The sequence below is a fragment of the Tauraco erythrolophus genome, chromosome Z, assembly GCF_009769465.1.
Source record: "Tauraco erythrolophus isolate bTauEry1 chromosome Z, bTauEry1.pri, whole genome shotgun sequence".
In the NCBI taxonomy this organism is placed as follows: domain Eukaryota; kingdom Metazoa; phylum Chordata; class Aves; order Musophagiformes; family Musophagidae; genus Tauraco; species Tauraco erythrolophus.
The window spans coordinates 14,226,709-14,346,203 of NC_141496.1; the positions used below are offsets into that span (position 1 = coordinate 14,226,709).

Here is a 119,495-nt window from a genome sequence, read left to right on the forward strand (position 1 = left end):
GAGTGGTCCATCCATCAAACCCATGCCTCTCTAATTTAGAGAGAAGAATGTCGTGCGGGACAGTGTCAAAAGCTTTGCACAAGTCCAGGTAGATGACATCCATTGGTCGACCCTTGTCCACCGATGCTGTCACCCCATCGTAAAAGGCCACCGAGTTGGTCAGGCACGATCTGCCTTTGGTGAAGCCATGTTGGCTGTCACCCACCACCTCCTTGCTCTCCATGTGCCTTAGCATGGTTCCCAGGAGAATCTGCTCCATGACCTTGCCAGGCACAGAGGTGAGGCTGACCGGCCTGTAGTTGCCCGGGTCCTCCTTGTTCCCCTTTTTAAAAATGGGGGTTATGTTCCCTCTCTTCCAGTCATCGGGGACCTCGCCAGACCGCCACGACTTCTCGAATACAATAGCCAGTGGCTTGGCAACTTCATCCGCCAGTTCCTTCAGGACCCGCGGATGGATCTCATCAGGTCCCATGGACTTGTGCACCTTCAAGTTCTCTTGCCTGCATTCCTTGGAGGTGCTCTCTAGATGCCCATGAATGCACACAGGTAGTGGTTCTGCATTTGAGGTAGCTTGGGGCTTGTTTTAGAGTTGTCAGTCCTTGCTGCTCTTTACCTTTTGAGGGTCACCTAATAATGCACTTTTAAAGTATAGAGGAAGTAGTGCAAATAGCTCTAATTCAGATAATACATTAGAGCAGAGTTTATCACTGCCAGAGACAAATGTGACTCTGGTGAAGGCTGGAGATCTCCATGAGCATTTAGGGTTAGCTACCAGATTAGTTACTTGGCGAGGACTGCTAGAGTGGAAGTACACAGCACTGAAAGGAAGCATCCTTCCCTTGTGTTGAGATCCAGAACAGGATGGTCAGTAACTCCTGGAGGTGATGGTGGTAGTGGATGTGCTGAACTTGACACCACCTCTGGAGGAGAGTACTTTTTTTTGAGGGGTGGAAACACATCCAACTCTCTTTCCATTTTTGGGTAATGTTTAAAAAGCTATTGTGTTTTTATCAGATAAAATATTTTCCTACCCAAGAACTTGGAAGCTGAATAGGGGAGTTATGTGATCAGCACAACCTCTGAAGGTATTTCTAGACTACAGGAGTTTTCAGTATTATACTCTTCCAAGACCTTTCAAAAGTATAAGGGCAGAGTTTATGGGAGAGGGGCTTGGCAAGTGTCTTAGGTAAATTAAATTGACGTGCCTGTCTTCCGAACTCCTGCCCTAATAGGTGACTGTTCTACCTTAGGCTATTTCGGAATATCCATCCGTAAAGTCATGGATGTATGTCTCTTCATAGATTTAGCATTGCATCTGTACAGATAGTCGTGTTTGCCTGTTCTGAAGAGCATTTGGTTGAATGGTTGGTACAGAATATTAGGAAGGGAGTAACTATAAACAAGTACTATAGTACAACCCACATGGGTTTCTCCTTTAAGAACTGGCATTTTTGAAGTGGGACTCGGTGTCATTTTTCTGTATTTCTAGTTGTAGCTGGATGCTTCAATTCTGGTCTAGCCCTGTTGTACTAAGCATTGAACATGGAAAAGTCTTCAGGACTGCAACTTATGTATGATCAAACCAGAGAATACGGCCTCAAAATTGAGGGGCATGCAACGGGGGCCTTTTTGGTGTAGAGACAGGGGTATTGAAAGCAGAGAAAGACAGCGGTGTGTCGCAGTTCATGCAGCAAGTCTTGTCTCTTTTACTGTGCTCTTTAGTGAGCTAGCTGGATGTGTGTTGACAGACACTTCCAGACAAAAGAACTGAAGTAAGAACAGAGTGAAGTTGTATGTCATGAGTGAATGTCAAATTTGCCTGGACTTTGCTTGAGCTAGGATTTTGCCTGGAGTGCTGTCTAATATGCTAAGTAAACAAATGAGGGCCATGTCACATTTTGATCTTTTCCTAATCTTGTTCTGTGGCTAAGGCCTTGTTGATGCCAGCCTTCTCCTCGCTGTCTAGAACTGATTTCGAAGACACTGTTTAACAAACCACATATATCCCCGCATTGACAGTCTTGCCTGGGTTTGTACTGGTTGTGTAACATCCACAGAGGCTGGTACTGCTTCAGCTGAATCCATTAAAAATGAAGTTTTACATTTACATTTGCAAATTCTGAATATCAAAAGGAAGTGTAAAAGTGGAGAGCTGACGCAACGTGTTCTGGAGGGAGGAGCAATAGCTGTATATTTGTTAGTGATGCAATATCTATGGAGCTCTAACTTTTGGACTCAAATGCTTAAATTTGTACAGTTCAGCACATCCTTGCCAGTGATTTGTGAACAGATAGAGGGATTGTGCTAAGTTACCCAAGGCCCTTGCTATCTCTGATGTCTGATTATGTTTAGAGTGGGATTAACTGTATATAAATCACTCCCACTCTTGTGTAGTGCTTGGGCTTCTCAGTGCATTTTTCAGTGTTTTCGTTAGTAAGTAATAGTAGATTAACCAAGCCAAGTATTATTTGTCTTTATAGGTGACATTAAGTTTAAAAAAATTTGGTTCCATTTGACTTTTCTTATGATAGGAACATGGGTTAGTTGAGATGGAAAAACTGAGCTGTGGTGTGATAAAGAGTGGGGAAATGTTCCCGTTGCTTTTGGTCACATCATGCATGCTTCTCTGCTTTGGTCTGAGAAATAGAAGAATATACTCAGCAGGCTGGAAATGAGAAGGTAGTCAGAGATGGAGTGTTGAGTGGATTTTTTTTTAGGACGGTGTGGGCTTGCCATATTTATATGTGAACAACCAAAGAGACTGGGCAATGGCTAAGGCCTCCAGGTGGTCTTGTGGCTTTGGCAATGCTAGGGAGAAGCTCGAGTTTGGGCATGTTCCTGGTGTTGGATGGTAGGGCAGGGGAGCTCAGGCCAGTGGAACATTTGAGAAGCTGGATACTGAAGGTGGGCTGCTGAAGAGGTGCTAGTAGTGTGGATGTCTGTGGAGGCTTGTGCTTCTGGGTCAGAGCAGGGCTTGTGAGTTAGAAAGTGATCATCCAGAGAATAAATGGCGGTGGTGTGCTTTGGGAGAAGACTCTTCTGGGGTCCCTTATTTTCCCCTGTAAGCATAGATGTATTCACACAAAGGAGATGTAAGTGTGAGGTGGCAATGGTATTCTTCCAGACATTTTTTTTTTTTTTTTCCTCTTCTCTTTGTGTTGCCAGATCTTGCATGGAGTTTCTAGTTCTTTTCTGTAACCTCACAAGGTTAGAAAGAAATGTTGACCTATTTTGGGGAGGGGAAGGGGAAATTAGTTGACATTAATCATGCTTTGCTGCAGAAGAGCACTGTCTGAGATGGAGGCTTCTCAGAGTGTTCTGAAAGAGATGCAACATTTTTGATGCTTAAATGAATTGAATTCAGCACTTATCAGTAAAGGATAACTGTCATTTTTGTGAACACTGTGCATAGTGTAGTTTTACTTAGTAAAACTGAGGCTGTTTTACTGTTGCTTCACTGCATCTTTAGCCATTCAAGGAGTTAATTGTAACATTGTTTGAAAGGCCTTGCTCTGAGATTAATGCAATTTAATGAAAGGAAAAAATATGTCAGTATTGTTGTTTACTGTGGTTTGTGTGAATCTCACTGTAAATCAGTGGGGAAGATTATCCTGATCTGTTTCCTGTGTTTAAACCTGAAGATTGTATTGTGCATTAAAACACAGTTTCACCACCACTTCGATGCCTCTTGTTTTGACTAGATGGATTTACCACCAACCTAAAGATGTTTTCTGTGGCTTGTACTCCTGAAAGCTGTTTCTTAACATTAAGGTGAAGGAAGATGAGATGGAGAACTAGATATTTGATTTTGGAGCTAATGGTTAAAAGCATGTGATCAGCATTAGCTGTCGAGACTGCCTGGAGTTAAGCACTCCTCTACTGCTAACTTACTGCAGCTACAAAATGACAGCACTCAGTATTTATTATCACATTTGTTCTGAAAGTGGAGAAATGTCACTATTAGTAGATATTGCTTCTTGTTAATACCTGTGATTCATTGCAGAAATACTGTTTTGAAGTGTCTTGATGCTCCCTAGTGAATTTCTAGTAGTCATTTCCTATCTTGTAAAACAGGAGTGTATTAATGGTGCTTCCTTTATCCCCCCTCTGGCAAATGAACAGTTGTCATAAAGCTCTGCTGAATCAGGATGCTGACCTCTTTTTGCATCAATTCCAATAATTACACCCTTTGAGAGGTGACTTCCTCCTTTAAACAGTGCCAAGAAAAGGCAGCTCTCACCGCTTCACAGGTTCTTATCTCTACAGCGGAAGGATTATGGGCATTGTGATGCATAAACTGTAACCTTAATGTTTGTGTTTAACTATCTCTTATGGAAAAAATACAGATGTGACACATACACTAAGCTTGGGAATGCTGTTTTCGTGTGCTTGTGCATGCTTTTTTAATTATGCTGAGGACTTGAGTTTCACATTCGGTGTATAAAACGCACTTACGCAAGAGGTGAAGTATCCTGTGGGAAAAATAAGTTGGCTTCTAACAGAAACACAGCTCACCTCCCTTCTTCCTTCCTCAAAAGGGGGAAAAGTAGCATATTAACAAGCTTTGCAAGCACTCCTAATTAGACTCTATTACATATTCCTTATAGAAGAGAGTACAGCTTTGCAGCTGTTCTGTCCGTATACCTACAAGGAGTTGTCATCCACCTCTTAGCCCTGTAGTTGAGTTCTTTATCTTCCATGGGAGCTGTAACAAATCTTTTGTTCATGGGAGCCAAAAATGCCGAGGAGGTGGGAAGGGGAGAGACAGCCTATAGCAGACAATTCTTTGGCAATCTGTATGTGAGGAAAGATGTTTTGTTTTCAATTCCCCATGCACAGGATTGCTTTATGTTTTATTAACTGGTCTAATTAAACTGTTTACCTTTTTTTTTTTTAGCCAAATATGTTTACGTTTTAAAATAAAAAGTCCTGTTAAGTTTTTGATTTTGTGCAATATTGTATGTTGTTTCTAGCTTTTAAAGTTCCTTAAAGCTGTGGTTTGGTTTGATTTGCTTTTTCCCAAAAGTTTTTTTAAAGAGAGTTTGGGGGTTTTGTCCTCCATTTTTTTTCTTTTTTTTTTCTTTTTTTTTTTTCCTTTCTTTTTTTGTTGGCGTGGTATGTAAAGAAGGCCAGATAAGTGTAATGGTATTTGTCTTGTCTGTACCCTGGCACTTCTGGTCTTTGCAGTGCTCATCATCTTAGTATTGCTAGAGAATGATTTAGGAGATTGCTTGGCTCTTGCTGAGTTTCAGGCTCCTTTCCAGTGCAGGTTATGACAGCTGTTGTGCAATTTAAACACTTTCTCCAAAGTTCAAGTAGGTGTAGCAGAAATAAAGTGGTCTGCTTCTCTCAGAGCAACCTAAAATAATTCCTTATTTTTGATTGTTCAAAACTTGTTTTTTAATTTGGTTTTTTTGTTACTATTTTACAAATACTTCTTTCAGCCCAGGAAAATACTAAAATTGTTACTTAAGCCAGGGAGTGAAAAGCTTCTGCATTTTTTTTTTCTTTTCCTTTTGCATGCTAAAGAATTAAACAAAATACCACGAGCCTGTTCTCCTTGAGATGAAAAGCAAGAACTTCGAATGGTGCCCCTCGTTCATATACCTGAAAGCAGTCAGGAATCTGATATGACTTCAAAATGACTGTTTAATTAGACTTAGAGTAATTTAATTAGATTTAACGGTATTTTAACAGTCGACAGAATTACCCCATCCAGATTACCAACTGGAGGAGTATGTTCTGTGGGAAATGTATTTGTGTGTGTAGTGTATGGGATTTTCTGTTTGGGTTTTTAAGAAACGTACTTGTGTTTGTCTTGAACGGCTGTCAGATAAATACGGGGTTGAACTAAATGACATGTTTACTTAGCACTAATTGCTATTCCTGAATGGTACTTGGTGTTCTATTTTGTGGAAGTGTTCATATATATTTTACTGAAAGAACACTGTGTAGTTGCATTTTAAAACTCATAGTAGAGCGATCTTATAGAACATAGCAACTTGCCTCATAGTGATGAGATTTTATTTTATGAAACAAATGAATCTCACTTTGCTTATTAAACTGTAATCTGCTGTTTCTGAAGAGTGAGGTGAAGCATTAGTGACCCTGCATGACCTATTTGAATTTATACTCCAGTCCTTGTTTCAGTTATTTATTTATCTGGCTAGACTCGTAATACTTTTTCTCCTTTTTTTCTAGGGTGGAGGGAGGAAGTTTATACAGCTGAACATCCTTTACTTTAAACTGTTCCTTCAGAAGGAATTTGTATAGCAGCTAAAACTGGTAGATGAGTGGCTATTCCAGTGAGCATACTGTAGAACTAGAAATTTGGAACATTTTTGCATAGATGGCTTTGCCCTGTCCAGATGTATGTTGCTCTTTCATTAAGTTTTTTCTGCTGTGCTCTAGGAAAAAGCACATTGCTATGTTACTTTAATGTGTTGTTTGCTTGTTACATTTGTCTTGGATTGGTCATATATGGTATATTGAAGCTTTCTGTAGGAAACTGCTCTAGGCACTGGCTCCCTGTTCCCCTGTGAGAACTTGCAGCTTGTCTGTAATGTTAGTTGTATATGCTTGTGCAACTGCTGCTTCTCTTCACTTGAGAGGGAGGAAGGGAGAATATGGCTGTGATAGTGCACTGCCAAATTCAGCTATGACTTCAAGAATAGACTATACAGTTTCTTATGGGGAAGTGTATAAAAACATTTCTTCTACTGATAACCTTTATTCTTGCTCAGGTGGTTCTATCTGCTGTGTTGTGTTGAGCTGTCCTAGCATGTGTCATGAATGGTTTAAGTATAATTTTGAATTTGATTATTGGTTAGACTAGCACATACAATAGTGGTGGTACTTCTGGTACCCAGTGCAGGCCCACAGTTGTAGGATAGCGAAATCTTAAAGTAATGAATTACTTTGTACACTTATTTCTGCTTTTCCCATGTAACAAATGACTGCCCTGATGATAATGTTAAAATAAGCAGTGAGCAGAGAAAGCTGCTACACTTATGAATGTTTTAGTGACCTAATGATGTTGAAAGGCAGCTAGGATAACGTGATACACACTTGAGTTTTTGGTAAAGATTTGCTCTATTCTTCTGTGGTCCAATTTAGGCTTGCTTTTAGGTTTGGAGAAACAGAAACTTTCCCTTAGCTGGCTATTAATCTGTTTTAGAGCTTGAGGGCTAAATCCTCAAAGGGTGATATAGGTATGCAAATTCAATTCAGACTTGGCTGCCAGTGAACTGAATGGTATCAAGTTGGAATCTTATTTTTCTTTCTTTTTTGTTTAGATATTGAAGAAGGATAAAAAGCTCCTCAAAAGTTTGAGAGGTTGAATGTGATCAGCATGAAGAGCTTAAAATCAAGGTTCCGGAAGAGTGACGTAAGTATTTCTGCTCGGTTTGGCTGCTGGTTTCCGTGCTGGAAACAAGTTCTTCACTCCTACCTTGATAAGGTTGTAGGTTAATGAATTACAGAGAAGAAAACCTTTTCCCAAGCAGAAAGGCAACAGCTGAGTACAGTGTGGAGTAGGCTTTTTCTAGTCTGTGTGCAATTCCCTGTTACTCAAACTAATAGTATTTCACTGCCTTGCTCCCCATAACTGAATCATGCACATATGTGCGGGCTCTGCAGAACTTGTGTTACGTTGTGCTGGTGCTCAGACTGAAACTTTGTTCCAGGTATAGGAGTAAGCCTAGTAAGGACTTTACCACCCAATCATATTTATATCTAAGCGTAATGCCACTCTTATCAGTGTGGTGTTTGAACACTTAACAAAATGTCTCCTCAGTCTGCAGCGGGGTTTGTTTGTCAGCAAGAATGCAGGAACCAGCTGTTCAATTAGGGCAGCTGTGGCTCATCAGTTCTGGTGCGACAGGAGAGGTGGGTATGAGGCTTGAGCAGTGAGGATGACAGACATGGATATGGAGGTCCTGCAGGATACTCTTCAGAACTGCATTTAGAGAGACGTTAGGCGGCTCATCATGTATTGCCTCTTCCTAGTAGCCGTGGTATCACTGGAGACCCAACCTTCAACATGTACAGTAAGCATACTTCCCTTGGAGCAGTGGAACTGCTGTAGTGCAGTGCTGTTCTTGCCTGTCTTTTCCTACCACTATTCGTTCCAGCTTTTTGTCATGCATAATGTTAATGTTTATTGATAGTGCAGTGAGCAGTCAGTGAAATAGGTGACTTTGTGTTTGCTTGATTTTCCAGATTTTGTACGGAATTGGTAACAATCTCCATGGTCTGTGAAGAATGTAGTGTTCCATCCTTCATCCCACATTTGTGTAGTGCTTTGAAAGGAGTGATTTGTTGTTGTTTGTCATGGCCAGATTCATGTGGGGTCCTAGAGCAGCCATGTTTGGTGAAGGTGCTTTAGGTTTGAAAATGGAGCTTCTTCACAAGTTTTGGTGTTCAGCAGTAAAATTACACACCGCATTCAGTAGTACAGGCTGTGCTTTGATGTAGAGATGGTATCGTAACACACTGTTAGAGGGATGTCTTTAGCTGGCCTGCAGTGCACTTCAGTTGCTGCGAGGAAGGTAGAGGTGCTGTAGTGGTACAATCTGCAGATGTGCTGGTTACTGCTTAGAAAGTCTTTTGTGCCACAGGTTAGTGTTTGGTGCAGCTGCTGTATTGGCTTACTAGCAGCACCACTGATGGATGCTCTGCTCCTTAAGTTTAACAAGAGCTCTTTCTAAAAAGACTGCCTCTATAAACGAGCTAAATATGTCAACCAACCTTTGGGAGCAGAGGGAAACACCTCAAACTACTTAAGCGACATTTGGCTTTTGCTAGTCACCAGGCTGAATCAGCCAGTGGCACAGTGTCTTGTACCACTTCACAATAAATAAAAATAGTGTCACAATTCTCTGATGTCTCATCTAACTGAATGTGCCATTCAGTTTAGAACTGCTAGAATTTGGTGGTCAGACATGGTTGCTCCTGTTGCAACGAGTAGCAGCAATTGCTATTTTGAGTTCACCTACACCAGGAAAACTTTTTTTAGGCCTCTGCTTGACTGACAAGAACAGTCCCTTGGCTAATATATGAAGGCACTGGTACTGTGGAAGTTAGGTGTGCCTGTCTGTTAGGATGACTTCATTCACACTTTTATGCTAGTTAGGGCTGGGCTGCTGCTCTAGAGCAAAGGCTAAGTGACATGCGTGATGCAACCAGATCTTGCTGTAGCTAGTCCACCCACTGTTATAAATTGCACTGGTTCACTTATTCCTCGCTTATCTGTCCTTGATAAGTTGCCTATGCCTCTCCCTAAAACCAAGTGAACTCTGAAAGTAATTGCTGTTTTGATACTACTGCTGTCTGCTGGCTGGAGACAAAGTTGACCACAAAGGATTTTCCAGATACCTAAAACTTAGATATGCAGTTTTAAGAGCACAGCAGTCTAAATCCGTGACAGTCTGGTTTCCTCTGTTTTGAAGCCAAACCTTAAGGGCATAATTCAAAACAGCCAACAAGAGCTATTCTATATTTTGTGCAAGATAAGCAAGGAGAATTGTCGTTCTCTTTAGTTTCCAGAAGCTGCCCTTAGCTATAATTTGTCAGGAGGAGGAGGAAGAGGAGGTGGTTTTAATTGGAATTAGTCTTATTTGTATCCAGTTTAAAAGATGAGGTGACTGCTTTTGGATTAGTGATAAGGGTAAAGTCAGCAGGGATAGAGGAACTCCTTTTCTCATCCCATCTCCCTTGTGTTCCTTTCTGGAGGAAATCTTTGATGTTTTATTTTGTAGAACTGAAGCTGTCTTGAGGGAGGGAACAGTACCCTTTTCTTTAGCCTCACGGTTAGCATAAAAACATAGGAAAAGAGGGGCGAGTAGGAGTAAGTCTTCAAGGTGTGTTTGAGAAATAGGAATTACACAAACACTTCTCCAGCAGTAAGACTGATAACATAAAACTGTATACTGGAATGAAAACTGTGCAGGAAACTTCACTGATGTATTTGAGCTCTCTAGGCTGTTCCGGAATGGCTGAAAGTGGGCACAGCTGCTGATATTCATGCATATGACTCTGTGTCCCTGCTGCAGGGCTTTGATTTGGAGCTGTAGCTACACCAGTCTTGCAGCTTGCAAGAGAGATGTGCCTGCTCCCTCTTTCATTTCTGCCCTTTTGGTTTTGAGGGTGTCTGACCCTGTAGTGAGCCAGTTCAGGGACATAAAGTGATGGAAAATTAATTTGTGCGGTGAGTTTTAGCTGGTGAACTCCCTGCTCTGTCTCACTGTAGGGTCAGTCCTGAGAGGAATGGTGAAAGTAGGAGGAGCAGCAGGACATCTCTTTCTGCAGCCGTTGCTTGGCTTACCTACATTGTCAAATCCCACCCTGGGATTATTGGCCTAAAAAGCACAGGGGTGGGCATGCCAGCAAAGGAGCTGCAGGAACACACAAGTAAATAAGGCTTCTAATTCTGATATTTAGCAGAATTTATATAGTCCCTTGCTGAGAGATGGGAGCATGACTCTTAGATGGGAGGGTGACTCCTCACTTCATGCTTTTGCTGCTCAGCTCCCCTGTACCTTATGTGATTTGCACTCTGTGTGTGCAAGCAGCTCCATTAACTGGAGAATCTTTTCTCCTTGATGCACTTAATTGCTGTGAAATCCTTCCTTGGGGTGACTGTTGCCATGTGAACGTGGTATTTGGAGTGGAGGAATGAGGTTTATCTCTCTGTCACGAATGAGTATTGTCAAAGTGTGATGTGTAGTTACAGGAGGATGCTTGCAGACTAGGAATCTGTGCACAGGATGCCTAGGTGGGAGCAAATGCTGAGACTGGAAGCTAAGTAGTGGACGAGTGCACTTCAAGAGTCTGTAGACAAAACGAGAAAAATGGCACTTAGTTCTTGACAAAGCAACTAGTCTCTTCTGCCTTGAGAAGCTGTATTTTCTCCACTCTTTCCTTACCTCTTGTTCCTCTCTGTCAAACTTGAAACCTGCTGTTAGTAACACCCAAAAGGATGACTATTTTAATTGTTGCAAGAGACTATTACATGTAACACTTGAAAAAGTTGGTATGGTAGTATGGGGAACTATCACTTCAGAGCTTGAATTTGTTTATAGACTGTCTGTAGTTTATGCACATGACAGAGAATGAATATCTCTGCCCAGTAAGACAGAAGTTCTTCATTGTTTCTGCTTAGAAAAGCAGAGTTTGAAATAATCCAGTTAAAGCAAAACCAATGCTACTGATGTCTTATTAGGCTGCTTATTAATGTTTGGGATTGTTTTCTGTAGTAACTAGTCAGTTTGTGAAGTCAGGACTTCAAAAGCATGTAGATTCTTAAACAGGCAGATGAGAGCAGAGTGGATTTTCAAACGTGTGAAGATATTAAGCCTGTCTAAACATGTATTGTCTGCTTCTTAAACATGACAAGATGCTCATCAACATTTTCAGGCACCTACACACATTTAAATATCTAGCTCTTTGATACTAAGATGTTGTAGGAACCTAAGCGATCTGTTCAGGTAGATTTGTTTTTAACAGTGTTCTTGATTTCTCTAGTAAAGGCATATTGTGTGAAGGCTGTGATGAGTTGGATTGTTTTCACTGACTTAGATCTGTGGGCAAAAGCTGAAAAGTTTTAAGACTGTTTTCTGTGAGTATTAAAGATCAGCTGAAAAACATGTCTTGCAATTTGACAATGGACCAATTTTCTTCCAATTACTAGCTTGTTGACTGGACAAAGCAAAGATTAGAATTGGGATTTGTTTCCAAATATCTTAAATACTGAGTAATTAAAAAAGTAGAGTGTCTTTTAAGATTGAAAATTGACTGTGCAGTTCAGCAGAAAAGGTAGCTATTGTCAGAACGAGAGCCAAGACAGGCTGGGATTTCCCAATCCTAATTGCCAGCTCTAACTTCTGGTATTTCTGGAAATGCCTATTTGTTGTATTATCATATGGGGGTTGAAAAGTTTGCAGTTCTTATGAAAATGTCTGCTTTTTGGCCTGTGGTATAGTCATTGTTCCATAAATCTTAAAATGATGAGGCATTTAGGTATGTTGTAGTACAAAATCTGTCTCGATCTAAACACTATGCTGATTATGGCTTGGCACTTCTTTTTAATGCCCACTGTTCTAAGTAGCAGGCTCCCATTCAACAGTTTTTTAAGTATGAAAAGCTATGTGGGGGTCTGGAACGGAAAGATTACTGGGATGCATTCCATTGAAATCACTGTTTTCCCATGTGCTCTGGACTGAATGTGTGGGAGAATAAAACTTGGGTGGGGCAACTTTAAAAATAATAAAGCAGGATCTCCTTTAAACAGCCCTTGAATTCTTTTATCTGCTGAAAGCTACAATTAGCCTAAAAAGGAGCATAGGATTGTTGAAAATTGCACTATCCACTCTGTGTACATATACTTTACTTCAGGATAATTGTGACAAAAAAAACCCACGTGTAGAGAGTTCACTCTGGCTGCAGAGTGAAATAGCAATGTTGTCCAACCACTTTACCCAATTATTTAGATTATGAACTACTGAAACTTGCTTTTATTTAAGTGTCCTTCTTTTATTTGGTGTTGAATTAAATCAGCCTGAAACGCATTATGATGACTGTAGTTTTTCCTCACTTTACTGCATTCTTCAGTAATAATTTTTGATTCCACTATACAGTGTTTAGGGGAAGACCTCATCTCTGGAATGTATAGATTTTCTTCAACCACCTCTTCTTGGGAAAGGAGGATTTAGCCTTGTCTCCCTCTTGAAAGAAGTGCTGTGGCTCCTGCTTTCTCCTTCCCTTCCTCTGTCAGGTTCTACCTTCCACTCCATTTTCTGCTCCAGAGCAATTTGCCTTCAATTCTGGACAGCATAAGGCTCTGCTCTAGTCAGCTTGCTCTCTCAGGCAAAGCTTAAATGCTTTGTGCAGGAAGAAAGTTAAACATGTTATCAATCCTACAGTATTTAGAGTAAGACCTACTGCCTGTTACTGTGTGAGCCTCTTGCCATCACATAGTGTCTTTTCTTCTTTATTGACAACAGGAATGTGCTCAGAGTACCTCTAAAATTACCTTACTCAGGTCAACTGTAGTTATGGTGCACTTTAGCCCTCTGTGAGTGGCCCAGTATCAGCCTGTAAGTTATGTAGCATCTCTTTTGGAGGTAGCAGGAAAACATAATGGAGAAGGCAAGTATAAAGACGGATAGGTAAGAGTAGGGGAAAGCAGAGGAAAAAAGAAAAGATCTGAAAGGGAGGGGAAAGGAGAGACAGTTGAAGCTGTAGGGTCAGAGTTACTGTTTTGGTAACTGTTCTGTGAGAAGGAATAACTGGGCTCTTGTGGGATGCCTGCTGATTGGATGTCTCTGGGTAGGAAAGTACATATCTTTGACAGAGTGTTTGGGGCTAGATAACTTGCAGGTATTCTGGAAACAACCTGTGGAATCTCCAAATGGTTGGGACAGAAATGAAAGGGTATAGGTTAAATGAGAACTGCCCTCCAACCTGGGTTGGAGTTGGCTTACTTTGAATAAACACATAGTTATTTCCTAAAACGGGATTCTAATCTGGAGTATAGCAGAGAACATCTCGGTTGGGTTCCCAGCCAGTCTTTGTCAGTCTGTAAAAAAGCGTTGTTGTCAGTTAGAAATTCGTGATTCCTTTGTCTGGTGCTAGTCCTGTGTCTGTTAAGTGTGCAGTGTTCATCCACAGGCTGGGTTGATCATGGATAGTTGCAGTCCTAATCAGCCAGTCTTATAGTATATTTGCATAGCCAGTGCCACTTGATTAAACCCTGTGTTTGAAGTCAGAAGAAGCTGAATGAGGGTCAGGTCAAACATGCGTGGCTGACCTCACTCACCCACTTGCAGTTTCTCTGTCCTGTTGGAAGCACATTGCACTCACCTGGGCTTTGTCTTCCATACCTGTGTTTGTCTCAGAGCTACTGCCCTTAGGAAATGGCATGCAGCTCCTGCACTGCTTTCCTTTTGGCTTTCACCTCACCCATGCTTATGCCCCAAATTAGGTGAGGAATAATATCTCCCATTATTATTGGCCCTAGAGTCATATTCTTACCAACACAGAATGACATGGGACTGATTCTTTTGTAAATATAGGCTGACGAAAGGGAAAGGTGTCTCCTTTTCCCACATGCTGCCTGCCTAGACCTGACAACTTTGTTATCCTTGACTTCTTGCTTGCTCACCCATCTAGAGCTGGAGGAAGGGTTGGAGGCTGTGTCAAAGGAAACATTGATTAGTCACTGGTTGGCCACTAACACTGGTCTGCCCTGCCCGCCCAGGCAGTGCCTGGCAAGGTGAACACTTTGCATCTGTGTTCTGACCATGCCAGAATGGCTGGTTTGGCCATCCTCATGTGATCTTTCTTTGAAAGAAATATATGCAAAACATTTGCAAAGATGAAGAGGAACCCACCCATTACAAAATTGTTTTAAATGGAGTTAAACCCTGTGGTGTTACAGGCAGCAATATACAAAATTGTAGTAGATGTGTGCAGAAGAACAACTATGTGAAGCTATCATAGATTTCATAGATTTCATAGATTTCTAGGTTGGAAAAGACCTTAGAGGTCATCCAGTCCAACCGTCCCTAATCCCCATTAAACCATATCCCTAAGTAGTTCATCCACCCTATTCTTAAACACATCCAGGGATGGAGACTCAACCACCTCCCTGGGCAACCTATTCCAGTGGCTGACAACCCTTTCAGAGAAGAAATACTTTCTAACATCCAACCTGAATGTCCCCTGACTAAGCTTATACCCATTTCCTCTTGTTCTGTCACCCATCACTAATGTAAAGAGCCCTTCCCCCACCTCCCCACCATCCCTTCTCAAGTATTTGTAGGCTGTAATCAGGTCTCCCCTCAGCCTCCTCTTCTCCAGGCTAAACAGCCCCAACTCCCTCAGCCGCTCCCCATAAGTTTTATTTTCCAGCCCCTTGACCAGTTTAGTCGCCCTTCTTTGGACTCGCTCCAGGAGCTCAATATCTCTCTTAAAGCGAGGGGCCCAAAACTGGACACAATATTCCAGGTGCGGCCTCACCAGTGCCGAGTACAGGGGCAGGATCACTTCCCTGCTCCTGCTGGTCACACTATTCTTGATACACGCCAGTATCCCATTGGCCTTTTTGGCCACCTGGGCACACTGCTGGCTCATATCAAGCCGGTAGTCAACCAACACCCCCAGGTCCTTCTCCGCCAGGCAGCTCTCCAGCCACTCTTCCCTGAGCCTATAGCGATGCTTGGGGTTTTTACCCCCCAAGTGAAGGACTCTGCACTTGGCCTTATTAAAGCTCATGCCATTGGCCTCAGCCCAACGATCCAGTCTGTTCAAATCCCTCTGAAGGGCCTCCCTACCCTCGAGCAGATCGACACAGCCTCCCAGCTTGGTGTCGTCTGCAAACTTATTGAGGGTACATTCAATCCCCTATCCAGTTAATTGGCAGTTCATTACTAAATCAGATACCAAAATTAAGCGATGTGAAGTGCGGGTGAGTAGGAAGACGAAAGGCAAATTGGCATATACAAACTGGAAACAAAGTTAAATATATTGGTAACAAGAAAGGAATCTTTGTGCAGAAACATATGTATTTTATGTCCCTTTAAACAGAGCACAAAAGTTCAAAGGCCTGACTTTGGAAGAGTCAGAAAAAAGCAATTGTAACTTATTTATTTATTTATCAAGATTTAGATGTAAAGAAAAATAAATTAAAAATATGATAAATGAGCAGTCTGCATGTTCGTACTGTGGTACACTATATCCCCTGTCTTCCTTTTTGGCACTACTGGTGCTTAATCTGATTTAAAAAAAAAAAAAAAATAATTCTGTCCAGCTGTCCAAGTTGTCAGTTAAAACTCATGTAAAGGAGGGGATTTAATGAAGGGTCTAGTCTTTGTGTTTGGAGACTGTTGTCTTGTCTTTTCTAAGGACAAAAACCAATTTGCTGTAAATAGGTGCTGTAGTATTATCTAAAGAATATAACACCTATACATTTTATTTCATTGGAGATTTGAACCTTTTCATCCTATGCTTAAATTTTGGGAACCTGTCAATGGTATGAGCAGACAACAAATGTTAAGAAGTTAAACAAGCTGAAATAGATGTATTATTTGCCTTATTCCAGCAATATTTTCTATACCTATTCTTCAAGAAGCTATTGAGGTTGCATGTAGTCCAGGCAAATGCACAGCATTAGTGACATGTCCAACCCTTTTCTGCTCCTTTGCCACACTTGGATCTCCTTGAGGTTCATGCCGTGGATGTACTTAAGATCCATGAAGCTTAAGCGTAGCGGAGAATGCAGGTGTCAGCAGCCATTCTTCCCAGGAAATACCATGTAGTGTTTAGGGAGAGTTGTGACAGTTGAACTTCCAGCACTTCGTTGAAGGTACTTTTTCTTATTCAAAGGTCAAGTTACTGAAGCACTGTATGGGGCAGGCAGGTGGAAGGAATGATGATGAAGAGGCCTTGATGTATCATAGTTGCATAAGAAGTTGCTCTGTTCTTTTCAGCATAGCAGTGAGGAGATGCTTTCTGTTGGCTGAAGGCAGGTTTGTTCTGCAAGGTGAGGTTGATGTATGATGTTTGGGCTTGACCACTTTGTGTTAGCTACAGTGATTAAGGAAGTATTTAAAAACTGCATACAGAAAAACACAAAGCTGGGATGAATAGAAGGCTGAAAGCTAACAAAGTTTTTGCTAATGAGAAAAAGCTGTAATACCACAGTGTCTGTGTCGTACTGTTAGGACAGTTTGTATGTATGCTACAGCTTAGTGGTACAAGTGTTTCACGAACAACTGCTCAAGTTTTTTTTAACAGATGATCCTACTTTAATGAACTTCTGAAATATTACAGACCTTTAAAAATGTATCACTGTATTGGGAATTGATGCAAGGCTAAGAATTTATAATCATTCATACTTGATGGTAATTTGGTTGTGTAAATAGTCAAAACCCATCTGACAAGGCTCTGAGCAACTTACTATAGTTGACCTTCCTTTGAGGAGGGGAGACGGACTAGACTATCTTCCAAACTTGACCATTCTGTGATTCTGTAAAGGTTAATATCCTGAAACACTTCATGTAGGAAGCTTGCAGTCATGTTCAAAGATGCAAGGTGTTGAAAAAAAAAATTAGAGGTACCTTATTCTAGGCTCTTAGCTGCCTGAAAAAACCTTGAGGCTTAGCCCACGGAAAAGTTATAATGTGCTTGGCCATACATTAGTAGTAGAGCTGCCTGGACTTGTGTGCTTGTTGTGACATGTGAAAAGCTATTTAATGAGCTATTTTTCTTACTTTTAGACCTAAACTATCTAGAAGTAACTGCAGCCTTAAGCTTTTAAAAATACCGTTAACTTTGTGCCAGTGAAAGCCATCGAGGTGGAATGTGTTTTAACTACATCTGCAGGATGTCTTCATCTCTTGGACTTGCAGCTTGTATTCACATGTATTCTTACCACAGTTACTCTTCTCTTCCTGTATTTTGCTTGTTGCATGGGCTTCATACTTTACCTTGAAGTATTTTGAGGTAGGAACCTCTTTCATGCTGTTCTGGTGTAACACCTAACACTAATGCTACTTTATACTGTTTGGATTTTGAGAGGTGACATAATACAACTAGCAAAACATAACCTGAAACTCAAGCTAAATTTACTGCTCTATAGCTCTCTAGGGACTTAGTCTCATTCCCCAGATATGCTGCATATGCATATTTCAGATGAAATATAGAGTTAACTGTCCAAAACACTTGCATTGACTTGACCACGATGATCGAAGCAAAGGTGTTTTAATAACTTTGCAAATCATGTGGTTCTAATGCATGTGTGTGTGTCTGACATACCTATTCTGCTCTGTTCACAGGTGCATACCTCTTTTCTTTCATCTTTGCTTCTTTGCATGGTGGAAACCTCTTTGGAATCTTGTAAACTTGAGTAACCTGTCTGCTTATCCAGAATCTGAAACAGTGCCCTTTGAAGTCAGAAGAAAGACTTCAGTCTACTTGACTGGGCTTTGAATCAAGAACCAAAATCAAAATGCTGGCTCCATGGAAGCATATGGTGGGGCTCCAGTGAGGCATGGATTTCCTCTGAATCTAACATAGAAATATACCTGACTGTAGAGGATGCTCATATTGACAGGTTATCCAACAGTGGCTGCTTTTTAGGGTCTAGAGTGTGTTGGGTTTTTATTGTGGTTGTTTTTCCCCTTTTTTTGCTCTGTGGGGTGATTGCTTATGATGTGATTCTGTTCAATAGGAATAAATGGCAACCCCTCAGTGACCTTGCCTTTTTGACATACATCTCAGATGTATAATTTATAGCTGTATAGGAAGTCCAAGTGAAGTGCACCACCTGAGATGTGACTGAACTTGTGGATCTTCCAGGAAGTAAGCAAAAGCATGAGCTTATGGAGTGTTAGTCAGTGCACTGCTTGTGAGCAATTTTATTGCACAGTCCAGTTGCAGACGGGTTGCTGCATTCTGGAAGCAGAGGAAGCAGCATCATGCACAAGCTCTTTATTAATCATTAAGACAAGCTATGTCATAAGTCAGTGAGGAGAAGCTAGTGCACTGTCAAAGTCACGTCTTGAGTTGTTTTGCCTTTGTTGCTTCTTGTCAACAAGCACAAAATGAGGAAAGACATTGTGTAGTAATGCAATCAGATCTGGAATTATAAATCTGTATACAACACTTAGTGGGAGGTGAGGGGATTTGGTTGAAGACAGTGATTTGTGAATACAGGTGTAGAAGCTGTTTTATCTGCAAATGTGTACTTGATTTGGAGGTTAACTCTTAAAAGCCTTTGTAATGTCACAGAATCATAGAAAGGTTTGGGTTGGAAGGGACCTTTAAAGGTCATCTAGTCCAACCCCCCTGCAATGAGCAGGGACATGTTCAGCTAGAGTAGGTTGCTCAGAGCTGTCCAACTGTCAGCCCTGACCTTGAATGATTCCGGAGATGAGGCATCTGCCATCACTCTGGACAACCTGTTTCAGTGTTCACCACCCTCATCATAAAAGATTTTTTCCTTATATCTAGTCTAAATCTACGCTCGTTTAGTTTAAAACCATTACCCTTTGTCCTATCACAACAGACTCTGCTTAAAAGTTTGTCCCCATCTTTCTTATAAGCCTTCTTTAAGTACTAAAAGGTTGCAATAAGGTCTCCTCAGAGCCTTCTCTTCTCCAGGCTGAACAATCCCAACTGTCTCAGCCCGTCCTTATTGGAGAGGTGTTCCAACCCTCTGACCATTTTTATGTCCCTCCTCTGGAATTACTCCAACAGGTCAGTGTCTTTCCTATGCTGAGGACTCCAGAGCTGGACACAGTACTCCAGGCGGGATCTTGCCAAAACAGAGTAGAGGAGTAGAATCACCTCTCTTGACCTGCTGGCCACACTTCTTTTGGTGCAGCCCAGGGTATGGTTGGCCATCTAGGCTGTAAGCAGACACATTGCTGAGTCATGTCTAGCTTTTCATCCACCAATATCGTCAAGTCCTTTTTGGCAAGGCTGCTCTCAATCCCTTCATCCTCCAGCCTGTATTGATACTGAGGGTTGCCCTGACCCATGTGCAGGACCTTTCACCTGGCCTTGTTCAACCTCATGAGGTTCACATGGGCCCACTTCTCGAGCTTGTCCAGCTCCCTCTGGATGACATCCTGTCCTTCAGGTGTGTCAGTTGCACCCCTCAGCTTGGTGTTGTCTGCAAACTTGCTGAGGGTGCACTTGATCCCACTGTCTATGTCACTAATGAAGGTATTAAACAGTACAGGAGGAACAAGCAAGAGGAGTCAGAAGTGTGTGCGCACCTGCAGAAATATGATCTTATTGGCATCGCGGAGATGTGGTGGGATGCATCCTATGACTGGAGTGTCAGAATGGAAGAATTCAGGCTGTTTAGGAAGGACAGGCAGGGGAGAAGAGGAGGAGGGGTTGCCCTCTATGTCAAAGACCAGCTGGAGTGCATGGAGCTGCACCTGGGCATGAACGAGGAGCCAACTGAGAGCTTATGGGTCAGGATTAAAGGCAATGCAGAGACAGGGGACATAGTAGTGGGGTTCTGCTACAGATCACCTGACCAGGAAGACTGAGTGGATGAGGCCCTCTACAGACAGATAGGAACAGCCTCACATTCATGAGCCCTGGTCCTCATGGGGGACTTCAACCACCCCAATATCTGTTGGAGGGACAACACAGCACGGCACAGGCAATCTAGGAGGTTCCTAGAATGCATTGATGATAACTTCCTTCTCCAAGTGATAGAGGAGCCAACAAGGAGAGGTGCTTTGCTCGACCTTGTTCTTACCAACAAGGAGGGGCTGGTGGGGAATGTGACGCTCAAGGGCACCTTGGCTGCAGTGACCATGAAATGGTGGTGTTCAAGATTCTTAGGGAAGCAAGGAGAGTGCTCAGCAAGCTCACTACCCTGGATTTCAGGAGAGCAGACTTCAGCCTCTTCAGGGATCTCCTTGGTAGAGTACAGTGGGGTGAAGCCCTGAAGGGAAGAGAGGCCCAGGAAAGCTGGATGATATTCAAGGATCACCTCCACTCAGCCTCGAAGTGATGCATTCCAACAAAGAGGAAGTCAGGCAGGAACACCAGGAGGCCTGTATGGATGAACAAGGAGTGCCTGGACCAACTCAGACACAAAAAGGAGGCCTACAGAGGGTGGAAGCAAGGACAGGCAGCCTGGGAAGAATAAAGAGAAATTGTCCAAGCAACCAGAGATCAGGTTAGGAAAGTTAAAGCCCTGATAAAGTTAAATCTGGCCAGGGACATCAAGGGCAACAGGAAAAACTTCTATAGATATGTCAGTGATAAAAAGAGATCTAGAGAAAATGTAGGCCCTCTCCGGAAGGAAACAGGGGACCTGGCGACCCGGGATATGGAGAAGGCTGAGGTTCTCAATGACTTCTTTGCCTGAGTCTTCACTGGCAAGAGCTCCAGCTGCACAGCCCAAATCACAGAAGGCAAAGGCAGGGACTGGGAGAATGAAGAACCGCCCACTGTAGGAGAAGATCAGGTTCGAGACAATCTAAGGAACCTGAGGGTGCACAAGTCCATGGGACCTGATGAGGTGCATCGGTGGGTCCTGAGGGAACTGGCAGATGAAGTTGCTAAGCCGCTATCCATCATATTTGAGAAGTCATGGCAATCTGGTGAAGTTCCCACTGACTGGAAAAGGGGAAACATAGCCTCCATCTTTAAAAAAGGAAAAAAAGAAGACCCAGGGAACCACAGGCCAGTCAGTGTCACCTCTGTGCCCAGCAAGATCATGGAGCAGATGCTCCTGGCGACTATGCTAAGGCACATGGAAAAATAAGGAGGTGATTGGTGACAGCCAACATGGCTTCACTAAGGGCAAATCCTGCATGACTAATTTGGTGGCCTTCTATGATGAGGTTACAGCATTGATGGATAGGGGAAGAGCAACTGACATTGTCTACCTGGACTTATCCAAAGCATTTGATACTGTCCCACACGACATCCTTATCTCTAAACTGGAGAGACATGGTTTTGATGGAGGCACCGCTCTTGCTGGATAGGGAATTGACTGGATGGTCGCACTCAAAGAGTTGCGGTCAATGGTTCAATTCACCTGGCAATGTCAATGTCCAAGTGGAGACCAGTGATGAGTGGTGTTCCTCAGGGGTCAGTACTGGGGCCGGTGCTATTTAACATCTTTGTTGGTGACATGGACAGCGGGATCGAGTGCACCTTAGCAAGTTTGCAGATGACACCAAGCTGTGTGGTGTTGTGGACGTGCTGGAGGGTAGGGATGCCATCCAGAGGGACCTTGACAGGCTGGAGAGGTGGGCCTGTGAGAACCTCATGAAGTTCAACAAGGCCAAGTGCAAGGTCCTGCATGTGGGTCGGGGCAATCCAGGTACAGGCTGGGCAGAGAATGGGTCGAGAGCAGCCCTGAGGAAAAGGACTTGGGAGTGCTGGTTGATAAGAAGCTTAACATGAGCCGGCAATGTGCGCTTGCAGCCCAGAAAGCCGACCATATCTTGGGCTGCATCCAAAGAAGCGTGGCCAGCAGGTTGAGGAGGTGATTCTGCCCCTTTGCTGTCATGAGACCCCACCTGGAATACTGTGTTCAGCTCTGGAGTCCCCAACACAAGAAGGACATGGAGCTGCTGGAGCAGATCCACAGGAAGGCCACGAAGATGATCCGAGGGCTGGAGCACCTCTGCTATGAAGACAGGCTGAGAGAGTTGGGGTTGTTCAGCCTGGAGAAGAGAAGGCTCTGGGGTGATCTTATCGCAGCCTTCCAGTACTTAAAGGGGGCCTACAGGAAATCTGGAGAGGGACTTTTTCCAAGGGTGTGTAGTGATAGGACAAGGGGCAATGGATTTAAACTGAAAGAGGGCAGATTTAGGTTAGATCTAAGGAAGAAATTTTTCACTCAGAGGGTGGTGAGGCAGTGGAACAGGTTGCCCAGAGACGTTGTGGGTGCCCCATCCCTGGAAGTGTTCAAGGCCAGGTTGGATGAAGCTTTGGGCAACCTGGTGTAGCGGAGTGTTTCCCTGCCCATGGAAGGGGGGTTGGAACTAGATGATCTTTGAGGTCCCTTCCAACCCTAACCATTCTATGATTCTATGATTTCTATGTGTTTATCAGAGGAGGAAGCAAGACATTTTGATTCTTATGGCTGTAGCTAAGGGAACCTGAGCAGCATATCATGTGCTTGTGCCTCATGTAGTTGTTTGAGAAGGACTGCAAGTTCCAGCCGTCTTGGAGTGCGTTAATGGCCTTTGCTGGCACAGTAACAGCATACTTAAGGGTGGGATTTTTGTGGCTTTCTTTTTGCCCACCCAATTACGTTCCTGTCCCACTTCTCTTGGTACAAACAGCCTGTTGATCTCTGCTTCTGCTGGGTTTGTCTGACAGCAATCTCCTGTCGCATGTCGAAGCGATAAGTACAAGCAGCAGTGGGTGTGCACCTTGGAGTTGTGTTGGAATAGGTGTAGCAAACTGGGCTGTGTGTGTGAAGTGTTGCATGGCAGGAAGCTGCCCCAGGCTTTGTGTTGGGCAGCAATTTCTTTCCAGTAGTGAATACCACTTCTTAATGCATATGGTATTTGCTTGTAAAGTTGGAGTTGCTCAGGGTGTTTTGGTTTTGTTATTTGTGGTGCAGGTTCCTTGTTTGCAAGCCAGGTCTCGCTTGGGGTGGATTGGCGTGCTGGTTATTTAGCATGTTGTGCTCCTAAGAGGAAGATTGTATTAGCCATGTGTTCATGAGGACGATCGGCTCAGAGTAATGTCACAGCAAAAAATTACTGAAAATTTCCTGTTGTGGTGCACTTCAGCTGTCTCCGTTTGATCAGATGATGGTAAGATGCACGAGGTCAGATGAAGGCTGGATTTTTTTTTTTTATGTTTGTGAGTAACATTGCTTTCCTTAGAGGATAATTTGAGGGAGCAAATAGTTTATATTTTATTTATATTGCTTGCTAAACTGTGATATGGCAAATGGGACATGGCAAACATAAGCAGCATGTGGGCAAATGGCTATGTGTAAGTTTCTTCAGGCCTCTTGAAGGATGACCACAGTTTCTGTTACATTGAATACGACTTTGGGATAATATACTGTATGTTTTTTTCTCGTTTTTTAAATGTGAGTGCTTGCTCAGTCGTTATGCATTAGGTGTTGAACACCAAACTTGCTTTATTATTTTTTCTTTTAATTTACGCTAGCTGGGAGAACACAGGACTATCCTCTGACCATAGAAGCTTGTTTCCAGGCTCTTCTTATTCATCAGCTCATTGCAGAGTTTTGGGCAAACAAGCACTATGGTTGATGTTTCAGCCTGTAAAATACGCGGTATCTATTTTGTGTAGCTGTGCCATGTTGTTGAAGGGAAGGCACCAAATCCAGTCGGATTTTCTGGTATGAAATGGAAGAAGGTTTAGTAAGTGTTCCTCAGGGACCAGGAAGGGAGGTTTAGTAAGTTAACATGTAGCTGAAATGTACTTGGCATTTTTTAGTGTTTTTCTTCTGGTAGCATAAGAATGTAATTGTTCTGCTAGATGTATTTTTCCCAATCCCTACAAGGGAGTTTCCATGCCTGGAATTTAGATTTATAATCTGCCTTTTTCCCTTCCCCCCTCCTTCCCTTCCCCCAGCCCCAAATGTATCCTGATACTTTCAGATTAAGGTCAAGTCACTTTATGATTTATTCTTGAAATGCTAAGCTGCCTGTTTCCTGCAGTGGTGACTCGAGTTGTGTCTGTCTATAAGCTAACAGAAAAAAGTCTGCTGCCTAGAAATTATACTTAAATATTACTTAATGGCAGATTTCTTCCTTCTCTTCTGTAGTAGCAATTCTTGCGCTCCTTCCCCTCTCCTGGATAACTCTCATAGGTTTAATGACTGCATTCAGGGCAGCATTTTACTTTTCTTAGATTTATGTTTCTGGTTTTGACACTACTAGTTTTTCTATTTTTTCATTGAGCTGTAGATTACCTATATAGTGCTTAGTAGCTTCAGTATTATGGATGTAGGATTGCTTCGGCTCTGTAATTTTGTAATTGTGTTTGTATGTACATTCTTTGACGTAAGAAAAACAAATTAACCATTTTGAAGTAGCTTGTACATGCACTGAAAGTGACTGTAAACAAATTCAGTACTGTCTGATTTAGAGGAATGGGAACGGACACTGTAAATCTCACCATTGTAGTTGACTGAAGCTCCCAGTTGAACAGCGTGAGAACTGCCAAGTTAGTGCAGTAAAGGAAGGAAAGATTAGAAGATTGGAAGAAAGGCTCAGTCCCTGATCTTTCAATGCAAGTTTCTGTAATCTTGTGCAGGGGCTTGTTACCCTACTTTCATGTCTTTAAAATAAGGGAGAAGTGTGTAAGAATATTTATATGGGATAATTGTGGTGGATAAAAAAGTAATTCTGCAATGTTCGAATGCTGTGGAAACATGGGATCTGCATAAATTTTTTGAAGGAGAGACAACCAGCTTCTGCCATGGCCAGTTTAAATTCTGTCTCAGCTCTGTATAGCTTGAGAAGCCTCAGAATGTTCAGACTTTAGTGTGTCTACTGGTTGTTGTTGTAAACTTTGGTCTCTTGAGTTTCCTGCGGTATAAAATCTGTGGGTAGTTAGCTGAGGTGCTGCTGTTGCATGCTGCTGGAGATACGACCTGCCTTCCAGGACACCTGAGTTTGACCCAAATGTGTGTAATTAGACTGCATGAGGTTTGCATGGACGCTGCCATCAGTAGGATTCAGAGGGGCAATTTTAAATATGGAAGCCATGAATGACCCTGCTGGTAGTCTCCCTTAATGATCTTTTCTGAAAAGTAGAGGCCTATGTTCCTGGTGACAAGGTGCTCAGGACCTTGTAAGACCAGATCTATTATGTTTTAATAGCTTAGTTGTTTTCAGTAGGATTGCTCCCAGTTTTCTTCAATGCATTATCACAGTCTGACCTAGAAGATGCCGCCTCCTCCTCTGTTTTCAGCGTGTGTGTGGGATTTTGGATGAATTGTCAGTTTTCACACACAGCTGAAATGCATCTTCTTTTCAAATATGTTTGAGTAATCCGTAGTCATTAAGCAAAATGAGTAGGAAAGAATGTGATCTTGCTATATGCCATGATTGTAATGACCCCTTCTTTGAAATAAATCAGTTGTTTGTCAGAAGACTCATGTCTGCATAAGCACACAGCATTGCTGCAGACAGGAAGTGCCCTAGTCTGTTGACCTTGTCTCCCAGGGAAAATCAAAGCTCTCATTAAATTAAAAAACAAAAAAACCCAAACCCAACAACAAAACAAAAAAAACCCCAACTTGTCTCAGTGGGAGACAAAGGCAATAATATCTATAACCTCTTTTTTTTTTTACGTTTATGAATGTGCAATCTGATATTTAAATAGCATTTAAAACTTTTTTAATGCAGCTGAAAAGAGTGAGGTCAGATGTATTTTCTTAGGGCTATATTACACTCCACAAGGGTGGACAGGAAATGGTTTAAAGGAATGCCAAGAAGCCCCTATTCCCTAACCAATTCCCTTGTCTTCTTTTAACCAGCTTTATTTCACATTGCATGCTTCAGCTGCTGTGAGCATTTCTGGGCTGAGAATAGGGGACGGTTTCAGTGTGTTCTTAAGTTACATCATCCAAGTTCTTTGCCTGAAACTTAAAGAAGAAAACTGACTGGATTTTAAACACATTATATACAGACCAGGTGTGGGGAAACAGATTTTGCCATATGCATCTCTGATCCGCTAGAAGCGGTGGGAGTGCTACCTTATTAATGCTGTAAATGATGACAGTTTAATGTGACAAGAATATTCATCACAATTTCCAATCATTACCAATGTTTTCAGGAATTTACAGTTTGAGTTTATACAGTACAATTCCCATTTATTCACTTTATTCCATGAATTCTAATTTTTCTGTTTCTAGCTAGGTTTTTCTCCAAAGCAGCCTTTTTTTCTTTCTTGAAATCTCCTGCTGCAAAAGGAAGTAAGTCTAGAAAATTTAAAAGAACACCTTAAATATTGCCAAATCTATGCTCTTGCAAACTATTAAAAAAAGAACAAAAAAAAACCCCAAACCCAGGTTTCTTTGAAGTGTTTCTGTACAGTAAGCTCACTGAAATATTTAAGACTATGTTTATATCTCCTTGCTGGTTTTGCTTGTCACCTTGAATATCCAGTTAAGAAACACAAAGGAACATCTCCTCGTAGAAAAGGTAACTTGGAAGTAGATATTCCGAAGAGCTGCAGGGGGAATAGCTTGCTTTCTGGAGGTGCAGTGGCCTGTACACAGCATGATCTTGGACTTCCTGTTATTCATTGCTGAGGCGAGTCCCTTCCTCTATGGGGAAGGTTACTTGTTAGAGCAAGTCACCTCCGTCTGAGGCTTTGGACAGGTTTCATGAACACTATCTTAACACCTGGCCTCTGGTCTATAAGCTCATAAACCTTTTCATAACCAGTGCGGCTGTTAATAGTGGTGTATGTCATGGTTGTACCTATTGGCTGGTCAATAGGGCAAATCTTGCAAATACTCGCTATGTTTGCTGGAGTGCTGCCACACTGAACATGCAAGGCTAAACCAGAAACGTACTGAATTCCTTCACAGAGTGTGTGATGTTAGTTTTTTTTATAGTCTTGTCTCTTCATGAGTCATTTCAAACGCATACACATTAGGGTAAGTTCCAAAACTACCCTCTGCTTATCTTAAAATATCTTTAGGTAGTCACATTAAACATTGTATTGTGCTCTTTCAAATTTGGTTATCAACCCAAGATGTCTAACGTATGACAAAACTAGATAAGCTGACTAGTAGCGTTGTTACACATTCAGGAGTGTAAACTTACTAATGTTTGGCTCCTGTCTTATTCAGAAGACACAGTTGTAACTTCTGTAGCTTTTGGACACAATGATTTGCCTTTCCAGAGTTCACCAGCTTTGCTGACCGCCTAGCTTAGATGATCTCTTATAACAGTGTTTACAGAAGTCAGAAATATTTGCACAACAGTAATTATTAAAGAGGCCCAGGAACTCTGGTTATGAAATCCAACACCTGCAACAATAATTAACACTGAATGGTTGGGTGGAAGGCATGGAATATGCTGAGAATCTACAATTAGGACTGAGTGCCTGCGACATGACATCAAAGACTTGGTTGTTGAATACCGTATCTCATTAGGTATATGGGCAGGACCTCATAATGGAATTAGAGGGTCATCTTCTGTCTTTGACACTCGTAATTCTCGATGCAATGAATCCTTATCAAACTTGTGATCTGTTGCAGCTTTGTGTTGTAAGGGGAGACTCAAAATCACAGAACTTCTGATGTTAAACTACTCTCTCTCCCTGCATTTCTCTTCAGTTTTCTGTTTGTTCCTGGACTGTTTTGGTAGGGGAAAAGACTAAGAGAGGAAAGAGCCCATCATTTTCCTTCTACTTCAGGACTGCCCTGGCAAAGTCAGCTTGAGACCTTAGCTGGATCTTTAACACTGCTTGCCTCCTGCAGAGGTGGGGAGGCCACTTTGGTCTCTTTTTGTGGGAAAAGGGTTGGGACGTTTGAGATCATCTACCACTGCTGAGCCCTGGAGAAAAGTTCTTGGTTTGAAGCAAAACAAAACAAACTAAAAAAACCCCAAACAACAAAGGAAAAGGAAATATGTCTGTTGACATGAAGTCTGAGTTTTGTTTGAAATAGAAAAATAGGAGCTTGCACTGACATGAATCATTATCCATGTTCTGTTCCTTGTTTTCTCTTTAGCTGATAGTGGGTGGAGTTCTGAAGTATTTCAAGCTAAACTAACTTCAGAAGACACTAACTTGGGAGAGAGTTACCATCAGCCTGGGCCTCCATTGTCCTACTGAAGCTTTGAGGATGTTTTTGGCATTTCTTCATGTGGCTTTTTCACACTGCCCTTGAGGCATTGTGCTTACCAATAGATCTTAGTCGTTGTTACTGCTGTAATGAAAAGCATCATTGCTAAGCTGTGCTTTCTTCTCTCTTTCCATATCCCTGTGCTGTTCCCCACAAGCTTATTATGTATCTGTACCACAGAAAGCCAGTACTAGTCCAGGATCTTGCTATGCTTAGTGCTGTTATTTTTATTCATTCTTCTTTCCTTTGCATTTTGAGAGGTTCTTCTCTTATAAAGTTTCATTCTAAAATGAAAGCCACATTTCTCTCTCGTAAAATACTGAATACAGTTGATCATACCTAAAAGAGACATAGTGCTTGTTTGTGGAGCAGCAGGTAAACATGATTTGTGCTATGCAGACTTGCTGAGCATTAATAAATTCCAATCACCCAAGCTGATGAAAGACACACATTATCTGTTTCTGGCAAGAATTATATTGCATCTAATTAGGCCCAACTTCAGAACATAGCATTTCATGAGCAAAGTTAATTACAATGTTCTTAGTCTTTGTTACAAGAAAGCCTAGTGGTGGGGAAAATCAGTTGACGTTAATTTGTGTTCTCTTGCTTAATGCTTAACTGTCTCAGCCTTTTAGTGTGTAAGCTTGCCAGGCCTGCCATGCACTGCAGTTGCTGGGGAGAATATAATTTTAGCTTATGAGAATGACAGGGAGAAAATGTTATTTCCAGTAGTGGAAAGCAGTGTGGTTAATTCTGCAGCGTTCATGCTGTTCCCCATCTTCAGTGACTCAAGAGAGAGTGTTTTTAAGGGAGTTAATCGACTGATTTTTTTTTTTTTTTTGTAGGCAAGATGATGGGGTGGAGTTGCTGTGGTTGGTGTTTAAAGTCCCAAACACATTCCTTTTGCCATCTCCTTTACCTTCCTCCTTGATCTCCCAATTTAAACCTTCTTTCCTAGCAAAGATTCTATCTGATTTATGTTGTAAATATGACTACATATTCTGTAAAAGTTGTAAGGAAATAAAATGACTCTTTTAAGAAACATCATATGAGCATTTTGCAATGTTTTTTGAGAATGGGCAGAGGAAGTCTTAGTATTCTTAAATTTCACAAGGTCCTTTACGAGCAGCAGAACTAGCAAAGCCTGCCCTCCTGCATGGTTGTTTTGTACTCCTTCTCCACCTTATCACGGTACCTGTGTTTTTTCCACTCTGACCTTCAGTGTCTGCCCTTTCTGCTCTTTCTCTGACATATGTAGAGGCAACTCTCTCCCTTGTCCTCCATGTGCCAGCTGGGCCTCAGGCAATGTCTGCTGGGGCTGTTCCAAATTGCTAGAGCAGGTAGTGCAGTTAACTCTTTGCCATTTGACAGATCAAACAAAACAGCTAAGCTCGTGCTGCAGCCTTTGGTAGAAGCACTGTATTATTCTTGTCTACATAATTGCTGTTTTTCGTGAAACTTGCATAAGCTTATTTATCTTGGAGACTGCTTCCTAGCTTTCAGTAATCCTGGAGTAGGTGTACGGGTGTAGAATGATTGTATAAACCTCGTGGTGGGAGAGGAGGAAAGGAACTGATACCAAATTAAAAGTTGTTTCAAAAGAAATAATTCTGGAACAAGAACAGGACCCTCAAACCTGTATTGCTGAGTTTGCTAAAACTAGCCTTACCAAGGGCTCTAGGTTTCTCTGGCACTTGGTCACAGATACCAGCAGTGCTAACAGAAGGTTGCCAGCTGGGACCAGTTTTTAAAGCTGACAATTTGTATTCAAGAATAGGGATGTGGTTTCTGCTTATGCTAAATAAACTTGTTAGGAGATCCGATTCCGCTCTGTAAAATGTATGTAGCTCTAAAAGTAATGTTGCATTAGCTACTTAACATGGCTGCTCTGGAGACTGTATTTTTTTCGGCAAGCATCTGGCTGCACTTGCAATTTGAGAACCATTAAGGGTAGGTTGTTTTATCTAGTGCTTTATGCAATGGCACTTTCAACCATTACTGGGGCCCAGAAATGTTAGGGGCAAATTTGAACTCTGACATACATCTAACTGCACAGTTTCTTGTAAAATAAATAGATCTCAAACTTTTGCTACATTACAGTATTCCTACATTCCAGTATTTCCTACCTAACATCATGCATGTTATGTTGATGGGTGTAACCTCTGCCCAAAGAGTACAGTCATGTTCTGTCATTGTCACTGTTTTGAGAACTTTAATGGTACATCTTGCATTCTGTTTCTTGCCACTCTTACACCCGTTGATGCAAACAAGAAATGGAAGAGTTAAATAGGGTATTTTTTCATTATCATAGTCCTGCTTCATTGTATGATGTGAATGTTCCTGCTTCACCCTACAGAGATAGAGATTATTGAGTTTTACATCTGAAGACGCGAGTGTCTCATATGCATCAGTCTGGGCAGCTTTCAGCAATGCTGGCTGCCAGGTGTCTACTCTGTCTGAGTTGCTGTCTCCTCCAACCTGTCAGAGCAGCAGAGGCTTCAGGAGAAAAAAGTATTGAGGTGCCTTGTCTTGGAAGACTTTGCCTAAAAAGTGGCAGTGATTAGATAGCTTATGTGCAAAATGTGCATGTTCTGTATGGGAGATAGGTATAGCATTCTTGCTGGGCTCCTCAGGAACTTTGCCCAGGAGCCTGTTACCTCACTAAGATGTTGTAATCTAGTGAACAGTCAAGATGTTCTCCTCTACTAACAAGTCTATCACACTGATTCTTGTGTCTTAGACAAATGCAAGTGAGGGACAGACAAATTCTGCAACATGAATTCTGTGGATAGCTTGGGAGATGCTCTTTCTGTGAAAATGAACTTTTCTAGATCTTGTTTCTGTTTCCCTGGCTTCCTATCCAAGGAAGTGAGATCCTCCACCACAGGGTATTGACATTGTACAGATGTGGTGACTTTCATCATCTTTCTCTCTTCAGCACAGACGAGTCTAAGTGCAAAAAATAATTACTTAGAGTAGATGTACCAAAACAGTTATGGGACTGAGTGCAGAGATTTTGCACTCTTCTGGGGGGGGGTGTTGGGACTTGTAGCAAAATGCATCGAGCCACAGTCTGCATAGCTTTGAGGAATAGAATACATACTTGTGATACCATCTTATTTGAGCTGTACTGTTTCTGCTTGTGGTGTTTCAATAGTGCATTTGTTTTGTGAGCCTGGGATGCTCTCTGGAATGATACAGAGCACATGATTGCCCATTGAGTCATCTGTGGCAGCGCAAAGGCTGGAGCAGGAAAGTATGTTCTAAAGGAAATGTTGAAAACTTGTGCTCAGTGGTAAAAACGGGACTTTGCAATGCTACCGTTTGTAAAGCACAAGCAGTCAGTGACACCTTCATTAGTACGCTTAAATGGCTGGTGCAGGACAGTACGAAGACCTTACTGCACAGACTTTTGTCTCCTTCCCTACTGCAAAGCTGAGTTGGGTTTGCAAGAAAAAGCCCTGGTTCCTATTTTCATCTGAAATATGAACTCTGCTTTACATTCCTGACCCGTAACAGAGCTATTCAAAAAACATGCTTTTTCTCCACCAAAGCAGCATGTGTTGAATTATAATGGCCCATCCTGCAATGCAGACATTTTAATTTTCAACAGGCATGAACTTCTGCAAGGGGGTGAAAGTTCGGGGGGAGGGAGAGGCTAACTCAGAAAATATGAACAGAAATATGCTCCTTTCCCAACCCTCTGTTCTTTAGAGCATTCTCCCTAAAAGAAATTAAAACCAGAAAGAATTTTAAAACGATTTTTATCTTGAGAAGAACTGCATGCCTGTTTGAGGTTTTGGAATGTAAGTAATGAATTAAAAGCCATCTTATGTTCGTGTACAACTTCACAGTATTTAGATGGTGGGGGGAAAAAACACACCTTTGTGTGAGGGCTAAAAATAGGTCTGTAGTTATGTATAATAGGAGCAGATAACTGTCTTGCTTAGCCTTGGTGTTTTTTATCTAGAGGAAGGCTGCAGTCAGTGCTTTCCATTGAAAACATTGAAATTCTTCACGCCTTGTAAAGCATGTTGTCTGCAAGTTGTGTGCATGTTGTTGAGCTGGTTAATTTTGGCTTCTGCTGTATCTGTTGCTCACTACTCATCTGGCTCTGTTCCAAGCAGAAGCTGAGCTGTTTGCCTAATGGGATATGAAGTTCTTGCTGGTGCCTTCTGGTTGCAGCTTTCTGTAGTTCAGCAACTGAGCAGCCTGAGAGGCAACTGCTGTGCTAATAAAGGTACAAATTGTGCTGTACTTCTAAAAAAACTTATGGGTGGAGATTTTGATGAGGAAGTCGGGTGTGAATTGCTAAAGAGCTTAAATTGTAGGGATGGATGGGCTGTTGTCGGGTGCTGGAAACCTCTACCTAACTTCTCTGAAGAAGAGGAGCATCCATTTTTTGCAAAAAGCACATCCACCTTGATATAGATGTTACCAAAATAATGCTCTGTGTCATTAGGGCAGTAGAGATGGTGTGATCATTTCTTATACATCCTCAGGCAGTCTTAGGAAGCAGGAGACTGTTTTGTGTACTAACATAATGAGGAACGCATCTCTGTTGAAAGGATCTAGAAGTCCTGTTTGAAAGTGCTGTGTACAGAATTAAAGGGAGACAGTGGCACTGCCTGTTTTCCTAGAGCTTGATTTATGCAGGAATTCACCTCTGACAGAATTTGGTGGTAAAGATTCCTTTGCTTTACAAAAAAAAAAGTGCAAGTCTCTTATGTGTTTTGGTCTGTGAGTAGGCAAGCTGCACAGATGCAGTAAGAAAAGGCAGAAACTTAAATTTGGATCAGTGTTTGTGTCTGTTCAGCAGAAATGCCGAAACGGGAGGAAATTGTAAAATCAATGCAATGAATTCTACACAAAGCATGCTTTCCTTGACCTGACCAGCCTGTAGCTTCTGTTAACCTTGTTACTCTGGATTATTGATCATTCCTGAGATGTGCAGAGATGCATGTACCTTAATACTGGGTGGAATCTGTGCTCAGTCTCCCTGTGGCAGTTTCAAAATACATATGTGGAAGTGTGTACTTTTTTCCTTTTTCTTTTTAATTGAGTGGTTCCCTTTCTTTTATCTGTGCTTGTAGAGTTACTTTGAAGTGAATGTTTTGAAAAAAGCTGATCTTTTTAACTTTTTGAAGAGTACCTGTGGCGGGCCCAGCTGTATAGAATACAGGTAAATACAGATAATACAGCTAAGTGTAGCTGATTGTGGAGCAGGTCACCATGATAACATACTCCATCCTTCCACGTAAACAGTTAAGGAAACTGGAATGCTTTAACCATGCAAATCAGATATAACCGTACTCTTTGAATGGATTCTTTGCCTTTTTTTCAGCTGTTGGTGCGAGAAATGCCCTTTTGTGCTGCCTTTAGAAACAGAACAAAAGTATTCTTGAATACTGTGCATCATCGTAGATGTTTTGAGCTCCTTTTTCATGGCTTTTTTCAGTTCTTATATGGCTGTGTTTACTGAAGGGCTCCACAGCGTATTTCTGAGATACAATTATTTCGGACTCAGTTTAGAAGGAGCAATTTCAAGATGAGTCTGCTGTACTATTCTTTTAAAAATAAGCATTGAGGATTTCTTCCAGCATGCATCCCTAAATACTAACTCTCTATCCTAGTGGTTGTAGTAAACCTATGAAATTGGTGTATTTTCTACATTTGGTCTGGAGAAAGCCTATTAATGTAAATGTTTTTGGTATGATATATATACTTGTTCTCTGTACAGTCTGTATCAAAAGCAAACAAACAAAAAAAGCCTTTGTGTGTAGCAGGCTCCTGTTTCGTAGGTGTTAATACTCCCATATATACTAGGATGTGGACACAATTATTTTCGCCTTTGTGTTGCAATTCTAGCTATGCTGGGAGGGTAGTTTAAGTACTAACTATTTTGGTAGTTGTTTTCTTTTGTGTCCTTGTTTTCTGCTCAAGCGCATAGAAATTGGCTGACTGTATCCAACAGAGAGATACGTTTTGGTAAATACATCTTGTGAGTTCTGCCAGAGCTGTCTGGGAGTGGTCTCCAAGGTAACCAGGCTTTTTCTGGCATAACTCAATAGCTCTGTCTAAAATAACTGCTGGTAGTGGCTGCCTTGGTGCAGTAGCAAGAAACACATCGTTTTTCATTAGACACAAGTAATTAGCTCTCTGCTAATGGACCAGTGTTTTATTTAGAGATCATCCATGTGAGGCAAGCTCTGTCACCTCTCTGAAGGGGTTCAGGTTCAGTCCGGAGCTCCCAGGGTCAGAAGAGACCACATGTTGAAGCACGCTCAACTTCTGAGGTGGAGAATAAGTCTTTATATGCTCATCTTCCAGTAATTTCTCCTTCAGCCAACTGAGAAACAATATTGACGTGCTCTGGTGGGAGGTGCATAATCAGCCAGTGAAATATATAATGAAACCTGAAGTCTTACATGCTTTTTTTTTCTTTTTTTTTGTCAAACTAATCAAATACTACTTAAACATAATCGTTTTTGATGGCTAAAAATAATTAAAATGTTGCAGTACAGCACCTAATTTTTCTAGGTCTAATGACTTGCATGGATTTTTTTTAATTGCCCTTTTATTGCATGCTGCAGTCTCATGCGAACAACATGGATCATAAACAACACAGTATGTTATTTTGGACTTTACATTGAAATTCTATCATTTCTGTTTGCAAAACACGACGTCTCTTAAAATAGCAGTGGCGTGGCTGGTTGTAGCGTTTGCAGTAATTCAGAGCATGTATAGTATGTCAGGATGTATGGAGTGTGTTGATAAAGCTCGGTTAGACTGGCTGTCATCCACTTTCCACCTCAGTTTTCCTGTTTGACATTAGATGTTTGGAAAACTTTTTGCATAGGCATAGAAATAAAAGAATGATGCACTCTAAAATAAAACAAAGCTAAGGAAACGGCTAGCTACCCATGAAGCTCAGTATTAATCTAAAACTTCTAGTTTATTTCCAAATAATGTAATATTCCCAAAATTTTCTTCATTTGCCAAAACGTTTGTTGCCTTCATTAAAAAACAAAACAAAACCTAACCAACAAAACACCCCAAAACCCCATACTACAACAAAAAAACACCCCAAAACAAAACCGAACTGGAATGGTGGAATTCTTTCCCTCATTTATACCTGATTTATATTTATTTACCTCGTTTATACCCTCCTTTGTTTTAATTTCCAGTGCGAAAAGCTAGTGCATAAAAGCCTCCTAGCTCTTTTTAACATGCCCCGGGAGCTGCAGGTAACCTTCCCGCGATCACAAAACCTTGGCCTGGTGTTTGATGTCTTGTGCCACCAATGGCATTTGTGCTAAAAGAAAGTTGGAGATGGCCACTGTAGTGAGTATAACAGCCCGGTTTGACAAAGGAGAGCACAGGAAGACCAGTTCAGTGGCTGGGCAGGCATTCCTCCAGCAGCCTGAGGCAACGTGTTGTGTCAGGGACTGAGTACAAAGCCTTGGACAGCTGCGGCACAGAGGTTTAATTTATAGTGACGTTGCGGAGTGCGTGCCAAAATTTTCCTCACTCCTAAGGAAACGCTTTCCAGTGCATAATCATTCAGCCTTGCAAAGTTCTTTGGAGATGCTGAAGAGCACTTTGGGATTTTTTTCTCAAGCGGGTAACAACGTTCTGTGGTGAAACTATGGAGGACTTGTCTGTTCACACTTCACTGTAATTTCTGTAGTCGCTACAGTAATACTACTCCCATATTTTGCTAATAACAGTATCTTCACTGTGACCTTTTCTGGAAAAGTAACAGGGGTTGATTTCACTGTCTTAGCTTTGTCAGTCTTTTCCCATTTAACCAGGCCAAAATCTTTAAAATTTGATTTCTTAGAAGTAATTGCAGGGCTGTTGTGAAATACCGTGTAGAGTTTTCCAAACAGAAGTCCTTGATTTTTTGGTTTTTTTTGAGTGCAGTGAAGCTTTTTAGAAGGATAAACCAAAACTGATGCATGGTGATTGATACTTCCAACAGTTAAAAAAAATATATTTTTTGGCTAACATGCAAGCCAAGTTCTTGAGAGCTTTCTTTTCAAATCCGTGTTTAGGTACATGAGGTATTTAACTTTCAAAATGACTGGTTCAACAATCTATAATGGGATGTGCATGGCATACAATATACTTAATGCAAGAGATTATAATCCACTGAAATTGTATCCTTTCGTAGTAAAGATGTGTCCTCAGCTTCGGTCGGAACATCTGTTTTATCCATCCTTAGGTTTTTATTCAAGCCTTGATTTAAAGTGTAGCCTGTCCTCAGTTTAGACTTCAGCCCTTGACTCAAGTTATCATTAAAACCAATTGCCAGAAGATTATAGGAATTGATGGCTGGGATATGAGAAGACCATGCAATCAAAAGCATTCCAGCCTTGTGCCTGAGTGATTAAGGCAGTATGGTCAAATCTGGTGGCTTTAAACCATTTGTGTTCTGCAGTCATCTAAAAAACGTTAGGCTAATGATACAGAGCTGTCCTGCTGAATTCAACGTCACTGCCCTGTTTTTCTTAATAATCTTTGGATAATTAAGGAAGGAGCTAAGAGATCGCTAGGAACCTGTAGCATACAGATGGCTTGAGCACAGCGGTTCGTTTCTTAGGAATATTCTTGGTGAGGTCAAGCACAGATGATGGGTTGCAATGCTGTTTATTTCTTTCTACATTTTATCTTACCACTGAAGAAAAGCTGTGTCATCATGTGTGGTTGGCTGCTTCTTTAGGGCAGTGTTTCTAGCATGACCTGGTCCAGGTGCCCATCAGGCTACACAGACAGCAGTAGGTTTTTGGTTTTTGGTCTGCAGAGCAGAGGAGGGAACAGGAACTGGTGCAAAAAGCAACGAGGCTGAACAGATTTCTGTTAAGAACAGAACAGCGATTACTGGTTCAGACTGAGGCTCCCTAGTCTTTTGTTTCCAGTAGTGCCTGTCAGCACATATCTAGGTAAGAGCAAGCACTGAGCAAATGTATATGACACTTGTCCGTAATACTTTCCTACCTGCTGACTATTTTCAGCTCAAGCGGTTTCCAGAATGTGGAAATTAATTCCTTGTGGTTTTTGAATGAATCTCTGTTCCAAATCTGTAGTGAATCTTTCTACCTAATACATGGTCAGTCCTTCCTTGAACCCACATAAATTTACTGGATCTGCAACATACTTGAAAAGGATTCCCACAAGCCTACCATTGACTTCCTTTTGTTTAGTTTTGACCTGGTTCCGCTTTCATGTGACGATTCCTCACTGTGCTGGAAAAGGCACGGAACAGTTGATCCCTCTTCGCCTTCCCCTTATTGTTTTTTGTTGACTTTGTATCTCCCTTAACTTGCCTCTCGTTTGAGGCTGAGGGACTCTAGCCTGTTTGTTCTTCATACAGGTGCTGGTTTGGATCATCTCTGCGCTTGTGAAACTTTTCCAGCTCTAGTACCGTTTTAGAGAAAGAGACCAATAATTCAAGCTGTTCACCAATGTGCAGTACAGTTGGAGTACAGTCCACACTGATTCTGTTTTCTTTACACCTTACCTGATGATTCCTAACACTGATTTGGTAGAGATTGGACTGGAAGTCCAGAAAGCTGGATGCTTTTCTTAGCTCGCTTGTGTAGTCACTTGGCTTCTTGATTTGTGCTGCTTCTCCAAACTTTTGTGTTGATGTGGTTAAGTGTGCACGCTCTTACGGAAAAGGATACCCACAGTGTATGCTCTTTTAGTGGCTGCCAGAGCCCTGGTTCTGTTGTGGAGCAAGGTGTTATTACACGGTAACACGGTGGTTTTAGAAAGGCTTTGGAGTAATTATTTCTCAGTCAGTCACCAGTAATTTTCCCTTGCTAGTTTTGTTGCTGTGAGAAATGAAACTATTGTTGCTTGTCATTTTTCCTTACTTTTCTTGCTGGAATCAATCTGTTTTTCTGGTAGCCTGATTTGCATTGTGGGTGGATTTAAACTACCTACAATTAAAAGTGGAGGGTTTTTTTATAGAACTATTAGACATTACATGCTTAGTTAAGGCATCTGTGCACACCTTAAACGGTGCCCTGAATATAACGAGGTCCACAGTGATAACAATGTACTAAATGGTTACCATTAATTCCAAGTGATCTTGTGAAATATTTTAATAACTGAGATATTAATTACTACTATTGTTCGTATTTGGGTAATTAATGAATTGAAAAGTATTCTACCTGTCACAGTTGATGACTCTGATTTCCTTCTCAGCAGTTTTTTTCATTCAACCTTTACATAATGCAGGAAACAATATTCTTTGCCACTTAGTGTATGTGTATTCTTAGTTGATGTGTACTCTTTTCTCTTCCATAGATATTTTTAAAAGGGAAGCTTCTTTTGATTTGCAAATTGTCCTTTAAACTTCTTTTTTTTATTTTTTTTATGTAATTAGGTGTGAAGTAGTTATGAACCACAGATTGCTTTTGAAGTTTATAAAGGCAAACTTTTTTAAAGTTACAGGGCTACAGAAAGGTGTAACAAGTAGTTCATTATAACTATTTAGCTGAGCAGTGTTTGTAGCAGTAACAGTTGAGCATTAATGCAGGTTTTAAGAGCAATGCCTATTTCTTTCCCAAGAGAAAGCCTAAGAGTATTTGTCTTGGAGACTTCTAAAAAACCCTACTTATTTGTGTAATACCTTTTTAAAACAGCTAGCCATATGGGTCCACGGAATGCTTGTGCATGTCACATATGTCTAACGCCTTTCCTTCTCCTGGGACCAAACTCCATTACATCATATTTTATGATTACGAGACAGAATTCTAGTGGAACTTAGCCATATGGTTGAGTCATCTGTTCCTTTCAGTTTTGGAAGGATTACACTAACATCTTCAAAAGACGGTTAAATTTATTGGCTTTTTTAACCCATAAAATTTGGAAACCTTCTGCTGTCTCTGGCAATGAAATACCCCATTTTCAGCTTATTATTTGTATAATCCTGTGCAGTTATTAACTGAATCTGTAAAGATGCTGTTACAGGATACAAAAAAGATGCTCGTATGTTATTTTGAGTTTCCTATCTCATGAGTTGGAAGAGAACCCCGAAGATAGGTGGTTTGGATTCTTAAAAACGAAAAACAAAACACCAACAAACCACATTCTTTGCGTTTTTGTCATGAATCACAAAGCTCTTAGGTGTTATCTCTTATCTCTTCTTCCTTGAAGACTTAAAACCTGTTACAAATCTTTTCTCTCCCTCTCTTACCCTGCCCTTTCACATAAATTATTGAAAAGTATGTTTTGAAAATAATGAGAATTAACTTGCCGCTGAATGGCTATTTGTTCCTGGGAGCAATCTGAATTCAGCAGTTATTCATTCATAGTTGTTGCATTAGATGCAGTCCACAGAATCCAGCATAGCTTTGGTGTGCAGTCTCGATCTTTGAAATATATGTGAAGTAAACAGAACGTGATGGGGAGTGTCTGGGGATACTGTCAGGTGACTATCTAGGGATACTTGTCAGGTAAGCATCAAAGGGGTAGGGTGGCATTAGGGAAACACTTTGCAAGATTTATGTTTTTCCTAGGCATTTGTCTCTCGTGTCAGCCCCTCCATGGACCCTGACAAAGAGGTTATGGCTGTAACAGGGATGTTTTCGATAAGGGCAAGGGACTGGTAGCACAGCAGGCCCACTTTATATGTGATTGTGTGCTCTGTCTCTGAAGAGACTCTGGGCACTGTACTGCCCTTCAGGATTTTATGCTTTATGCATCTTTTCATTGTAGATTTTTAACTCACTGTGGCTTTGTACTGAGAAGGTGAAAATCCCTGGGTTGTTGAGCTACTGAGCTCTCTTATTATAGAAAATAATGCATGGATCTTGTGAGGAAATCAGATTATAAACTAAGCAACCGAAGGTTTCTTGATGTAGCAGCAACATCAAGAAACATCCACGTTCCTCATGGAGGGGGATCAAGATTACAACAGGTAAACCATTGACAGCATTTATCTCTGATAAGAGAAGAGTAACCTGATGATTGTGGCAAATGTAATCCAGCCTAGACGTAACTAACAGGAGCCAAGTGAATCTTTAATTAAAAAAAATTAAAAATGTCTGTTTGTGACTTCCATTGTCTTGTGTGAATAGTCCTGTCACATTTGGTGAGAGGGTATCCAAACTGGCAAGAGCACTGTGGCGATAGCCCTTAGCACTCTAGTAAATCACACGTGGACGAGGACATTCAGATGAGAATGGGAGGGTTATTTATGCGTAGACTGGTCCATTAATACTGGGCTGGGCTGACTGCGGCAGGGAGCAGATAGCTCAATTGCTGTTCAAACAGGCAAGAGTTAAACCCCAGCGCTGGCTTGGGGCATCTGAAACTGAGTTTCCACAGGCTGCCTCCAAAACTGAGTTTCCACAGGCTGCCTGGAGGATGGTGTGCCAGCTGTGGCCCTGATCAGATGAAAGGTGGGGCTATCCCTGCCTGCTGAACAGAAAATCTGTGTAAGGGCTGTGCATGTTATTATTCATCCCTGTGGAGAAACAGAGCTCCTTGTGCAGATGAGGCCTTCCCAAGGGAAGGAACCAGTGTGAGTGCCTGCTTGTTCTTTCTCTCCTTTTAGTCATGGCCTGCCACGTGTGGGCAGTTGATGTTCTGCATGCAGAGAATCTGACGCATAAGAGACTTGTCTGATTCTCAGCGCTTGTGATGTGGAGGATAAACAATGTGGGAAGACGTGATGGTGTGAAATCTCACATGCTCTTCTCTGGCTGCTGAAGTGGATTTTATTTTCATGCAAACAATTTCTTAGTTTCGCAATTTCTTAAGTCCAACTGGGAACGTGTCTATGTCTTAGGTATAACTTTCCCTATGACTCTTGGATTATCCTTCCTTGTACCCATGGAAGTACATGCATTATTACTTGGTTTTGGAAACTGACAAATATTAGATCTAGAAGTCGGTCCATGGCACAAACATCTATCAGTGGCCTCATGAAGGTCAGACAGATAGTGAAACTGTTTTGCCTTCTTTTGTAGTCGTGAAGTACTTTTGGAGATTGAGTTGAGCCCTTGAAGACTCCAAACAAAATAATTTCTTGGAATAGGGATTTGTCTCTATGTATGCACTGTGTTTTGTTTGGCTTTGTCATGGATTTCAGAATAGAAGGCTATAACCCAGTACAGTGGATATGTCCTTTACAAGAATGACAAATTCAACTATAAATAGACTGGTTTTCTACTTGAATAGTTTCGAGATTTCAATACATATTAGTTATGAATTTTGGAATTGTGTTGCTTCCTACAATGACATTCTAGTAGGTATAAAAAAAAAGAAAAAATTTGATGTGGTTTCAAAAACAACCATTTAAGGTGTTTTCTGGCTCATGTAGAGAATATTAAGATGGTGGAGCTTTGTCAAGTAATCTACTTTAATCTTGCTAGTGTGGGAGAAGAAAAACAAACAATAAACAAACATTGTGAGCCATGATATCATGTTGACATTTGTAATACAAAAATAAGGTGCTGTGGTGGCTGGTACCTTCTGAATACGTCTTACAGCAGTAGTAACACTGATAAGTTAATGTAATTCTGGACTGTGTGCAGTTCTGCTTTGGTGTTGAATTTTTTTTCTCGTCTGCAAACTTCCTAATTAGCCTTTGTGTGTCTGTTCCCCTTTGCAGAATAGTGGGGAGGAAAAAAGGGCAGCAGCATTAAACTTAATGAAAACCAGCTTACTATGCAGAAGTGGCAAGATAGGCAACGTTTTGATAAACAATGCTCAGAGAAGTTTAGCAGTAGACAGGAGGAAAGATGGAGCCATGGGTCTACAAAGTGCCAGTGCTTGTAAATGAGGTGATGTTGCAGTTTAGTGGGTTCCACCAGTATGGATGTCCATTTGCCCATCTGGAAGCAGGAATATCCATCAAGTACCTGTGTTTTCTGACCAAATGTACTACTCAACAGAAACTAGAGGGTGTTACTAAAAGTCTGGGTAGATGTAGTCAGCTCAGATACTAATGCAAAGAAATAGGTGGTGCTAAATTTAGAAACAATCCACTAAGGAAGTGGTATGTGTATGGCACTGAATGTTGAAAGCCAGCAGGCTGTTAGGTCACTGTCACTAACCAGAGAGTTCACATGTATGCCCTGGTCGTTAGGCACACTCTGATCCTCACAGACCATTGTGTCTAACACAGTATGGAGGAATGCGAGATAGTCAACACAATAGCTGAATAAACAAACTTGGCTTGCATAGTTGGCACTGTCCCTGTATATTATAACCTGCATACCACTGAAATATATTTACCAGATAAAAGGTGAGATTAGATTGTCCAGCCAATTTCACTTTGTCTCGTGATTTCTTAACTGACCATGAAGCAGTTGTGAAGCAGAAATTCTGAAAACTTGAAAGACCTTACGTGAATTGCAATTTGACCTTGATACATAGCTGAAATCTGTTGATTCAGTAGCTCTTCAGTCTTAAAACTTTGTTAGAAAGCAGTCTTTTCCATGCATCTCATGCTGATCTCAGTTTCTATTTTTAAGTGTAAGGAAAACCTGAGGATTCTTGGTGGTCCTTGGATAACCATTTGAGAAGTGTGGGTTGTTTTTTTTTTTCAGTCTGTATTTTGAAACCCTGTGAATTTCTTTGAAAGAAACAGCTGCCATGTGTCCAGCAGTAGACGGCAGTCCATTAGGTGTATTTTAGTTTTAGTAACATTTACTGAGTAATTTCAAGTCATCTGAGTTCATTGTAGCTCAGATCTTTAGAACTATGAGAAAAAGCAGAACAGTGGGAGGTGGTCACTTCAAACAGGATCGATTTGGCTTTTTTTTTATTTTTAAAAAGTCCCTTGTTTTTTTTTTTCTTGTGTTAAGTTAAACATTGTTTCATTTATACAAATATACACAATTAATTCTTGTCTTTACTTCAGTGTTATTGAGAATGATCGGTTGTGTGTGGTGTAGTTACTGCTACATCCTTTGCTATCTGAAAGTAAAGGTAAATCTCCAGTTGCTGTAGTCGTGATGTGTGAGGTGGTAAACAATGGGCAGTAGCTGGTCTTATTGCCAATGCTCCGACTGTGTTACTAACGATTTATACATAGTTTTTCTTGTTTTGTTGTACTGCCTCGTATGTTGTGAGCTTTTTGCTCATCACTTTTCCTTTATCTCCACTGAAATGGAATTGGTTACTTGAAAACATCAGTAGTTGCTCAAAAGAAAGTATAAGCCCTGATGTACCTAGATGTGATGTTAACAGGAAATCTCACTGTTTCTCAAATGCAAAGATTCTTTCTTTTTATCTTGTTAAAAGGCTTAAAAGTAGTATCTTGAAGGAAAAATACATCATGGCCTTTACTAGGAAGTGAAACGAGCAGCATGCGTGAGCTGTGTGCCTCCCAACCCATGCAGAACTCCACCACGTGCCTCTGAGCTCACTAGATGTGGGCCAACTGTATTCCTTGCTCTGGGTGGACTGTGTCTGGCTCTCTTGGCCTCTTTTGCAGACTTGTGGGCTCAGCCTCTTCACTTTCTTACTCTTACAGATATGAAATCTTACCGTCGAATTACGAAGAGGCCACTTATCTCGCTTTATTAATTGTGCAGGTTCCCTATGCTGACCTTGTGGCTACTGTGCATTTAAAGCCCGACTGAAACTGTGAAAGCGAATTCGGGTTTTGTAAAAAAAAAAAAAAAAAAAAAACCAAACCAAAACAAAAACCCGACAAACAAAACAACAAAAAAGCAAACTAAACCAAAAAACAACACCCACCGCTGAAAAGCCCCCACCAAAACAAAACTTACTAACAAGAAACACAAATATTTTGGCAAACTCTTAAATGTATTTCTTCCCGTTTTGATTTCCCTCTTGAGTGTTCTTGGAGCATGGCTACAGCCTGCTGCAAATTCCAGTCATTATTTAAGCAAAGACCACACTAACTGTTTTTCTGGACCTTTTTTTACCCCCCACAAACTCCCGGTCTCAGATGACCGTTTCAGTCAGGTCATCTTTCCCCTTCTCTGCTGGTGAAAGACCCTTTCATTTCACAGCTTGTAGTCCCCTTTTGCCAGGAAAGTTTCTGGGCAGCCTCACTGGCTGACAGAAGTGCCCTGCTGAGTGACTTGCTGTTCAGTTGCATTATTCGGGGGTTCAGCATGAAAAAATGGTTTGCTTGGATAATAATCACTTCTTTATCTACAGAAGCTACCCAATGAATGGGTAATTATCAAAGTTTACTGACAATCTACCGTTAGTCTTTTGTTACCATTCCTTGTTCATTTACTCCTACTGCTTCCTGCCTTCCCCATGGTACTTTTTATCTCCTTCTCTCTGGTTCAAATGGAATTCATGGTCTGACACAAACATAGTTTCCGATGTCAAACAGACCTTATGCACTTTGCGTGGACAGTTACCCCAACTAGGCACAGTAGTTCAAGAAGCAAGAGGACGGCAAAGGATTAACACTTCTGGTTGTAAAATGCTCACAGGTTACTTGCATTGCTCCTGCTGTTTCCACTTGTAAAGAAATGCATGTGTAAGCTTTGTGAGCTGCAAATGTTTTGTCTTCTTATGTAAATATAACATTATTAGCCGTCAGTCACCTAAAACAGGGAATATGGGTGACCAAGTGAATCTGGAAAAGACTATTTCTGTTGTAGCAATTACTGACGTTTAGATAATATCACTATGAATTACTTTCAAAGCCATTGTCAAGCTTTACTTTTTTGACAACTTAATTAGAGGTCAAGACCTTACTTGTGGTAAAGCTAATGAACATAGCGTCTTCTGGCGTGGCCTTCAGGGTGCTGCCTCCTGGAGTGCAGTACAGGAGAGGTCAGCTTGCAATGCCTCTGGTGCTACCTATGCACCGTGGGCAGACTTTGAAAGGTACAGGAAAGAACTGGAGCCATAGCAATTGAAATAGGGCCTGGGAGGCAGGAGCTTCTGGCACCTGTTAAGCTCTGAATGTCCTGGGAGCTGCTGTCACAGACTTGGAAAAGCTGTTGCAGGTAAGCTTGACAACATCCTGCCCCTCTGCTAGGGAGATTTCCACTTGCACCACACAAGTCTGCTACTAGCAAATGCAGTCCCTAAATTGGGAGCAGAGGGCGAGGAGAGGCGCAGGCTACTTAGCCGCGTACCACTAGCTCCTGGGTTATAATGTTTACAGATAGGCCATTCTTTGGGGAAGAGCCATCCTCTATGGTTTTAACTTTGAGAGATGCTTTGTCTAGTGAATGCACTCCCTACAATAGGATTGTTCTTGTTTTTAAAACTCTCTTGGGAAGTCCAGCACATGTGGATTTTCGTGGATGACCTTGTGATGCAGCAGTGTTCGGTGTCTTTGCCATACAATTGTTTGTGACGCCAGTCTTCAAGTATTCCTTTCCTTTTCAGACAGTGAGTTGCTGAGTTTGAAATTATCAGGAATTTCAGTTTGCTACTCAGCTTCCCTGCAGTTCTGATTTCAGTGGAGATAACATAACTCTGTCTCCAGTAGTTTGCAACAATGCAAGGTCACTTAAATCATCTCCTGTAGGCTTCATGCCAAAGATAAAGAAACAAAGTTGTTGTCCAGTTAATGTTTGCCCAGGTCTTTTGCGCAAGGCAAACACAGTGTACAAGTGCTAAGTATAACTATCACCTCTTGTAATGTGTTGTTATTTCTTGCATGACATTTACTGGTAATCTCAAAGGCAACTGAGGCTTAAAATCCTGATGAGATGGTGATGAAAAAAACATGGGTACCTTTTTAAAACATATTTTTAATTCTTGAGCTCCTCTTCTGGAAAGGAAAATGTACACTTTGTGACAGAGAAAACTATGTAAAATGGGTAGTGCAAGCTTTAACTACAGAAAATAGGCTTTGGTATAAAGATGTCTCTTTGGACTCAAAACAATCTGTCAACTTGTCAACACGCTATGTGTGATCCCAATGATGAAGGATTTTCACTGGGCAGTTTCAGCCCCCAGGGTATGGTAACTACTTTATTAGTGTCTTGCAACCATAGAATTATCTCCGGATCTTCAAAGGAAATAACCTGTGTGTAGCGGAAGCTTAGGGGAGACACACGGTTGGCAACTTCCAGTACGATTGCTGTCAGTAACTGCTGCCGGAGTGCGTGCCTGTGGCGGGTGGAACTGTAGTTTTGAGAGTTCAGCCCATCGTAATGGTGATCATTGAAGGTGGTGTGAGCGCTGTGCACTTGGTTTGAGCATCATGCCCTTTTTAAACAACAATCATAACCTTACGGTGTAAATCAAGTCAATCAGTTCTCTCCTGCCCCTCTGCCTCACTCCATTAACCTTGACCAGACAGTGCTCTGTGCAGGAGTGGCCTTCCATCCTACAGCATGGCTAGCTATTTCCTGCCAGCTTCTTTCTCAGGTTCCTAAATGTTTAAATATGGAAAATAATTAACTGTTACCAGAGAGATGCTTCTGACTGAGGCTGTACAGCGCAGTTTCCTGTCTGAAAAATGAAATTTTAAGACTAAAGAGCATGTTTGAGAGGCATGTAAAGTTTCAGTCAGAAATTTCAACCCAGCTCTGCTAAGCCACCTAATGTTTGGATTTTGGCTTATCATCCTTTCAACTGTCACTGTGTTGTATTTAGTTTCCTTGCCTCAGCATGGCAAGCAATTGTTGCAGTTAGGGTTTATTAGGGATGATCCCTGCATAATTATACTACTGTCAATAGGAAAAGATTGACTATTTTTAGTCATGACTGAAAATTTCTTATTTTATCCCTAAACTTGCACTTCCTGAGCTTTGATCAGTTTTACGTTATCTCTTCATGCGTAATGCTTATTATTGCTGCCTAAAACGAACAATACACAATTTAAAAAACAAACAAACACCAAACCCACCCTCCCCCTGCAAGCCCCCATCCTTACCCCCCCCAACCCCCCAAAAAAAGAAATCACCCCAAACCTGAAGAAGAACTGAGTGGAGTACTGGTTCTGTTATATGAAGCTGAAGTGTATGTTTCATCATCTGAGTTTTGCATGTGTTCACAAACCATTGTTTTGCAGAATGTTATATTGTTTGAAGGAAGGCTATTGGTACCTGTTTGGCATGTGGCCTACAGAAAGGTGGGGAGGAGGGAGAGATAAAGAAGCTCCGCATGTGCAGTCTTTTCCAGGATCGGATTCTTCCAAATTAATTACATATGTGTGTGTTTACCTTTGCAGTGAGCTGCTCACATTTTTTTATTTGCATACTACTTGTATAGCATCATGTGTCACACTGTACACTCAGTTAGGTAATTTGCATATCTGCAGCATTCTTAACACAAAACAAGCAAAAAACCAAAACCCTTAGCTTATTCCTGATGAAGAGTACCTGCCTAGCTGCTCAAGTCTGATGTTTTTGTTGTTCTGATGCTTTACTAAAGAGATTTTCCTGAAGAGCTACTGCTACTGTGTGTTAACCTTCAGTTTGATGTGCCCTACCTGGTTTTGGTCAGAATGATACGTGTCTAGGCATCTCTGACATAAAAAGAAACATGCATTTATACTACCTGAAAGAATGGTGGTAATGGGACTGAAATTTCTCAAGCGGTTTCTGGTGGATGATGCTGTGCTGCTTGGATGAAATGTGAAAGTTGAGTTGGTGGGTGTAGATAAAAGCAAGGGGAGAGTGCTGAGGAGCCTTGTGATAGAGGAGGCAGGATGTGGCACTGAGGCAGCTGAAGAAGAGGCCTTACAGATATGTTTTGGCAGCCCGGATAAGTGTAATGAGATGGTTTGTGGGGTTGTGGTGGAGGAAGATTGATGCAGTGGGTTTATGAAGTTAAGGTCTCCAGTTATGCTGGCCACCTCAGTCCTTCAGTACTCTTGGCAGAAGAGGGCATCTCATGTGCTTGTTTTCCAGGAGAAACAAATGCTGGTGCTGCACGATAAATGGCAATTCGAGATAGCTTTTATACTGAACAATATTAACCATAGCTGGGAGCACCCATGTTTTGCATCATCCCAGCAGAAGATACCTGCCAGGTCTTTGGTGGATACTTGACAAGTGTGACTCATGGGATTAAAAACAGGCTAATATTACCAGAGATTCAGAAATTTTATGTAATCCAACAGTCACTGATGCCATTCAGAGATCTGTATTTTCAGATCTGCGCTGCGCAGGAGTGACTGTGCAATTTTTGATTACATGTGGCACTGAGAGCCCTGTTGATTTAAATGCCTCCTACCTGCCAAGTCCTGGATACAGTGTCTTTCTGGGTGTCATATGTATTCTCTTTCCCTGTATAATATTTTTTTTTCTTTCCTGAAGAGAATGGGTAGTAGGGCTACAATTCTCTGCCAGAATACGTATGTCTTGAGAGTGCATTGCATTCCATTTATTGCATTAGCTGTACAATTAACTTTTGGAATGCATTGTACAATGCTGCTGTTGAACACAGTGGGGAAGAGAACACCCACTCAATCCTGTCAGAGGAATGCTTGAGCAACAGTTGATGCCTGCATAGTTGTTTCTTCTGTGTGGACAGATTTATCCCTAATTTAGTTTTGAAAATAAAATGAGATGTATACATAAATTTATGTAACTTGCATTATAGTTAAATGTGTATAATTTTGAGAGAGCTGGAATATAAAATTGACATTTCATCTACAATAATGACATGTTTGTTGATGCCCTAGATTGGAATCTTTATTGCTTTAATGAAAAGACGCATAACTTTTATGTGTGCAATTCAACATGATGGCTTTTAAGCATCTTACGTAGAACACAGCTATTTTAGTTTATAAATGAGCATAACTGCTGCACAGCGATGAAGGGAAACTTCAAAACATCAAAACAAAATTTCTGGCACAGTAATGTTAAAGATGTTGTAGCGTCAGTAAGAAAATCTGAAAACATGCAGTTGGAAGAACTAGTGTAAGCGGATTAGGTATGTGGCAGTCTCTAACAACTCCTGAGTCACGGTGCTTAGAAGAAGAGACACTAATTAAATGCAGAACTGAAAACAGGAGTGTAAAATGGCTGTAAAATACAGATCTTCCTATCCTAGCCTCCAGTTTTCATCATTTTCCTCTCAGCAGGAAAAAGAATTACCAGCTTTGTGTGAAAAATAAGGAAATGTGCACTGATAGCCTTTCCTTGACACTGAGATGAATCTGATAGAACTGAGTGTTTTCAGGGTCCCTGTGAGAGACTGTGTTACTTAAGGGTTTGTATAAGTTTGGTTCCATTATGGTCTTAAACACGAGGGAATCTATTTAGTGGTACAGGTAAGTAGAAAGCAGTTTTTTAAATGAGGCATTGTTAAATCTTCCTTTAATTGTGTTTATGTGTGAGTGTGTATTTTTTGTTACCAAAAGGGGTATGGTTGAGAACTACAGTAAAGATGACTTAAGTCTCCATTCTTGTACGAGACTAATACCATATGTCATAAAATGTTTTACTGTTAGTATGGACATGGCATCATTCTGCAACATCAGAATCAGTTTCAGAGCACTCCAGACTTTCCCATACAATTATCTGTAAATCTCCTAGGTGCAGGTTGCACACTAGATAAATACTGAGGGGTAATTTGGGACCCAGCTGTGTTAGTTTCTCTTGGATCTGGGATGATAATGACACTGTAATTGTGCACAGGGATATAGTTATCACAGCAGCTTCTCCAGGGGGAAATCGACTCCTGATGTTGGTTCTTTTTTAAATTTGGGGATTGGCATTAGTGTGCCTGCTTGCTTATACCAGAATACTGGATGTTTGATTATGTCAATAACATTTCAATTTAATAGCTGAATATTGAAGAATATTCATGAAACTGCTTCTCAAAGACTTGGCCATTTTTGTACTAAAAAGCTGAATGCCCTTCTGAAAGTTGTTCTGCCAAGAATTTTCAGCAGCCTTTAACCTTAAAATTTTCCTGTAGCTTATTCTGTTTCATGTTTCAGAGTAAACTAGTTATTTCAGGTCATGAGAAAATCTTAAATTAGGTGTTGTATTTCTTTTTTCAAGTACAGGTTAGTATCAGGTTAGATGTGTAGGTGTGTGGGGGATGTGTGTAGATTATCATGTTACCTGCCATCTCCTCCTTTCTTTTCCAAGATTTAAAACAAACAAACAAACAAAAAGTGTGGGACTTTTATGCTACCAATGCTTTACCCACAAATCACCAAGATGACTGTAAGGGTGATTCATCAAATATCCTATATTTAAATATCTTATATGACTGAAGAATAAAAACCACAGAAACAGGACAAAATCCAAAACAAAAGGCATAATATGCTGTCAGACAAACACTGTTAACTTTAAAGGATTTTATTTGCAAGTAAAGTACATTTTTGCTAACATCTAATTTTAATAATAGACTCCCTTGAAAAGCATGGAATTCCCCAAATGAAGAATGTGCTACAAATTTCATTTTAGGTAGAGCCCGCTGCTTGGCTGGCCGCTCATTGTCATGGAGTCTAAATATTGCTAGGGGAGACCATTTCTTTTTGCTGCTGTAATTAATGCTCTAGAGTCGGCAGAGGCTTATTCCAGTGCTGCAAGGATACAGAATATAACCTTCGTGATGTGTGTTTGCGCACCAGTCACACCACTCCCGTAACAGACTGCAGCTGCTCCTTGTCTTCTGCATGCCGCTTCCTTTGACAGAGCAGCCCTTCCTACTCTTGGTTCCACGTGGCGTTCTTTCAGCTCCTGTCTGGTCTCCTGCTCAGGCTGCACTCTCCTCAATGTTTTTTTTTTGCTTGTTTTTTAAATAACTAGTAACCTGGAGCGCTTTCCTCCTGTTCTGGTTTTCAAGGTGTGTACAACCTGTAAAGTTAGTTGGTGTCACTGTGCACCTTGTACACTTTTCCTCACCAGTCCTGACAGAGAAACGTCAAATTTTTTGTTCAGCAAGGAGCAAAAAAGTCGTGTATTAAGAATCGGGACAAAGTGTTTTTTTAAGTTGAGTATTTCTCAAGGAGTGTATTAATATGAATTTAGTCATTGTGACAGTTGTGTAGAAATCGAGTGCTAATGAACAGGCAGTCATGGTAGAGATGAGCTGACTGATGTCAGAGGGAAAGTCATATTCTGTTGAAGATAACTCTTCTGAGTACAGCAGGGTGCTAACACCAATCCAAATGCAGCTTTCCATTGCACCAGATTGCACCTCCTGAAAACTGAACCCTGTTGTCAGTCCAGCCGAGAAGGCCTGGATGCAAGTTTCACTCCTGTTCCAGAGCTTGTTTTGCTGTGATTACATGAAATACAGAAGGTTAACTGTCCTCTGTGTTCTTAGCGTCTTGCTAGATCCAGCTTGGAGGTCTGGTAGAGGAAATAGGCTGTGTCCTGAGTGTTCAGAAGGGGTGAGGGAATCATCACATTAGGAAGTAGTGTCCTTTCACTGATCCAGCTGATGAGAACGAGTAAAAAGACTTAGTGGATTAAGTTTGGAAACATTTAAGAGTAGGGTGGTCGTCTTTTCTTTCAGCAGTACTAGAGATGTGCTAGCTGTCTGAGTGGTTGATTTTTTTTTTTTTTTTTTAAAGACAAACATGGGAGATAAAAGCTCAGTAAAGCTAGTTACAGTCTGCAAAGGGCAGTCTCTTAACTTGTTACTCTCTACAAAGTGTGAGCTGGGAAAAGCCTTAAATATGGAAAGTTGTGGCTGGCCTGTGCTGTTAGGGTGGGCTGTGAATCAGCTGAGGCACCTCATCGCTTCTCCATATGATATCTGTGATGAAGGCCCAGTGGGGCCCATCCAGCTCCCAAATAGAAACTAGGACTAGAAAAATGGAGAACTTTTTAAAATATAGTAAGAACAAATGGAGTTTTTTCCTGCACTACTCTTCTACAGAGTTTCTATGTTAGAGGTGATCTCCAGTGATCACTTAGGCCCTGGCTTGAGCCGTTGAGTCCTTGGGAACCTGTGCTGCACAGCTCACAAATTATTTTTATGCAGCTTTCGCTGTGATGTGTCTTTGGGTTGGGCTTTTGTTTCAGCTTTCAATGATGATAAATGTGGGCAGGATGATTCAGGAGAGCCTGTGCACAGTGCTGGTACTAATATTTCTCTCTTCTTTTTCTTTTACTCCAGACCTGGAATAAGAACGATGATCGGCTGCTGCAGGCAGTGGAGAATGGCGATCCTGAGAAAGTGGCTTCATTGCTGGGTAAAAAGGGAGCCAGTGCCACCAAACAAGATAGTGAGGGCAAAACTGCGTAAGTCCAACTTAAACTTGTGACTTTAGCACACATGAGGGGGAAAAAACAGCCTTGGATGTGTATGCCACTTAGATGAATTTAGAACCAGAGACCATCCTGAAAATGAAGCTTTCTTTTTCATCTGAGTCACAATACGTTCTGGAAAGCTCCTATCTGGTAGTCTGCACTTGTAATTCTATATTTAAAATGCCATTTCAGAATCACAAACTCGTTGAAGTAACTTGAAGCTGGATTGAGGCCATTTTAGGACAGGGTATTTTGGGAGTGGGGAATTTGATGGCATACTGCAGATTGCACACACCAAAAGGCATTAATCGTTGGGGCTATTTTTTCCCATTGACATTAGTTTAATGACATAGAAATGAAGATAAATTTTCTTTCTAATGGGTTAGTCTGAACTGAAACTATGGTGATTGAGTTTTAAAATCTTGCAGATGCTAATGATTCGTGCAACTGTTCCTTGTTTTGATTGAAGTTTGGCAATGAAAGTTTTGTATGAACAAGATTCCTTTTGCAGTCTCAATATATTTTATATATAGCGTTTTCTTCTTCTAGTCTTCCTCTTGTTCCTGTGAACATTCTGAATTGTGGAAGATAAGATTCCAGTAAGAAAATTACAGTCAAAAGATTGCTGTCCTTCAACTTTCTTTCGTATGGCATAGAAAGATGATTAAATGGATAAATGAGAAATAGGCAGCTTGTGACAGAACCAAAGCATTCATAAAATTCTGGATAGATGAGGAAAAAGGAAAACAAGTTTCTTGTCTTGGGAGAGGCAGCATGAGGCAGTTCATACCAAATAATAAGTTCTAACAAATTACCTCTGGGTTACATTTATGATGGAGTCACGCTTTGCTTCTTGCTTGGTCTGTTTCAGTTTCCTACATCTGCTCTATTCCTGTTCTGCATTTGAGGAAACTGAACAATGGCAGTGACTCGTAATGACCTGCAACTTCTTACTCCAGAAGTCCAAATCCTCTAACTGCTTCAAGTGGGCTTTCTCCATGCTTTAATATGTTTTTAATTTTAAAAAGTTGCATACATGTGTTTTTCTTTTGAACATAGTCAAAGCGTGACTTCCACTGAATCTTCTGAATTACAGCTATGTATAGCATCTCATGTTTTTACAGTCAACATAATTTCAAGGCTAAATTCTTAAGCTGCACTGTATCCAGTGTAACACTTAGTTTGCAAGTTTCATATATACCTTGATACTACGATTTTTTTTATAGGGAACCAACCAAGACTGGAATTATCAATGAGTACACACAAGCCTCATAACTCTTAGGAAATTAGACTGTTGTACCTCTAGGGATCTGATGCAACAATTTTCAGCTTTACAGGGATACAGTAAAAAATTTCCCTTTTTTCTTCTTTATTTGCAACTACAATGATGACCATGTATTTATATTAATGATGCTGTTACTAATAATGCAGGTAGAAGTCTTTCTTTTTAGAATTGCTTGGAACAAATGGGAATTAATGCTATGATGATCTCTGCTTCTGCTTGTTTCATATGCTTATTTAATTATCGTTTACTTTTTAGTCATTTCTGTGTAGTGGTTTAAACGAAAACTCGAGAGAGAACAAAGAAAAGTAGTATTGCTGTGATACAGAAATACAGTATGTCAGCTCTTACCCTGTTTCCAATGCTTTGGGAAACTTAGCAGACCTGCTCAGGTTATTTCTGTCTCGGTTTTGAAAGATAGAGACTGACAGGTGTAGAAACAATTGACACTGATCTGCAGAGACTCAGCTACGAAAGAGTATTGTGACCTAGAAATGTCCTCCAGTGTGGCTTATTAATTACGGACAGTGCCTTCTTTTTATTTTTCCCACTTAAGAGTCTTTTTTTTAGTGTGCATAAAATGAAGTACAGCCATCATTTCTGTATAAGTAGGCTTGTTTCTTCTATGTTTGCAGTGTTTGCCAGGGCTTCATTCCTGCACAGCGGTTCTGGGTGCCTGACAGAGCTGTTTTGCCCTATCTCAGAAGCTCTGCTTAGAGGCATAGACCCTGCTGCAGCCCAGCACTGAGCTCTGTTAGTGTGCTGCAGAAGCATGATACCAGTTTGTCAGACACCTCATCTGGAACATGGGAGGTTCTTATGCTGGGAAAGAGCAATCTGGAGAGGTCTTTTTGGGACCACTGGTCACCACTGTGCTCAGATTTCACTGGTTACATTTTAGAACGTGTTCTGCAGTGTCCTGCTTGAAGGGAGCTCTTTGGATGAACAGTCTATTGATCCCTGTGAGTATATATTGATGTAATTGTTTACATAATTAGGCTGAAGGTGACTAACTAGAAGAACATGATGGATTCAATTATGTAACAACTTGTGTAATGTGATTAAAGACTTTGAAATGTGCTCGAAAGCAAAAAAGGAGAAACAATTACATGCTGCAGTACAGGTTTGTTAGGCCTGTCACTGTCCTCTTAAGGTGTGACGTGTTTCTTTTAAAGTATTTTCTTTTTCAATCTTTTTATTAATAACCCTTCAAACAAAATTCTCAATACTGCCCAGATCTTTATTTGAAGCGTAGTAATATAGTACGTTATTTTAAACAGAAGGTGGAGAGAACTCAAATTTTTCATGCTTAGAGGGGTACTTCTAAGTTTTTGTTTCATAATCAAATGGCTTCTTAATAAAAAATGCTTGAATTGAGAGGAACAGATACCAGAACCCAGGATTTCCTGCATTTGTCCTGTCCTCATCGCTCCACTGAGTCCTACTATGATGTGCTCCAGCTCTGACTCAGTTTTGGATACAACCACTTAAATTTCACTTGTGTCCTGTTTTGCCTCTGTCCTATACATCCCTTTCTTTGTGGCTTGCTCACATGCAGTAAAATAGAGATGCTTAAATTAATGAGATCTAGGTACTAGTAAATTTCTTGGAGGTAATACTTACAGATTTTCCTAGGAGGTTTAACTCTTCAGCAGCACCTCTTTAAAAAAATACTTAGAAAATATTGTCGAAATAATGAAATTAGGGTTTTTTCAGACTTGCTTGACTTCCCACACCAGCAACCTGCCTCTGACTCAGTCCTTTCGACAAACAATAAATCAATTTTAAGGCCATGGAGCAAATCCACCTTTGGCATAAATTAACACAGCCCTATTGTTGCTCCCACTTACACAGCACAGACTATTGCCAAGCACACTTGTAATAGAACCTATCTGGAAATCTGACTCTGCCATTGTAGTCTTTTTCTGCCAGACAGTTGGTTATTTTGTCCAGCTTCCTTAAACAACAAAACAGTGCTTTCCAGTTTGAAATCTGATCATTTAAATCCCACTTAAACTAACAAAAAAAGTTTTTCAAAGAGGGCCTTTTTAGGAGGGGATAGGATTCATTCATGTACTGCACTTTCCACAAGATTAAGTGTTTAAATGGCCTGTTATTTAAAGAAGCTGCTGCTATTATTGAAGGGAGGGAGAGAATTTTGGAAAGGATTCATGATGTATAAATGGCAGCACTTCCTTGTCCTAAAGTTATTTTGTCTGTGTGCCAGTCCATCACTGCCATGTTTGCATGTTTCTGCAAGGTACTGAACCAGAATTAAATGCTTATGGCTATCAAATGAAACAATAGGTCCCTGTAAATTTTTTTAACTGCAATTGAATCAGCTGTTGTTTAATAGAATGAGTCTGACAATAGTTCAAAAAAGCTTTAGAAGCTACTACAAATGCACTTTTAAAGAACTTTCTCACAAAACTATTGTCAATAGCTGTTAGTAGAAATGATATATTTTCATTTGAACCAGAATGTTCATGCCTTGGAGGCTGAACTGGAAATACATTTTTGAGCATGTTCCAGCCCCAAATCCTTTATATTTATCAGGTACGTAGTATTAATTTTCTTTCTTTTAATCTTACAGTATAAAGCAATTGGTGAGTGGCATGAAGGACATGACTGTTCAAAAAGTAAATCAGGTTTTAATTACCTTTTAAGAGAGAGTCTTTGTACATAAGAATATTTATCTTAAAAGAAGCTATTGGAAGAATACAGACTTCCTACAGTCATCATAGACATATCAAGACCATAGACAATGGTTTTGATGTTCAAAATTGGGGAAACCAGCTGCGCTCAATACCTATGAAATGGAAGATGAATTATATCATTCTCCCTTTCTTGGTTCCAAATTGCTGTAAATCCTCTAGGAGACCTTTGAAATTCAGGCAGTCTCTACGTTATTTTCTTGTGCACATGTTGGGTGTCCTAAGTCTAACACCATGCTCTAGAAGGCGTTTCTTTTGTACAGACTCTGTGTCATCTCTTAAAATGGTTAAGCAGAAACACTTCAGCAGAAAAGCATACTAGCGTACTGTCTTTTGAAAATTGTACCGGCATAGGAGCTGCAAGAAAGGTCTAGTGCCTGAGGATTGTCACCTCTCCAGGAATGGAGTTCACTGGTGTTCCAGTGACCTGATATGATTCCTGACAGAAAAAAATATTTTGTTTTTCTTTTATCACATTATTTAATTTATGTGTCCAAATGGTCACAACAATGTCTAGGTTTCAGAGGAGGGGCAAAATAAGGAAGACCACAGTGATCTCCACCTGTGTCTTATCTCTAGCCAACACATGGCTGAAGTCTTGTGCTTATTCCAAAATTTATTGTAAAGATTGTTTCTTGGGAAATTTAGTTGTAAAAGCTTTTATCTCTGCAAAACTTTCCTGAAGTTCTTTTCGATTTCAAATCCTGATTGTTCCTTTTTGTTTCCCCTCTCTCCTGAAGCATTGTTATGAATATAATTCCATTAAGATGTTGATATTAAGTTTCTTGAAAATTTGCCTTCTTTAGACTAACACTGAGAAATGTTAATGAAACATCTGGGCATAGTTGGGTGTAGCCATCCTCTGCCAGGAAAGTAAATTGAACTAATTAACTTTCTATTATGTTCAGTATGAGCCAGTTGTTAATGTATAGTGAGAGGAAATGCTTGTATCTCTATAATGGAGGAGGAATACTTAACTTTGATTTTATAATTTGGCAATACATGAAAAAAATCCACATTTCATACACACGTTACTGTATTGACAATCATGTAGGCTTTTAAATGAGATCTATGGAGTGGAATTCATGTCCATGGTTTGTTCCTGGCTCTTGGCTGAAACTCTATGTAGACTGTTCCTAATGGTTTTGGATACGTGACCCCTCACTTAGACATGGAGACACACCATGATCCAATTTTTAGTTCTTATCTATATTTTTGACAAGACTTGAAATCAACAGCATTCAAGTTCTGCTATATAAATATTTGAAGTAATTTTGTGTAAGACATTGTAGTATTTCTATACCTTCATGTTATTAAAAAAAAAGGTGAAGAGTCAAAAAGAAGTGTTTCTGAAAAGACAGAAATTAATACTCTTTAGTTTGATTTCCATTACAAAGATCTTAAACTTCACTTCTGGAAACCTGAAGCTTTTTACTTTCTCTCTTTAGTGATGTTCTATATTGTAAAACAAACAAATTCCATTTATTTAAAGAGCAAGCTCCCTATTTCATATAAAGTTCTTTGAGCATTGAGAAACATGCCATGCATTTTGCATCTTACATGCACAGGACTTCCTGCAGATGATAGCTAGAGTTCGAAGGGGAAACAATCAGTCTGTATTTTTTCTAGGAATCAGCTTGTGTCTTCTGTTTTATAATTGCTTTTTCACACAGGCTGATAAGATGGCTATTCTTAATAAACTGTTGCATTTTGTTGTCTCTTAGTAGGACTGTCATCTCGGAAGAAAGCACGTCTTCTTCTGAAGGGCCCCTGTACATGTGTTTGAATAGTCTGTGAGCAGCCCGTTCCTCTCCTGCTCACGGGTGAGATGGGCCAAACCTCCTTCAATTGGATGAAATGCACCACCAGGCAGCTGCTGGAATTCCCCATAAAGCAGCTCAGTTCTCAGAGTTGCCAAATACCCAGATTTTACCAGACCTGGCCAGATTTCAAGAAGTTTGTCAGTTGCTTGGATGAGAGCATAGCCTAGATGGTTCTAAGTTTTTGTATGCCTGGCTTGAAACAGCTGCAGCTTGACTCATGTGGAGGCAGAATCCAGCACCCCACTTCCATGTGAGGAACGCTGTGGCTGCTCCTTGCGCTCATCTTACCTGAGCTGGCAGGGAAGCACAAGGCAAGTGTGCCTCTTATGAGTCGGGACAGAACCAGCCTTTCTAAGGCTGGTTGGGACAGGGCTAAGGCTGCAGTTGTTTTTCAGATTTATATCTACATGATGGGCTGCAGTTGTTCTACACGCTGGAAGGGAGAGATGCCATCCAGAGGGACCTCGACAGGCTGGAGAGGTGGGCCCGTACCAACCTCATGAAGTTCAACCAGGCCAAATGCAAGGTCCTACATCTGGGTCGTGGCAATCCCAGGCACAAATACAGACTGGGCGGAGAATGGATCGAGAGCAGCCCTGAGGAGAAGGACTTGGGAGTACTGGTGGACGAGAAGCTCAATATGAGCTGGCAATGTGCTCTTGCGGCCCAGAAGGCCAACCGCGTCCTGGGCTGCATCAAGAGGAGCGTGGCCAGCAGGTCGAGGGAGGTGATTCTCCCCCTCTACTCTGCCCTCGTGAGACCTCACCTGGAGTATTGCGTCCAGTTCTGGAGCCCCCAACATAAGAAGGACATGGACCAGTTGGAGAGGGTCCAGAGGAGGGCCACAAAGATGATAAGAGGGCTGGAGCACCTTTCCTATGAGGACAGGCTGAAAGAGTTGGGGCTGTTCAGCCTGGAGAAGAGGAGGCTCCGGGGTGACCTTATAGCGGTCTTCCAGTACCTCAAGGAGGCCTACAGGAAAGATGGGGAGAGGCTATTCAGGAGGGCCTGTTGTGATAGGACAAGGGGTAATGGTTTTAAAATAGAGGGAGGTAGATTCAGATTGGATATTAGGAAAAAATTTTTTACCATGAGAGTTGTAGAACACTGGAACAGGTTGCCCAGAGAGGTGGTGGATGCTCCATCCCTGGAGATGTTCAAGGCCAGGTTGGACGAGGCCCTGAGCAACCTGATCTAGTTGGAGATATCCCTGTTCCTTGCAGGGGGGTTGGACTAGATGACCTTTGAAGGTCCCTTCCAGCCCTAACCATTCTATGATTCTATGATTCTACATGTTTTTCAAAGACTTAGGCAACCAAATGAGCTGCATGTGTAGATTTTAAATACACTAATGGGTTGCTACTGTCTTAAAAATGTGCTCTGATCTGGGAAAGGAAAGGGAACAAACATCCAAAAGAGAGCAATGTGCAAATGTTGGATTCATTTCATGTTTTTTAGCTTCAAAATGAGGTTTCAGGCAATAGACTATGCTGGTGGCTGCTTATTTATTAGGCTTATGTATTGCTTGCCATTTTCTGCTGCCTGCTTTACAGGTGCATTCTGGTTTAGGAAAGTACTAACTGGAAAATATAGGAAAGCTTTGAAATTGCCTTTTCCTGAACGTGTCTACGTTCCAGTCCCTAGACCTCATCAGAAATGTGGAATCTTAAAAGCTTTAGTAGTATTTTTATTTTGCATTTCAGAATAACTATATATTGTCATAATCATTTAAAGAGTTTATAAAAACATATGTTAAGAGGTCATCTTAAAAAAATAATTTTCAAAAAAAAATTTAAATAGTTCTATTGCTTCAAATCTGAAGAGGTCTGAAGTATTTTAAGTGTAAAAGGCACAGAAACTTCAAGCGCAGCACATAACCCTGAGCTATCCCTTGTCAACGTCCATCGTGTCGCATAAGGATATCCATGCTCTTAGGTTCTTGGAGCACTATAGGCAGTTCTTAAGCCTTGCTGGATTTTCATGCAACAAAAATATTTTCTTTAGATTACATTTTACTCAGTGTTCTCAGCCTTTCCAGCCTTTTTGTGGCCTCTTGTTATGCTAACATGGTTTGGGATTTCCTTGCTCTAATTTCATGACTTTTCATGTACTAAGATGGTTATTAGCATTTGCTGGCCCATAGACAGCAATACCAAGTGAGTTGTGTTGGAGGATGAAGGTCAAGGGAGATGGTAGTCGTTACTCTCAGTGTTGGGCTTACTTTTAACTTTTAACACTATATTGGCCTTGCAAGAAAGCGCAGCAGATGGCTAGCTGGTTTTACCCAGCTCAAGGAGGAGGCTGATCTGGGCACATCCATGGCATCCTCAGGGATTTCACCCTGTGCTAAAAAGATGTTTTGCCAGAAGACATACATATTGAGAAGCTAACTGTGCGCCCCTTTGGGCTTTAGTTATGGGATATGTTTTTAAAGAAACTATCAGAAGGAATCTTGCCTACTTCACTGACTTCCTCCAGCCCTCTGAACTTGGCTTTAGAGGCACCGGCGACACTGCTCTCATTTCTAGGCTCTTTAAACTTTTTCAGACTTCATTGTTTGTTGTACTTTGTCTGTTTTCCTACCCTATAACACCAAAACCAAAAGTAGTGTTTCCAAACTTGAGACATTCTGTCAGTACCTAGGAGTGCCCTGAAGCTCGCCCTTGGCAGAATCTCTGTTGCAGTTTGCTGATGTTAGCTACTAAGGGACTTCAAAAATAGACACTCTGCAGGAAACTTCATATGATAAATCTAAATTGTGAGCACTTATGTTTACAATTAATGGTACAAGGAAGAAAAGTCTATATGTTTCAGACTTGAAGTGGGAGTTTGTGGTAATGTGGTAATAGAATTTGCCAAAGAAAACTGTGTATGAAAATGGAACTGCTGGAACACAACCTGAGAATGAGAAATATAAAGCTTCTGGGGATCCCAGAAATCTCTCTGAAGAGCAGCTGGGTGGATATTTTTGCTGAGTTTGAAGGCTAAAATCAGGAGTCTGTAGCTTGCCAGCTCCTGTGTTGCATGATGCAATTGCTTCATTCCTATTAAGAAAACAGCCGTTTAGCAGGCTTGCCTTTTATTAATGTCCTGTACCTCGAGGTGTGTGTGATTGAAACAAGACTTTTTATGCTATGAGGCAAAGCTGGAAACTTTATATGAAAACTGCGTTTGGTTTTGGGGTTTTTTTTTGATAGCTGTTCCAGAATATACACAAACACCGAAGTGGCATGTGGGATTTTTGCCAGAGAGTTTTGTGTTTTAGGGAAGGGCAAATGCCATCTCGTGTTTGAGTAGAAGACAGGAAAACACAGGCTGTGTGCATCACTTCACTTTGCAGTGGCTGGTGCTAAGGGGAAAGAGGGAAAAATCTCCCACAGCTTATAGTAAATCCATACGTGCCTATGTTAACTTTTTAAAATCTTAACCTGCCTGCACTCCAGAACATGTTAGTAGCAACTGTTTGGTTGAATGTCTTAAAACTCAGAATACTTCATTTTCTCAGGTTGTATTGGTGCCAGCTCTGGCTTGAAAACAAAATGTGTTTCCCGTACCTGTTCCTCAGCTAATTTTTGCACTCTTGTGGCTGCGTGCATGTGTGCGACAGGATCATAACAGGGACAGCCAGCATTTAATGAAAAGCCACATTTATTGCGTTTACTCTTAGGAGGAGATTAAATGGGTGTAGTGTGAAGCTATAGCTATTATTTGTTCAAAAAAGAACCCTCAAAAAATCTAAAGAACTACTAAGTATTGATAGTGGTACCTGTAGATGTCTGATTTTCCCTTTAAGGGTAGTTTGTTTTGCCAAACATCTGGATGGTTTTGTCGTGGTATCCACTGGTGCTCTGTCTGTCTCTGACCTTGTAATATAGAAATGACTGTAGTAACAGAAACCCATCTTCATGAGGATTTATCTGGTGATCTCCCGGAGTAGTCTGTCGTTCTCAATTCTGATTTGGTTTTCACCATGAAACTGGTTCCGCTGTGCCCTTCCACTGTAGGATTGCCGATGTAAGGAACTTGTGTTCCTAGATCTTTATTCTGGTTTAGGGAAAAAAATGCCCAGAGAAATCAGTTCACTGATGCACTTGGAAGCAGAAGGACAGTGCAGCTAGAGTGCATGAGAGCAGCAGTGGCATGGGGATAAATTAATCTGGTCCTTCTGCTGGAGGCTGCCACTGCTGTTTTCATGTCAGGTGATGAAGATGAGGAAGAACTCAGCTAATGAAGAGGCAAGACTTCTTTTATTCTCAAGTCAAGAATTAGTAACATGCTTTGAGATGGTTGTTATAGATAGGCTTGCCAATACTGAACTTTAGCCATATTTCCTCCATAATTAAATGACTGGCGGTTTCTAAGACAAATATCTTATCTTTTATCTTATCAAATAAATGACTATTGCTTGATAACGCAGTCAGGAAAAGATAAAGATTGAGTGGCTTTCGTGGGAAAATGTTCGTGATTGATTTAAGGTTAGGTTTTGGATTTATTCCTTCCTTTGCACTGACAGAGTGCACTCACCTGTCACTCTGTGCTGGAACAGTGGAAGGCAGCTTTGGTTTTCATCTGGTTTTGTTTCCTCTATCGGCTCACCAGCCACACAGGTACCTTCCTGCCTATATGTGCTAGTGTACTGAGGAAGCAGAATCAGGCAGGTGCAGGTCATAGAAGCATAATCCTTGCTGGAACAGGCAGTTACTCCTTCGTTGAGAGCCCTAGATGGGTTGGCAGAGGAAGGCAGAAAATGTCTCCAGTTTCAGGACCATTCTGGGCCTTTCCCAGTCTTTAAATCTGAAGGTGATTATTTTTCTGGATTAATTTATTAATTAGATTCTGGATGTGTCAAAAAACTGTTTTGTTTAAAAGATTTACTTTCATTATTGCTTTTATAATGATAAAATTCCAAACCATTCACAGAAAAGTAAACTGTGTCCTTCTTTAATTCTGGCCATCACACTGCATGCAAGAGGACACCGCACTGGACTTCCTAAGTGACTGGAGACACTTCCTTCATGCACAGAATGTTCTGCTCTAGTGGTACGCACCGCCCTTTCTCCTCCAGGTCAGGTCTCTGGCAAGCCCTAACACTTCTGCCACTCAGCCTCTGATGGAAAACAGTCAAAAGCTCTAGATATCATCTAATATATTTATTTTTCCTGTTGTTAGTGAAGTGGGAATTGAGGCTTTGAGGGATAATATTGTCTATGAAAATCGCTGTAGACGCTGTAAGCTAGGTGCTGCCTCTAAAACGTGTAAAAGTTCAAGCCAGTGCAGGAAATTGGCCAGGTTATCAGCGGGTCTTTTCCTGACTGAGATAGCTGACAAATCGCTTGCCTGTCTCATCTGGTAGCAGCGAAGCTTAAGTATCTTCCATTCCTATTTGTTTTTTGGTTTTTTTTTTGGTTTTGTTTGTTTTTTTTTTTTTAGTTAGCATTAGAAAGACTCCAAGCAGCTCTGTATCTTTATTTTATCAATCTCGTTTGTTTGTGTGAAGGTATTGGTCAGTCAGGAAACTGTAAATCATCAAACCATTGGCAGACAAGTCAGACTTCTTGAAAGTCAACAAAGAGTTGACGTACATTAGAAAATGAAGAAGAATGATCTGCTTTGGGGAGGGATGTTTTTACTCAAAATAAACCTTGACAATAAGTGTATGTGAGTTCATAGTGTATTTCAAACATTCTTGCACTTAAAATATTTTCAGAGCACTCAGATTAAAATGGCAGAGAACAATAGTATTATACACTTGCATATAAGTTTGAATTTGTTCCATGTTTGTCATAATAGAAAATAGCAAATACAGTATTCACTTAGCATCCATGATTCATCCATTTTCTTTAATTGCTTTGGATTTTGGTAAATAATTTGTCAGGCTACATTCAGGCCCTGGCAAAAATCTGTGTTGCAGAGGATGCTAATTCTGCCCTGAAAAAAACTCTGGAGCATGACCTTGCCCAACAGAGATGAAGCCCTTTGATTGAATGTAATTTGGATGTAATTTTTCTGCCGTTTTTTTTTTCTTCTCATAGATGAAAATTTCCTCGTTAGAAGGTTACTGTCTTAATTTAAGACTTCATATTTATTTTTTTCTTATTTTAGCATGTTCTGCTGTACTTTTGTGGCATTTTCCCTAGTTATATGGACCACCCAGTTGTTTTAAGCCAGCTGTCAAAATAACGTTCAGTAAGAGGATTGTGCTCAGTTTTGCAGGATGTAGCTGTGCAAATGGTTAAGCAGAGAACCTGGATATGGCAGACCTATGTCTTATTGCTAATACCACCTTTGCAAGCTCAATTAGCTCCGTTTTCACAAGTCTAACCTCTAAATATGGATTAATTCTTTTGTTCTACCTGTGGTGAAATGATTTGTAAAGAAATGCTTTATGTGAGCTAAGTAAAAATTAAAGCCTTTTTCTGTTTGACTGTCTGACATTTAAATAATTTCTGGAAACACTCATTTTCAGCCTTTTAGCAAAGGCCATCTGTATCTGAACTCTTGTGCCCTGTTAGGCACTGATTGAAGAAGTTTCCATTCCCTTGCTAGCTTGATTTTATAACCAAAATGTGGAAAAGGTTCCTTGCCCTAGATGAGGGATAGGCTTGTTTAGGGCAGTTGTAAGTGCTTTACCAGTTGACATCTCCTGTCTGTAAGAAATACGCTGTTTGCAACTAGTTTAGGGATGTCGTACCTAGCTGTCCATTCTGATCAGTCACTAAGCATTCATAAAAAGCACCTCTCTATCAGTGCATTTGAAAATGTTATCTGGGTAACACTTCTGGTCAGGAAAAGTTATACGTGAAAGGACGTTGAGGTGGTAGCCTTGCAGCTGTTCCCCAGTTGACCCCGAACCTGATGAAATTTTGCTGTGTTCCCTCTTACTCTCAAGGCCTGTTTACTCCAACTGGGCTTCCTGTTCATCCTGAAGAATGTAATTTTTTTACTTTATCTTGTTAAGGTCTGAGTAGTTATGAGACCTGTACATTCCCAGTAGGAAAACGCAGTGTCAACCAACTGATCTGTCTCAGCTGCTGCAGAGGTGGGTCTCAAATGCTGACTTGCTTCATTTCTGGATTCAATGAGAAATGTGCTGGGAAGGGTAGCTGCTAGCTCCTCTGCTGTACTGAAAGGTCTGGAGACAATAATAAAAGACCATCCCAGCTCTCAGGAAGAATAGAAATGTTTTACAGCAGTAAAAGAAATCTATCTCAAATCAGTTCAGACTGTGGTATCAAGATGTGGCTCTAAGTGGTAGCAACAGGCTTATCTATTGAGAAGGGAAAATGAACTATGTTGCAATGGGATTTTAGGCTGAATGAGAATCTAGCCCTCAGTGTGGCCCTTGCTCCAAAGCAAGCCTTACATGTTTGTTTTTGTTTGCCTAAGTCATTGCACAACCAGGAAGTGGGAGGAAAAGTTGTTTGCTTTCATATCAAGGGAAGTTTATTCGTGAAAGAAGCAAGTAAAATGCACCACTGCTTAAGGCTTCCAGATGGTGAGAACTCTAATGTTTGGAAACCTGCAGATTTTGAGGCAAATATTTTAGGAAAGTTTGTGTGGCTTATAAAGAATTATTCTTTACTGACATGAATGTCTACAGGCTTCTTTTATTTCAAGAACCTCCCTTACTACACAGGAGCTCTCAGTATCTACTACTAAAGCTTCTTTTTTTCTAAAAAAAAAAAAAAAAGGAAGAAAAAGCAGAGGCTATTAACTTTAAAATCAGTTAGAATTACTCCTCAAGGGGAAGTTTTTGCCCAGTGCTTTGTAAATGCTCTGATTTAAATATAATAGGTTCATCCTAGTCTGGAGTCATTCTCTTCTCTCTCTTTGAGCAGGGCTGATTTCCTGCCAAGCCAGTTCAGTTTACTAAACCAGCAGCTAACTAGCCATATCCCCCATTCCCCTCCCAATTGTTTTTAGATTTTTAAGAAAAAACATCTCACTACAGGGTTACGTGAAAGATGGTGGCAGTACAAGGACATAGGGAGGGGACACAGAGCAAGCAATTGAGAGAGAACTGTAGCAGCCCAGTGCTGTTTGTCTTAGGTCACTGTATAAATGACTGAGTGTTAAACTTTTATCATCCTCTCTTTTCATGGGGCTCTCCAGATAGCTTCTATATTTTTGCTCTCAATAGGTTTTTACATCCTTCATACATGTTCTTTCATCTTTCACACCACCTTTACTGCTTACAGGTGGTATTTCTTTCATCCCGTCAGTTGGAGAGAACCAAGATAATTAATCATGCCTTTCTTACTTGAAAATATTTTTGGCTGCATGAAACGAAGCATCTGTGTGTGTGATGGCTTGTTGAGAACTGCCATGGGAATTGTTTGCATTGGTGGGACTGATCCGTTCATGGGTGTGTAGCCTGAAAGGGGTTAAGTTTTTCTTCTCTCTGATAGTTTCGTTGCAGTCTGATTTTACCTAAATAAAACTTCTTTTGCACTTGGGTATTCATGTTGCATTTGGCACCATCCTACACAGTCTGTCCATAAAACCTCAGTGTCCCAGATTTAGCCAAGTTATTATTATTCAGATTTTTATTATTATTATGAATATTGTCAAATGTAAGTGAGCCAAGTGTGTGCTTCACAACCTTCCTAATATTTAAGTGACTTCAATTGTATTGTGTGTCTACACAGATGTATCTGAACTTCTTTTGGTATTTGCTTGTGTGTTGTGCTGGCTAAATTAGAGGTGTTGGAATTTGTCAGACTCCTTTTGTGTCCCTCTCTCAGCCGTTTTCCTGGAGCCTGAGAAAATTCTTCTAAAGAAGAATGTTTACACAACTTTGCATTGGTCACCAAGTACATGCAGTTTTCATTTTGGATGACTAGAGGACAGCCAGCAGCAGTGCTTTTTATGCTCTTGGAAGTCTTACCTCTTCAGTTTATTTATGGCAGTAGCAAGCATGAGGATGAGCACATAGGATTTCTTTTTATTTGCTTAAATGCTGCCTCTGCCCTTTGCAATCAGCAGCAGCCAGTGTGGAAGGACTCCTTGTAGGAAGTAAGGTAGTTGCTGTACTTGATAGAGGACTATATTCCAGGAGCTCACTTGTTTTGATTAATTCTGTGCCCTTTGCCAGATCTTATCTGTAGGTCTTCTTCTCTGCTGAGTTTTCAAGAAGACTGCAAAGAAGTCTATGGCTTAGAGAAACACAGTGCTGCAGTTCACATACTATGTGCCAGAAATATGTTTCATTCCTGCCTGTTATTCCCAGTTTCCTTGGTTAGCAGGCTGAACTTTCAGTGTTAGTCTTAACATTGAAAGGAAGCAGTTGTTCAAAATGTAAACTCTTTAAATACAGTAGTTGGTGTGGCTACGTGATTTGGGATATTCCCTTTAGATTCCAGGTGAAAATCCTCTCAACACAGGGGCGCATCCCTTTTAAAAAGTATTAGAAAACATCTGGGGAATAGTGGCTTTTTCAGTTTGGGACATGTTGATGGAGGTCCCAACTTTTCACATGCAATTTAGTAGTAATTGGAAGTGGTTTGTCTCAAGTGTGTTTTTTTACATTACCCCCACTGGAACACAGCTCTGTTTATCAAGCTGATATTAGCAGGACCCATGGGAAGCAGTATGCTTGTACTGTGTTGTCCCTGTCGTGAGACTTGCCAATGTTGGCACAACACGCATCAGGAGGATATCAACATCTCTGTTTTCCTTCGTTTTTGCTTCCCGTCAAAATTAAGTCAGCAGCATGTGTATAGGACTGCTTCTGTGGAGCTTGAGGTGCCGAGGATATCAAACGTGAACCTTCAGCTGTGAAAGGCTTGAATTCAGTACAACTTATTTGGTTTGTTCTGTAATTTTACCTTTGGTAACTGATGCTGGTGTGTCCTGTCATGGTCTGGTTGATAAGCTCTGCAATTTCCCACTGTTCAAACAAGCAGGTGCTTGAGGGGAAAAGCAAAACCAAAAATTGAAAAAAAATACATCTCTAACATAGTCTTACAAATATCCAGTAGCTTTGATTTCTCTGGGTGATATTCACAAACACTGAAGGTTTTCCCCCCCCTCCACATAGCAGAAAGATGGGCTCTGTAAAGGACAGTGCAGAAGCACAACTTGATTTAGTTTAATTTAGGAGCTGGATCACCTTTTAGAGGAACTAAATTTTGTCCTCTGAAAGGAGGAAATCGGGATTGACTAGAATGACTAGAGCAAAGTCAGTCATTGTGAATGCTTTCTTCATTAATTCCCCAAGCCCAGGCATTCAATGGGGATATATTAAATCACTAGGGATGTTAGTTTAGTGGAACTAGATGCACAAAGGTATATGGCATGGGTTAATGAAACAGCAGCCTATGTAAAAGTATGACTACAACAGCTTTTTGATGTGCCTTCTCACTTTCAGAGCTATTATCTTCTTGGGAGGCAGTGGAGGGATGCCAAAAGACCTAAGGACAGGGAGGGGAGAACTTGCCAGTACTTGGTTTGTGTGGTTTGTGAATGCAAGAGAGAGGAGGTCTTAATAAAAGAAGTGACATGTAAATGTTCTCTTCCAGTTTTCACCTGGCAGCCTCGAAAGGGCATGCAGAGTGCCTCAGGATTATGGTGACACATGGTGCAGATGTGACAGCCCAGGATGGTGCAGGTATGCCTCTGTGAACCTACACATGGAGCATAATATGCTCAATTTGCCTATATAGACCTTGATGTGCAGAGTACAACGACAGATCTGACAACACTGCTTTTTTCCCCACACACCATGTAGGAAAAGCAATTTTAACACTTGCAGGTTTAGGCATACTTGCTTTTCTGCACATAGAATTCAGATTTTAAAGTCCTTAAAAACTTTTGTCCTAATACTATAAATGTCAGCATTTGTAGCAGAGTCCAGATTCAAAATAGTTGCTTGATTCTTATTTTTTTTTATTTATTTTTACACTTAAAAAAAAGATCCTCCTCTCCCAACTCTTTTTGTTAACTCAATTTGAGGCTTTTTATAGGTTAAATCAAGATCTTTGATGTTGCTTTTATATGTATCCAAGCTATTAACCACGTTAACTGTACAGGAGTTGCAGTAAGACATTTCCTTAGGATTATGACATAGTGAAAATCGCTGATACAGGCCAAAACAGAGCTGAGAGCTATTAAGTATGCTGTTTCAGCCCTCAAAAGTCCTGTGCTTTAATTGCTACTCCACTAGGAGAATGATGGGAGCTGAATTTGAAACTGGCAAACTGTTCTTAATAGATTTCAGTTGACATATCTGTGGAATCTGTGCCCAGCATTTTCTCTGGCTAGGCAGTCACCTGAATGAGCTGTCAGCACTCTGTCTCTCCAGTAATGATCTGTACGTGTTGGGCTCTTGAGTTCTGTTTTGGCCACTGATTGCAGCCTGAGGGAATTTCTGTCATACATGGAAATGATTTGCCTCTATAAGGAGGTGTCTGTGATACTGGAGGAAGCATTCAGATTTTACATAATGATAAGAGAATATATGTACCCGATACAGACAATTATTCAGAATTCATACTTGATCTTGCCCCAGGATTCGTTAGTTGTTTGGATAATAAGAGGTTGCTTGCTTTCACCTGAGAGTGTCAACCGAGTGTTCGTTAGCGAAAGCCTTGTCTGTAACAGTCACATTATTTACAGTGAGATTCTGCTGTCACAAGTGGCTCTGTCTGTATTGAGTACTACATCTTGGCTCCTTCTTTTCTCAGTTACATGGGTAATTCATTCTTTTGCTATCTTGGCCTCTTTAATTTTTCAGATGCTCTGTAAGATAAAACTAGAGGAAAGACTGCAGTCTTTCATCATAAATCCATAGTCAGTAAATCGTATTGCATAGCTAAGTATCAGCGCATAGATGCTAAATAAATTAACAGAAAAGGGAATCTATGAGGTGCAAACCAAAGTAGGCCGTGTTCTGAGTCCTCTTCTACGTGCCCTCCAAGGATGATATAAATTCGTTTTAGTGCTAGCTGGTGAATTTGGCTGCTTTCGCTCGTGTTGCTGGGTTCCTTTTTCATTGCCAAATAACAGAAATCATGAAGACACTTGACAGACATCTCTCTGCAAAGGAGGCTGAGTAATACAGGAAAATTGTTTTTTAAGAAATGAAACATAACTGCACAATCTTAGACTTACTTTTGCCAAGGTATAGTCTGACACAATGTTTGTTTGATTCCTATATATGAAGTTAGACATTAAAATTATTCTATTACCTGCCTGAACAATGGTCTGGCATAAATACATTCTGCTTGATGTAGGTTTTTGTTTTATTTTCTCTATTCTTACTTTTTGTGTATCATGATAGGAGCAAGAGGGATAATTCAAAATTTTGTCTTGTCATGGAAGAGTTTATTCCCATGCTTTTGTGTGATTGAGTACTTAATTTATTTGCTTTTATTAATTTAGGGCACAGTGCTTTACATCTCGCAGCAAAGAACAGCCATCCTGATTGCATTAAGAGGTTACTTCAGGTAAAGTAAAATTAAATTAATTTTGATTTTTGATGTTTTCCTTTTGCTTCTCTAGATGGAGTCCACTAGACACTGACACATTTCCTGCTAATAATCTGCATCACACATCTATACTGTTGTCCTGTCTCCTTGCAATCGAGAGAGATGCTTAAGTTTGAAGACCTTTTAGGCACTGTGAATGGATGATAGAAAACGGTGTGGTATCTTCACTGAGTGGTCCAGAGATACAGTTTTCCCTGTGCAGCTGATCTGACATAGCAGGCTTGGGTTTCAAGCAGATTTCAGCTTCTGTCTATATTGCTGTGTTTTGTCTGTGTGGTTGGGTGGCTTGGAAGTAGATGAGTTAAGAGGTATAGGGGAAAATGATTTTTTACTTCTAGTGGGATTTGATATTGTTCCACTGGAATGCTTTCTGTCTGTTGTTGACCATAGAAATGTCTGTGAAGTTTGAAGTCAAAGGGAGAAGAAGCCGAAGTAGTTTACATACGAAAATATGGAAATTGAACTCAAATCCTCAGTGAAATGAGGCAAAGGACAATGAGGGGTTAGAAAGGGAGTAGCAAGAATGAGGAAAGAAAATAAGAAAAACAAAAGTAAAGAAGAATCTCCTGGTGTTGAAGCTGAAGACGTGTGTTAGTAAGCAAGGAGAGACATTGTGCATCTCTGCTGTGTTTCAGAAAGCCAGGTGTGTTTTGGTGGAGATGATCGGAGGAGTGGCACGGATTTTTAGGATTGTGGGATTATCAGTAGGACTGTGGCTCAGACTACAGGTGAAACAATGAATAACCCACTCGAGCACACAAGCTCTCTCATACCCCAACCTCTAAATTGCTTTTTCCTGGTTACCTCAGGGCTCTCCAGTTGTCCTGCGACTGACCCCTCTCAATGTCTCTGAACAATATTGGGTCGAATTTCACTGATTCCCACCTCCGTGCTCGTTGCAACTTGACTCCCCTCCTCCTCCACACCTGGAAAGTGTTACTAATCGCAGAAGCTCCCCCTTCACAGTCTCCTTGTGAGTAGCTGCTGCTGCAAACGCAAACCCGTTCGCAGCATAAACAGTGACACCGAGCTGCCGCTGATGGTATCGCATGCAGCAGCCGTGTCAACGCGGCAAATAGCTCTGTTTAATACCAAAAAGCTACTGCCCGTCCACTTACCAGCTACAACCACAGAGTACTTTTGTTGATATTTCGCTAACTTTATGACAAGATGCAGATTCCTAAACTTGTTGGTAAGTGCAAACCCGTTGGCAATATTCTCCAATAATTTGTACTCTTTGGATTGCTTTCTTGCTTCTGTGGACCATCTTGGTGATATAAACTGTACGTTGAGGAAAGTCTAATCTTGGCACGCTGGAGCTGAATTAAAACAGGCTTAACAATTATATTTCACAGGCAGAATCTTGACATTTTTGTTACAGAATGTGGAAATCTTGTGCACCTGTTTTCCTAGGAAATCATAGAAGTGTTGGATGCAGTGCTACATTTGAAAGTCAAAAGCTCTAATGTTTGTTTTTTAGAAGCAGACTATTTCAGGGTCATATCTTCTTATTTCCAAAAAAGAGCAATGAAGCTGGTGAAGGGTCTAGAGCACAAGTCTTATGAGGAGTGGCTGAGGGGACTGGGGTTGTTCAATCTGGAAAAAAGAAGGCTGAGGGGACACTTTGTCACTTTCTGCAACTAACTGAAAAGAGGTTGTAGCGAGGTGGAGGTCAGTCTCTTTTCCCAAGTAACAAGTGATAGGACAAGAGGAAATGGCTTGAAGTTGCACCAGGAGAGGTTTATGTTTAGATTGGATATTAGGAAAAATTCCTTCACTGGAAGGATTGTCAAGCATTGGAACCGGCTGCCCAGGGAATGGCTTAAGTCACCATCCCTGGAGGTATTTAAAAGACATGTAGATGTGGTGCTTAGGGATTTAGTTTAGTGGTGGACTTGGCAGTGTTAGGTTAACGTTTGGACTTGATGGTCTTCAAGGTCTCTTCCAACCTAAACAGTTCTATGATTCTCTTTCTTTACTGTAGACTAAAACTAAAATCTTCTGTACCAAAACAAGTTCTCGATAAAGATTTGAAATCCGATTTTTTTTTTAATTTTTTAATGGTACACTTTGAAGTCCACATTGATCAGTAGTAGCTGATGGTTTATAATACCATAAAATATAACTGGGTTGTTGATGCTTTAGTTTTTACAAATGCAAATCAAGTTTTATTGCCTTCAACGGAAATAACGCAGGACTTAAGACATGGTTGCTTTAGCTCTTACTGTAATGTAAAAAAAATATATGAAGTTTTTCAGAGGCAAGGGAGAGTTTCTTTCCTTTTTTATTTCCTGATTTAAATTATTCCAAAACGATAACACTTTTTAGGGATATCGTTTTTTCTATGAGTATTTCCTGTGATTTCGTCATAAGCTGGTACCAAGAAAGGAGACCCAACTGGTAGAGAGGAAAGCTGTGCCTTTCTTTGGTGTTCTTTTCTAGAGTACCTCATCAGACTTTTCTCATATATATTCAGCACTCTGCCTTTAGCATCAAACATATGTTTTATTTTCTTGGTGTTTCTCTAATTGTTTTTTTCCCCCCCTTCTTCTCATTGAACTGTGCAGAGTAAATGTCCAGCAGACAGCACTGACAATTCTGGGAAAACAGCTTTACATTATGCAGGTAACTTCTTTGTTGAAAGCTTGTACTATCTGTTTTGTCACGCTTGATATTCCTAGCTCTTCTGCCTGGTGGAGCTTTTTTGGTTTTAATTACATAAATCTAATGACTCCACGCAATGATTTACAAATTTTACCGTCTTTTTTAGATAAATACTATGAATACTGAATTTTTGTTTCAGTCTTTAAGGATTATATCTACTCAAGCTAATTTGGACCATGAATATTGGTTATATTTCTGCATACAAGTTGCTCTTCATGCTTTTAGTCTTTCTCTCCTTCCTTCTTAAAACAGAGAAATACCTTTTAATTTGTTTTTCTTGGACCTCTGTGTAATGCTGTGGTATTGCAAATGAAAGCATGGAACACAAATTTTCAAAATCATGTTTAATGGACTTTCATGCTTGTCTTTTTTTTTTTTTTTAAGCTGCATGCGGTTGTCTTCCAGCAGTTCAACTTCTGTGTGAACACAAATGTTCAATTAACGTCAAAGATTTGGTACGTAGTTCTTCTCCCATTGTGTACTTCAGAGCTTTTACCACCCTCCTCTCCAGTCACTCTCAGATGTAGCAGTTCAAAGCAACATTATGCTTGTATTTCTTCCTGGGTTTCTCTGGCAGAGAAAGTTCCTTTTGCAACTTGCCATAATAGAGGTGGGGAAGTTCTTCACAGTCTAATACAGTAGTGGCAGGATTTGCTGCTCATTAAATTGAGGCATTGGTACAAGTAGCTAGAATCAATTGTGATATATTTAAAACATGACTAAAAGTCTTTCCATTGACTCCAGTAGGCTTTGGAAAAGGCCCATTATGTGGCCAAGTGTTACGAAATGATCACAAAGCGCAAGTGGAGTATGATAAGCCTGAGAGGAAAAAATATGCTTGATGTAGCCTAAAGGCTCATGGACACTACATTCACTATTTTGAAACGTCTAGAAACAACCAGGTCTATTTTTGGGAATGATGCAACTGCCTGATAGATAACCCTCAGATGATAAAGGGAGGGGACCTGACAGAAATGAGGTGCAAAAGGCAAAAAAAAGATATTCAAATATTTTAACTTATGTGTTTGCTTTTTGACTTGGACCTGTCTCCTTCTTATCTATCTAATAAAAGCATCTGTCACAGAGGTTAGACCTAAAATTTCAGCAGATGGATTTTAAAGGCCGAAAAGGTTTGCTTAGTCTTAAGAAGAGAATGCTGTGGGAGTATCTTAAAAATGTCCTTAGCTACACCATGGTTGATCATAGGGAAAAGGGAGCCAGACTAACCTCAGAGGTGCATGGCAAAACAATGACAGGCAATGGTCAGAATTTGGGCAGTGGACCTAACTGGGAGATTGCAGTTAGGTACTAGGTAAAAACATAATCTCACCATGAAGGTGGTCAAACACTGAAACTGCTACCCAGACATGTCATGGTGTCTCTGCCTTTGGAGATGCTTAAAACTTGACTGCAGAAGTCTCTGATCAATGTACTGTAACTTGAAGCTCTCCTAGCTTTGGGTTGACAGCAAAGGGGGAGAAACCCCACATGACCTCTAAAGGTGTCTTCCAACTAAGTTATCCTGTGATTATATGAAATGTTGTATTTTTGCCTTGTACTTCTTCAAAATTTTTGCTGTGCAACTACTTAAAGGTATTGTGTAGTTTCGAAATCATCATGTTAACAGCATTAAGCAAAGAGCAAAGGGAGTACAAACAGGAAAAAGAATTCCTACTCCTAATGCTTTGCATCCCCAACGGTCAAGAAAGGAATTAAAGTAAACCCAGCTACATTTATGGTAGCCTCATTTGTGCTGTATGGAAGGAAAGTTCATAGCTGACCTTTAAATCTGAGTGATGTTTGTAAGTGGATGGATTATTGTTCATAGTTTCTTTAAATGCATTCCTAGGATGGGAACATACCTCTGCTGCTTGCAGTACAAAATGGTCTTACAGAAGTCTGCAAATACCTTCTGGATCATGGAGCAGATGTCAACACCAGGGATAAAAATGGAAGGTACAGCAGGCTAACATGTTAATTCTTGCCCAAGGCTGACCATCAAATGAAGCTTTCTTCTCAAATCCTTCCCCAAATAGTGGTTGTTAGGTGAAATAATACCTTCTTTACTAGACAGCATATCATGATTGTTGAGAAGACTTACAGAATTCTGCCTAAAGGGAGAGGTGAAACAGAAACTATGCAACTATAAAATTAGATGTGTCTGTAAGATTTCCCTTGGGCTACCAGAGCAGTAAATCCCATTTTTAAATAATTCCTACAAGAATCCTATTGACAGCAATTAGCTACATGTCACTTTGTATGTTTCCCATTTTTAAATGCTACTCTTTTCTTGGCATGAGTTAGTTTCTCCAACTTAAATCCTAAAACTGTTACTTGGGAGCAACATCTGTGGAGAGTTCTTTTTTCTACCATAATACAGCCACAGCAGCAAGAAAAAAATACAGTAAGGCTATATAGTGGAGCTGCGCTGTCGTCTTAGAAGGTGCCATTTACAGATTTGTTGCATTAGTAGATAGTGCATGTGTTGGAAAACGTTTTTTTAAAAAGTAATATCCTTGTAGTGAAAACCACACTTGTTTTGATGATCCTGATGAAGATCCAAGAGTCTTTGAAAATTATAGACTGTTTTATAAGTAGTTGATTAAGCTGTGAAGGTAGAGCAGGATGCTGAGAAAACTTGACACGCTTGATAGAAGTTTTGGTTATTGTATGGGATACAGTGTTCATATTGTTCCAAAGAACCTGGGAGGATAAGACTGGGCCCTAACTTGTTTTTTATCAGTCCGAAGTTTATTAGTGCACTCGTTGTTTTAACTTGTGATCTTGGTTGGTTTGAATGGCCTCATCGATGCTTGGAACTTGAGGTGCTGCCCACTTTCCCTTTCCCTCACTCTCTTAGTGTTTAATCAACAGATAGAGTTAAACTAGAGTTTGTAGTTTAATTGGATGAAGGCATTTCTGTCATGGATAGGACAGATTTGCATTTTCATATTTTCTTTTTTAAGCATGTAATATGTGTAGAAGCAAGAAAGTGATGTAACATGAAATACACCATTTTACTTCTTGCTTTCCTACTAGTAAGGAGAGTGACTACTCTTGCATCTCATGTTCACCAAAGTGGTTCAGTTTTTACTGAAAAAGGTGAAGGTTTATTGGGAGAGGAAGGGGATAACCTTTGAAAATGGCATCTCCAGTTTCCTATCTTGCCCGGACTAAGTGAATTATTTTGGTAATCTAAAACCATACGTGTGACTCTGGAGGTGTTATCCAAGTTGCCACTCAGCACTACTTTTTAGCACAGCACTGCAACAGCCATCACTTCTCCATGTCTCACCCATCACTAGGAGTGTGTTTAATTCATTAGTGAAATGATTGTCGTAGTATCTAGCAAATATTATCACTGTGTTAACTTTTCAGTTTCATATCTGCGCTGAGGAATGTGTTTGCCGGTGAACTTGGCCAACAATTAGGCGTGTTTTCATGCCGAGAAGGGAGAATTATGCCCAAGCAGGAAGGCAATGTTAGAGCATGCTTGAAAGGCGGGTTTCCTGTGTGTTTGTAATTATTCTGTATATCTCTTATAACACCTTCAAGTAATTGAGAAAAACATATACAACCTGTTAGGACAACACTGCTTCTGTACGCTACCCTTACTCTAGCATCTGGTACTGTCTAGCTGCCCTGTGTTAGAGAGGGAATTGATTGTGCTCTAATAGATTTTTTTTTTTTTTTTTTTTAAGCTGAGAGTAGATCAGGAGGTCAAACCCAACTCTCAGTCTCACTAAAGAGCTTTGAGATTTGTTTGTCTTTTTGGTTGAAATCTGTTTGTCTATTTTGTCTTGAAAGCAACATGTGAAGGAGAGCAGCGATGAAATGAATGCTTTCACGTTGTAGCACCACCGGCAGAGCTGTGATTGTAGTTCGGCAGCGAGATTCGACAGTCCGACTTTATCCTGTAGCCATTTCTATCTATGACTCTCCTCTTAGCCTCAGGAACCCATTTTTAGAAATGGTTGGAGACCTGTGCAAATTATGCCAGGTCTTTGGAGTAGGTCCAGCTGGGGAGTATGGGGAAGAAGAGGAGGGGCAAGCATGTGTTTGTAAGGAGAAACAAGTTACATGTATGTATCAATACACATGTTGATAAAATCTTGGACTTTGTTGCACAATGACCGTCATGGTTTTTTTCCTGAAAAAATGATCTGCTGCTTAAAGACTACAGTCTTGACACTTAACTCTGTGTCTGTTTTGTTTGATTTGTCCAGAACTGCTTTGATGATAGCTTGTGAAGCTGGTAGCCTCAACATGGTGGAAGCCTTCCTTAGGAAAGGTGCAGATGTCAGTTTAGTAGATGTCTTTGGACAGAATGCCCTGCATTACTCCAAGGTCTCCGAGAATACAGGGATCCAGAATCTCCTATCATCAAAATTATCTCAGGATGTGGGTATGTAAGGGATGCTAAGCTGCATTTTGTCGCTTCTTGAACTGGCTACATGTATGTTTAGCAATGAACAAATTACTTCATAAGGTAGCCTGAAAAGTCTCAAAAGCCATCTTCAAAATGGTCTGGCTGAGGCTTCCCAAAAGCAGGAAAATGTGGTCTTCGCCATAGATGGTAATATTTAGCTTGGGATAAAGCAATGAGGAGGGCAGAAAGAGGTGTTTTGGAAAAAGAAAAGGTAAGGTAACGTAGCAGCACCGTGAAGTCTTGCATAGAATTTAGAACAGATCCTTTTTTATTACATGAAAGAATAAGTGGAACATATAGCTCCCAGTGGAGAAGGAACTAATGCAGGCAGAGGGTTTTGTGGTAAAACTGAGACAGATTTCTAAAGTAGGAAGCTATTGTGTGAGAATGGTGTGAGATTAGAGTAGAATGGGAATTGTCACAATCCTTTGAATTTTATCTCCATATGAAACCCAAAAAGCAGCAGAAAAAGGATATGGTTCAAATGGAATTTGGAAGTTAAAGTGTATTCCTCAGATTTCAGGCAGGAGTTCAAAAACAAAGTATTGATGGTGTGGGGAGCGGAGCTGAGAGATGGGTTAAGAATGGGAAATAACTTTCTTTGATAGCTGTTCTTAATTGCACTTCTTTTCTGCTTCACAGATACAAAGTCTCCAACAAAAGCAAAGCAGGTATTTGTCCTTTTGATTTTAAAAATACTCAGGGTATATAGACTTGTAACTTGCAAAAAAAAACAGTAGTTGACATGACTAGAAGTACTAGTGAATGTCACTGTGAGATGCACTGCCATTGACCACTCTGTAATGTGAAAGGATTTTCTTGCTTATTTAGAAAATGTGTTCCAGGAACATTGCTTTTTGACTTCGCTTCTCTTTGCAACAGCAGCCAGCACCCTTAACGAGAAAAGAAAGGAGGGCATGTGTGTATGTGAACGTTTGCTGGGGAGATACACCATTTTTCTCATGTGTAATGCAGGAGCTTGGCTTTTGGACTCTCTCTCTTTGGAATGTAGAGAAGATAATCTAGAAAAGTTCCCTGTTTCTAAAATACATAATTGAAGGTTATCCCTGGTTACACCTTACTGGAGACCCCCACCTGTGAGGATCCCGCTGATTTAGGCAATTAAATTAGTTTCTTATGTTTTTTATTTAATATCATATCTTGGAGTGCAAGTAGACCTTGTAGACCTGCTGGTGGCTGGAAAGTGGGCAAGGGTGCTATGCATTGGTTCATTCTTTCTCTGAGTGGAGAGGTAGGTTTTTCAGGGAGCTCAGGCAGAAGTTGCTGGAAAGGAAAGATCGTAGCTGTTAAGAATGGCATGACTGGGCTGTATACGAATGGAGATATTTAAGATCACTAGTGCTAAACCTATTGTCAGCTTCTGCATTTTCACTAAATCTTGTTTGTTTTCACTGAAGCATGAATTACAAAGGGGGTAGATTCTTGTTGTCAGGCATGTTTAATATCTTTGTGTTAGTATAGAGATGTAGTCTTCACAAAGAAGAAAAAAATAAAAAGCACTGCATGAGCTGCCAGAGTTGATATTAATGTGGGATTTTTTTTTTTTTTACATAAAACAACTTGCTCGGACTTTACTAACCAAACTAACAAACCTACCTTTTCTGGCTGGTGAAACTTTCAGCATGATCAAGGCTCTAAATTAAGTTCAGAAAGAAGTGGTGGAACTCCAAAAAAACGCAAAGCCCCACCTCCTCCTATCAGTCCTGTTCAGGTAAAGAAAAGACCAATTTTGAGATGCTTTTAGGGTGTGAAAAGCGTTTTGAACATTGTGAATGATGTGGGCTGGATTTGCGCTGTCTCTGTTGTTTTATTTGCCTGTCTTACCATGAATGCTTTTTCTGACATTAGGATGACGCCATGAAAGCATGTTTGTTAGGTTAACTAAGCACAATTGCTTGAAATACAGCGTGGTCTAAGATACAACTGTACAAATTTTGCTGTACAATTGCTTCTTCCATCTAAAGTTGTCCCAGTTTTACCAACTTTCATAGGTAAATAATTATGTATATTTTAATTATACATATATACATATAATAATGTGTACATAGATATACATGTGAAAGCAAAATACTTAAATAGACTTTCTATAGTGTCAAAATGTAGTTTAACAGTTAAGTTTAATGTTAAACTGGAATGTTACCTATAAAACAGCTACACTGCCTATGTAATACTGACTCAGAAGAGCACTGGATAATTAGGTCTGCTCTTTGAAACTAACCTAGAGTTGTCACTTACGTTAGTGCAGGGAAAAGTACTCTTTAGTATGTGTGTGTGTGTATGTATAGATATATGTATATATGGTCATGTGTTAGAGAGGCAGTTGTATGTACATGTATGTATACATACAAATTCATAGAAAATCTTTTACAGCTTGGTGATTTGTCCTCTCCGCACTCATCAACTTCAACTCCTCTGACTGGAAAAGGGCAGGCTTTCTTTGCTGATCAAGTGTGCAAGGTATCAGTCTTCTGTTCTTATGAAGTTTAGGGCAGGAAAGGATAGTATCTTGATGATCTGTTTTGCTGACCGCAGAGTCTCCTGTGAATTGATTAGCTGAGTTTTAGGAACAAAAAGGAGTTCAAATCTATTTCAATGTAATTTACAAAGCACGTGTGGATTACTTTAATGTTTACTGAATATGTAAATAGGATTAGTCATAAATTAGTTAGTACTTAGGAATATGGTTATGAAAGTAAGTATTAATGCTGTGAAAGCTCATTACCTAATACCAGCAAAGTGCTTGGCATTGTGCAATGCGATAAGTAGAGACTCTTCCACCAAAAGACATCAGAGAATTGGTTGTGTTCTGTCTGATCTTTACCTTATGGTGTTGAAGGCTTTTTTTTTTTAATGCATGGCAATATATTGCTATTATTTATCACAGAAGCTGCAGCCTTCCAAACCATCTATGAGATAGTTGCCTATATTTTATTAATATTTAATGAGAACTGAGCAATGGAACTTGAATGGCTTTAGCAGACTCTGAAATACTGTATACAGTGTGCACATGCTACAATTAAACAAGACTCCAGAAGTAAAAGAAACCCCCTTTGCCAAGCCTTATTCAGAAAGATCTATACTGTCTATACATCTCTTTGAACTGTCCGACTTTATATCTGCTTTCTCCAAAAGCATTTTCTTTTGGTGTCTCAGCAGGAAGAATTCAGCTCCTCGCACCGAGATAATAAGGACAGACTGAGTGACAGCACAACAGGTATACAATAACACTTAATCCTTACTTTCGTATTTGGTTAGGTGTTTTAAGTGGTGTGAAATGTTGAAATCTGGTCAGAAATTCTCTGCGCCTCTCCACTTACGATGTGAGTCACAATAAGTATTGGGAGTAATGTTCTGTAATTTCGTTAGCAGCTCCTCACCAAAACCTCCCGCTTCTATTGTGTGATCTAACACGTTTTTGGGGAAAGAGTTTCTAGGAGCAGTTTGCTTGCTCACTACACTTAGTGGTCATGGGAACAAACTGTTTAATTTCAAAGGTTAGGATAACTAACTAGATAGAATTTCAGCTTTTTGAAAGCTTTTGAATCTTCTTTTTCTCCGAAGGTGCTGATAGTTTATTAGATGTGAGCTCTGACGCTGACCAGCAAGATCTACTTATGTTGATGCAAGCAAAAATTGCTTCTTTGACATTGCACAATAAGGAGCTGCAGGACAAATTGCAGGTGGCGTATTTTTGTGCTGTTCTAGTGCTCTTTTAATCTGCTAGCAAAATGAAAAGCTGATTACAGTTTTAAAGAGATATACTGTGAAGATAATTTAACGAGCTTGTTGGTGGTAAGATCATGGAAACACTCTGCCCAAAGGATTAAACCAGTGTTTTGATCTTCTCACTTTTTCCCGTAAATTACTGAATAACTTTGTTTATTATGATAACCACATTCTAAAATATGTTGTTAACAGTTATGTTAGCAGAATTTTAATTTGCATAGCTTTCATTATTAGCTTGTGGAGATCAGCCCAGACTTTCAGAGGAGCTTGGCACTAACTGCCTTCTCTTGCTGTAGATGACTAAATGGGAGCAGCTGGGTTTTGAATTTTTCTAAAACTTTCTTTCACAGTGCTTGAAATGTCTGTCTCTGTAGGATGTGGCAAGATTTCCTTGCTTACTCTATTCTGAAAAATATAGTTGTGTCCTGGTTTTTATTGTGCAATTGTTTGTGTGGGTTTTTTTTACAGGAAAGAACACCTAAAGAAGTGGATTCAACTGCAGAATCTTATCATTCAACCCAAACAGAGTTTGAGCAAACAGCAGATAGACAAAATGAGTTCTCAGCTCAGGAACTGAAGTCCACATTAAATGCCCCCCAAATTCAAGAAAAGTTGACAAGCCCCAGTGAAATAAAAATGAAGAACCTCCAGGAAGACTTAACAGATGTGCAGAGGAAATCAGATAATTCTGAAGCCAAAGGAAAGCACGTAGAAGCTCAGGTCCAGTCTAGGGTCCCAGAAACAGATCATTTAAATAGCACAGACATTTCAGAAAATGGTTCTGATCTTAATCTGAAGTTCCAAGAAACTCAAAACAGGTATGAGGAACCTGTGAGAGAGGTTCTGAATGTACAAAGGCAAATGAAGCTGAGTCTTGGTTCCTCTGACAGTGAAGAAACCAGTTCTGATCTGAGTAGGCTGAAGGTTACATGCAGAGAAGTTGAAGTGCTTAAGCAAGAATTGAAGAGAGCATTGGAGGAAAGTGAAAGAGAAAAAGAGAAAGTGAGAGAGCTACAGAAAAAGTTTGAAGAAAGAGAGCAGAATGTGGAAAGCAAATTGTCTGTGGAAGAGTGTGAGGAAATGAAGAATTCATATTGTTCAGTTATTGATAACATTAATCAGGAGAAAGCATTGTTGATTGAGAGGTACAAAGAAGGGCAAGAGGAAATTAAAAGGCTACAGGACAAGCTAATGAATCAGACACAGTTGGAATCTAGTGCTGAAGCAGGAGAAATGAAAGAAGCAATGCACAGAATGATAGATGAGCTCAACAGACAACTCAGTGAACTGTCTCAGTTGTACAAAGAAGCACAAACAGAGCTTGAAGACTATAGGAAGAGAAAAACTCTAGATGATATAGCTTCGGACTACATTCCTAGAGATGAACATGAGAAACTGATGCAGGTCACAAATTCTTTGAAATACAAAGCAGAGAATGAGTTATCCGAAATGAAATCCCAGTACACAAAAGTATTAGATGAAGCAGAAGAACTAAAGCAACAGTTAGACACTCAGAAACAAAACTCTTTGCCAATTACTGAACACCATCAGGTGATGAATGCACTCAGAAATACTGCAAAGGAAATGGAAGAAGAAATAAATGAACTCAAAGGACTGCTTACTAACAAGGAAAGCGAAGTAAGAAACCTACAGAAGGAATTACTGGAAGAAAAAGCTGCAATTAATGAAGCAATGATACCCAAGGCTACATATGAAAAGCTCCAATCATCACTAAAGGGTGAAATTAGTGTTTTGTCATCCAAACTGAAGGATGTAATCCAAGAGAAGGAAAACGTGTCCTTAGATGCTATGCAACTGAGAAATGAAGTTTTGCACTTGAAAGAGGAGAAAGAAGGTATGCACGCTCTACTTCAAGCCAAGGAACAGGAAGTGACTGGTCTTCACCAAAAGTACCATCAAGCTCAAGAAGATCTTCTTGAAATGAAAAGATATTCTGAAAGCTCATTGAAACTAGAAGAGGACAAAGATAAAAAGGTTAGTGATTCACTCACCATAATGGCGGGGAGGTAGTACATGAATTCAGACTGCAAAACATCGGGCAGTGAGCAATTACACTGTGTGTCGCTTCTTTGTATATATTACTATCATTATACATCATATATTATTTTATATTATTAAATTGATCTTGTCTCAACCCGTTGGTCTCCTTGCCTTTTCACCTTTAATTCTCTTCCCCATTTCCCGGGGCTGGAGTAAGGTGAGCAAGTGGCTGTGTGACGTTTAGTTGCTGGCCAGGCTAAACCACGACAGTCCTTTGTGGCTGCAAATGTGTTGGATGGTGTATGGGTGACCTAATAGACGATGTTGTGTCAGGTGTACAGTGTGAAGTAACTTTTGGGTGCTTTTGCCCATCTAAAAATTCAGGTGTCAAAGTCAAATAAGTTTTCAATATGTTTGAGTTTACAGTTGGTTTTCCTCTCCTGTGGAGATATGCATCATGATATTCGAATTTACCTCTTTTTAAGTTCTGCTTGAGTTGGATTCACGCTATGCAGGCAACTGAAATCAAAGAAGAGGGATTTACAGCAGGAAGAGATTTCAGAGGAGACAAGAAAACAAAAGATCAGAAAGGAGCAAAAGTTCACTGATTTTACAGTATCATCTCAACCTTAGCATGACTTGACTTTACCCTCTGCAACTACCGTATCTGTCACCGCAAATTTCTTTACAAAAAGCTGTGTATTTTGCTAGCTGTGAAGAGCTGGCTTATGTTTGGTACGTTTCTGTCTTGTGCTCAGCAGCAGTGTTTGTAAAGGTGGTAAATGCAATCCTTGTTTGTAAATATTGCTGGTTTTGAGAACAAGGAATGTATTTTGAGTTAACTAGGCTAGGAGGGGAGACAGAGAAGCGTTGTAATCCTTTACTTACATGTTGTCTCTCTTTGTCCGTTGAGTTTACATCTTGTTTTTCCCCACTTCTTAAATTTAAGTCACTAATAGCCCCGAGATGAGACCCACAAGAATACAGTATGCCTTGCAGCTTTTCATGAAAACCTCTTTTTTGCCTCCCTAGATCAATGAAATGTCCAAGGAAGTTAGCAAATTAAAAGAAGCATTGAACAGCCTTTCTCAGCTTTCCTACGCAACCAGTGCCCCCAAAAGACAAAGCCAGCAGCTGGAGGCTTTACAACAACAAGTGAAGCAGTTGCAAAACCAACTGACTGTAAGTGTGATAATTTGTAAACCCACCATTATTCCCAGTTCTCTGAAGATACATGTGCCATTCTTCACTCTACTTTATTTAAAGTGGAGGACAACCAACGAGTACAAGGAATGGAATTTTCATGCAGAAATTCTGTAATTTCTCCACAACGTTTAGGAATCTGCAAGTCACTAATTGCTCTTCAGAAAAAATCTGACTAAAGAAAGCTTTTTTTCTCAATGTATTTCCTCAAATCAATAGTGGAACAAAGTTCCTTACTTGTAGTGCAATGTAGGGACCAGACAAGATTTTTTTTAAATTGTATTTGTGCATGAAAGGTCCAGTCTTCTAAGCTGAGTTGAGTCATAGTTGCTGCTTCCAAGAGCTTTCCTATCCAAAGGAGCACTTCAGTTCACTGCTGAGGGTAAAAAGAAGGTACTGCCCACTAGAGGCCTTTCTTCAGAGCTCTGTAGTAACTGAAGAGGAATTCCCAGCCTGACATGCTAAATTGCTTACCTTGTGCCTGCTTTCCTACTTTCCCCAGCAGACAGAAACAAGAGTCAATATTTGTATGGGCCAGAAAAATTCCCTTGCAGTGATGAGAAATAAGTAGGCAGACAGTTAAACACTGCATCCTATCAGTATAAAGGCCCAGACTGTGTCTTATCCCAGTCCTCCAAGTCCAAAAGGACCCTTCCTCTCCCACTGCTTAAGGACCAGCAAAGTAGTGTAAGGTGCAAAGATATGCAATGCATTAGGGAAGCGGGTAGGATTTAAAACAGGACAGAAGCATTCTTTCCTTCTTCGTTCAAGGCCCGGTTGGATGAGGCCCTGAGCAACCTGATCTAGTTGGAGATATCCCTGTTCCTTGCAGGGGGGTTGGACTAGATGACCTTTGAAGGTCCCTTCCAGCCCTAACCATTCTATGATTCTATGATTCTATGATTCTTGTAGGCTACCTCTTCTAAGAGCTTCACATTTACTTGGAAAGATGTGCTCTGGGATGTGGCAGTCTGTGATCACGAAAAGGAGGTTGGCTTTCGTTGTTTGAATGTATAGTAATTAACTGAGGATTTAATGGGTTAAGACTTTTGTAAGCACCTCCTCTTCCCTGGGAAGGCATTAGCTCACAGATGGGTCACTGACTTCAGGGAAGAGTTCAGTTGCAGTTGAGGGTTGTTTTGTCAGAGTGTTGTTGGCTTTCCTCAGTTTTGGTTGCTGATAAGCTCTGGAGTATGTGCTCATTCCACATCTTTGCAGCTCAGCGCTTCTTACAACTGATGTCATCTCACCAGCTTGTTTACTCAGATGGGTAGGATTACAGCATTTCTGTGGACCACATTTCTGAGCAAATAATGTTTTGGATGGCTAGTAGCACAGTAGCGTCTGAGCTGGTTTTCCGTGCAGGTATAAGACTATGGTTTGTAATTCCCCAGAGCTCTCTGAATCAACAGTTGTGAATGCTCTTTGACTTTCTGCTTAACTGTTCTCTAGGAAACAAAGAAACAACATCAAGAAATTGTCTCAGTTTACAGGACGCATCTTCTCTATGCTGTGCAGGTATGGCTGCATGTTGTCAGTGTCTGCATATTTCTTCTGCAGATCTAGTAAGAACTTGGCAGGTTTTGTCTAAGACACCCTACCCAAAAGGTATGACTGTTTAAGCACAAATTTAACACTGCTTTCTTTTGGGAAATAGATCTAATTGCTATACCTCAACAATAGTTTGTAATTCTTCTTAAAGCGTAGGGAGATGCTTTAATTCAATCATCTTTTCTTTTTTCTCCTCTCATCTAGGGTCAAATGGATGAAGATGTCCAGAAAGTGCTTAAACAAATTTTATCGATGTGTAAAAGCCAATCACAGAAAAAGTAAACAAAAAAGCCCAGGAAAACTCCCCATTTTATTAATCCTGTTATGAGTGTTTATCTAGATTTGCCTTAACGTAAGATTTAAAATTGGCGATTTGCTGCTTTTGTGTTATTGTGCTGTTTGTGGGGTGGATGTGTTTGTCTGTCTCTACCACTTCCCGTGTGTATTTGTGTGTGCGGTAACTAGACACATGCCTGCTTTTCGTATTCAAAATGCAAGTATGTTCTTTAGACTTTCTACTTAGGCCACTCCATGTAATGTTTACTCTGAAAGTACTTTCTAGCTTCCTCCAATAGAGGGAGGTCAATCAAGGGGAAAGCACCCATGTCGCCTGGGTAAAGGTGAAATTCTTCCGTACTGTTGATAAGCTGCATCTTGTTATTGGGGATTAACTTAGTTTCTTGATATTGTAGCACTCAGATTCCTGACGTTTTGCCATATGCCGTCTCTGGCAGAGCAGAAGTGAGCCTTGCAGCAGTGAGCAGAAGCTGATATTTATGCTAAGCCAGAACATCAAACAGCTGCACTTCTTAGTGTAATGTTATTTAAGATTAATTAACACACCATAAGGTAGCCGTGCCAAACCATCCAATGCACTGAGTACACCAAGATCATACCATGCTTCATAGTTTCCTTGAACTGCCTGGTAGTGGAATGAAGCTACTTCAAAAGGTAAAATCATTAGTTTATTGAAGTACAGAAATGTCTGTATAAACAACCCTTTACGATAGGTTTAGCTATCTATGCAAGCGTTGGCCATGAAGCTCAGGAACAAAACCAGAACATGTACTTTAGACAAGGGATTCTAGTGAACGCAGGATGTTTACAGTGAATGTCAATGCCTCATACTTCCTAACCTCACTTTTGTAAAGATCTTCTCTTCAGTATATTTTTATTGGCCCTCTAAGAAATTTTTTTGTAACTAAACCATTTTTTCTACGTAATGTTTGCATTAAGCTTATTAACAAATATTTTTAGGTAATCGTGTTTTAGAGAGTTTCTTTTTATATCCCCAAGTATTCCGTAATAGTGAAGCATAGTGAAGTGTTTAAAGTTTGTAAAAGATCTGTACGGAATAATAGACCTGTCTGTCAGTGCGGTCAGAGCAGTGAAGCATAAAATGCAATTCAGCCTGCTGTTTCAAAAAGTGTGGAAGTGACAGGTAGAGAACAGCAAAAGGTGTTAAAAATTTCCACATCATGTTTCCAGAGGCTAGGGGCATCAGTAAGCCTTCGTCAGCACTTTCAAATTTAAAGTCAAGTAAAAATACAGCACGGAACTATGGAAGGATGTTCCTAAGCACACACTGCACTTGAGGGTGTGACCATTGTAACTAGCTTGCAGCTTCACTATGATATTTGTTTTATTCCTTCTAGTGGATATGTCTCTAATAGAGAAATTTTCCAGAGCTATATAATCTATGAAGTTTATATAGAGTCATAATATGACAAGAGTCAGCAGTGCCTCAGGCTGACTGGACTCATAGTGCACTTACATCAGATAATTCCTAACCCTGGCATAACTAAAATGGATTTTAAAAGCAAAAAGAAAAATCACACCTTTGCATCAGTTAGACCTTGGTGTTAGTTTTGTTGGGTGGGTTAACTAATGCCTGCTAACTTTGAACAGTATTTTGTAGTTAGATGGTTTTGAAAATGCTCCAAAGAAATGTGAAGAGAATTTTGCTGCAGCACTGCAAAATGAACAACAAGATTTTAAGCGTGCAAATGCTGCAAAGTATAAAACTTGATGAACCATTTTGTAGGCTGCCTGATGGATTTTAGTCTTCTACTTTGTCGTGGTTTGTATATTTATTACAATTATCTTTGTGGAATATTGAAAATTATATACTACAGCATAGCAAGTTTCTTTATATGTAATTTACAAGAAGTTTCCTTATGCAGCAAATAAACTATTTCCAATTTTTTCATCTTTGTTGTTTTTGCGCCTTCATTTACTTTTCGTTTTGAGGGAAATCTCGCTACGCTGTTTTAATGGACCTCAAATATGTCTGTATCTCATGTTTAGATGGCTGTCAGATGTACCAGGTTTTCCTCTCTGAAATTGCAGCTTGATTGTTAACATCCTTGATCCGTCTGGTAGAACACAATCTACTTCAAACCCCGTGCCATCAGTTTTGCAGATGGTGCTTTCTATCTGAGTGGTCAGTTCAGAGCCATTTCCCATGTGGGCATCCTGCTGGAGTTAATACAGGTTTCCCAGTCACCACTGGGTGCATTCCAACTCAAGTTTAAAACTGCCTTAGAGCAGTAGCACAGATTGGTGAGGTCCCATAATTTTTCAGAACTGTAGTTCTCTGTCGCTTAGCACTTCATGCACAGAACTACAGTAAAAGTGTGTATATATGTATATGCATATAGATATATGGATACGCATGCTTCTCTTTAAACTTGGCAATAGTTACAGTCAGCCCTGTTGCCTTTTATTATCTCTCCCTTTCTTGAGTTTTATTTGATAAACTAGTTTTTTAGTAACTTATTTGCTAATAATATCCTGTCTGAATGTAGAACACACAAATGGCAGGAATTGCAGTTCTTTTGGTGGTCAAGTAGCTCTTTAGCCTCTTGTAGAAAGTTTCTGAAAGCTACTTTCTACTAGGTTTTCTTTGAAGAAGGCTGCTGACAAACCAGTGTGCAGAACCTGTTCATGGTGGCATTGCCTAGCAGGGAAGGTCACATCTGCTTTGATGGCTTTTGTGCTGTCACAAGCAATGAGCCTGCTGTCTGGTATCTCCCATCAGAATTGCCATTTATTGTCCTTGTGGATGGCCAGATGCCAGGTTTCTTGCCTAGCAGACTCTTTTTTTTTTTTTTTTTCTTTTTTTTAGGGCAGACCTGTTGCAGTCTTGTATTTTGCCTTCGAAGTTGGTTGTTGCCATTTTCCAGTAGCAGTGCTTCCCAAGTGTCACTGTTCTGATGGTTATTTAAGTCTGGCCTCCTGCATGGGCAGTCACGGCAGTGTGGTCTTCTCCTGGGCAGCGTTTTTATCGCTGATTCCTTCCCCGCCTTTCCACTAAGTGTATGAATACTGGGGATGAGCAATCCTCTCCTCAAACTCGCAGACTGCGGTTCGCACACGACGGAGATGATTTGGTCAGACTGCTCAGCTTGAGCATACTGGCTCTTCTCGCCCTTCCCATGCCCTGTCACGGTGAGAGAACAGTGACAAATGGTGGTAGCAGACTTCAGAGGACTGCTCTCACTATTTGGCATCTGGCTGTCACAGGCTCCCTCTTTTGCCAAGCCAGGTGGCATGAGAAGATGATGGAGAGTGAAGTGATTCAAGAGATTTTGGCAGCAATCAGGCAAGAGCTTCTTGGAGTGTGCCATGTCTCCTGGATGGACAGATCTTTTGGCTCCAGCAGCATGTAGTGGCACATAACCAATCCTTGAGCTCAAGGATTGAGCTCTTAGATGAGTCTGGCTACCTGGGCATGCTGCGTACTGGCAGGACAGCAGCATCCTCTTGTTCCTTTCCTCAGCAAAGTGTGTGCGTGCTCCCACTGTGGCCTGTGGCTATTTCCTCCTCACAGGTCCCTTATGCAGAAAAAGGAAAGTGGTCATTGGTTCCCCTATACCTGATTTTGGTACATTTTGGGGTTTTTCTGCACAGTCCTACTTCTGGAGAACTGAGAGCATCAGTGTCATTCCAGTGGGGCTGGCTTTTCAGAGGAACAGGGGATTGAGAGTAAAGGAAACAGTTGCCAGATGGTTTATTCATGTGCCTCATGGAAGAGGCATGAGGTAAGGAGCTGGTATTGCCCTATGCTGGCTGAGTGGGGGGCTCAGTGGTGGCAGAAATATCTGCTGGTTTCCCTCCCACCACTCCTCAGGTCACCTAAATGACGATGTGCTGTACGTATGTTGTGTTTAGACCAAAAAAGCTGCTCTCTGGGGGGCTTTGGCAGTGTGGGGCACCAGCCTGGAGCATGCGGGAGGGAAGAGGGTGAGCGAAGAGGCTGAGGTCCGTGTGAGCCACCAGAGGAGAGCTGCCTCTCGTCAGGGAGCAGGGCTGTCCATGTGAGCCTTTTCCTGCAGGAAGGCTGGGGCACCCAAAGTGTCCTGGGGCTTTCTCCATGCTGATGCCAGCTTTCATCTGAACAAAAGGCAAGTGTGAAAGGCTGAAGCGATCTGCCCTTGAGCATGGCAGAGACACACGTGCTGCAGGGAATAATTGCTGGCTCAAGCAGCACGGTCCAGCCTCCCAGCGCGGGGCAGGTCCTGGAGCAGAGGCAGCCTTTGTGGCTTTGGCTGGCTGTGGGGCCGGGGCCTCAGCCTGCTGCTGTGGGAGGGCTCGGGATCCAGCAGCTGTGCGTTGGGTCATGGTGCTGCATGTTGAATAAACTCATGGAAAAGATCCTGGAGGAGTTAGGTGTTCAGGTTTCAAAGCGGCAGCATAGCCAGACGTGATGTAACCTGGCACATACTCTGCAGGCACAAGCATAACCCAGCGAAGGCCAGGTTGGATGAGGCTTTGGGCAACCTGGTGTAGTGGAGGGTTTCCCTGCCCGTGGCAGGGGGGTTGGAACTAGATGATCTTTGAGGTCCCTTCAACCCCAACCATTCTATGATTGTATGATTTTTTTTGGACAAATAGGAACAGGTGCAAAGCTCTGAGGACAGATCAGTGGTTTAAATGCTCTATTCACTGTGGTTTTGTTCTGCCACAGGCAACACTGGAAGTGCTCTGAATTGAATGTCAAGCCGCAGTTCCAGAGTTAGTCTGAGTTACCCTGAAACCCTCACCTATAGCCACACTGCCTAGGTCTGCAAACACGGGTCACTGGGGGTGCTCATGGGTGCAAGCCAACTCTCAGCAAAATGTTTCATAGAAGTGAAGTTTCCAAATGCTTTTCTTCCTCCCTGCCACCTCCTCCTCCTCCTCCTCCATTTGGATCCCTCACTGATCTTTTTGAAAATAAGTAACAGAGATAGTATCTAAGTACAGATTAGAACCATACTTTATTTTGGTTTTTTTGTCTGTGTTCTTCTCAGGGAAGTTAATTCTCCTCATGATAACAGTCATTTCCATAGACCCTCTGTCTTAGAATTATATACAGTGGTGAACTGCAGGTGAAGTGAATTAAAATCTGTGATTTAATATGTTTCTACTTATTTGAGGAAGCCTCAGATCAAATTTTTGTAGCTACAGCAGATCCTGCAGCTGGTGAGAAAGCTGTGGGCTTTGCTTGACACCTACAAGTGTTGGGTCACCCAGGTTACGATAGCATGTGACAAAATGTCTTCTAGGAGAAATGATGGCCTCTGTCTCGTTGGACCGGTGATGGGATCCTGGGTTGGCATGTCACCAACATAAGGCTCCTCTGGTCATTTTTGCCCCTTTGCACAAGCAGTAGAGGTTTGTTCTCTTAGTCCTGCCAATGCCTGTCCCCAGTCCCACCAGTGGCTTCAGGAGGGTCTGTTTTGTGACATGACTTGTAGTTCCTGGGGCATTTTATGGTAACACATCTGTTGCTGTTTGCAAACCTTTGGCTGCCCTGACAAACTCTTGTTTGATGAGTTTAACACAGGTGTTTACACAATCATCAGTTTTTCAGTTTATCGTTTTAAAAGCCTGCTTGCATGCTGATCTGTCCAGAGTCGCAGTGTTGGCCCTCCTCGTACATTCTCCAACAGCCTGAAATGCTCAGACGGTTGGTCATGGGGCGTCTTACCAGCAGTTTGAGATTGGAAACAGGCACATCTTGGTGACATCATTCCCTGCAAGGAGCTTGGGGCCGGACCCTGTCTCCCCGCATCCTGGCAGGCACGGGTCGGCTCCGGCGTGCCCCCCCCAAGCCCCGTGTGCTCACGGTGTGCTGTTAGCCCTGCCCGGTGGTGATGCTGCAGTGGGTACCCGGCGCTCGGCAGCTGTCAGAAGGCAACCGTCACCTCTATCAAAACATACGTGTGATCGTCTGGATACCTGTCACTCCAGCGTGGTCGCTCTTCCCTGTGGGACTAGCCAAAACGCTTGCTGGCGATGGCTGGGCTCGGGCCCATGGCACTGCTCTTGCATCCCTTGTCCTAAAGCAGCAATGGTCCTGCACCCTGCTGCATGCTCGGAGGGCCTGTCCAAAACTGTTTGGATGCATCTGCTTCTCTGTAAGCACTTCATAGCCCACCAGCAGGCACTCCCCCAATGAAGCAGCTGGAGAGCAAGGAGGGAGCTGGATTAAGCTGCAATTTCCAGGGGGGAAAAAAAAACGAAACAAAAAGTAAGGGAAGGACAGAGAGCTAAGCCTGGCATTCCCTCCCCTCCAAGCCTCGCTTGCAGCTAGGAAACAGTGCAGGGAGTGAAGACATAAAGCACAAAGGACTGCACTGCCCCAGCCTAGAAATAGCTCTTCTTGGCTTCTGCTGTTTGAGGCGTGGCTCCCAAAAAAGCAGTGCTGTGTTCAGCAGCTGGTGGGGCCAGAGCTGGGTGTGAGCAGAGCTGGCCAGATGTTGCAGAGGCAGGTGTGGACATGCCTGTGCAGATGTTCCAGAGCCAGGTGCCTGCTGCAAGGTCGCAGTGGGAGGGTAGTGGGATCCCTGTGCCCTCGGGGAGGACAGTGTTCTCCTCGAACAGCTCCTCCTGCTTCCTCCCCTGCAGCACCTGTGCAGAGGGTTTGAGAGCAGGTGGTGGGAGCCGGACTGCCCCGAAGCCCCGCACTGCCTGAGGGTGGCTGCATGGCATTCACAACGTTTCTAAAGTTCCTGCCCTTGCTGCCACATGAAGAAATCACGTCACCGTCTGACGACTGGTGAGGGGCAGGCTGGCAGAGTTTCCTCTGCAGATGCTTTGGCTGACGGGTCTCTGGCAGTATGTTCCCTCACAAATATCTGCATAATTAAAGCCGTGCACGATTGCCCAGTCTGGGCTGTAGCACGGAAGAGGAGGGTGTGCAGCTACAGCAGCTGCCCTTGAGCAGCTCCGTGCAGACTGTGCCTCCCTGGGAGCCTTTTTGGGACCCTTGGTCACCTCTGCAGAGCAGTTGCTTGCAGGCAACATGCTCCTGTGTGCTGCAAGCAGGTGACATCCTAGGTGTACCTCAGTTCCTCTGAGACCTGTTTTCTGCCCCTCTTTAATTAGGAGAGTGGATGTCTCCAACTAGCTGATGGTAGAGTTCAAGAGAGCTCCCTGTGTTGAGGTAAACAGCTTCTTGAAGAACTACGGGGAGAAGAAATGTGTTCTTGGCAACTCATCAGGCTACGCCTGTAATAGTGGCCGGGAATATTCTCAAGTACTGGAATGAGACTCCCCGTATCATTAAACTGCTTGGGATGGGCCATGCCGTGGTGGTGGCCCACGCCACCCAGCAGTTTTTGCAAACAACTGCCCAGCGAGGCTCTGGCCAGCCCACTCCTGTCTGCAGGTGGCCCTGCACCCTGCAAGGTGAGGTTTCTGCAGTGTGCACCCTGGCTGCGTGGCACCCCAACCCCTCCATACCCAGGAGCATCTCCTCCAGCATCTGCACAGGGAGATGTAGCCCAAGAGCTGGCACCGGGGCCCTCAGCTTGCGCTGCTGGGGTTCATGGGAGCAGCTCTGCACCTAAATGCTCGTGTCTCTGACCTCTGCACCGCACTGAGCTGTGTGTGAAACCCTGAGAGTCATCTGATGCCCCGGACAGCTGTCTGGTTTTCAAGCAGACAGAGGCACCGCAGTTGGTGCTGCCCCAAACCCCCTGCCGTTACTGCCCAACTGGGTGGAGTGGCCTCACGCCTTCCTCAGTGCTGCAAATCCATCGCTGCACTCTGTTGGCATTTATGGGTGTGGTGGGTTAGGCTGCTCTGGCAACTATACCCTACACAGTCCCCTCTCACCCCCCCACACCTCAGGGATGAGGGAGAGAATCAAAGAGGAAAAAGAAAAAGAGACCCAAGGGTTGAGATAAGAACAATTTACTACTACCGCTACCAATATATATATATACAGATATGTACAAGGATAAACATATGCAAACGAGTGATGTACAGTGTAATTGCTCACCACCCCTTGACCGAGGCCCGTCTCGTCCCGAAACTGCAATCCCGAAACAGATAAAACTCGATACCGCGACCCCAAATGAACGGGAGGCCCCGAGACAGAGAGCGAGAGAGCACCCGAAAGCAAGAGTCCCGGAAGGGCAAAAGCCCTTCTTTCCGGCTGACCCTGACTCTTATACTGGGCATGACGCTGCATGATATGGAATACTAATTGGCCAGTTTGGCCCTCAATCTTAAGTTCAGGTACGAATCGTAAGGAGAGTCATGGACCCCTTGTCCCAGCCATGCTCCCCCCTTATCCTGTTGTGCTCCTCCACACTGGCAAGAATCTGGCACCTGAGAAGTCCTTGAGACCTCAGTGCCAACTATAAACATCAACTTGCTATCAACGTTCTTCTCAGAGTGAGCCTCTGAGTAAAACCAAAACACGGAGCTCTTCTAGCTGCTAAAAAGAAGAGCTAATCCTGTCCCAGCTAAAACCAGGACAATGGGGTAAAGTCTACACATATGTACAGATAGATTTGTTATCTAATTAGATAAATATAGGAAATAATACATTGAGGCCTCCAGCTTTCTGCTGGCTTCCTCATTTTTGGTCAACCCTGTGGTCCCATCTGAGCTGGATGGGTAGGAGGCTGCTGAACTCCCCATGGAGAGCTTTCGTCACCCCTTCCCTCAGCTTCATGCTGGGAGACTAGAAAGCCCAACACCTCCTCCAGGCTCTCTGCAAGAGCCAGCCACCAACAAAGCCAGTTCTACATCTAGTTTTTGACCAGTGGCTCACTGGGGTTTTGATCTGCAGAACAAATTACTGGGCTCAGGGGATTTCCGAAGCGCTGACCCAAACTCTCCGAACGCTGCTGTGTACAGTCATTCCAGAGAGAGTGAAATTCCCACCATCTCTCTGCCCTCCATGGAGGCAGATTTTCAATGGTATAACAAGAGGAGAGTTTTTCCTGGATTTCTATGTTGTGCAGCTCAGATCTTTCTAGACTTTGGGTGTATTTCTCCATGGAGGCCCAGGACACTTGGGTAGAAGGACGTTCACATTCGAGGTAGATAGTCAAGCCCACTTCACTGTCTATTAGCTCCACAATGAGACCAGAGCTGCGTGGGCACCTGATGACATTTCCCTGCCACGCTCCCTCCTTGCAGAGCCCTACAATTAGATTTAGCACTGCTAATGCACTACCCTGCTAGTTGTTGCAGCCCAGCTAGGAAGAGACATGTGGTAGGAAAAGCCCAAAGCAGCCTCCTGTGGCCCTTCGCTTCCTTTTATACATAAGAAGTCCTGCCCCCCCTTCAAAGACACATTCATATAAAAACAATCTTCTGTCTCAACAGGAAGGCATCACGTCTCTATTCTGTAATAGCTCCATTTTTAAAATAATTCCGTATTTGTTCAGTTTAATGTTAGTGTTCTGTCAGCAAAAGCACTGTTTAGTGTTACTATATTTATTCACACAATCTCCACAAACTCATGTTGGTAATATCCACCTGCTGGATTCTGAGGGATTTGCAAGCTGCTACAAAATGAACATCACAACAGTCACCTACAGGAAACAGCACGCAGCTTAGCTCAACTTTTCCAACTGCTCTGCTAACCTCACTAAAGACCCATCTAATCAAGAATAGCATCACAGAATGGTTTGGCTTGGAAGGAATCTTAAGAGATCATCTAGTTCCAACCCCACTGGCCATGGGCAGGGACACCTTCCACTAGATCAGGCTGCCCAAAGCCTCATCCAACCTGGCCTTGAACACTTCCAGGGATGGGGCATCCACAACTGGCGACCTGTGACAGTTCTTCGCCACCTTCAGAGTGAAATCTTTGTTATATCCAACCTAAATCTCCCCTCTTTCAGTTTAAATCCATTGCCTCTTGTCCTATCACTACACACCCTTGCAAAAAGTCCTTCTCCAGCTTTCCTGTAGGCCCCCTTCAGATACTGGAAGGCTGCTAGAAGGTCCCCCCAGAGCCTTCTCTTCTCCAGGCTGAACAGCCCCAACTTTCTCAGCCTGTCTTCATGGGAGAGGTGCTCCAGCCCTCGGATCATCTTCGTGGCCCTCCTCTGGACTCGCTCCAGCAGCGCCATGTCCTTCTTTGTGTTGGAGACTCCAGAGCTGAATGCAGTATTCCAGGCGGGGTCTCACGAGAGCAGAGTAGAGGGGCAGAATTGCCTCCCTTGACCTGCTGGCCACGCTGCTTTGGATATAGCCCAGGATACAGTTGGCTTTCTGGGCTGCCAGCGCACATTACCAGCTCATGTTGAGCACTCCCAAGTCCTTTTCCTCAGGGCTGCTCTCAATCCATTCTCTGCCCAGCCTGTACTTGTGCTTGGGATTGCCCCGGCCCATGTGCAGGACCTTGCACTTGGCCTTGTTGAACTTCATGAGGTTCTCACAGGCCCACCTCTCCAGCCTGTCAAGGTCCCTTTGGATGGCATCCCTTCCCTCCAGCGTGTCTACAACACCACACAACTTGGTGTCATCTGCAAACTTGCTGAGGGTGCACTTGATCTCAATGTCACTGACATTAAACAATGCCAGTCCCAATACCAACCCCTAAGGAACACCACTCGTCACTGGCCTCCACTTGGACATTGAGTCGTTAACCACAACTGAGTGTGACCATCCAGCTAATTCCATATTCCAAGTTCATCTTTCAAATCCATGTCTCTCCAATTTAGAGACAAGGAGGTTGTATGGGACAGTGTCAAATGCTTTGCACAAGTCCAGGTAGATGACGTCAGTTGCTCTTCCCTTCTCCACCAACGCTGTAACCCCATCATAGAAGGCCACCAAAAATGTCAGGCAGGATTGGCCCTTAGTGAAGCTGTGTTGTCTGTCACCAATCACCTCTTTTTTTTTTTCCCCATCTGCCTTAGCATAGTCACCAGGAGGATCTGGTCCATGATCTTGCCAGGCACAGAGGTGAGACTGACTGGCCTGTAGCTCCCTGCGTCTTCTTTTTTTCCCTTTTTAAAATGGGGGCTACATTAAGGATAGGCCTCAATATGTGAAAGTCAGAGACACACAAGGACTTCTCCATGTGTTGGGAGGTAAGAGAGGAACATTAGCACCAGCATCACTGCTGTTTTGTTGCACAAAGATCAACAGGACCTGGAGCCAAACTACTTATTTTTGGCTTCCAGTATCTTACCATATTGATGGGACTCAAGGGGCTGTTGGTTTCTGTTCACCTGGAACCATACCCACAAAGGCACAAGGTACTCAGGCCCTGCTCCACCGCTGTGAGTCTAGGCCCTGACTTGGTTCAGCTGGGGTACAGACGTTAGGTCCTGCACGCATCAGGCAGGTCCGAACCAGCCATCATTCACGAAATAAATGCAACAGTTACTTGCTGGTATTCTATGGTGTTCTCACATCTCAGGACATCATTTCCATCTTATAAGCACTATTTTAAGAAGTAACACAGTGCATCTGCCGGCAAGAAGTACAAACGTTAAGCCACAGCAATGTCCTTGAGCACAACACAATGAACTTTGATACTCTAAAATAAATCACGTTCAGTGATGTGTTCTGTTTAATTTTTATCGTGTCGCCCAGAGATTATGTAAATCATTCTTAACACTCAGCAGTCAGGGATAATATTACTAATTCCTAATGTGGCCATAGTAATTTTTTTTTCACTGAAGAAATTGGGACACTAAGCCAAAAGGAAATTCACCTATACTGAAGTCTGTAAAAAAAAAAAAAAAAGACAGTAAATAAGAGTACTTCGGAATATTATTAGGTATCTTTATCAGTCCTGTAGTTGAAAGATTTGTAATTGTTTTTAAAATGTAAAATTTATTGCAATAAATGGATGATCTGCACAGAAGACAACAAAAGTGAACTGCTGACACTGCGTACTCTGAAAGTATACTCTTGCTGACATAAGCAAGAGGTGAAAAATGGTCAACAAAAGCATTCTGAACTTAAAATAAACTCCAAGGACTTGGAATCTGTTGAACTGCAGAGCAATCAACTTGGCAACCTGTAAGCATACTGTTTTCCACATATGCAAAGCAGGACCTCATCTTATGACAGCCTAAAGCTGTAGGAACTACCCGCAGATGGCTGACTCCTGGATCACATCCCATGGCAGCAAGATGGTCTTCCCAGGAAGACCTCAGTCTCTTGCAGTGTGACTTCCAGTCTCCACACCCAGTTCACTGCCCAGCTGGTTTGGTAGACCTCCTGTTTTGAGCAGGCTGTTTGCAGTGGAGAGGTATGAAAGGAGAATTGCAACTTTTGACCCAAGTAGAGCCCACCTCGTTGTTTTCCAAAGCTGTCCACTGCAGAAAACCCTCCAGAAGCTGTACACCCTTTTCAGTGAGGAAGAGGTTAGGACCACTTTTAGCAGTGATGTGAATACACCACTCCATGGGACACAGGCAGACATCTCTTCAGTTTAGAGGTCCCTCCTGTTGTTGAAAAAGGCTATCGAAAAGGTAAACAAATTTCACAGATAATTTCAAATATGAAACTTTTCTCCCTTCTTATGCTTCTTAACAGCATTAGCAGAGAGTAGCAGGGTAGGAACGGGGACATGTACGTACAGAAACGTTTCAGCAGCAGCATTCTTGCGGATGCGTAATAAATTACTAGCTACAAAACAGTAACGTTGCCAGAACAGTTATGAGCAATGAGTAAGTAAATCCTGGCTTCCATCTTAATTTACCAATTCAACACCAGTACTGCAGACAAAAGGGTAAACGGTATCAGATGAAATTCCAAGAAACTGAGTTATATCAAGAATTAATCTACTGCAGACAAAAGGGTAAACTGGTATCAGATGAAATTCCAAGAAACTGAGTTATATCAAGAATTAATCAAGATGAGGAGCAGCTTAGCATCTCCATCCGCAAAACATGTCAGCATTTGCCAGAAAGAAACCACCCGCTGCTATTAAGAAATCAGTTTGAAAATATCATCCTCTTTCACAACAAATTTGGGTTTATTTTGAAGTCACTGAAAGTTAACTGGCTAACATAGAGTAGTATTCAGATTTTCCCTTGTGTAATTGCTTAGAACAAGCCAAAGACAAAAAAACAAAATATAAACAAAAATTCTGGGGAGAAAATTGTAAAAAGCAGCAAAGTATTACACGAACACCACTTTAACATCTGTGCTGGAATCAGTGGCTATAGCAGACCAACTCTAGCTTTTTCAGCTTGAGTTTTTTGAGGGAAGGCTAAGAAATCCTTGCAAGGGAATAAAAAAGTAGGTCTTCATATTTCTAATTCCAGAGTTAAAAAAAAAAAAAAAAGACAATATCAAGCCTAACAATCTTTACAGCTTTCATTCGGTTTTATAAAAAATATAGTATTTTAGATATCCATAAATATAATACAGATGCCAAAAGATACATCTACAGTTCTGCTTCACTAATATCCTCATCAGGGCAACAATAGTATTCCACAAAACAGATCTGTCCATCTTCATTCCTGATCATATACTGCAGCGAAAGAAATCCTTGAGCATCTGTTCGAATGGACACTTTACAAGATAAAGCCAGTGCTTTTGTAGATGGTTTAAGCAAAGAAATCTTGTACCTGCAGAGGAACATAAAAAGTCATCTGATAAAAACACACTGTGCAGAGGGAAGCTGAAACGTTATTCCCAATTAAAGCCACAGAATAACTGAAGAACAATTAGCAATGTGCTAATTTCATCTTTTCCTGATAAGAAGATTGTACAGACATTGTTATCACTTAGCTTTTGATCATAGATACAGACTTGTATCAGATGGAAAGTCTTTTTTCCCCCCCATACTAAGGAAATAAATGTTACAGTAATGCAAAAATATTTTTTTAAACTTTCCAGCAAGCATGTATGACCTGCCCCAGACAACACTGATCACAGACTTCCTGACCTGTTTGTCTGGGTCTGGTTACAGTGGAATGCTTCCATCAGATCAGAGTCCCTGGGGTAGTCCAGATGTGCACTTCCTGCATTTCCAAAAGTGGATAATCTGGAAGACAAAAGGCACCATCTCAAAACACCTGACCACAGCTCTCTAAAAACTCGTCAGAATCAGGCATCTTGCATATCTCAACGGCTGTTTCACAAAACACTATTGTTTGTTTTATTTAATTAAAAATGCTGAACCACCCACATCGGCGTCACATTTACCAGGTTGTCAATATATTCATTACCATGTTAATTAGATCATATATCATGATTTGCTATACTCATTACAATTCTACTTGAAATAAAGCAGTATTCTACCACAGCTCCCTCCTCTCCATCCTGAAAACTTCCAGTCCTTACCAATGAAGGCCAAGCACGAACGTTTGAGTTGAAAGCATGGTTTCCCGTACCTGAAGTAGGGTTTATCTGGAGACATGGTGATCTGCAGAACCTCACTGGTCATATCCAGTTCGGCAAACGCTTCTCGTAGCCCCTCCGACTGCAGGATGATTTTATTAACAACCTTTGTACTGCAGAAATCGAAGTCTAGCAACTCATCAGGTTCTTGAGTGTTAATTTTGCACACTGTCACTACTCCTCCTTCTTCCAAGAACAGCATCAAGGGATAACCATAGCCACGGTAACACATCCTAAGGGCCGTTGATGTTCCTGAAAAAGAGAATGAAACGTACATCCTTCAGAGAGTTAGCTAGCACATCTGATCACTTTAGAAAATTCACATTTTACTGGCGAATGGGGCACAGATCAATTTGATGCAGCATGCTCGGTACAGCCTCCGATACACTTATGTAGCATGTTTAGTGCAGCCTCCTACACACCCTTCGAAGTGCTAATGGTTCTGCAGCAAAATGAAATTATTTATTTGTAGTAGACACCAGTTCAAATCCAACTCGTGTCAGGTACCAAACGGGTAATGCTAGCTCCAACAATGAAGCTGGACATGCTACAAATAGTTTAGTGGAACTGGAAAATCTTCCACGGTCCTGAGGCTCTCTCCAGGTCACGTTGTCCTTCTTTACTACTCGTTACTTACGCAGCCCAAACTGAAGTTAATGCAGCTCAGCTTGCATTACAGTCACAGCCCCTTTTTGCTAGGAAATCACAACCTGAATGTTTGGTTTCCCAAAATCAGGGTGCTGCTTAGTACAGTTGATTTAGGTCTTTAGATCAGAGTCACAACAGAAACAGCAGAGGAATGCGGAGTTCAACACACAGCTGTAATGGCAGAACTGCCAAAAAAAACTTCCAAGGTATCACTCTACTCCACGTGAGTACACAGTGCCTCCTGTAGCACCCATACAGTCATGCTAGCTTGTAGTTATTTTCGCTTGTGAAAATATTTTTTGAACAACTATCAAGTAAAATTAAAAAAAAAAAAAAGGAAATAAAATTTGCCAGGACTTGGGTTTTTTTTATTTAAACAAATGGATTCATGTAATTCAATATTTGTACACATAATTGTAAAGGCAGCTTCCCAAGCACCTCTGTCACTGAGAAGACTGCAAACAGGATCAATAATACAGTCTACTTGATTTTTATAATTCACTCACTTGATAAGCAAGATCTGAAGTGCGCCTAAAGCACCTCAAGTGCTACCCAATCCAGATCTCTGGTGAGATCTTAGGTAAGGATCATTCCTCAGCACCTTATGTGCAAGCTGGAGACAATACTCACAACACAGATGCAGGCGTAGCCTGACGAAGGGAAGGAAGAGAAGGTGTCACATAACAGCTATTGCACTGGGAGCAGGAGCACAGTGAACTGATGGTGCTACCTGAACCGCTGCAGGCTTCTTCAAGCTCAGTAAACCTGCACCAGAACACTTCCTAAACCACACATACACTTGTTAATGTTTCTGGATATTCCAGGGTTGCACAAGCCACAGAAATATTGGAAAAGAGTTCACATTTATTACTGAGTTGATATAAAACCTTTGTTAGCAAGACAAATTCCAAGCTAAGCCTGCACTGCCTCTCAGTGTGCTGATTTCTGCTGCCACTCATAGTAATCAGTCAGCCCAAGGCCCTTGTAAGCCCCTGTGGCCTTAACATGTATTGACAGCTTTTTTGCTTTTTCAGCTCAAAGTGACAGCTCTGCTAAGAGCCTGCCCCAGCTTGCCCAAGCAGTAGTCCTTTAGCCTGATGCTGAGGGTACGTGCAGCCCATCTAAAAGCACGTGACAGTGTGAAGCACCATCCCTAATAGAGGGATCCTTGGTGACCTCTACATCCACACTGACTACCCTGAATGGGCTGCAGAGGAACTATTCTGCCAGCTGTGCGCAGGTTTTTTCCTTAAGGGAAAGGCACTTGAGAATAAATCAGTGTTTGTGTGATGTGGATGATCAGGGCCCTGGACTGAAAACAGATCAACAGGAAAAGCAGTCACGGCATGTGTCAGTTCTAGGGTACAGCACTGGCCTGAGAGAACTCCAGCCTAAACATCACACAAACTTGCCAGAAGTGCCTGAACAAGTTACTTGACATGTTTTCTTAAGATTACAGAAACTATTTGAGATCTTCAGCCCCAAACCAGAACAAGGGTAAGAGCTGGGGCTGTTCACTGTTACCCCAGTAACTGAGTGTCGCACAGACATATACCTTTATTCCACCTTCCAGGCTGAATCAGCCTCTTCTAGCCTCTCCTGCTGCAGTGGTCCCTGACACACTAGCTATGCTCACATCCATCAGCTCCTTTCGTCTCTCCATTGACCGCTACCACAGCACACACTTTTATTAGCTTAAGTAAAGAAGATGGATCCTGCTTAACAGTGACAGCTGCCATGCTCAGGATTTAAGGCGAGGAAGTCAGAAGTTTTCCCAAAACTGGAAGTCTCCCTACAGCTGGGTACAGGTTTCACTATGTGATTACACATGATAGACGCACACTGTCAGGGAAAATACACACCATACCTGGCAAAGAACTGGTACCAAAAATGGTCAAGCAGTCGAGAAGAACCGACAAATTGATCCGGAACATCACCGATTCCTCCTGAACAGCAAATTCTTGAAAAATTTCTGCCTGTAACAGAAAGGAAAGAGGTGAAGAGAGGGGAGTTCTTGCAACTATTCTAGAGTTTACACTTATTTCCTTAAATTCAGGACTTTCAGAGATCAGTGCAACACAAAGTGATTTCTACATGTAACAGAACAAGAGTTAAAGAAAAATGGGTCTCCACCATCAAAACTAGTGAAAAAAAAACAAGTCACAGTTGAAACAAAGCAGCATGGGATAAGCATGAAAACCTAAACACTTGTCTTTTACAGTAAAAACAATTTACAAATATTAAAGCCTAAGGCTGCCTACTTTCAGAGCTGGAAACATTAAGGGAACTATACAACGTAAGTGTCACCCTTCTCTAGAAACAATACTTATTTACTTTTCTTCACTCAGGGCATGAACAAACATGACAAATGATAAAAATATGTAAGAATAGAACAGAATAGTGAGTTTACAACATTGAAACGTGCTGAAACACACCTCTGACTAGCCTGATGGGGGTAAACTACTCCAGGCTACCCTCACTACGCACTACATGCTTTGTGGTAACTGCAGGAACAGGATATCTCAGAAATAAAGCAGGGTGATGAGTGGTTTAGGAAAAGCAGTTACATATTTTTATTGGCAGCCAAGAGGGCAAACTGCACATTGGGATGCATGAAACACAGCATAATCAGCTGCTTAAAAAAGGGGATTATCCCACTGTGTTCACCGTTGGTGTGGCCTCACCTGGAGCACGGTGTGCAGTTCTGGGCCCCACAATTTAAGAAGGATGTGAAGGGACCTGAATACATCCTGAGGAGGGCAACAAAGCTGGTGAAAGGGCTGGAAGGCATGCCCTATGAGGAGCAGCTGAGGACTCTGGGCTTGTCTAGTTTGGAGAAAAGGAGGCTGAGAGGCCACCTCATGGCTCTCCACAGCTTCCCAAGGAGGGGATGTGGAGGGGGAGGTGCTGAGCTCTTCTCCCTGGTATCCAGTGACAGGATGCAAGAGAAGGGTTCAAAGCTGTGCCAGGGGAGGTTTAGACTGGACGTTAGGAAGCATTTCTTTACCAAGAGGGTGGGCAAACCCTGGAACAGGCTTCCTAGAGAGGTGGTCGATGCCCCAAGCCTGTCTATTTAAGGGATATTTGGACAATGCCCTTAATAACTTCCTTTAACTTCTGAAGTGGTCAGGCAGTTGCACTAGACACAGGTTTTTGCAACTGGAACTGTTCTATGCAACAACTATGCAACAGAAAGACGCGGCTGTCCAGGTCTCAGGCTGTAGGGAGTGCCTGAGCCTCTCCATGGTAAGTGGTAAGAACAGTTGTGTGAGGTGCGACCAGGTGGATGATCTGCTTATCATGGTTGCAGAGCTGCAGGAGGAAGTAGAAAGGTTGAGAATTATCAAGGAGCCTGAGAAAGAGAAAGATCAGAAGTGTCAGGCACTGCCCCACCTGAAACAAAAACATAAACAGGAAGACCCAGAAAAGGCAACCCAAAACAAAGGGCATTCTGATTCCTCATTCCACACGGGAGAAGACAGTAAGTCCAAGGTGAGCCACGAATGGAAAGAAGTCCGTGCTCGGGGTAAGGCGACCCCCCAGCTCCTTGCCTACCTCAGCTCCCCAGGTGCCCCTGCACAACAGGTATGAGGCTCTGGAGGTGGAAGGCCCATCGATGGATGGTGTAGCTGAGGGACCATCTGCACTGAAGGTGTCACCAGGGTCAGAGAGGGCTACCCGTTGTATCAAGACTGCCTCCACAGGGAAGAAAAGAAGGGTAGTAGTTACAGGCAACTCCCATCTGAAGGGGACGGAAGGTCCAATATGCCGGGCTGACCCTGCTCGGAGGGAAGTCTGCTGCCTCCCTGGAGCCCGGGTTAAAGACGTCGCTAGGAAACTTCCTAGCCTGGTACGGCCCACGGACTACTGTCCTTTACTACTCTTCCACGTGGGTGGAGACGAATCTGAAACAAGGAGTAAACGGTCGACCAAGAGGGATTTCAGGACTCTGGGACAGCTGGTAAGAGGATCTGGGGCACAGGTAATCTTTTGGTCCATCCTTCCAGTTGTGAGCAGTGACACTGGAAGAAGCAAGTGCATTCAGTCAATTAATATGTGGCTCCATGGCTGGTGTCATCACCACAATTTTGGCTTTTTCGACAATGAGATGAGCCACATGGCACCAGGCCTACTGGCACCAGATGGGACTTGACTTTCTTAGAGGGGAACGAGGGTCTTGACGCAACAGCTAGCGTGACTCGTTGACAGGGCTTCAAACTAGATTCGAAGGGGGAGGGGGGTAATATCAAGAATGATAAAAATGTGCTGGAAGTACCTGAAGAGCAGCAGAAGGGAATTCCGGCCGCTCCAGCCAGGAAGTCAGGTTCATCTGGGGCCCAACTTAAATGCCTCTATGCCAATGCGCACAGCATGGGGAATAAGCAAGAGGAGTTAGAAGTGTGTGCGCAACTGTTCGGATATGATCTTATTGGCATCACGGAGACGTGGTGGGATGAAGCCTACGACTGGAGTGTCAGAATGGAAGGGTACAGGACCTTTAGGAAGGACAGGCAGGGGAGAAGAGGAGGAGGTGTCACCCTCTATGTCAAAGACCAGCTGGAGTGCATGGAGCTGCACCCGGGGACGAATGAGGTCCCAACCGAGAGCTTATGGATTAGGCTTAAAGGGAGAGCAGGGACAGGGGACATAGTAGTGGGGGTCTGCTATAGACCACCTGACCAGGAGGACTGGGTCGATGAGGCCCTCTACAGACAGATAGGAGCTGCCTCACATTCATGAGCCCTGGTCCTCATGGGGGACTTCAACCATCCTGATATCTGTTGGAAGGACAACACAGCAGGGCATAGGCAATCTTGGAGGTTCCTGGAATGCATGGATGATAACTTCGTTCTCCAAGTGGCAGAGGAACCAACAAGGAGAGGTGCTTTGCTGGACCTTGTTCTCACCAACAAAGAAGGGCTGCTGGGGAACGTGACGCTCAAGGACAGCCTTGGCTGCAGTGATCATGAAATGGTGGAATTCAAGATTCTTCGGGAAGCAAGGAGGGTGCACAGCAAGATCACTACCCTGGATTTCAGGAGAGCAGACTTTGGCCTCTTCAAGAGAGCAGACTTTGGCCTCTTCAAGGATCTCCTCGCTAGAGTACAATGGGATGAGGCCCTGGAGGGAAGAGGGGCCCAAGAAAGCTGAATAATATTCAAGGATCACCTCCTCCAAGCTCAGGAGCGGTGCATCCCAACAAAGAGAAGTCAGGTAGGAACACCAGGAGGCCTGCATGGATGAACAAGGAGCTCCTGGACCAACTCAGACACAAAAAGAAGGCATACAGAGGGTGGAAAGAAGGACAGATAGACTGGGAAGAATACAGAGAAATTGTCCAAGCAACCAGAGATCAGGTTAGGAAAGCTAAAGCCCTGATAGAGTTAAATCTGGCCAGGGACATCAAGGGCAACAAGAAAAACTTCTACAGATACGTCAGTGATAAAAAGAGATCTAGGGAAAACATAGGCCCTCTCCGGAAGGAAACGGGGGACCTGGCTATCCAGGATATGGAGAAGGCTGAGGTTCTCAATGATTTCTTTGCCTCAGTCTTCACTGGCAAGAGCTCCTGCTGCACAGCCCAAGCCACAGAAAGCAAAGACAGAGACTGGGAGAATGAAGAACTGCCCACGGTAGAAGAAGATCAGGTTCGAGACCATATAAAGAACGTGATGGTGGACAAGTCCACGGGACCTGATGAGGTACATCCGCAGGTCCTGGGAATTCTCTGCTCAGTCTGTACTTGTGCTTGGGATTGCCCTGACCCACGTGCAGGACCTTGCACTTGGCCTTGTTGAACTTCATCAGGTTCTCACAGGCCCACCTCTCCAGCCTGTCAAGGTGCCTCTGGATGGCATCCTTTCCCTCCAGTGTGTCTACAACACCACACAGCTTGGTGTCGTCAGCAAACTCGCTGAGGGTGCACTCAATCCCACTGTCCATGTCGCCAACAAAGACGTTAAACAGCACTGGCCCCAATCCTGACTGCTGAGGAACACCAGTCACTGGTCTCTACGTGGACACTGAACTACTGACCGCAACTCTTTGAGTGCGACCATCCAGCCAATGCCTTCTCCATCAAGTGGTCTATCTGTCAAATCCATTTCTCTCCCATTTAGATGTAAAGATGTCATGCAGGATAGTGTCAAACGCTTTGCACAAGTCCAGCAAATCCTCTGTCTATGGATAACCTCTCAAGCACTCTTTCTGGACCAAGTTCAGCAGAGGCAGAATCAGAAAGGAAAGGCAGCACAGCACTGCACCAGTCTTGTGATGAAGCACACGCTCCTGCCCCGTGGCTGGAAGCTCCCACATTAACCCAGCTGACCCACAGCAGGTGAGTGTCTGTGAGTTTGTGCTCTCTTCCAGAGCTGACTTAAATTCACCTGGTTGGCTTCGGGATCAAACAAACTGAAACAGAAACAGACACTCTACGAACTGGTTCATGCATCCAGGACTGGTACGGCCAGAAGGAGCAGGGGGCTGAGGAGGTGCCGGCGCATGAACACAAGTGCAAGCTTATCACACAAGCAGGCGCGCAAGAACAAACCGGGCCCTGAGCTCGCCATTCACCGGCACGGACATCTCAAAAGCGACAGCAGCATCATGGCAGGCATTCCTTCCGCTCCGCTCCCGCAGCCCATGCCGCGACTTCCGCATCTCCCCCTCCCCGCACTCCTCTCTCCCGCGGCACTAGGGCCTTCCTACGGTCCCTAAGGGCGGCACCGGCCCCGCGGCTGCCCCGCCGGCAGCGCCCGCGGCCCCACCTGGATGAAGGCGTTGGCCTGGATGCACTTGGCGTCCTCCACCGTCACCTTGAGGCCGTTGGCCGTGGCGAAGCAGGTGGCGTGGTCCTGGAAGTGGACGGCCCTCAGGAGGCTGGAGAGGTGGCGGGCGTTGTCCAGGCAGGCGGCCAGCACGTACGGCTCGCCGCTGGCGGGCGGCTGCGTGGAGAGCGGCATTGCGGCCGCCCCGCCGCGCCCGCGGCGCTGCCGGAGAGGACCGGAAGTGCGGGCGGGCGGAAGTAAGTTCGAGCCGGGCGGAAGTGCGAGCGATCTGTGGGCCCGGCGTGCGCGGCTGAGATGGCGGCGATGAAGAGGAAGCATGGCGCTCCGGCTGCGCGCCCCAAGAAGCGAGCCAAGAGGGCTCCGCAGGCGGCCGAGCCCGCTGCCAAGCCCGGCGCGGAGGGAGCGGGCCCGCAGGAGTACAGCATCCCGCCGCCGGTCTCCCAGGTACCGCACTCCCAGGTTTTGCAGGGAAGGAGGGGCGCCTTTTGGAAATAAGTATTGTATGTGGCTTTCTTAATATTTGCGTGTTGCGTACGAGTGAAAGGCTTTACATAGGAACACACTGAAAGAGGATGGGTGGCGGTTCTTCACGTAAGAACGTGTGCTGCCGTGTTCTGAGGGGAAGTCACCGCTCACAGAGAGGGTGATTCTGTGCGGGTGGGAAGACGGTATTACTAACAAATGTGTTTTTCTGTAATTACTGCTCAGACATTGATTGTTGCTGTGTTGTAGTAGTTTTGAGACCGGAAACTTGTTTTTCCTGCATAACTTTTGTGTCTTTTTTCCTAGGGTAAATGGAAGAACAAGGAGCGAGTGCTTATTTTCTCTTCTCGTGGAATTAATTTCAGAACAAGGCACCTAATGCAAGACTTAAGAACGTTGATGCCTCACTCTAAAGCAGGTACAGTTATGCATTGTCCCTGACTTAGGTTATCAGAATAGTTTTAAACCCAAGAGCTTCTAACAACCTGCTTTTTTAAAAAATATGGTTCGGAACTGTTTTGATGAAACTTTTATCTTAAACGAACAAACACCAAACCCCTTTTGAGCCAATAAATACAGCAAATGTCATTCTGTCTTAACATTCTCTGTGAAGTAACTCCTATGGCCTCAGTCCTGAAAGTGCCCAGATGCCTGGAGGGAAGAAGGGTCCTAAAAAGCTGGTTAATATTCAAGGATCATCTTCTCCAAACTCAGGAGCAAACCCCAGCAAAGAGGAAGGTGGGCAGAAACTCCAGGAGGCCTGCATGGATGAACGATTTGCTCCTGGGCAAACTCAAACACAAAAAAGAATCCTACAGAGAGTGGAAGCAAGGACAGGCAGCCTGGGAGGAATAAAGAGAAATTGTCTGAGCAGCCAGGGATCAGGTTGGGAAAGCTAAAGCCCTGATAGAGTTAAATCTGGCCAGGGACATCAAGGACAACAAGAAAAGCCTCTGTAGGTATGCTAGTGATAAAAGGAGGAATAGGGAGAATGTGAGCCCTCTCTGGAAAGAAATGAGAGACCTGGCTACCTGGGAAATGGTGAAGGCTGAGGTACTCAATGACTTTCTTGCCTCATTCTTCACTGGAAAGAGCTCCAGTGGCACAGCCCAAGTCACAGAAGGCAAAGGCAGGGACTGGGAGAATGAAGAACCACCCACTGTAGGAGAAGATCAGGTTCGAGACCATCTAAAGAACCTGAAGGTGGACAAGTCCATGGGACCTGATGAGGTGCATCCGCGGGTCCTGAGGGAACTGGCAAATGAAGTTGCTAAGCCGCTATCCATCATATTTCAAAAGTCATGGCAGTCTTTCCAGTGACTGGAAAAGGGGAAACATAGCCCCCATCTTTAAAAAGGGGAAAAAAGAAGACCCAGGGAACTACAGGCCAGTCAGTGTCACCTCTGTGCCCAGCAAGATCATGGAGCAGATCCTCCTGGCGACTATGCTAAGGCACATAGAAAATAAGGAGGTGATTGGTGACAGTCAACATGGCTTCACTAAGGGCAAATCCTGCCTGACTAATTTGGTAGCCTTCTATGATGAGGTTAGAGCTCTGATGGATAGGGGAAGAGCAACTGACATCTTTTACCCGGACTTGTGCAAAGCATTTGATACTGTCCTTTTCTCTAAATTGGAGAGACATGGACTTGACGGATGGACAATCTGGTAGATAAGGAATTGGCTGGATGGTCGCACTCAGAGAGTTGCGGTCAGTGGCTCGATGTCCAAGTGGAGGCCAGTGACGAGTGGTGTCCGTTAGGTGTTGGTATTGCGACTGGCGCTGTTTAACATTGTCAGTGACATAGACATTGGGATTGAGTGCACCCTCAGCAAGTTTGCTCTGGGGCCCTCAATGTAAGAATGACATGGATCTGTTGGATTGGGTCCAGAGGAGGGCCACGAAGATGATGTGAGGGCTGGAGCACCTCTCATGAACACAGGCTGAGAGAGTTGGGCCTGTTCAGCCTGCAGAAGAGAAGGCTCCGGGGCGATCTTATTGCAGCATTCGAGTACTTAAAGGGTGTCTACAGGAAAGCTGGAGAGGGACTTTTGACAAAGACATGTAGTGATAGGTGTGGTGGGTTAGGCTGCTCCGGCAACTATACCCTACACAGTCCTCTCTCATCCTCCCATGCCTCAGGGATGAGGGAGAGAATCAAAGAGGAAAAAGAAAAGAGACCCGAGGGTTGAGATAAGAACAATTTACTACTACCGCTACCAATATATATATATACAGATATGTACAAGGATAAACATATGCAAACGAGTGATGTACAGTGTAATTGCTCACCACCCCTTGACCAAGGCCCATCTCGTTACGAAGCTGCAATCCCGAAACAGATAAAACCTGATACCGCGATCGCAAATGAACGGGAGGCCCCGAGACAGAGAGCGAGAGAGAGGGGAAAAAAACCACTCTGAGAGCCTGAAAGTGAGAGTCCCGGAAGGGCAAAAGCCCTTCTTTCCTGCTGACCCTCACTTTTATACTGGGCATGACACTGCATGATATGGAATACTAATTGGCCAGTTTGGCCCTCAATCTTAAGTTCAGGTACAAATCGTAAGGAGAGTCATGGACCCCTTGTCTCGGCCATGCTCCCCCCTTATCCTGTTGTGCTCCTGCACATGGGCAAGAACACAGCAAGCTGAAAAGTCCTTGAGACCTCAGTGCCAACCACAAACATCAGTGCACTATCAGCATTCTTCTCAGAGCGAGCCTCTGAGTAAAACCAAAACACGGAGCTCTTCTAGCTGCTAAAAAGAAGAGCTAATCCTGTCCCAGCTAAAACCAGGACAATAGGACAAGGGGCAATGGATTTAAACTGAAAGAGGGCAGATTTAGATTAGATATAAGGAAGAAATTCTTCACTCTGATGGTGGTGAAGCACTGGAACAGGTTCCCCAGAGGAGCTGTGGCTGCCCCATCCCTGGAAGTGTTCAAGGCCAGGTTGGATGAGGCTTTCAGCAACCTCATCTAGTGGAGGGTGTCCCTGCCTGTGGCAGGGCGGTTGGAACTAGATGATCTTTAAGGTCCCTTCCAGTCCAAACCATTCTGTGATGATTCAGTGATACTTTTGTTGCTGTATTTGTTTATTGTATAACGTTGCTGAAAAGAATTGATAGTTGTTATACTGAGTAAATTTTTTGCAAAGGACTGACTGTTACAAAAACCTCATGTGTTGAATTGTTTTTCCAGCCTTCTAAATATTGTTCTTCTCTTCCAGATACTAAAATGGACCGTAAAGATCAGTTGTTCGTTATTAATGAGGTAATCCAGGACTTAAGTAGTGCTTCTTTTTAATTTTCTCTGGGAATTCAGTGTACAAGAGAGACGGGCAACCAGGTTCAAAGGATCTCATACGGGTTATAGGAGTTGTTTAACTTCATAGATGAAAATTACTGATATGTGAGAAGTGCTCATGTTGAAACAGGAAGTTGACTTTTGACTAATAAAACCAAAACGAAACCTTTAATTAAACATAGGCTTTTGTCATGAAGAAATAAAATGGAATGTTCCTTCCCCTATAGGTGAAAGGTGTATTACAGTTTATACTTAAAGCAGGGAACAAATACACAGCCAGGCCCCACAGTGTAGTAGAACATTGGTAATTCTGAAACTAGAACCTAATGTCACAGCTCCTGCTGTAATGTTTATATCCTGGAGAGCTTATCAGATTGCCTGTAGCTTTAGTGAAGTTATTACTCGTGGTAATAAATACGTGAGATTTTTCTACAAATGCTTCAACTTAAGTTTAGGGATTAGTAGGTGTAATTTATTAAGATGAGACATTTGCTTTTGAAGGGGGGAAGATACTAGATTAATGTGGAAAGTGTTTGAAAATGTCTTCAGAATTTTGCAAACAGCTAATTTGGCTTGTCTTGTGTAGGTGTGTGAAATGAAAAACTGCAGTAAGTGCATATTTTTTGAAGCCAAAAAGAAACAGGATCTCTATATGTGGTAAGGAAATGTCGTGTTTTCTTACATTTCCGTATATAGCTGGAGATGCTTCTGTTCTGTCTGTTTTCTTACTGCAATAGTGAAGATTGGAATAGTGTTGCTTAGTTAAATCTGTACTAACCTTGCACTTCTGTGGGTAGTACAAGTGCATGACCAGCTTTTACAGACTGTTTACAGAAGGATTTTACAAAACTGTTCAGAAAGCAGTGGGTGTAACTATGTTAAAGGAACTCAATAGTGCTATAAGAGCGACTGAAATTCGTTCAATACAGAAATAATTGGTTGGAGTGTACTACAGAAATCCAGCATTCCTTCTGGCTGCTGTTAATGTTTTTATTTTCTCTCTTCCCTCCTACCTGTCCTCTGCAGGCTTTCAAATACACCACAGGGACCATCAGCTAAGTTCTTAGTGCAGAACGGTAAGTTAGATGACATTATCGTGTTGGGACTCTTGCTTTCTTGTCTGTATGTTTTTCTGTAAGTACTAAAATGATCTTTTGAAAAACAAATCACTGTAGTTCACACACTGGCTGAATTGAAGATGACGGGAAACTGCCTAAGGGGCTCACGGCCGCTTTTGTCTTTTGATCCAGTAAGTATAGTTTTTATTTCATTGAGTATCCTTTTGTTTTCTTTGCATGACTATTGCGTTTAGCTTTGTATATAAAATTACATTTTTTCTTTGTAGACATTTGACAAGGAGCCACACTATGCCCTACTAAAAGAATTGTTTATTCAGGTCAGTCTGTAGTTCTGCTGTCCAGTGCTTCTTCCTCATTGGAAATGTTTTTTTGGGAACATATTTGAAGATCTCAAGCTATTTTTTAAGCAGTAGTTTTGCACTTCAGGACTTGTAAAAAATTTTCAAAGGATTAGGGTCATATACTTAAAATCACTGGGACACTTGTTCTTCAGTTTTGAGTTTTGAAATGTAACCTGGGATTGGGATCTTAGTAAATTAAAATGAATTAAAAATGAGCCATTTATGTTTGGACTGTTAAATTACAGCCATTTAGAAGAACTGCCTTTCATTACAGATATTTAGTACACCACAGTATCACCCCAAAAGCCAGCCTTTTGTGGATCATGTTTTCACCTTCACCATTACGGACGAGAGGATCTGGTTTCGGAACTACCAGGTTAGTCGTCTCTCTTAGTTCTTCAGGAGGTGCTCAGTGGAGTAATTTCCTATCAAATCCATTAATTACAGTAAAAGGAGAAGAATCGTTATCAGGATATGCCAACGCCTAGTGCTTGCACAAAGTAATTTCGTTGTCCTAAAATGACTTATGTTCTCCTATGTCTCTGGAGAGAGCTGGTTTAAATTCTGTGTACTTCAACTTGTGTTCTGTTAGTTGTGATTCTGTGATGGTTGTTTCAGCAATGGGAAGTACTAGCCAAAGCCTAAGCTTTGCTTGCCTTTTAACCTTACTTGCTGCTTGACCCAAAGTGTGCTGGAGCTTACTTTCTAAAGGAGGAATTCACAGATACCTAGTGCTCTCTAAGTGCTCACTTGAACCTAAAAGAACTGATTTATATACAGAATTGTGTTATACAAGTCTAGCTTATCAGCTTCAGTGGCATGATGTCTTGGTTTTAAATTCAGGTGTGTATCACCGTATGCAAGGTGCCTGCAAGGTCATATACTTTGATTCGATCCATGAAAAATGAAGAGTGTCATTTTTCTTGCAGATCATAGAAGAAGATGCGTCTCTAGTAGAAATTGGGCCTCGTTTTGTCCTGAACCTCATAAAAATCTTCCAAGGTAGCTTTGGAGGACCAACTCTGTATGAAAACCCCCATTACCAGTCCCCAAATATGGTAAGCAGCTTTGTCTTTGTCTTCTCTTTCATTTAGGAACTAATTTGAGAATCGATCTTGCAGTCCATCTGTGCAGGAGAATCATGTATGCCTTTCCCTGGGACCCTTAGTAGAGAAGAGTGCCTTAACCAATAACAATTTGAGAACAGATTAATTTTGTAAAAGTGGAATTAATGCAAATTCATGTCACTGAAAAGACGGTGTTACACTGAGGGTTTTGACAGTTAAGCAGAGAAATAGCCACCTGTTTCTCTAATACTTGATTTCTTCCGTCTTGCTTATTTGAAACCTGATGTCATTTAAATTCTTGTTTTTGTAGCATCGACGGCTGATTAGATTGTCAGTGGCAGCTAAGTTGAGAGAGAAACAGCAAGTGAAGGAAGTACAAAATATTAAGAAAAAAGGGAGTAAGGTGCTTATTGAAGAAGATCCCACTGAAGTGGTCTTTGAAACTCCAGCTGAAGAAAAGCCAGTGGAAATACAATATGTGAAACCAGAGTCAAAGCCAATTGTTAAAGATAAAAAGAAGCCACGCAAAATTCAGAGAAAGAAGCAAAAAAGGCTTTTCAGAACTGAAGCATCAGCATGAATGTTACCAGTGGTGAAACTAGCTGTATTGACACAATATTGTAAATACTTGTTTTTACAGGCAAAATTTACTAGACTTCAGTTTTAAATAAAATATCAATTTCTTTATTGGGATTGAGTTCGCACTCTTTTATTGTTGCCCTCTCTTTGAGGGGATTCTGGGTTTTGAAAATCAACATGGCAATAAGGAAGGGGGAATAAGACCCTCCAAATATTTCTGCTTTTGAGAACTGATCTCTTACACTTGAATACCTCTGTGAGACAACTCACTGTAACATGTACAAGGACTGAAAATAACTGGGTAGTCATAGATGCTCTTCGTGAACTGGAATTCAAAAGTCACCTTTCCTAGTCTGACAGCAGTGAAAAATCCTTTTAAAAGATTTAACTTTATAGGAATTCTCTGTTGGGAGATGGTGTTAATTTTTTCACCACATAACCTCTCAGGAATGTGAAGGGCTATCATCTCCTAATTGCTTTTTTTATTAATAGTAAAAAAGCTGCTGCTTTTGCCTGTGGTAGCTCCTGTACCTGATCGGGTTCTTAGGACCTGAAATGCAGCTGTGGGGAAGAAACAGGCTAATTTATGCTTCTAGCCCTTCATACCAATCCATTTCAAGTTCCCTAAAGCAGGAGGTACATGCTGCCCATGACTGCCTTTTAAAACCACACACCTACAGTAGCCTGAAATGGAATTGCCCATGATTCTCTGTTACAGCAGCGGTGCTTAAAAGCAATGATTAACAGAATTCCAGGCTTTTACACAGTTACACAGGAAAGCAATTTTTTTTTTTTTTTAAATGCTGTCCTCTTGGTTCAATTTTACGTGTCGTTTAGGTCTTTGTTTTTCAAAGTAGAGCAAGTCCATACAGATTTATCCATATAAAATTGGCAAATAAGCTTCCAATATTGCTTAAAAGTCATTACAACCAAAAGCTTTGATTTTGGTCATGGATAATGTCTGTATTTTAAATGCAGCAGAGTTCATTGCACACTGATGAGCAGGAGAAAGTCCAGAGTTTGGTTACTTGTAGTTCTTGCCCATAGTCTGACATTGCCTCAGAGCTGCAGCATGAGATCAGCTTTAATTTGGGGCTGTATTTTTGTGAAGCTTTTAGGAAATTACCATCTGAGTCTGCCCTCTTGCCAGATACAGTTAAATGAGTCACTGTGTTCCTGAGGTATTAGCTGGGGAAAGGAGCATACAACTGTTACCTCGCAGAAAGTCTAATGGCATCAGCCACGAACCAGACTACAAAATTTCAGCCATAATTGGATGAGAATTTCTCTACAGTGCTCAGTGAAAGTCATTCCAAGAAACTTTTCTTGACTGATGTTAGCAAATAGTTACAGATCTCTCTGGGGCTATTTCTTCATTACCTTTCTTTAAACTGCTTTCCACTTCCAGACCTCATGACCTGGTTCTTCCACTGACTAGTGCTGTCTCCCTGTCTGCTTCCCAGTGTTGAAGGTCTTGCTCATGCCCTGTTTCTATTTGGTTCCTCTGTTGGCTTCAGCCTCTGCCATCTTGGTACTGTACTGCTGTTACATGAGGACGCTGACCTGTTGTTTTCCCAAATCTGGCGTTTGTTCGCCCGGTGTGCAATAAGCCAATCCACACGCTGAGCCAAAGTACTGCTTCATTACAAAGTTTGAATGCCTGTCCCAAGACAGCATGTACCTAAAATTCAGTAAACACATGATTCATATTAGCATATTCACATATTCATTGTTATTCTCTTAAACAAGTGGTTCATTTTCTCTCGCTTTACATGTAAATTACTTTGTGCATGCTCAGTCCTTTTCCTCCACTCCTTTCTTTTGGGTCTGGGGTATGTTTAGGGTAGGTGGTTCATGAATCCATGGTCGCAATCTCCCTCCGTGGGAGTTACCTTTCCCCCAGTTATCACCGTTTCTTACTTACTTAATATTTGTGGTATTCTTCCAATCTCATTAACATTTTCTCATAACAAGATGTTTTCCTTATCAGTCTTTGAAGTCCTTGCTTTGGCTCCTTCTTTCATGATTAACAGCCAAATGTTTTGGACTTACAAGGACGCCTGTCCTCCTCTCGACGTATTTTTCTAAGGCTTCTTCATTCTCTCTCATTATCTATAAAGAAACAATACTTTTGCATTCAGCAAATCTTCACTTAATCCTTTAACTCTTTCATGGCTAGACAACACTTTTAAGTGCTAAATTGTATCCCACATCGTAGGGCAACGAAAATTCAGTGTGACCACCGTAATGCAGTGGCCTGCGTGCCATCTGATTGGAAAGACTGGTGAATACAGGCATCTACTCAGTTCATGTAGCCTAATACATAGAATCACAGAATATCTCAACTTGGAAGGGACATCATGAGTCCAACTCCCTGCTCCTCGCAGGACCACCTAACACTAAATCACAGGACTGAGAGCACAGTCCAGATGCTCCTTGAGCTCTGACAGGTTTGGTGCCATGACCACTTCCCTGAGCAGCCTGTTTCAGGGACCAACCACCCAGTGAAGAACCTTTTCCTCATGTCCAACCTGAACTTTCCCTGAAGCAGCTTCATTCCATTTCCTCATGTAGGAGAAGACCAGGTTCGAGACCATCTAAAGAACCTGAAGGTGGACAACTCCATGGGATCAGATGAGATGCATCCGCGGGTCCTGAGGGAACTGGCAAATGAAGTTACTAAGCCACTATCCATCATATTTCAGAAGTCATTGGCAATCTGGTGAAGTTCCCAATGACTGGAAAAAGGGAAACATAGCCCCCATCTTTAAAAAGGGGAAAAAAGAAGACCCAGGGAACTACAGGCCACTCAGTTTTACCTCTGTGCCTGGCAAGATCATGGAGCAGATCCTCCTGGCAACTATGCTAAGGCACTTAGAAAACAAGAAGGTGATTTGTGACAGCCAACATGGCTTCACTAAGGGCAAATCCTGCCTGACTAATTTGGTGGCCTTCTATGATGAGGTTAGAGCTCTGATGGATAGGGGAAGAGCAACTGACATTGTCTACCTATCTCTAAACTGGAAAGATGTGGTTTTGATGGATGGACCACTCGGTGGATAAGGAATTGGCTGGATGGTCGCACTCAAAGAGTTGTGGTCAACGGTTCAATGTCCACGTGGAGGCCAGTGACGAGTGGTGTTCCTCAAGGGTTGGTACTGGGACCAGTGTTATTTAACATCTTTGTTGGAGACACGGACAGTGGGATCGAGTGCACCCTCAGCAAGTTTGCAGATGACACCAAGTTGTGTGGTGTTGCGGACATGCTGGAGGGAAGGGATGCCATTCAGAGGGACCTTGACAGGCTGGAGAGGTGGGCCTGTGAGAACCTCATGAAGTTCAACAAGGCCAAGTGCAAGGTCCTGCACGTGGGTCGGGGCAATCCCAAACACAAGTACAGGCTGGGCGGAGAATGGATTGAGAGCAGCCCTGAGGAGAAGGACTTGGGAGTGCCGGTGGATGAGAAGCTTAACATGAGCCGGCAATGTGCACTTGCAGCCCAGAAAGCCAACCGTATCCTGGGCTGTATCAAAAGGAGCGTGGCCAGCAGGTCGAGGGAAGTGATTCTGTCCCTCTACTCTGCTCTTGTGAGACCCCACCTGGAATACTGTGTTCAGCTCTGGAGTCCCCAATACAAGAAGGACATAGAGCTGCTGGAACGAGTCCAGAGGAGGGCCACGAAGATGGTCAGAGGGCTGGAGCACCTCTGCTACGAAGACAGGCTGAGAGAGTTGGGGCTGTTCAGCCTGGAGACGAGAAGGCTCCGGGATGATCTTATAGCAGCTTTCCAGTACCTAAAGGGGGCCTACAGGAAAGCTGGAGAGGGACTTTTTACAAGAGTGTGTAGTGATAGCACAAGAGGCAATGGATTTAAACTGAAAGAGGGCAGATTTATGTTAGATATAAGAAAGAAATTCTTTACATTGAAGGTGGTGAGGTACTGGAACAGGTTGCCCAGAGAAGTTGTGGATGCCCCATCCCTGGAAGTGTTCAAGGCCAGGTTGGATGAGGCTTTGGGCAACCTGGTGTAGTGAAGGGTTTCCCTGTCCATGGCAGGGGGGTTGGAACTAGATGATCTTTGAGGTCCCTTCCAACCCTAACCATTCTAAGATTCTATGATTCTATGTCCTGTTGCTGGTCACCAGAGAGAGGATATGAGCACCTCCCCACCCCGTGAGGCAGCTGCAGGCTGCCATGGGGGCACCCCTCAGCCTTCTCTTCTCC

The 119,495-nt window shown here is 42.0% G+C and overlaps 3 protein-coding genes across 4 annotated transcripts; 2 read left to right on the top strand and 1 right to left on the bottom strand.

Annotated features, from left to right (window-relative positions):
* The first annotated feature begins 7,317 nt into the window (after window positions 1–7,317).
* Window positions 7,318–87,612, top strand: RAI14 (retinoic acid induced 14). Of its 2 annotated transcripts, none has more exons than XM_086628689.1 (17): window positions 7,318–7,387; window positions 52,343–52,467; window positions 68,816–68,904; window positions 70,677–70,741; window positions 73,351–73,408; window positions 73,832–73,902; window positions 75,297–75,403; window positions 77,674–77,852; window positions 78,519–78,547; window positions 79,519–79,608; window positions 80,268–80,354; window positions 81,051–81,111; window positions 81,459–81,577; window positions 82,092–83,618; window positions 84,657–84,806; window positions 86,280–86,345; window positions 86,583–87,612. In XM_086628689.1, the coding sequence occupies exons 1-17, from the start codon at window positions 7,352–7,354 to the stop codon at window positions 86,658–86,660; spliced, it is 2,937 nt and encodes a 978-aa protein (XP_086484815.1). In that variant the 5' UTR covers window positions 7,318–7,351; the 3' UTR covers window positions 86,661–87,612. The 2 variants fall into 2 exon arrangements, with proteins under 2 accessions (XP_086484815.1, XP_086484816.1); XM_086628690.1 differs by having other exon boundaries at window positions 81,054–81,111.
* A 12,326-nt stretch (window positions 87,613–99,938) lies between these two features.
* On the bottom strand, window positions 99,939–108,592 carry RAD1 (RAD1 checkpoint DNA exonuclease). Its single transcript, XM_086629257.1, has 5 exons — window positions 108,398–108,592; window positions 103,498–103,606; window positions 100,976–101,234; window positions 100,528–100,626; window positions 99,939–100,207 (listed from the first exon to the last, which is right to left on the bottom strand). Exons 1-5 carry the CDS (start codon window positions 108,590–108,592, stop codon window positions 100,024–100,026), a joined length of 846 nt encoding a protein of 281 aa, XP_086485383.1. The 3' UTR covers window positions 99,939–100,023.
* Window positions 108,593–108,712: 120 nt separating this feature from the next.
* Window positions 108,713–115,379, top strand: BRIX1 (biogenesis of ribosomes BRX1). The gene is made up of 10 exons (XM_086629187.1): window positions 108,713–108,862; window positions 109,208–109,319; window positions 112,129–112,172; window positions 112,792–112,862; window positions 113,232–113,281; window positions 113,381–113,454; window positions 113,551–113,601; window positions 113,900–114,001; window positions 114,555–114,683; window positions 115,003–115,379. The coding sequence occupies exons 1-10, from the start codon at window positions 108,713–108,715 to the stop codon at window positions 115,270–115,272; spliced, it is 1,053 nt and encodes a 350-aa protein (XP_086485313.1). The 3' UTR covers window positions 115,273–115,379.
* Window positions 115,380–119,495: the final 4,116 nt, after the last annotated feature.

What these genes read in the sequence shown, in the direction of transcription:
- RAI14 (XM_086628689.1), top strand. Translation starts at nt 7,352, where the DNA reads ATGAAGAGCTTAAAATCAAGGTTCCGGAAGAGTGAC. An exon ending in ACCAGGGATAAAAATGGAAG is followed by an intron (nt 75,404 to 77,673) that starts GTACAGCAGGCT and finishes TGATTTGTCCAG; the next exon opens with AACTGCTTTGATGATAGCTT. An exon ending in AGTTGCAAAACCAACTGACT is followed by an intron (nt 84,807 to 86,279) that starts GTAAGTGTGATA and finishes ACTGTTCTCTAG; the next exon opens with GAAACAAAGAAACAACATCA.
- RAD1 (XM_086629257.1), bottom strand. Translation starts at nt 108,592, where the DNA reads ATGCCGCTCTCCACGCAGCCGCCCGCCAGCGGCGAGCCGTACGTGCTG. An exon ending in CCAGATAAACCCTACTTCAG is followed by an intron (nt 100,627 to 100,975) that starts GTACGGGAAACC and finishes TTTGTCTTCCAG; the next exon opens with ATTATCCACTTTTGGAAATG. An exon ending in AACCAGACCCAGACAAACAG is followed by an intron (nt 100,208 to 100,527) that starts GTCAGGAAGTCT and finishes GTTCCTCTGCAG; the next exon opens with GTACAAGATTTCTTTGCTTA.
- BRIX1 (XM_086629187.1), top strand. Translation starts at nt 108,713, where the DNA reads ATGGCGGCGATGAAGAGGAAGCATGGCGCTCCGGCTGCGCGCCCCAAG. An exon ending in CGCTTTTGTCTTTTGATCCA is followed by an intron (nt 113,455 to 113,550) that starts GTAAGTATAGTT and finishes TTTTCTTTGTAG; the next exon opens with ACATTTGACAAGGAGCCACA. An exon ending in TAAAAGAATTGTTTATTCAG is followed by an intron (nt 113,602 to 113,899) that starts GTCAGTCTGTAG and finishes CTTTCATTACAG; the next exon opens with ATATTTAGTACACCACAGTA.